Here is a 134,177-nt window from a genome sequence, read left to right on the forward strand (position 1 = left end):
TTCCATTATTTTCAAAGCATATGCCTAAGATGCGATTGCTAAACATATATTCTTCCTCAACCTATATTAATTCAAATCAATGAACCTATTGCTACTTCAACAAGTGTCATTTTGAGGGGGAGGGTTAAGTAAAAGGAATAATATACATACATATATATATATATATATATATATATATGTAACGGTATAAATTAAGAATGTTAGACTTTTTCTATTAAGTTGGATTTCCATTAGTTGGATTTTTAGTTTGTAAAAAACAGGTTGTGCTAAAGGTTTTTTTTTTTTTTTTTTATTAATAAAAATTGTTATATAGATAGCTTATGAAACATGAAAAAAAATTCAAGAATTTTGTAACTCTTAGAGGTTTAGAACAAAAAATATTTAAAATTTATAAATACATTTATAACTATAATTAAGAGGCATTAGTAAATTTGGTTAACTCTCAGCAAAAAAAGAGGCATTAGTAACTTTCTATTTAATATTCATAGTCATTAAATGAAAATAAATTGTAAGTTATATTTATCATCAAAACCCCAGTATATAACACTCACCACTGTGACCCAACCTAAAACACAACCTCCTCCTACTTTTTTGTTACAATACATACATTTCTTTGTTATAGTCTTGTAACACAAAGAACTACTCCAATAGCGATGGCATTTAAGTGCTTCATCTTAGCTTTATTCATTACAATATCTATCTTTAGTATTGATGTTGCCCTTGCAACTCGCCATCTTTTACAATCTTCCCAACTTAGTATACCAAACTTGTCAGTCATACCCACATTGACTAAACCAACATTGCCACCATTACCTTCATTGCCACCTTTGCCATCACTACCAAAGTTGCCAAAGCCAACATTGCCACCTTTACCTTCTTTGACAACGTTGCCAAAGCCAATGCTACCACCTTTGTTGCCTCCATTGCTAACATTGTCAAAGCCAACGCTACCATCTTTGCTGCCTTCATTGCCAAAGTTGTCAAAGTCCACATTACCTCCTCTGCCGCTTCCATTGCCAACATTGTCAAAGCCAACACTACCACCTTTGTTACCTCCATTGCCAAAGTTGCCAACACTACCACCTTTGCTTCCTCCATTGCCAACGTTGCCAAAGTCAACACGGCCACCATTGTTGCCTTTATTGCCAACATTGCCAACGCCAACGCTACCACCATTGCCCGCATTTCCATCTATCCCCACTATTCCAACTCTACCAAAACCAACATTGTGAACCATGTCCTTAATTCGGCAAATCCTAATTACTACAAAGGTCTAGTCTCAATGCCCTCAATAATTTAGTTCAATTACAAGGTTTACAATACTTAAAAACAAATGGAAAAAACTAGTGTTTGATGGTGGTACAATTGCGTTATGAAATTGAGGACCTCATGCTTTTTTAGCATCTCAAATGTTATGTGAGGGTTTAATTTATGATGTGATATTTGTTTTATTGTGATTTATTATGTATCATCTTGGAGTTTGGATTGTATGTTATCATACTTAATAATCTATGTTCATAATAATTTTTTAAATTTTCGATTGGGATTTCTCCTAATTTGTTGTTGTTGTTAGAGAAATGAGAATGATGTCTATCCATCAAAATTGATCTATTGACCTTGGCTTATCTTCTACCAAGATTACGCAAATATGGTGGTACATATATAAGCATCATAAATTTATATATATGTATGTATGTATATATATATATATATATATATATATTTGTTTATTTATTTTCATTATCAAAATCAAAATTAAGGAAGAGCTTAGAGGTTTTGGAATCAATAGGCTTCATTCAAGTAGTTGCGATCTTATGCGGATATAAGCCTATAGTTTCCTTTATTTTCTATAAAATAAGGTAGTCTCATCAAAACAAAACAATGTTGAACTAGCCCTTAATAATATATACACCATTATGTGGCCAAGGCCTTATATATATATAAAATTGTTGGATACACAAAATGGTGACACGTGCCCCTTTATCAAAGCCTATAACAATGATAAATGTGAAAACATTTAATAATTATCAGACTTAATAATAAATACATTTAAAAAAAATGAAAAGGGGAAGAACCGCCATACCTTTAATGTTAAAAAAACGTCCGAAGTGAAGAATTGGACCAGGAAAAAAAGCCAAAATTAAATGATTTCTTTGGTTACAAAGTTAATTATATTATCATTACCATAGTTATAACTATTATGTTATAAATAAATAATACAATAGAAGTACTCAAGTCTAAAAGCACATACTTGGTGTGATAGTGGAGGCCCATTGTGTCCCCGGTGCTTGGTATCAAGACACTCCTTATCTTGGAAAGTAGGAGGCCCATCCTAAACTAGTTGTTAACTTGTCATTCCATTTGCATCAAAAGTTCAAAGCATGATGCTGTAACAAAGCATAGTACGAATCCAAAATGATAGGAATTCATTCCTCATCGTAGTGAGGGATATCACATGTCATCTAATTCAAAAAACCATTGCTCACTTGCATGGACATTGCATCAGGTTTAAGCATAAAAATCAAAGTTACACATCTTTCATGGTAAGCAAGGCAACATAATATGGGCATTAACCTTAATTTGATGAGCAGTGGAAAATCTCATTGTCACATAATCAAATCATGCATTCCCCAAAAAAATGAGCAAATTAAGAGTTTCACGATGATTTATGGAACAAAGGGTGTCCTACAAAGGTTGTATATTCTCTTTGTCATCCAAAATCCTAAAGCTTAACATAACCAAGAATGGTTCTTGATATGCAAATGGTTTTTTGGCTTTTTTGACCCAAGTTCAAAAGAGGGGAGTCAGAAACTCGAGATCTCACCCCACTCTAATGTTTTAGACAACGAAGGCTAGTGGTGCACTATGAAGAACCGTTCAAAAGTTATTGCTCACCAAAAGAAGTATCAACAACTTTAATTGGTTGGAGTTGGCTCATATTTGTTACTGAGCGATTGAGTAACCCTATTTTCTCATATAGTTGTTATTTGTCAAATTCTCCAATAGATATAAGCACATTGTCAAATCACATAAATTCTTTGTATTGATTTATCTCTTCTTTAATCTTGAGTAAACCAATTTTTCACAATATAATCCTTGCATAATATTAATAATGTCATAATCACTATACAAATAATAGGGGAAATAATAAAGAGGTGATGAGAGAGAGAGAGAGAGAGAGAGAGAGAGAGAGATGATTCATGTAGTGGGAATTAAAATCATCTATATTTCAACAACAGAGAAATATCTTGTGAAAATTGGAATTTCTCAATAACATTAAAAAAAAATACAAAACAAATGCATCTAACAAAATTGTGGTGGAACATACTTTAAATTATGAGGATTTATGAGAAATCTAATCAAACCCAGCTATTTGCCAACTTACTTTCTACAATGAATCTTACTTGCAATAAAAGACATGTATATGCACATGAACATACTTAACACTATTGTAAAACCCACATATAGTATAGTGCCCAAGACCTAACATTTATAAAATTTCACCATTTTGACCCTTTAAATTGAAGGAAGATCACTTCTAAAAATATATAATATACAATCATCATAACATAAAAAGAATGATAAATTTTAGGCGTCTACACAATAGCACACGGGAACGTAGTGGATAGTAGAGATGACTATGTGAACTTTGACTCAAATTTTGAAGTAAATTTAGAGAGTTTTTTTTATCAAATTTAATTGAAATATAATATGCCTTGTGCCCATCATAACTTAGATTGAAATATTAGATTAAGCGACTTTATTAGTGTTCTAAAGAAAGTATAAACAATATGAAAATGCAATATTGGCAACCGGATTTTGATAGTTGTTTTAGATGGTATATTAATGAGCGAATAATTACGTTGGTTTGGGATTTGTACATATGAAAAGTATAACGGTTTGCTTAAGTGTGCAGTATTTTGTTTTTAAATTTTTTTTTAATGTAAATGTGGCTTAATAGGAAGTAATTTAGAAATAAGCTTCCGCAATTATATGTAGTAATAGACTTATGTCCAAAAAAAAAAAATGTTTAATGTATATTATGTGTAAAGTTGTGATTTACAAATATGTATTATGTTGGCTATTATTCCGTGCCAAATTTGATTGTAATTATATTCAATCTTTTGTACCATGTATTTATTGTGGGATTTGATTGTAAGGGTTGTGTGATAGAGAGAGAGTGTGTGAAGACTCAAGCAATTGAAGCCCGCGAAGTGAAGCATGTGCCCTGTACATGATTGGAATGCGAAGAGTCAGTACAGATGGAGACAGTTGTGTTTCGCGAGTAGCTCGCGGGTAAGGCCTTCCCACAAGACACCCGCGAGACATTCTGTTCTGCCAGACTGTACTATTTGATACACATTTTCTGTACCCATACTATATATATCCACATTATTCACAAATGTTAAGGAGTGCTTCTGAGAGAAAACCCTAGCCAAACACCTTGAGAGTTAGAGATTATTATACCCATATATCTCTACACATGAGCTTGTGGATTTCCTCAACTCCTACCTCTCCATTTCCATACCATTGAGAGGTTGATAGCCCAAACACTTACCACACCCTTTGAGAGTGTCAAGTGAGGTTTTGGTGCTACTAGGAAGCATAGGAAGAAGCCAAGGATGGCAGATGCAACATGGAGCTTGTTGCGGGATCCGGAGAGCTGGACAAGACACGGTTCCGAGAAGCCTTGTTGGAGTAGGAACTTGGAGGGCTTAGGTACAGCGGGTAGATTAGGCTTGAAGGGTCTCTTGCTAACCCATGTATCCCAACTGATTGTCTAGTGGATCGATTACTGCTTAGAGGGCGGCGGAGAGGTTTTTCACCGAGTTCTTCAGTTTCCTCTTCGATAACACATCAGCGCGTTATCTGTGTTTGCTTTCTTCTTCCCTACTCTTTTGCATTTCATTTTACTGCTGTGATTATATGAATATGTGTTAAAGTAGCTTGTTTGTTTATCCGCTCGCATTTACACTATTTCGCACTTAGAATTAAGTTAGTGTAAAATCTATCGAGCCGTAACTTTTATTTGGGGGTCTAAACAGATCTTGTGTTTTTAACACATTTTTGAGCTTTCATTATGAATTATGATTATAAATATTTTTTCATACATTTTCCTAATCGGAAATGATCCTTATGTTGATCCTACGATCCAATACATGTACTCTCTAACCAATTTTGTTTAAAATCTAGATCCTGATAACCTTGGTCTCTCATGAAGTAACAATAATTGCAAACTATTATAAGGTTATGTAGCATCTAGTAGACCTAACATAACTCAAGAAAGTAACTGTAAATACTCGATTTTACACTTAATGAGTTTGGGGTAAAAAATAAAGAAAAAAGAGCAATGATGAAATCTGTGAATTTCTTGTTTCTTATCCATTGGAAATATCACAACCTCACCCTCAAAGAGCAATAAGGAAATTTTGGGCATTAATTTGGTTTCTTATCCATTGGAAATTCCATGTTACAGTACCTCTAGGTTTGCAATAATCATCATTGGATATATGTTTTATTCTTCTCATAATGTGAGTTTCAAAGGTCATGGAATCTTCTCACAATGTGTGGGTTCCATAGCTCATGGAATTGACATGTTTGTATTTAGTTTAAGGATGTTGTATGCAACTATTACATAAAAGGTTGTATTTATTTCACACACTGTGTATAAATACACATTGCCCAAAATAACTGAAATTTTCGACAATTTCGAAGTTGATAACATAATGCATGTGCATATGCTTGGTAGACAAAACAATTGAAATGCAAGCCAATTGCCGCTATATATATATTTTAATGAAAATCAAGAAAATCTAGAAATCATGCAACAGTTTCAAAATATGGAAAAATATTTAACTAAATTAACTAGGTATTAAAAAAATGAAGAACATTTCATTTATGATAGATTTTGTATAACGATTATATTAGTTTAAAATTCTTTTAGATATTAATACTGATTATTTTGTTTTTATCTTTTCTCCCTCGACTAAAATCTTGGCTCTACTAGGGATGACAATTTTGCCCCGCCCCGCCCCACTTGACTCGACCCTCCCTGCTTCACCCCACACGAGTTTTCCCAGTCCCACAAAAGGTGGTGGGGCGAGGATGAGGTGAGATTTTAGTCCCACACCACAAGGCGGGGTGGGGATAGGGTTAGACTTTTTAGACCCAACCCGCCCCACCCCACATTGACGAGGGTTAAATTGTAAAATTTTCATATCGTAAAACCTCCTATTTAAACAAACATACTATGAGCTTATTTTATTCTACCCAACAAGGATTTCTACCCCTCTTTTTTTTCTCTCGCAAGGTTGGAAATAAGGTATCAATTTCAACATTTTCTTTTGTCTTTATTATAAACAAATTTATATACTTTTGAATCATTGATTTTGTATTGTGAGATTTTTGTTTTTGTAGTGAAATTGTCTTGTTAAACACTTTAATAATACTATTCAATTTCTGCTAAAAATTAGTTTGATTTGATGGGATAAATTTATTATTAATTTCAAGTATATTTTTATTAATGAAACAGGTTTTATTAAAAATAAGTTGAGTTTTATGGGGTGGGGCAGGGCGGGGATGAGGTAAAACGAAACCATGCGGGGCGGGGGCGAAGACCCCGTCCTTCGGACCCGCCCCATCCCATTGCCATCCCTAGGCTCTACTATTGAACTAGAATATCACATAGCACGATAGCTTATAATAGATCATTACATAAATTCCAGACAATCCCATCTATCTCTGCCACTCTCATTGAACTTACATGAATCACATAAAAACTCCCTCTACAAAAGCATGTTAGCAAAGCAAATAAACAATAATAAGTAACAAAACTACAAAATTTTCTTTGGTAAGTAAAATTTTTTATTTCAGAAACTTGACCATTTAAAAAACAAGCTTCCTTCGAAAGACTGCTATTATTGGTCTTTCTTACTGTATCATTACACACATTGATGTTGCCACATCAAGTAAACTCTTTTCTTCATACAAGATATGATTCCTCTCATTAAAAAAATTTAGTTTTATAAACAAAGCGAATCTATCAACTAGAAGAGATCCAAATTGTCATAATTGAAACTCTCACAACCATCGGTTTAAATAATAAGACTTGATAGGCCAAAAACGAATTGACCCCTTGTGATAAATTAACCAATTAATTTAGCCAAGTGAATTAATTAAGTTAATTAACATGCAAACGCGTGGTAGCACAAATAAATCACCAATAAACTAAGTATGCAGCGGAAAATAAATTGATACGGTGATTTGTTTACAAATGGGGAAAATCAATACGGCAAAAAACCCACCAGGTGATTTTAAGATCACCACTCCCGAAATTCTACTATTACCACAACAAGTGGCTACAAGTAAAGGAATCCCAGTACCTTATACCAACCTACAGTTGAACCCTTACCCCAATACCCAATTGGACTTGTTCTATAGTGACAATTTCTCTTTTCGATGCACGGCTCCTAGTACGTGACTAACAATTACGCGGATCCCAGTACGCGACTTCAATCACCAACTAGAGAAGGTTGTTGGTTGCAAAGTTCTTCAGTTCATCCCAACGATGAAGATCAAGAAGATGCTTGGTCATAAAACCCTATGGTGCATAAACACAGCAACTTCTTCACAAGAATGATGAACTATGGCAAATTCTGTCTCTGGTCATAATTTGCTTGAACAAACTTTGCTCAACACTTGTGCAACTTGTGTACTCTTTGACGGCCCTTAAAATAATCATTTTATATGTCTAGGGTTGTGAGAAAAGAAGGCACAAACACATAAACACAGATTGGAGTCAAAACAGAACTGAAAATCTGTTTTTCATAAACCTCGACAGATACCCTATCTGTCGAGCTACTGTCGAGCCACGGGGCTAAACAGGTCTTTAAGCTCGATAGATGGCTAGCTGTCGAGTTTTAATGACAGGCACTTTTCAGCTTGAATCTTGGACAGACTTGCATGTCTTTAACACTTGATCTTAAAACACAGTTTCTTGAAGTATTAAACACATCCTAGATCTACCCAAATACAAGTAAAATGCGTTTTGTCAAAGGATTAGCCAATTACATAAAATAGTGACATGTTCCTAACAAGTGAATCACATATGTCCTAACAATCTCCCCCTTTGGCAATCCATGACAAAACCACAACAAACAAATGAGATATGAGAGAAGTCATAAATCACTCAACTCATATTCACTTGTTGAATACAATAAAATCTATCCTAACAAAAACTCTTGAAAAACTTTGCAAGAAAAGAGTTTATGACAAATAGACTTTGACAACCTGTATTTCTGAAACATTTTAAACAAAACTCATCAAGGCATCTTTGTGTGAAATAGAAATAATAGATTGCATATAAGTAATAAGAACCATGTGTATAAAGAAAGAAAAGAAACAATACATGCAAGGGTAGGTGAAAGGAACATACATCAACATATATAAAAAAGATAAGTACAATGTATGTCAATAACGGTCACAAGACTCATGTACAAGAATAAATGTATCTAAAATAGAGAAAAGAAAAAGATACAAGTAATTCCCACTACATCCCTCAATATGCACTCTCCCCTTAACAAAAATCTCCTATGCTAACCCTCCCCCCAAGTATGACTACTCTCATAACCAAAACTACTCTCCCTTTTTGTCACGAGTGACAAAGGGTAAGAGTGTCAAGTAGACATCTCATCGGTAGAGCTAGCATCTCCGTCATCATCATCATTGGAAACATTATCGTCATCACCATCATCATCATCCTCATCCTCAGAATTAGAAGCCACTGGAGGAGGTGGAAGAGAAGCCTTAAGAGCGAAGCCACCCATGATCGTATGCCACCATGCAATACGACCGACACGAACGTTCACCTGATACAGCTCTGTAAAGAGTGTATCAAGGTGAGCATCCATGAGCTGTAGCTACACCATGATGTCCCTGAGTGACACATCCCTCGTAGAAGAGGAGGGAGAAGATGTGGATGGAGCAAATCGAGATGGAGCTGAACAGGAGGAAGGAGCTGCTAAATCCGACTGCTGTGACCTAAACTGCGCCTCGCTATGTTTAACGATAGCGGCATCTATGGCATACATGACAGAAAAGTGGTCAGAAGAGGGAAAAGGAACAGAAAAATGGCATAAAATCTGTGTGATAGCCGAAGAGAAAATGAGCTTATCATGGGTAGCCGTATCCCTATACACATATAATAGAAAGAATAAAATGTGAAGGAAAATCTATAGTGAGGTGCTCTAACAAAGAAAGCAAAAATCGAGCACGAGGCTCTGTGATAGAGTTATAGTGAGAAAGTGGGTGCAAAACAAAAGTCATCACCATATTCATGAATCTAGGACCTTTAGCAAAGGCCTTACATGGTGTAAACTAATGATCACCCCAATCAGAAGGGTGCTCGTAGAAAGCAGAAATTATCTTGTCTTTGGACATAGTCCTCAGACGCTCACATCCAGGGTAGTCAGGATGCTCTACCCTCGGAACATGAAGCACATCGGATACCAACTCCGATGTGACAACAATACGCGTACCTCAAACGCGAGTATGAAGGAGAGGTACTAAATAATCAAGTCCATGCATGTTGGAGTAAAACTCCTTAATCAGCACAGATGGACATGTGATCGGGACATCATACAGTGACTCCCAACCCCGACTGTGAATGACATCAGGTAGGTCAGTGTTGGCGAAGTCCGCCAAAATGACTCGGCATTCCAAATAAACAACTCGTCGAGAAAAGTTCTCCGAGAACTCCTTTCGGGCATCCTTATCATAGAACCGAATAGAAGAAGAAGTAGGATCAGACGAAGATGATGCCTTAAAACAAATAGGGTTCCGAGACGGAGCTGACTTACGCTTAGGTGCCATAGACACGACTAACGTAAACAGAAAAGAGAGGGAAAGAAAGAGACAATCAGAAAAGTCCCAACACATTTCAAATATAGCAAGTATATTGGAGAAAAAAAAGTACGTATGCATGGGAAATGCATGAACATATGACATGCAAAAGAAATTTCATCATGGACTCAGCCCAATCCAATCCTAACAGCACACAATCAATTTGCACACATCTAAATGCATGATAATACTGTTATAATACTTATGTGAAGCAATGCATGAGATTTTAAACTCATTTAATCAAAAACTCATCCCAAAATTTCAACAATAACTCATTAATTTTCAAAAACCCCAAAATTTTCAAAAACCCCAAAACCTAGGTTTCAAAACATGAAATGCATGTAAAAGAGAGATAAGAAACATACCAAGTGAAGAGAAAAAACTTGAGAAAGCTTGAACAACACTTGGAATTGATTTTTGGAGTGAGAAAAAGTGTTTAGGGAGGAGAAAACGCAAAGGTATCGAGAAAGAGATCGAGAGAAATGAAGGTTGGATCGCACAGAACCTATATAGAGGTTCAGTAAAGCTCGACAGATAGAGGTGTCAAGACATCTGTCGAGACAGGTGTCGAGAAAACAGAACATCGACAGATGCAGCTGTCGAGAGGTGTCAAGGATGAATTCATCAAACACGATTAAAGAAGCTCGATCGATCCACCAGCTGTCGAGAAGATATTGAGGATCCAAGAACTTTCTCGATCGATCCACCAACTGTCGAGAAGGTGTCGAGATTGTGATAAGAAATAGCTAAAGATCTCGACAGATAGCCAGGTGTCGAGATTGCTTAAAAACAGTTTTTCAAGAAGGTAAAAACAGTTTTTCAAGAAGGGAAAAACACAAATATGAATGCAATTAAGCATGCAACTCAACCAAGGATCCAAACAGCATTTAAAGTTCTCAAAATCATCTCTCAACAACAATTCTAAGCACATAGATCCCAAAAACACACACACACACACTAAACAAGCCTAACCAATTTTATATTTCAAAAAACAAGTCAAAACAGTTTAGTGAGCATACATTAACACATGTAAACCTTATGATGGCCAAATCACATTGTATCTGCACATGTATCAGGAGTAGCAAAGAATATTGCGTGTTGTGTGTGAAAAACATCGCAAGATTGCATAAGTGTATACATGTTATGACAATTTGAGATATGAGAAAATCACTTTAACTCACACACAATCATAATTGTTTGATGGGGACTATCACCTTCGAGGTACATCCTATAACTCCCACATCTCCTAGAATACACGCTTGCAATCATATTTAAAAGCATTTTGATCTTTTTGCCTATTATTTTTCTTTGCATATTTTTCTTTTTAAGCAAATCATGCATAGGCATATAAAAAGAGAAAAGAAATACCCAATGATATTAAGCATTTGACATTCTAATTTTGCTATGTCAAAGCACACAAATGTCATTGACATTGCACTTTTGCTATGCCGAAGTATACAGATGTCATTTCATGATTGGCGGGCAATAGTGGTGAGATGGTTATTTATGCCTTTCTCATAGGATTTTTTAGTTCTTCCCATCAAAAAGAGTGATACGAGTGTTAAGTACAAGAGATTACTTAATCTTACTCATCACAAACAAGAGCTACAAAGCTCACTTGTTTAGTTGTGCATAGAGATGCTCATCTAAGCTACAAAAGATACAAAGTTTAGAAAACTTTGTTTCAATGGTCATCCAAGGTACACAAGTGCCAATGTACACAAAACACACACTGTTTTTGTATTTTTTTTATTTTTCAATTTTTTTTATATCAAAAACAAAATAAACAAAACTGAAAACAAACAAAAACATATTAAACAAAGCAAAGCATAAAAACTAGACTGACTCAAAATAAAAGCAAAACACATAAGTTATGCAAAAACAAAACAAAAAACACAAAGAGAGAAGAAAGTGATAGAATCACCTGGAGCCCTTTTCCTTCCACACTTTGGAAGAACCTTTCCTTTGATTAAACCCTTGAATCGGCGGTGAGGGGGAAGAATTGAACCCATTAAAGTTCGAAAGGAACATGAGGGCTTTGAGAAGATTTCCAAGGGGAGTAAGAAAGGATTGAAGTTGATGCTGGTTTCCAGATGCTATCATGCCGTTACTTTGTTGAGTGGCTAACAACTTATAGCAATTTGGTCAAGTATGACCGGCAACTCCACAATGATGACAGAGATGCTGCTTCTTTTGTTTAAGCTTTTGAGAGTTAGCCTTCTTAGCCTTAGGGTTTTTAGCTTCCTTTTTATCTTGCTTAGAGGGTGCTCCTAAGATAGATTTACCTTTGTCTATGTTCTTACTAGCTAAATAAATTTTAAAATCATTGTTCTCAATTTCAACATTATTACTAGAAGGACCAAAAACAATAGTACTAGTGGAAGCAGTATTAGAAGAAGAGAAACCATACCCTAAACCTGTTCGATCAGAAGCAGATTTCTGAAGACTAAGCATCTCATCAAGCTTTGCACTTGAAGTCCTCTCTAGTTGAGCTCTAACTTGAAATAGCTCTGCTTCAAGCTTCTTGGTCTTCTCAGCCAAGAAATTATTCTCGAACCTCAATGCTCCAATAGTCTAATTAGCTTCATCAAACTTTGTGGAAAACTCTTCACGATCAAGTTCCACATCACTGAGCTTCTTGATGGTCAGCCTATAAAGTTTCACATGTTTCTCAAAAAGCTTGTATAATTTCTCATAGGCTGTATGGATATCATCTTGATCATCCATCTTCTCAAACTAGGACTCCACCAATTCCTCTTCTTCATCCACATCTTCAACAATGTCCTCAGTAGGATTTATAGTGGCAGTGAAGGCATTAAGAATTTCGTCATCGTCATTGTCGGAATCATCTTCAAGCTTGGTGTCGCTCAAAGTAGCAGCAAGTGCCTTGCTCTTCCCAATGCACTTGAGATATGTAGGACACTCCTGTTTCATGTGACCGAAGCCTTTACACCCAAAGCACTTAGGTCCTGCGAGAACAATGTATTGACTGCCATCCCTAGCATCCTTCTTCCCTTTGTCTTGGCTCTTGAACTGAGAAGAACTGGACTGCCTACAGTTCTTGTTGAAGCCCTTCCCATTGGCATTTTTCATGAACTTCTTGAATTGCCTGGTGATGTAAGACTTCATCTTTGAATCTTCATCGTCTAAAGACTCATCTGTGTCACTACTCTTAGCCTTTAGTGTCATGCTCTTGCCTTTACCCAATTTGCCAATTCTAGTTAACACTAGCTCGTAAATCTGTAAATTGCCAACCAGCTCTATCAAAGGAATCTTGTCAATATCCTTTGATTCCTTGATCATCATGATCTTTGCATGGAATCTCTCGGGAAAATATCTGAGCACTTTCCTCACAATCTTAGGTTCAGGAATGGTTTCCCCAAGATTGAAGGCTGAGTTCACTATGTCCTTAAGCTTGGCATAGAACTCATTGAACGACTCATCCTCCTCCATCTTAATCTCTTCGAAACTTGTAGTAAGCCTCTGAAGCTTTGAATCCTTGACAGCCTTGGTTCTTTCATAGGTTGTCTGGAGGATGGTTCATGCCTCCTTAGTAGTTTCAGTAAAGGATATCTTCTTGAACTCCTCATTAGTGACTACACTGAATAAAGCATTCAATGCCCTACTATTGAAGTTTGCTGTCTTGATTTTGGCATCATCCCAATCGGCTAGTGCTTCCTTTGGCTTGGTCTAGCCAATCTTTACAACTTGCCACAACTTCTCATCTAGAGACTACAAGAGAGCTCTCATGTGTACTTTCCAATATGCATAGTTAGTGTCATCAAATAAAAGAGGTATAATTAATGACTGTCCTCTATCCATGACAAACAGGGGTCAATGGATCAACACTACAAAGATTAGCCCTAATCAAAGTGTGTCTGCTCTGATACCACTTGATAGGCCAAAAACAAATTGACCCCTTGTGAAAATTAACCAATTAATTTAGTCAAGTGAATTAATTAAGTTAATTAATATGAAAACGCGTAGTAGCACAAACAAATCACCAATTAAACTAAGTATGCAGCGGAAAATAAATTGACACGGTGATTTGTTTACAAATGGGGAAAACCAACACGACAAAAACCCCACCGGGTGATTTTAAGGTCACCACTCCCGAAATTCAACAATTATCACAACAAGCGGTTACAAGTAAGGGAATCACAGTACCTTATACCAACCTACAGTTGAACCCTTACTCCAATACCTAATTGGACTTGTTCTGTAGTGACATTTTCTCCTTTTGATGCACAGCTCCTAGTACGTGACTACCCAATTGCGCGGATCCCAGTACGCGACTTCAATCACCAACTAGAGAAGTTTGTTGGCAACAAAGTTCTTCATTTCATCCCAATGATGAAGATTAAGAAGATGCTTGGTCACAAAACCCTACGGTGCACAAACACAACAACTTCTTCACAAGAATGATGAACTAGGGTAAAACTATGTCTCCAGTCACAAATTGCTTGAACAAACTTTGCTCAACACTTGTGCAACTTATGAACGCTTTGACGGCCCTTAAAATAATCCTTTTATATGTCTAGGGTTGTGAGAAAAGAAAACCCAAACACATAAACACGAATTGGAGTCAAAACAAAACTGAAAATCTGTTTTTCATAAATCTCGACAGATACCCTATATGTTGAGCTGTTGTCGAGCCACAGGGCTGAATAGCTCTTTTAAGCTCGATGGATGGCTAGTTGTTGAGCTTTAATGACAGACACTTTTTAGCTTGAATCTTGGACAGACATGCATGGTTTTAACACTTGATCTTGAAACAAAGTTTCTTGAAGTATTAAACACATCCTAAATCTACTCAAATACAAGTAAAGTGCATTTTGTCAAAGAATTAGCCAATTACATAAAATAATGACATATATTCCTAACAAGTGAATCACATATGTCCTAACAATTTCTAGGCAATAAATCTACCAATCGGCTGTCTCACTTCTACTATAGATTTCTCATTCAAATTTGATTGAAATGAGACAACCATATCATAATACCTCCTATTTGTCTCGCTATCTAGTTTATCATATTTAGTTTTCCTATAGAATCACAAGCTCAAAGTTCATTTCCTTTGCTGAATTTCATCAACTTTTTAAGGGAGATTGGCCGTCTTACAGCTTGATATTTCACTCTGGCTTGAATACATGATGAATTTTCAGAGCGATTATCCTTAAGAAGCGTCTGTATATTCCCATTTCTATTTTCAGATGCATCTCATAAATCTGAAACCAACCCACCTTAATTTAATTGATTAGTGTCAGTAAGGTCTAGAAGGTGGACTACTCGCATGTAGTTGCTATGAACTATGAGAGTGCATTGGAAAAGGTTCTCCAAAGATATACCTTCTTCCTTAGTAGAAACATGTGGAAGTTTTAGTGCCTCTCTCTATCACAAAATGACAGTCTCTCTTCCTTCCTATATCTTGTTTAGCCATGGTTAGACTGAATGGGTGCATTTATTATATATTGGAACCCCGCCAAATCAGGGGGTGGGTACTACAACAACGAAATATTCAAATGTTTGAAAATGTTAGGTGTGAAGCCAATTGTCTGGGGCCTGTCCTTTTCTGGGCAAAACCTTGGGGGAAGTGAAGGAAAAATCATGGAAAACTCTTAAAATTTTTCAGCAATACTATGGGGATTTTAGGCAACTTATTGATATATTTGGAAATGATTGATAAATTTGTAAGTAAATATTTCTTAGAAAATCCATTTTTAAAAAAAGAAAAAGAAAAAAGACATTGCTCCTGCACCTTCGTCTTTTCATATTTTATTAAAATAGTTTAGTTCCTTTAATTGTTGCATGAGGTTTATCCTATGTTTTCCAGTACCAATTCATTTTATTTTATCAAGACCTCTATTTAATTAAAGGCAACTTATACGCTTGACATTCTCTACCTGCAAGGAGAGTTTCATGGGACTTTGATTATAATTTGGCTAATCATATCTGCTAGCTAGGTGTCATTGTATATATATTTGAATTTGAATATGAGCAGTCTATAATTGCAAAATCAAATTCATATATTTGAATTCACAATGATATTGACTGACTTTTAATTTATTTCCATAAAATTGTATGATATAATAACAGTGACATTTTAAAGTTCTAAAACATAGATTCTGGTAGTTAATCTCAATAGTACCTGCTTTGCTTCATACAGCTTAGAAATCTCGGCAAGTTCTATGTGGTTTTGATACTCATTCTTCTTCCTAGCTACTTCCCTGCCAATGATTCTCTCATTTGCTACGAACATTGAACTGGAGTCCACTCTGCATCCAAACCCCACTAAAAAAGAAAGGAGAAGAAGTGTAAGAAAGTAATTAATTAAACTACTGACAGAACTCTATACATTCTATTACTATTCTTTTAGTTGATTTGCTTTTCTTCCTTCTCCTTCCTTTCAGGAGATAAAAACATGAATGCTTACACAGCTTTCTGCTTCCCATGATAGATAGCGTACTTGGGGTTTTAACCTGATGAATGACTGCAAGGAGGGTGAGCTTATCTCCAGGCTTAAGTGCTAAGCCATGCAGTGCCCACCCGATTGCACCTGAACTAACTTCTCTTGATGCATCCTGAATCACCACCACCCTCTGTGCTTCCATGGAAGTAGTTAATAGTTTTGAAACTCTTTACTTGAGCTACAATAATTTGTGTCAAATTTGGAGAGGAAAAGAAAACAAATGCAGTATAAGAAGATTGATATTCACACTATAGTAGTACATACAGGTTATAGCAAGAGGACACGAGTCATCATCATCTGTTAAAGTATTTGAGAATCTTTCTATTTTCACTTTTTGGTCTTAGATTTTTGAAGTGTAAAGCAATGTGTGGAAAATGGGCAACCATAGAAAATTAAAACATTTAGTAAGTTAACCAAAGGTTAAAGAAAAATTGAAAATAGAACTGAATCTTGCATAGCCAAATGCCTATAAAGATTTAAGTTGAAAAGGTCAAGTTAAAATGAATATACGAGAATACAAAGAGTGCTGAATTTAGGAGAACATCAATGAAGTTTCAAGCGCATATGGTATATCCGAAAGGAATGAGATGATCGGATTTAAGGTTGTAGGTTTGTAGAGAATAGAGACAGAGAGTTTGGGAAATTCTGATGGAAGAAATAAAGTTTTCTTGAGGGAGTTCCTATTTTTAAATAGAATAAGTCAAGAAGAATCCTCAACAATTGCTCATGCTATCTTACAAAAATAGTGACACTGGATTTTGGTTCAAGATTCTATCTCCGCTTGAAGATGCAAATTCGTTGTACTCAAAAATGGAAGAGGAGTCATCACCTCGATATAAATGTTGCTTTTTGTTAGCTTTTGTCCATAGTGACTCGAAAACATCATCAATATGTATGTCAAATGCTAGTATCGATAATTGGAATCGAGTTTTTTTTTTTTTTTTTTAAACAGTATTTATGTATATGTATTTCTAAACCAAGCTAAAAAAACAACCAATCATTCTCATAGATCAATTTGGGTGCTTAGATTTAGACTTGTTTATTATTGGCTCATGATGATTACCGAAATATTAACACATTCAAATGCAATGTGTATTTGCATCTAAATGTGTTAATCCTAAAACGGTACATCGACATTAACCAGTACTGGCATATTTCGTTTCTTTAGCTAAATTGAAATGGTCTTTGGTATGATATTAACTCTCTTATTCCTAAGTTTGTACCTTAACTTTAGACTTACCGTCTAGTTAAGTTAGACCTATGTGTAAGGGTCAAAATAGTGATCCACAATTAGGGACTCATGTGTCATGTAATTAGGGGGTAACACCCATCTTCATTATAACCCTAGAGCTAGTGGCATACTCTAGGACTCATGTGTCATAATAGGTCTATACTAGGTTACAAGTGTAGTAGCATTCACGGGTCACCCATTGGAGCGCCCACAACCACAACAATAGATATTCCATGATTGGTGGACACTCCATCTCTCACCCTTGAAACATGCAAACCTCGCTAGGGGATTGGTTCATATTTCAATAACGACAATTTACACCCTTAAAACGTTTATATTTAACTTAGAAAGAAAAATGCATTAGAAATGCAATTGGTCTTGTCATGCTAGAATTACACTACTTTTATTTCAACTTTTTAAAGGAAGTTATTTTATACGATTTTTTTCAAATATATTTTGTTGATTTGATTTCAACTGAAGGAATGACAGAGAGACAATACATACACTTTCTTAGCCAAGTTGCATTACCATCATGGCTAATCTAGTGTTTCATGAATGTACGAAACACATAAAAACTGATTATCACTTAGTACCTGACAAAATTCAAAAGTCTATAATCTGCTATTGGTTGCTTCTGGTTATCATGTTGCTATTTGTTGTTAGTCTCTTCTTGGGACTTGTGGTTGAATCTTAAGTCTTTTGGCTTGTGTGAATAGGATTTGGCTTACCTCCAATACTTTTTTAACTAGAATCTTCTTTTGTTTTAATGAAAGACTGCCACATCACCCGCTATCTAAATAAAAGGTGAAGATTAAAACCTACTACCACATGTCATTGTATATTTAAAACAAAAATACATGTCTAGTTAAAAAAGCACAGGAGGTAAGTTAAACCCATGTGAATTTTGTAATTGTGTATTTCAATAAAATTTTGCTTCATTATCAAAAAAAAAAAATTCGGAAGGGTATAATCAAGGCTATACATGTTTCTAGTTGTCATCAAGTTGTAGATATACTTACTAATAAATGACTTGGTCTTCCATTATTTTCAAAGCTTATGCTTAAGGTGTGATTGCTAAACATATACTCTTCCTCAGCCTATACTAATTCAAATCAGTGAACCTATTGCTACTTCAGCAAGTGTCATTTTGAGGGGGACTGTTAAGTAAAAGAAAGAAAAACAGTAAGCTACAAGTCATGTTCTGCATTAAACACAACAATGGCAACTTCACATAAGTAGACATTCATGTGAATGGCACAAGATCACTTTTAGGAGGTGTTTAGTTTGTTGTGATATGCCCTTGATGTGATGCACATTATGATGATGTGACATTAAGATTTTTGGTTTATTTTATTTTTTCTAACATTACCATAATTTAAAATTATAAAATATATCACATCATCTTAATTTCATCACCTTCCTAAACAATGTAATGTTGTATTTTTGTATTTAGCCAATGTTGTATTTACTTCCCTGTGATAGTTAAAAGGGTTTTGCAGTAATGGTCAAAATTAAGCAGGTTGTAGATTTTGATGTTGATAAAGAGATCAGGTAATTAGGGCATCAGCTTTTTAGAATATATATATTAAGAATGTTAGATATTTTCTGTTAAGATGGACTTCCATTAGTTGGATTATCAGTTTGTGAAAAATAGGATGTACAAAAGGTTTTTCTTTTTTTTATTAATAACAATTGTTATATAGATAGCTTACGAAACATGAAAAAAAAAAGTTAATAAATTTTGTTACTCTTAAAGGTTTAGAACAAAAAATATTTAAAAACTATAAATACATTTATAACTATAATTAAGAGGCATTAGTAAATTTGGTTAACTCAAAGAGGCATTAGTAACTTTCCATGTAATGTTCATAGTCAGTAAATGAAAATAAATTGTAAGTTATATTTATCATCAAAACCCCAGTATATAACACTCACCATTGTGACTCCATCTTAAACACAACCTCCTCCTGCTTTGTTGTTACAATACATACTTTTCTTCTGTTATAGTCTTGTAACACGAAGAAGTACTCTACTAGTGATGGCGTTTAAGTGCTTTATCTTAGATTTATTCATTACAATATTTATCTTTAGTATTGATGCTACCCTTGCAACTCGCCATCTTTTCCAATCTTCTCAACCTAGTATACCAAACTTGCCAGTCATACCCACATTGCCTGAACCAACACTACCACCTTTACCTTCACTGCCAATTTTGCCAAAGCCAACACTACCGCCTTTACCTTCATTGACAACGTTGCCAAAGCCAACGCTACCATCTTTGCTGCCTCCATTGCCAAAGTTGTCAAAGCCAACATTACCACCTTTGCTGCCACCATTGCCAACATTGTCAAAGCCAACACTTCCAACTTTGCTACCTTCATTGCCAAAGTTGCCAACACTACCACCTTTGTTGCCTCCATTGCCAACATTGCCAAAGCCAACGCTACCACCTTTGCTTCCTCCATTGTCAACATTGCCAAAGCCAACGCTACCACCATTGCCCACATTTCTGTCTATCCCCACTATTCCAACTCTACCAAAACCAGCATTGTGAACCATTCCCTCAATCCCACAAACCCTAATTACTAAAAAGGTGTAGTCCAAATGTCCACAATAATTTAGTTCAATTACAAGGTTTACGATACTATAAAATAAAAGAAAAAACTATTGTGTTGGATGGTGGTAGAATTGTGTTAATAAATTGAGGGCCTCTTTCTTTTTTAGCATCTCAAATATTATGTGAGGATTTAATTTATGATGTGATATTTATTTTATCGCGAATTATTATGTTCATCTTGGAGTTTGATTTTATGTTATCATACTTAATAATCTATGTTCATAATAATCTTTTAAATTTTCGATTGGGATTTCTTCTAATTTGTTGCCGTTGTTATTAGAGAAATGAGAATGATATCTATCCATCAAAATTTGTCTATTGACCTTGGCTTATCTTCTACCAAGATTAAGGATTTGAAGGCCAAAATAAGGGGGCAATTAAGAAAATATATATAAAGTAAGTAAGTAACAAATTTAGACAATAACATCAAAAGGCTATACCATCACTAAAGAACTAGGTCAAAGGGTACAATTTTGATAAAAATTACTCATCACAAACTCCCATGACACACAACAAAATATTTTGCAAATTTAGTGGTACATATATACGCATCATAAATTTTATATATATATATATATATATATATATATATTTATATGTACATATTATTATTTATTTTCATTATCAAAATCAAAACTAAAAAATGATCTTAGATGTTTCAGGATCAATAGGCTTCATTCAAGTAGTTGCGTTATCTTATACGGATATAAGCTTATAGTTTCCTTTATTTTCTAAAAAATAAGATAGTCTCATCAATACAAAACAATGTTGAGCTAGCTCTTAATAATATATACATCATTATGTGGCCAATGCCCTATATATATATATATATATATATATAAAATTGTTGGATACACAAAATGGTGACACGTGCCCCTTAATCAAAGCCTACAACAATGACATGTGTGAAAACATTTAATAATTATCAAACTTAATAATAAATACATTTAAAAAAAAAATTTGAAAAGGAAGAGAACCGCCACACCTTTAATATTAAAAAACGTATGAGATGAAGAATTTGACTAGGAAAAAATCCAAAATTAAACGACTTATTTGGTTACGAACTTAATTATATTATCATTACCATATTTATAATTATTATGTTATAAATAAATAATACAATAGAAGTACTCAAGTGTAAAAGCACACTTATAACTCTTCGCAATGACAGCCTGGGCCATCTACAGCCAAAGAAATCAAGTCCTTTTGAATTTCCCTAGCTACAATGTTGATCATCTTGCCTAGGTTTCAAGAGAGAGGCTAGAGGAATTTAAGGCTGTCCTCCCACCGAAACCTCCCCAATTTCCAAAGCCTAATTTTGCATGGAGGCCTCCACCAAATGAGATGTTTAAGATAAACTTCGACAGTGCTGTTTTCTGAAATGAGAATAAGAGTGGTATCAGGGTTGGCATCCGGAATCAAGCTGGCCTTGTTATTGCATCTCTTTCTCAGAACTTCCATGTGCCTATCAAGCTCTGAAATTGAAGCTTTGGCAGCGACTCGTGCTCTCAAGTTTGGGTCAGAAATTGGAGTTGCCATGCTATTCTAGAGGGAGACTCAAAGCTGGTCATGACAACTTTGGTGGAAGAAGGAGTGTCCTTAGCCTCAATTGATATGTTAATTAAGGATGTAGTTCACCTTTCTACTTCGTTTTCTAAATTGTTGTACTCTTATACAAGGAGAGACGGGAATAGACTTTCCTATAGTTTGGCCAAGCATTTTATCAATGTTGATGGAGGACGTTTCACCAATTTCTTTCTCTGTGTTTTAGGCTGATTTGGCCAAACTTTATTCAGTTTAATAGAAGCATTTAAGGTCTTCTTTCTCAACCACCAAAAAAAAAAAAAACATAAGGATATAATATTAGTTTCTTATAATAAATAATAGAAGTTGTCGTAAATTATTTTAAATTTAAAAAACAAAAGGGAAACAACATTTGAGAGTCTTTCAGTGTTAACTAAGAAGCTTAAAAGGTCGATAAATAACTTTTGGAATATCAAAACGGTTGATAGCCCATTCAAAAATGTTAGGACATATGTGATTCACTTGTTAGGAATATATGTCATGTAACTGGCTAATCCTTTGACAAAACGCACTTTACTTGTATTTGGGTAGATCTAGGATGTGCTTAATACTTCAAGAAACTTTGTTTCGAGATCAAGTGTTGAAGCCATGCAAGTCTATCCAAGATTCAAGCTAAAAAGTGTGTCATTAAAGCTCGACAGCTAACCATCCATCAAGCTTAAAAGAGCTATTCAAGCTCGTGGCTCGACAGCAGCTTGACAGATAGGGTATCTGTCGAGGTTTATGAAAAACAAATTTTCAGTTCTATTTTGACTCCAATCCATGTTTTTGTGTTTGGGCTTTCTTTTCTCACAACCCTAGACATATAAAAGGATTATTTTAACGGCCATCAAAGAGTACACAAGTTGCACAAGTGTTGAGCAAAGTTTGATCAAGCAATTTGTGACCGAAGACACAGTTTTGCCCTAGTTCATCATTCTTGTGAAGAAGTTGCTGTGTTTGTGCACCGTAGGGTTTTTTGACCAAGCATCTTCTTGATCTTCATCGTTGGGATGAACTGAAGAACTTTGCAGCCAACAAACTTCTCTGGTTGGTGATTGAAGTCACATACTGGGATCCGCGTAATTGGTTAGTCACGTACTGGGAGCTGTGCATCGAAAGTAGAAATTGTCACTACAGAACAAGTCCAACTAGGTATTGGGGTAAGAGTTCAACTATAGGTTGGTATAAGGTACTGGGATTCCTTTACTTGTGACTACTTGTTGTAATAATAGTGGAATTTCGGGAGTGGTGACCTTAAAATCACCCTGTAGGGTTTTTGCCGTGTTGGTTTTCCCCATTCGTAAACAAATCACCGTGTCAATTTATTTTCCACTGCATACTTAGTTTAATTGGTGATTTGTTTGTGCTACCACGCGTTTGCATGTTAATTAATTTAGGCTGCGTTTGGTTGAATGCAAAATATTTTCCTAGTGTAAAATATTTTCAGGTGAAAATATTTTCGGGAAAGGAAAATATTTTCAAGCATTTGGCTGCATTATAAAAATTGTTTTAGAAAATATTTTCATGTGTTTGTTTGCATTTAGAAAATGTTATTTTCTCACATTTTCTCAGCCATTTTCTCAGCTTCCAAACAAATTTTATAATAGAAAATTACAATATGTAAAATTTTAAAGAAACAAAAATCAAAACAAAACCATTCTCAATACACAAAACCATTCGGTCAAACTGAGAGAGGGAGGAGGAAGAGAGAGTGATCGCAAATCGAGGGAAAGGGAGAGGTAGATCGAGAAAGAGAGAGATCGGTCATAGGTGGGTCATGGGCGATGAGACAGGTCCAGCGGCAGCAGGCTTCAGGCGACACCAAGATTGAGACGAAAAGAGTTCGATCTAAAGGGCGGCGGGACGATCTTATGGTACGATCTAGAGGGGTGCGATCTCACGGTGCGATCTCAGCGAGACGATCTCCCCAGCACGATCTCGACGACATGATCTCTCGACGCGAGCTCTATGGCGCAATCTCGCGGCTAGATCTCGCCAGCGCGAGCTCAACGGCACGAGCCTGATCTCACTCTATCTAGTCTCTCTTCATGCTCTTTCTCTCTCTCTCTCTCTCTTCGGTGTCTGAGTCCAAAAATCATTTGAAGGTAAAATAGAAGTGTAAAATATTTTCCGGGTTAAAGGGCTTATTTTCCGGTCAAAGTTGTTGATTTTCCATTTGACTTTATTTTATAGGCCCTACCAAACACGCTGCTGGGTGTAAAATAATTTCCTGAAATCCTTTTCAGCTAAAACAAACGCAGCTTTAATTAATTCACTTGACTAAATTAATCAGCTAATTTATCACAAGGGGTCAATTCGTTTTTGGCCTATCAAAAAATAACATTAAAATCACGGGTTTGGCTTACCTCTAATACTTTTTTAACTAAAATCTCCTTTTGTTTTAATGAGAAACTGCCACATCATCCACTAACTAAATAAAAGGTGGAGATTAAAACTCACTACCACTTGTCATTGTATATTTAAAATAAAAGGACATGTCCAGTTAAAAAAGTACTAAAGATAAGCCAAACCCTAAAATCACTTAAGCCAGAGACAAAGCGATTTATGGCTATAAAAACTTCCTTTTGTTATTCTATTTGGTATAAGGGAGGACAGTTATGGCTAAAATTACTAAAATTTCTTTGTATTTTTGCTATTTTCTTTATCATTGACTTTCCTGTGCATGCAAATAAGTAACTTCAAATTTTTTGTTATTATACCTATATTTTTAACCTTTTTTTAATAGATATAACAAAATTTAAACCTATAGTTTGTTATAGGTAAGATTCAAATCTTACCTATAATAAAAGCTCTTTATTATCACACTAAGACACTAATCGGTTTTTGGTGTAGGCGGGGATTGAACCCTAAATCTCTTATTCAACTATCAGAGACTTTACCGGTTGAGCTAACTAGAATCCACAATTTTCTTCAGTTAAATTGAAATTGTCTTCAGTACGATTTCTTAAGTTCATACCTTAACTTTAGACTTACCGTCTAGTTAAGTTAAACCTATGCTTAGGGGTCAAAATAGAGATTCATAGATCTATAATTAGGGGGAAACACCCATCTTCATTATAACCCTAGAGTTAGTGTCATTCTCTGGGACCCATGTGTCATAATAGGTCTATATTAGGTAACAAGTGTAGTAGCATTCACAGGTCACCCTTTGGAGCGCTCACAACCACAACAATAGATATTACATGATTGGTGGACACACCATCTCTCACCCTCAAAACATGCAAACCTCGCGAAGGGATTGGTTCATTTTCCAATAATGACAATTTACACCTTTAAAACCTTTAAATTTAATTTTGAAACAAAAATACAATAGAAATGCAATTGGTCTTGTCATGCTTGAATTACACTACTTTTATTTTAGCTTTTTAAAGGAAGTTATTTTATTAATACGATTTTTTTTCCAATATATTCTATTTGGTTTGGTTTCAACTTAAGGAATGACACTTTCTTAATTAACCAGGTTGCATTACCATCATGGCTAATCTAGTGTTTCATGAACGTACGAAACACATAAAAATTGATTGTCACTTAGTTCTTGACAAAATTCAAAAGTCTATAATCTTTTATTGGTTGCTTCTTGTTATGATGTTGCTATTTGTTATTAATCTCTTCTTGGGACTTGTGGTTGAATCTAAAGTCTTTTGTCTTGTGTGAATTTTGTAATTGTGTATTTCAATAAAATTTTGCTTCATTATCAAAAAATAAATAAAATCAAGAGGGTATAATCAAGGATATGCACGTTTCTAGTTGTCATCAAGTTGCTGATATACTTGCTAATAAATGACTTGGTCTTCCATTATTTTCAAAGCTTATGCTTAAGATGTGATTCCTAAACATATACTCTTCCTCAGCCTATGCTAATTCAAATCAATGAACCTATTGCTACTTCAGCAAGTGTCATTTTGAGGGGGAGGGTTAAGCAAAAGAATATATATATATATATATATATATATATATAGTGTTTAGTGTTAAATATACATATGGGTTCAATTCAAAATAGCCAATGTTGTATTTACTCCCCTTCCCATGTGATAGTTGAAAGGGTTTTGCAGTAATGGTCGAAATTAAGCAGGTCGCAGATTTTCATGTTGATATAGAGATCAGGTAATTAGGGCAATAGTTTTTTAGAATATATATATATATATATATATATATATATAACGGTATAAAATAGGAATGTTACATTTTTTCTTTTAAGTTGGACTTCCATTAGTTGGATTTCCAGTTTGTAAAAAACAGGTTGTACTAAAGGTTTTTTTTTTTAAATTTTTTTTATTAATAACAATTGTTATATAGATGGCTTACGAAACATGAAAAAAAGTTCAAGAATTTTGTTAACTCTTAGAGGTTTAGAACAAAAAATATTTAAAATTTACAAATACATTTATAACTATAATTAAGAGGCATTAGTAAATTTGGTTAACTCTCAGCAAAAAAAGAGGCATTAGTAACTTTCCATTTATTGTTCATTGTCAGTAAATGAAAATAAATTGTAAGTTATATTTATCATCAAAACCCCAGTATATAACACTCACCATTGTGACCCAACCTAAAACACAACCTCCTCCTACTTTGTTGTTACAATACATACATTTTTTTTGTTATAGTCTTGTAACACGAAGAAGTACTCCAATAGCGATGGCATTTAAGTGCTTCATCTTAGCTTTATTCATTACAATATCTATCTTTAGTATTGATGTTACCCTTGCAACTCGCCATCTTTTACAATCTTCCCAACCTAGTATACCAAACTTGCCAGTCATACCCACATTGCCTAAACCAACATTGCCACCTTTGCCTTCACTGCCAAAGTTGCCAAAGCCAACACTACCACCTTTACCTTCATTGACAACATCGCCAAAGCCAACGCTTCCACCTTTACCTTCTTTGACAACGTTGCCAAAGCCAATGCTACCACCTTTGCTACCTCCATTGGTAACATTGTCAAAGCCAACACTACCATCTTTGCTGCCTCCATTGCCAAAGTTGTCAAAGCCCACATTAACACCTTTGCCGCTTCCATTGCCAACATTGTCAAAGCCAACACTACCACCTTTGCTACCTCCATTGCCAAAGTTGCCAACACTACCACCTTTGCTTCCTCAATTGCAACCGTTGCCAAAGTCAACACTGCCACCATTGTTGCCTCCATTGCCAACATTGCCAAAGCCAACGCTACCACCATTGCCCGCATTTCCTTCTATCCCCACTATTCCAACTCTACCAAAACAAACATTGTGAACAATTTCCTCAATTTGGCCAACCCTAATTACTACAAAGGTCTAGTCTAAATGTCCTCAATAATTTAGTTCAATTACAAGGTTTACAATACTTAAAAATAAACGGAAAAAACTATTGTGTTTGATGGTTGTACAATTGCGTTACAAAATTGTGGACCTCTTGCTTTTTTAGCATCTCAAATGTTATGTGAGGATTTAATTTATGATGTGATATTTGTTTTATCACGATTTATTATGTATCATCTTGGAGTTTGGATTGTGTGTTATCATACTTAATAATCTATGTTCATAATAATCTTTTAAATTTTCGATTGGGATTTCTCCTAATTTGTTGTTGTTGTTGTTAAAGAAATGAGAATGATGCCTATCCATCAAAATTGGTCTATTGACCTTGGCTTATCTTCTACCAAGCACGCAAATATGGTGGTACATATTTAAGCATCATAAATTTATATATACATATATATATTTGTTAATTTATTTTCATTATCAAAATCAAAATTAAAAAAGAGCTTAGAGGTTTCAAGATCAATTGGCTTCATTCAAGTAGTTGCGCAATCTTATGCGGATATAAGCCCATAGTTTCCTTTATTTTTTGAAAAATAAGGTAGTCTCATCAAAACGAAACAATGTTGAGCTTGCTCTTAATAATATATACACCATTATGTGGCCAAGGCCCTATATATATAAAATTGTTGGATACACAAAATGGTGACACGCGCCCCTTTATCAAAGCCTATAACAATGACATGTGTGAAAACATTTAATAATTATCAGACTTATTATTAAATACATTTAAAAAAATGAAAAGGAAAAAAACCGCCACACCTTTAATATTAAAAAAACATCTGAGGAGAAGAATTTGACCAGAAAAAGAGCCAAAATTAAACGACTTATTTGGTTATGAACTTAATTATATTGTCATTACCATATTTATAACTATTATGTTATAAATAAATAATACAATAGAAGTACTCAAGTCTAAAAGCACACCCTTGGTGCAATGGTGCGATAGTGGAGGCCCATTGTGTCCCTGGTGCTTGGGATCAAGACACTCCTTATCTTGAAAAGTAGGAGGCCCATCCTAAACGAGTTGTTAACTTGTCATTCCATTTGCATCAAAAATTCAAAGAGTGATGTTATAACTAAGCATAGCACAGATCCAAAATGATAGGAATTCATTCCTCATGGTAGTGAGAGATAGTGGGGATAGACGGAAATGTAGGCAACGGTGGTAGCGTTGGCTTTGGCAACGTTGGCAATGGATGCAACAAAGGTGGTAGTGTTGACTTTGGCAACATTGGCAATGGAGGAAGAAAATGTGGCAGTGTTGGCAACTTTGGCAATGGAAGTAGCAAAGGTGGTAGTGTTGGCTTTGAATCTTACTTGCAATTTGCCAACTTACTTTCTACAATGAATCTTACTTGCAATAAAAGACATGTATATCTACATGAACATACTTAACACTATCGTAAAACCCACATACAATATAGTGCCCAAGACCTAACATTTATAAAATTTCACCATCTTGACCCTTTAAGTTGCAGGAAGACCACTTTTAAAAAATAAATGGCTTACAATCATCATAACATAAAGAGAATGATAAATGCAAGCATCTACACAATAGCACATTGGAATGTAGTGGATAGTAGAGATGACTGTGTAAGCTGTGACTCAAATTTTGAAGTAAATTTACAGAGTATTTTTATCAAATTTTAATTGAAATATAATACGCCTGGTGGCCATCATAACTTAGATTAAAATACCAGATTAAGCGACTTTATTAGTGTTTGAAAGAAACTGTATGAAAATGCAATATTGGTAGCGGGATCTTTTGAATTTTGATAGTTGTTTCAGATGTTACATTAATGAGCGACTAATTACGTTGGTTCAGGATTTGTACATATAAAAAGTATAACGGTTCGCTTAAGTGTTGTAGTATTTTGCTTTTTTTTTTTTTTAATGTACACGTGGCTTAATGGGAGATAATTTAGAAATATGTTTTGCAATTATATGTAGTAATAGACTTGGGTCAAAATTATTTTTTTTAATGTTTCTTTAACGTATATTGTGAATTATTATTATAAATATATTTATATATATATATATATATATTTTTTTTTTCCTAATCGGAAGTAGGATCATATGATCCTTATGAATTAAGGACAATACCGTGACCCAATTGGAAATAAGATGTAGTATATAATATGGGCAAGTTGAAACTTTTCTCTCAAGATGGTCTTAAGTCGTCATCTCATTATTCATTCTACTTTCTGGTAAGCTAATTACTAGAAGTATAAATGATTGGTATTTTTGTTCTTTCCCATCCTACAAGACATTTTTTACCTAGCGTCTTATCCGTGGTCCTTTGGCCTATGATCAACTCCAGTAGAACCACTCCAAAGGAGTAAACATCTGTCTTAGTGGACAATTTCCCACTCTCTGCATGTTCTGGTGCTGAATATGCTGAAGTCACATCTATTTTGTCTTTGTGGAAGTGATCTGTTTTGTAGTGACTCGTAAACATCATCATGTCAAATGCTAGTGTCGATAATTGGAATTGAGTATTTTATTTTTTTTAAGTAGTATTTATGTATATATATTTCAAAACCAAGCTAAAAAATAATCATTCGTGCTCATAGATCAATTTGAATGCTTAGATTTAGACTTGCTTGTTTATTATTAGCTCATGATGCTTATTGAAATATTAACACATTCAAATGCAATTTGTATTTGCATCTAAATGTGTTAACCCTAAAACGGTACATCAGCATTAACTAGTACTGAAATATTTTGTTACTTTAGTTTTTTTTTTGAGAGAGAGCTTCAACCTATGACATTTGCTCTTGATAAAAGCTCTTTATTATCAAACCAAAACACCAATCGGTTTTTGGTGTATGCGAGGATTGAACCTCAGATCTCTTATTCAACCATTAGAGACCAGTTGAGTTAACTGGAACCCACAATTTTCATTAGTTAAATTCAAATTGTCTTCGGTACAATATTAACTCTCTTATTCCTAAGTTCGTACCTTAACTTTAGACTTACCGTCTAGTTAATATAGACCTATGTCTAGGGGTCAAAATAGTGATTCGTAGACATATAAATAGGGGTAACACCCATCTTCATTACAACCCTAGAGTTAGTGTCATACTCTAGGACCCATGTGTCACAATTGGTCTATATTATGTAACAAGGGTAGTAGCATTCACGAGTCACCCCTTGGAGCGCTCACAACCACAACAATATATATATATATATATATATATATATTACATGATTGGTGGACACTCCACCTCTCACCCTCGAAACATGCAAACCTCACTAGGGGATTGGTTCATTTTCCAATAATGACAATTTTAACCCTTAAAATTTTAAATTTAAGTTAGAAACAAAAATGCATTAGAAATGCAATTGGTCTTGTCATGCTTAAATTACATTACTTTTATTTTAGCTTATTAAAGGAAGTTATTTTATTAATACGATTTTTTTCCCAATATATTCTATTTGGTTTGGTTTCAACTTAAGGAATGACACTTTCTTAGCCAAATTGCGTTACCATCATGGCTAATATAGTGTTTCTTGAACGTACGAAACACATAAAAATTGCTTGTCACTTAGTTCCTGACAAAATTCAAAAGTCTATAAATATATATATATATATATATATATAACGGTATAAATTAAAAATGTTAGACTTTTTCTGTTAAGTTGGATTTCCATTAGTTGGATTTTTAGTTTGTAAAAAACAAGTTGTACTAAAGGGTTTTTTTTTTTTAATTTTTTTATTAATAAAAATTGTTATACACAGCTTTCGAAACATGAAAAAAATTTCAAGAATTTTGTAACTCTTAGAGGTTTAGAACAAAAAATATTTAAAATTTATAAATACATTTATAACTATAATTAAGAGGCATTAGTAAATTTGGTTAACTCTCAGCAAAAAAAGAGGCATTAGTAACTTTCCATCTGATGTTCATAGTCAGTAAATGAAAATAAATTGTAAGTTATATTTATCATCAAAACCCCAGTATATAACACTCACCATTGTGACCCAACCTAAAACACAACCTCCCCCTACTTTGTTGTTACAATACATACATTTTTTTTGTTATAGTCTTGTAACACGAAGAAGTACTCCAATAGCGATGGCATTTAAGTGCTTCATCTTAGCTTTATTCATTACAATAGCTATCTTTAGTATTGATGTTACCCTTGCAACTCGCCATCTTTTACAATCTTCCCAACCTAGTATACCAAACTTGCCAGTCATACCCACATTGCCTAAAACAACACTGCCACCTTTGCCTTCATTGCCACCTTTGCCATCACTGCCAAAGTTGCCAAAGCCAACACTACCACTTTTGCTGCCTCCATTGCTAACATTGTCAAAGCCAACGCTACCATCTTTGCTGCCTTCATTGCCAAAGTTGTCAAAGCCCACATTACCTCCTTTGCCGCTTCCATTGCCAACATTGTCAAAGCCAACACTACCACATTTGCTACCTCCATTGCCAAAGTTGCCAACACTGCCACCTTTGCTTCCTCCATTGCCAACGTTGCCAAAGTCAACACTGCCACCATTGTTGCCTCTATTGCCAACATTGCCAAAGCCAACGCTACCACCATTGCCTGCATTTCCGTCTATCCCCACTATTCCAACTCTACCAAAACCAACATTGTGAACCATTTCCTCAATTCGGCAAACCCTAATTACTACAAAGGTCTAGTCTCAATGTCCTCAATTATTTAGTTCAATTACAAGGTTTACAATACTTAAAAATAAACGGAAAAAACTATTGTGTTCGATGGTGGTACAATTGCGTTATGAAATTGAGGATCTTGCTTTTTTAGCATCTCAAATGTTATGTGAGGATTTAATATATGATGTGATATTTGTTTTATCGTGATCTATTATGTATCATCTTGGAGTTTGGATTGTATGTTATCATACTTAATAATCTATGTTCATAATAATCTTTTAAATTTTCGATTGGGATTTCTCCTAATTTGTTGTTGTTGTTGTTGTTGTTGTTGTTAGAGAAATGAGAATAATGCCTATCCCTCAAAATTGATCTATTGACCTTGGCTTATCTTCTACCAAGATTACACAAATATGGTGGTACATATATAAGCATCATAAATTTATATATACATATACATATATATATATATATATATATTTGTTTATTTATTTTCATTATCAAAATCAAAATTAAGAAAGAGCTTAGAGGTTTTGGAATCAATATGCTTCATTCAAGTAGTTGCAATCTTATGCGGATATAAGCCCATAGTTTCTTTTATTTTCTGTAAAATAAGGTAGTCTCATCAAAACAAAACAATGTTGACTAGCTCTTAATAATATATACACCAGTATGTGGCCAAGTCCTTATATATAAAATTGTTGGATACACAAATGGTGACACGTGCCCCTTTATCAAAGCCTATAACAATGACATGTTTGAAAACATTTAATAATTATCAGACTTAATAATAAATACATTTTAAAAAATGATAAGGAATAGAACCGCCACACCTTTAATATTAAAGAACGTCTAAGGTGAAGAATTTGACCAAGAAAAAAAGCCAAAATTAAAAGACTTATTTGGTTACGAACTTAATTATATTATCATTACCATATTTATAACTATTATATTATAAATAATAATACAATAGACCTACTCAAGTCTAAAAGCACACCTTTGATGCGATGGTGTGATAGTGGAAGCCCATTGTGTCCCTAGTGCTTGGTATCGAGACACTCCTTATCTTGAAAAGCAAGAGGCCCATCCTAAACTAGTTGTTAACTTGTCATTCCATCTGCATCAAAAATTGAAAGTGTGATGTTATAACAAAGCATAGCACGGAACCAAAATGATAGGAATTCATTCCTAGTGGTGTGAGAGATATCTCATGGCTTCTAATTCAAAAAACCATTGCTTATTAGGTAACAGAACATAAAGGCTGCATAGCAAGGTACAAACCATAAAAGCCTACAAGCACATGGAAAGAAACCCTAAAAGCTTACAAAAGCAACATGGGCACAAACCATAAACATACTGAATAACAACTTTAAATATTAACAAACCAATGTAACATGAGTGTTTTAAAACAGATCTGTGAGTTTAAAACCCAAAACAATAACCTAAGTGTTTTGACATATCAAACCCATAAACTATAATAGACATAAAGTAAAACCAAAGCATAAACTGAAAGAAAAGAAAAAAACAGTTTCTGACAAGCTCCCCCTTAAAATGACACTCCCCCTCAAGAGTTGTCCCTCAAAAGTTCTCCCCCTTTTTAACCAGAATGGCCAAAGAGTCACTACTAGGTGCTAAAGCTGTCAAACTTTGCTGAAAGTATGTTGAGTTGATCCTGAAGTGCTGCCATCCTGTCAGTATGCTCATTCTGGATCTCTCTGAGTCCAACAATCCTCTCCAGAATGATCTGGAATGCATCAGGAGGTACCTCTAATGAGGTTGAAGCTCTACTCCTCTTGCCTCGGCTTCTAGGTGTTGAAGCTTCTCCTATAGTCACTGTCTCAGTCTCCATTTGGTCACCTTCATCTTGATCACCTACCTCTTCATCACCTGGAAGACGAACTTGAATCATGATGATGGTTGGCTTGTTGATGGCTGAAGGTGTAGACATGGGGCTGATATCTTGAGGGATTTCAACACCTTTTGCTCTGAAAAGCCTCATAAGAAGGCTAGGAAAGATCAGATTGGGCCTAGAGGTGGTTTTAGTCTCATCCACAATAGTGTCAAAGATGTGAGAGCTGATGTCAATGAAGGTTTTCTCCTTAAGTTCCATGAGGAAGATAGCTCTGGCATTGTTGATTGTAGTTAGCTTCCTCACAGGATACAGATTGAACATCATGATGGTGGTTAGGCACCTCATGTCAGCTGGAAATGCGGTAGTGTTGAGGCATCTCCCTTCTCTTTGTCCACCAATGCGAGTTTGGACAGTTTCTATAGAGAGTATCCTGTCCTTGTAGTTGGTGAAGTCAGAGTCCTCTAATCCTTCAAGCCCTAGCACCTCATCAATATCATGGGCATCTATGGCGAATTCCTTTCTTCTAACCCAACAACTCAACTCATCCTCCCTTATCACAGCATTAGCATAGAATTCTCTAATTAAAGGCTCACAGATAGCAGGTAGGTCACTCAATAATTTATCCCATCCTCTGCCCTTAAAGCAACTTGGAATGAAGGTGTCCTTCAAATCCCCTAAGTCAACAAATCTTTCTTGAATGATGGTTCCCCCCAAGAAAGAATCCCTATATCTATCAAAGTGTTGAACCGACCTAAATAGGTTATGGTCCATTTTCAACCTTTTGTCAACTTTCCTAGCAGGAGTCTTCTTCTTTGTAGGAGAAGGTGTCATTTGTGAACAAGCAGAAAAGGCCACAATACAGAGCACAATAGAGGGACAATCAGAACATTAGTAACACGTTATTGTTAAAAATATAGCACCAAAACACTCAATCAAGACACAGTTCAGAGGCAGGTGTAGAATGAGAAAGCTCAAAGCAGAGAGGAATAGAACAGTCTATTTACACAACAACTCAAACACAAACACTCTAGGTCACAATTCCAAACACAAAAAGCAACACCACTACTCAGTTGTATTGAAACAATGAATACCACATTTAGCCAAAAAATATGTCTATGAGACATATCTAAATGATTATGATATGATCAAACCAACACAGAGCAAATAGTATCCTCAAGGCAATAGCAGCGTTCATGAGAACAAGAAACTATAGCAACAAGCAGACAAGACATTATAACTTAACAAATAGAACTCAACCAAATTGAAACAAAAATACTCACAAACAGAGTATATCACAAAAACAATATCATATGACAATGTGACCAATAAACATGGGTATGAGATTTACCATACATCATAGATCAAATAATAAACTCTAATAGTGAAAAGAAACATGAAAGTAACCATATTTAGCAACCTAGCCTAAACAAGATCAACCAAGCCCAAACTCAACAAACATGAACTCATCCCATAGTTGAAACCACAGAAATTACAAAACTCAGTAACGAATCACAAATCCAAGAAAACAAAGCACAAAACATGAAATATGTAGAGAGAGAGAGAGAGAGAGAGAAAACCCATACCTTTTTCTTGAAGATTTGAATGAGAAATGAAGCAAAATGGAAGTTCATTTGAGAGTGACACGGTGAGTTTGAGAGTTTTTCAGAAAAGGAAGAAGATGAACTGTCAGAAATGTTCGAGGGAAAACTGAAAAGGTTTAAAAACTGACCCATTTTGTGCAAAACATGCGATTTTCGCGACTGAAACAAGTCGCGTGCAAGTCACCAGGACCAACCGCCAGAACACTTGAAAGAGAAATCTTGAAAAAAATTTCTAAGCGTTTTTCGCAACTGGAAGTTCCACTCGCAAGAGAGTCGCGAACTGAGCCGCGAAAATCTCTGTGTACCCCTCGCGACTGGACCTTCCACCCGTGAAAAAGTCGCCAACCTAAGCCACGAAAAGCATGAAATTCTAAACTTTTGGAAAATATTCTAAGTCTTTTTCACGACTGAAGCATTTACCCGCCAATGAGTCGCCAGTGAGTCGCGAAAAATCTCTGTGCTGGACTAGCGACTGGGGCATGCGACTAGTTCGACCCACGACTGAGTCGCCAAAAAAGGGCAATACAAATTTTTGACAATTTTTGCAAAAACAAAGTACTTTCCAAAAACAACTAAAACACTCAAAAAAAAATTTGTGATTGATCAACAAAGATTGAGCATGTGAAAACACATTTAGTCAAGTACAATCACACAAATGAATATGGCATTCATTGAATATAGACATGTGTGTTGTGTGTGAATATCAAAAATGAGATAGTCCTCAGTCTAATGTGAAGCTTCAATAATCAATTCAATCAAAGCATACACAACTAGCACTAGATAATGTAATGCATCTCAATTATAGAAATATGCATATATGACCTCCCACAAAGGCTTGAGTACAATATCTTTGAAACTTTTCATTTGGCTCCATGTTTGACATATCATTTGATCTATTTGAATCAACACATCTCATTTTGAGATCAATGCCTGAAATTTTTGATATTTCATATTGATGAGTTAGTCTTTGGCTTTTTGGGCATCATACAATTTTAATTTTTTTTGGTCGCTTTTCCTTTTTCCTAGTCAAATACTAGTATGTGCGACAGGTTTTTGCAACTTAATATCTCTTTTCATTTGGAGATTTACATTTAGTGAACTCTTTTAGCAAAAACAATAAAATAAAGAGTGGGAAGATATATAGACACAAGTCTATGCATGTCTCAAGATCAACAAAACCAGTCACTAATAATTTATGTCAAGGTTGAAGACCTATTTACAACAGTCACAAAGATTTCAAAATTTCTCCCACAATGATATAAGTGCATAGAGAACAAGCTATGCTCGAAGATACACAAAGCCATTTGCACAAAGGTACAAGGTACAAGGTAAAACATATTTTGAGACAAAACTCAACAATGTCGATCAATCTTTTTGGATTTTCTACTTTTTATGTGGTTTTTGGATTTTTGACACACAAGAAGGAAAAGATTTATTAGAAGCAACAATGTAAAAACAAAAAAAATGAAACAAACAAAAAAATTTCAAATCTCATAATCAATAAACAAACCAATAGCCACACAACATAGGAAGTATTAATGCATGGACATGTGGTAATGCTTATGTATGAGTACCCTTCATCACCCACATGTCACGTGTGTTTGGGGTGATATCCTTATAGGATTGGGTACGAGAGTTAGGACTTTCAAACCTTCTAGTAAAGCTTTCCAAGCAGTTGGTGAATGCACCAATCATCTTCATCACGTCCATCATTCCAGGATCAACATTTCGATCTCTTGATGACTCAACAACCCAAGTCCTCTTGTCATTTCTTGGCCTTTGATCACTAGCATTCCTCAATGCTCTCAGCTTATGACAATTGGTTTGGGTGTGCCCTTGAAGTCCGCAATAATGGCACACATGATTCGTTCTAGGACCTCTTTGTGATCGTGGAAGAGATTTTGATCTGCCTTCAAACCTGACCACAAATTGATTACGAGGCTTGTTCAACACCCACTAGTCAGTTACATTCTTCTTCTTCTCAATATTTGCCTTTTCAACAGTAGGGGCAACTACAACCAGCTTTTTGGCCTTCACAAACTTCACTTCTTTGAAGATGTTCACAGCTGAACTACTTTCTCCGGTGTATCCTAATCCGGTTTTGTCAGAGAAGGTCTTTTAAGAAGAAATGACATCATCAAGCTTCTTTGTAGAGACTCACTCCACCTTGGCATTTGCTTGAATCACCTTAAGTTCAAGGAATTTTACCTTGGTGTAAGCCTCGGTTAGCTTGTCATTTAGAGTCTCTATCTCACACTTGGCCTCCTTATATCTCACTAGAAGACTTTTATAGTCCTCTTCAGCTTTCTTCATCTTTTTCACAGCTGCTTTGGCCACCTTTGCATATTCTCCTGACTTCTCAAGTAGAGAATTGTAGTTCTCTTTAAGACCAGTTGTATCTTCATCTTCTTTAGCATCTGATTCTTCTACAATTCCCATGAATTCCTCATCACTATGCTTCCAAAGTTCTTCGACAAGCAAATTTAAGTCCTCCGAAGACTCAACATGAGCAACAGTCATGAATGCTGAGAAATTCCCTTCTTCATCACAGCTATCCTCCGAATCAGAGGTGGAGGAATCTGAGTCACTGAGAGTGGTGGCATACACCTTGCCCTTCGATCTCAGATAATTAGGACATTCCTTTTTGAAATGGCCATGTCCATTACACTCAAAACAAGTGACTCCTTGTGTAGATTGGGACTCCTTCCCTTCTCTCTTTTTGAAGTATTTCTTCTCCTTTCCGGAACTCATAAATTTCCCTTTATCACCAAATTTCTCACTGTTTTTGAACTTTAGAAATTTGTGGAAATTCTTTGCAAGGTAGGCAACATCCTTTTCTACTGCATCCTCATCCGATGAACCATGACCTTCTACCCTTTCATTTATTGTCTTAAGAGCCAGTGACTTGCTCTTTCTTTGATTTGGTAATGAAAGTTCATACGTTTGGAGAGAACCGATCAGCTCTTGGACTTTGATTTCATCAAGGTCTTTGCTCTCCTCAATTGTAGTCACCTTTGCACAGAAGCTCTCCGACAATGAACGAAGAATTTTTCTTACAACTTTTGAGTCCTCCGTTTTCTCTCCCAAGTTAAACTTACCGATGACTACTTCATTTAGCTTACTATAGAAAGAGTCAAAGGACTCATCCTCGCTCATCCTGAGCTCCTCAAACCGGGTAGTCAGCATTTGTAGCTTTGTGTCCTTAACTTTCTTTGTACCCTCATAAGTGGTTTCCAAAATCTGCCATGCTTCTTGGGCAACGATGATATGAGAAATCCGATGGAATTCATCTGGGGACACACCACAAAAAGTTGCGTTAAGTGCTTTACTATTAGCATTTAACGCCACGAGGGCTGCCTTATCCCAAGTGGATTTGGCTGCTTCTGGCTTTGTCCAACCTATTTCAACAACATCCCAAACAGCCTCATCTATAGAACAAAAAAATGCTCTCATCCTTACCCTCCAAAAGGCATAGTTGCTACCATCAAAATATGGTGGAGCATTTAAAGATTGAGACCAGTCCATCTCAAAATGAGGTCAAGGATCACTATGGTAATGAAACCAATAAAAGTGTACCCGCTCTGATACCAATTGAAAGTTCAATAAGTGTATAAAACACCTTGAACGTTTAGACCCCCAATTTCCAAATTACCAATTCAAGCTTAATATCAAACAATTAATGTGTGGAAAATGAACATAAACTTAATACAGAATTGATAAACAATCTAAACCAAATAAAATCACATCCACAGCATAAATTCAATGAAAAAGATTAAGGGAAGAGAGATGCATACACAAGGACAACACTCGATGTGTTATCGAAGAGGAAACCGAAGACCTCCAAGCGGTAAACAATCCACTAAAGAATGTAGTTGGGATATATGAACAGCAGAAGACCCTCCAAGCCTAATCTACCCAATGTACTTAAGCCCTCCAAGCTCCTACTCCAACGAGGTTACGCCGAACCTATTTCTTCTTTAACTTGCTGGATTTCACTACTTGACCATAGCATCAACCAATATGAAATTAGTTCCTTCTTAACTGCTTCCCAAACACCAAATGGCCTTCTCACAGATATGGGTATGGTGAGAAAAGGTTTTGGTGATGCACCTCTCAAAGATTTGACAATGGAGAGGAAGAGAGTAGAGGAATTTGAAGAGTCTCTATGTGAAGATTGTGGATGAATCAATCTTGTTTTTCTCTCAAAATTCTCTCTAGAAGCTCTCTAAATATCGTGAGTATAAGGGTATATATATAGTAGGGTGAAAAGGAATGTGAAAAGTTAGTTTTTCCCAAACAGGGTGTTCTAGCGACTTGACCTCGCGACTGGGTTGAGTCGCGAGTTCAAGCTGCGAAGTAATGGCCTGGTCAACCTAAGACTTTTGTCCTGTAGTGCAACAGCTGGCGTGACTCTTCAGCTTCTGGCATGCTTGGCACGTGTACAACTTCTGGCGACTTACAAGCCGTGAGCCACCCGCAAGATCCAATCGCGAGTCTCTGTTTCTTTGCACAATCTTGAGCATTTTCTTCACACTCTCTCACACACTACCCTTATATGATTCCCACCTAAATACAAGGTTACTAATTGCTAAAATACAAGCAAATTTGGCACGGAATAAAGCCAACAAGATGGTTGATAAATTTCAACCTTACATCATCTTTTATGTATTATTTTAAATTACAAAAACTTGAATTTAAACAATTGATTGATGATATAGCTATTGATCTTTGATCATCTGTAAATTTTGTTAGCATTGAGAATATACGAAGATAATGTAATCCAGCTTCAAATTACATTATCTTCGTATATTCTCAATGCTAACAAAATTTACAGATGATCAAAGATCAATAGTTATATCATCAATCAATTGTTTAAATTCAAGTTTTTGTAGTTCAAAATAATGCATAAAAGATTAGTTATGGATTAAATAGTAAATAACATCCAATTAACATGAAAATTTAGAACATGTAATTCAATGATAGGATTTTCAAAATATGAATTTTATAACAAGTTATTGGATGGTGTAACTTGAACTCAACTATCTGTACATTGGATGGTTTTTATTTCCACGCTTATAATATACCATGCTACTTTCAACGCCTGTGGAAGGCATGAATTTGGGGACCTCCATCTATGTGAAGATTAATCATTGTCCTGTAATTGACAATTTTGTTTTCGTTAGCCATTTTGAACTCGAAACAGCCTACCAAGGCAGCTGAGGAGATCTTCATCTGCCTGTAGGCAAACTCCTTTCCTAGACAAATTTGTGGCCCTGCCTGTAAGCCAATAGAAATTTAATTTTGGTTTCTCCAACAAGCAGACAACAGTCTTTAACTTTCTACCCTAGAGGTGACTTTGCATCAAAGGAAAATTGTCTATATGTAATTTTTGCAGTAAATTTGGACGGTGACATTTTTATGTTACTTTAAAGACAATTAAATGTTAGCCACAAAACTAAAACATGTCTATGATGAAGATGAGCCTAAAGCATGAAAACAGAAAAAGTAGAAATGCAATATGTCCCAACACAATTTCCACTAACCTGGAAGGCTGTGAACTTGAAAGGGCTCTCTGGCTGGAATATTCCTTCTTCATTGAGCCAACTCTCTAGTTTGAATTCCTCAGTGTTATATATCACCCCGTATGAATTTCATCCTACCCATTGCATAAGGTTGGTAAGCCACCATATTTACTTTGTTCACATTGTATCCATCTAGTAGAGTATCATCAGAAAAGCATATCTTTGCATTCTGTAAGATTTAGAATTACATTTGGGGGAATCATGTCAAACTAGTGGGAAGCTACTAGGAAGTAGCTGTCAGACATTTAGGAAACTAATGGTGGCAATGTACATGTCCTTATTAGTTAATAATCATGAATATGTAGTGTTACTTTGTAGTAAAAATTTTGGTGAACCATTACTCTGGAATCATGCACATGGCACATATTCATCTCTAAGAGGAAATATTGAAGAAAAGACATGCAGTATTTCATATGCAACTATGAAATGTTGACAGTAGACATAGTCAAATTTCCTTACCACAGGAACTACAGGACAGAGTCTGAGAGTTTCAGTGATTTATGCATGGTGATATTGCATCTTTTCTGGAGCTTATTCACTAATACTGGCTGCAAACTCTGCATAGTTTGTGATCTCTTTCATGTTAGTAGCTTCCTTCACTACTTTTGCAATTTTCAACTGCACAGCAAGATGCTTGCAGACCACGTAAATAAACCAAGAAATTGTGGTTGCTGTTGTGTCTTTTCCAACTATGATGAAGTTAAGAATTATATCTCAAGTATGTTGGATCAGTGTTTTTCACTTGCAGAAACCTTGATAAAATGTCTTCTCTCTTCATCTGCATTGTGCATGATAACAAATTTATCTCATGGCTAAGTAAATAGTAAGGGCTAAAACAAATTTATCTCATGGATGTATCAACTAATATGAAACAAGAACTTTTAGCTAAAGTCTACCCACGGAAGATTCGTCCACTGAATTCTTCATTTGCTAGATCTTGCTGTGGATTAGCTTAAACACGAAATTGTTAACAAGTTTGGTGCTTCATTTTAAGGTTGCTTCTGATCCGATATTTAGAAACTTCTTGATCCTCCAAAAGCTATCAACATAGCGCCAAAAGGTCATAGCACTTGAATCATTAAAGGCATCGCAAAAATTCTGGCCTTCTTCATTTGATCCACACATGCTATCTAATTCAATTCCAAATGCAACTTGGAACAACAAATCCATAGTTGATTTCATCAATAGATCCTACATGAATAATTAGAGTTAGACAATACACAATACCATAAGGAATTAATCTCTTTGTGAATGCTGAATTGTCCAAAACTTACTTGAATATCCAATACCCGGTTGGCAGTTGCTACTTTAGACACTAAATTAGCAAATTTTGCAGCATATTTTTAGAAAAATCTTACTACCAAAGTCCCTCAACACCTTTATGGAGAACTCATGGCTTGTTCAGACCCCAATTTTAAAATTACGTCTAGATTACTTTTATACTAACTTAACAAAGTGCGGAACAAGAATAAATATGCACAATAAACCAGTAACACTAATTTTATTGCATGATTGTGACTAATTGTATTGCATGATTTTAGAAATGATAGATAAATAAGTTGTGTAGCATACTTAAGGTAAAGATGTAATTTTTTTTTTTTTGAGAAAGAGGTAAAGATGTAATTGAAACAAAAGTTTATAAGAAATAACAGATCCGTGATGCTTCTTATTAGAAACCTTGAAAATTTAAGATAATTAGGAGTAGTTACTTTTTTTTTTTTCTTGTAACAAACCACTAAATGAATGTCACGCAAATGCTAGCGTTTACTTAGGTCATTGCTATGAATTGACCAAGATTAATGGCAAATTATGGCCCAAATTGAAGATCTTATATCCTTACATCATATTTGTAATATATATATATATAGCTAAAACTCAGAAAAAATCCAATTAGATTTTAATTGGATTCTCAATTTTGTGTCATATGTCCCATTTAATTTTTAATTTTGTGCCAAGTGAATTATTGAGTATAAAAATCGAAGAGTCCAAATTCAATTAGATTCTAAATTGGATTTCAATTAGAGTTCAATTTTCTGTTGTTAATGCCCATTTTTGACAAAGGGCACAATAGCAGAAGAAGCCCAACAATAAAAAAGATGAGAAGGAAATGAGGGGCAAAACGGTAAAGAAATAAGGAAACAAGCCCACCAGGCTGAAGCAGCAGAATTGATGGCCAGCAAACCCATGAAAATAAAAGAGGTAAAGAATGAGTAAATGGGCTGAGGAGGCCTAAGAAATGAAGCAATAAGCCCATGGGAATAATAAGAGGTAAAGAAGAAGCAAATGGGTCAGAGAAGCCTAGGGAATGAATTAGTAAACTTAATGGGCTGGCTTAAAGGCCAATAAGCCCAAAAGGTTAAAAAGAGGTAAAGATGTAGTAAAAAGGTCGAGAAAGCCCAAAGAATTTAGCAACAAGCCCATAGGAGTAAAAAGAGGTAAAGAACAAGTAAATAGGCCAAGAAAGCCCAAGGAATGAAGTGGTAAAATGGGCTAACATGGTAAGAATGTTGGCCAACAAGCCCAAAAGAGGTAAAGACGTGGAAAGTGGGCTGAGAAAGCCCTAAGCAAAGGATTGATGAAGAAATAGGTTGATATGGTAGGAACGTTAGCCCACTAGCCCACGGCGTAATAAGAAGTAAAAAGAAAGACAAAGTTGTAGCAGACACAATAAAGTGATGTGGCAGGATTAATGACCAAAGAAGCCCACGACCATAAAGAAGAAAGCATGGGCTTAGCAGGAAGATGAAGGCTTTCGCCCGAGTGATACCCAGTCCAGGAAGGGATGAAAGGAAGAAAATATGAGCTCAAAAGCCCACGCATCCTTCACGCCACAAAAGATAAACATCAACTAGTACGTACAACAGAATCAAACAACACAAGGGCAACAAAAATGGTGTGAAGGCCAAAAAGGAACAAATTCAAACAGAATGGAGCATGTACAAAGGGCCAGGATACCACCTACTTGTACCTAGCCAATACATGGGAGGTGGGCCATGAGTCAAGGTATTTAGAGGGTGTGGTTTGTCGGTGGGGAAAAAGGGGGGTCTATTCTAGGTTTCCCACTCAAGCTTCTTTGGGGGAATTGTCCTGCTAGGATGGCATTTCATCCAAAAGATGTAAATATGGGTTAGGACCACTTGATGCATGCCATAGAGGCAGGTGATGAGGCAGCTTAATCCTTTTCCACATGGGTAAAATAAGAACATAGAGAGGTAAGAAATAAGACAAGTAATTTTGTCTAGGAAAGGAGAGTGGTACAACCAACACACTTTGAGTAGAGGTACTAGCTGGGCAATCGGCAGGCTAGTGAGTAGTCCTAGAGGGATACCCATAAGGAGCCAAAAACGGTTGAGGGACAAAAAAGGTAAATCCCACAATAGCAGATGATATAAAAAAGGGTAGCCATGAACAGTAAAGGGGGGACGGAGGAAGTAGAAAAAGAAAGAATAAAAAATAAAGGAATACACGAAAAAACCAAAGAGAAAAGAAAGAAAGATTGGAAAGAAAACCAGAGAGAGAAAGTAAACAGTAGGAATAGAGGCATGCATCAATAGACCAACTTTTCTTTCCCTCTTGACAGACCCGCTCTCTGAAGATCAAGAATCAAAGTTCAAACCATTTAGACCCTTTCTCCAAAGTGTGTAACTTCTATCGGATGAGCCTTTCTTGAGGTTACTCGCGTTGAAGATTGGTTCCCTTTTTGGGTCTGCTTTTGCTGAAAAGTTCAGCCTATCATTTGGCAGACAAGCTTTTCTTTTTACTGGTCATATTTATTGGGTGATTCACCCACTGTTCAGTTATTGAGTTATTTACTTTTTTCTACTATAGTGTTATTTCTATTTGCTGTATTATTCTGTTGTAACTCTGTTAACTATCTTCTCGGTGTTAGTTTTATTTATAACGCTTAGTATCATAGTTATCCTGTTGTACTGTATTCCTGCTATAACACTTGTAACAGTTATTCTTGCTATGACCACACCATACGTTCAGCCCACAGCACTCATGCCAGGATGCATCTACGTTGGGTTAGCTCGACTTGTGCACAAGCTGGCTTGAAGTGTATCCCGAGTAAGGCCAATCCCAACTCTCTTACCTCAAACTAATGGGCCACATCGCAGTAGAAGGGATTGAGGCCCAACAGTGCAAAAAAGCCCACCACATTTAAATTGGCAACTCCACTCGAGATCGAACCCAGAATTTTTTGTGGCAAGTGAATTACTGGGTACACAAATTGAAAAGTCTAAAACCAATTAAATTCTAAATTATATATATATATATAATAATAATAATAATAAGCCATTACATATTTTAAAAATGTATGGTTTAAAAAAAGAATAAGCTAATAACATGTATAATTCGAACCTCTTTTCAAAAAAATGTATAATTTAAACGGTATAATTGTGATTATTTTTTATTGTACGCATGCATATGTACAGAGCTATACGCTAATAGTTATAAAGGTTAAATAAAAGAATAATTTTCCGTTGGTTAGGATGATCATCAAATGTTACACAACAGCTCCATCTATCTTGGACTAAACTTTCATCGTTACCTATTCCATGAATTTCACATGTGTGACAGACAATGTGACCGATTCCCATGCAAATCCTAAGCACCACCAACGACACCCTATTCGTTGCCAACCCTCTATGGAACGAAGCTCCCAAAATCCAACCACACTTCACAATGGCCTAAAATCCATCATCTATCACCACTTTTAAAGCCATTGAAATCTACATAAACCCTTGTCAATCTTTAGATCACCACCACATAGACACCCACCACCTAAGGCAAACACTACCGCACAAATGGCCAAAAAAATCAATACTCAACACCACTTAAACCACCAAACACTACCTAACGTGCACCACACCTCGAACCTTCACAACATGATGCTCATGGCTAAGGAGAGACGAAGGGGGTTAGAGAGAGAAAAGTCGAAAGGAAGGCTTGGCCAAGTGGAGAGAGAGAGAGAGAGAGGTGTTGGCCAAATGGGGATGTTGAGGAGGAATTAAAATAGGAAGAAGAAATAGACCATAAACCCAATCATTATCTTGGGTTGGCCTACCACAAGTGCGAAATTCTATCCAATTAAGACCACCAAAAAAAAAAAAAAAAGTAACATTTTTAGTTCAGTCCGATGTAAAGTGTGACAATTAAAAATTCAGGGAGCAATGTGATAATAACATTAATCATTGGGAGTATTAAGTCATCTGCCCATTTAAGGTGTAGCAAATTGAAATGTTCAAGTATTTTTTTTTATACAAAATAGAAATTTTACTCTAGTCTAATCTAAGTGTATATATGCGTGCGAAGCCCTCTCATTGAGACTTGAATCCTGATCCTTACCCTCCACACTCCACAAGCACACAATCGCACTGAGAATATGTTGTGGTAAAATATACAAGTATATATGGACAATGATAAGTTTACATTTAGTATTCATGTAAATTGTGCCCACTCAATACACTCATTCTTTCCATCCCAAAAAAAAAAAAAAACACTCATCCTTTCAATGTGGCTAATATTTATCACTTTGGAAGAAAAGTGTTCAATCATTTTAAACTTCAATGTACACTTAGTGATTATTAACTATATTATGTAAAGTGTACATTGGTTTTTTTTTTTTTTCTTCTCTTAATTTTAGGATTTATACATAATCTATAATTATGCAAGTGCTGTTGACCTTGTCAACTTGAAATGATGAATTCAACTCATATTCTAAAAAAGTATCACAATTTTCAAATAAATTTCAACATACAATACTTGCAATATGTTATTTATTTAATTTTTTTTATCAAAATATAATTTCCACCCAACACTCATGTTTTAACATAACACCAAGTTATTCCAAAATTACAACCTATTTCACACTCCCTTTCACAATTATCATACATGTCAAATTGATAATTGTAGTCTGAAAAGTAAATTATATTAAATTGTGATTAACAGTTTGACAGTTTCACATAAACTCATCACTTTTTTTTCCCTATTAATGTAGTCTTATATAATTGTGAAAATATGTGAAATAAATTATGGGCCCTATAATTTATTTATTATTTTATCTTTTTGAGTATGAAAGGTAACGAAGGAGGTCAAAAATAATTCCTCACCCGAGTCACATTGGAAAGAGAATAGTCTAGGTTGGGTAAAGGGGAATATCCGTTCTAGGGTTAGCGAATGAATATGGACACTATAAATACTCACTCATATCGCCCCGTACACTCCTCTCTTTAGCTTCTCTGCCTTTTTCTCATTTGTTAGACTCCGCCTCCCTCGTAATTCGCATCGTCCAACTGAACTCAACTCAACTTCACACTCAACTCAGATCAGATCGAATCCAAATCCAATGGCTATCACTTTCTCAGATCTCCACACCGAATCAGGCCTCAAATCTCTCGATGAGTTTCTTTCCGGAAAATCCTATGTTTCCGGAGACAATCTCACCAAGGACGACATCAAGGTATACGCTGCCGTTTTGGTCAACCCCGGTAACTCTTTCCCCAATGTTTGCAAGTGGTACGACGCCGTTTCTTCCCAACTCGCTGCAAGGTTTGCTCTCTTCTCTCTCTCCCTTTATTTTTATTAATTAATATAGTTTTGATATTTGTTAATTGTCAATTGTTGTTTTTTTTTTTTTTTTTGATAACCTTGTCAATTGTTGTTATTGTTAGCTTCCCTGGGAAAGCTGTTGGAGTGAGAGTAGGTGGCAAAGGTGCCCCAGTTGTTGCTGCTCCTGCCAAGGAGGTATGTTGTAACTTGTAACACATTTCCAAGACTTGGGTCTCTATGTATTTTACAGATGGTAATTCTGTGTGGTGTGGTGTGGTGTTTATGTGCTATGCCTCTAGAATAAGATGTTAAAGGACTTATGGTTATAAATCCCGGAATGGAATATGTTGCATTTACTCTAGTGTGTTAGTGCAATTAGTGTGATCAGATCAGTCAACAGATTAGTCAGGGATCAACAAAAGAAAGATTTTTGTTTGTTCGTTCGTGGGCGTTAGCTCCTTTAGAGTGATCAGTGTATAATGATTTTCAATGTAACAGGAGGTTAAAATCATTTTTATTTTTGGTAAGAGCATTTAATTTTTAATTGGGTCTTTTGTTATAGTTTTTTTTTCTTTTTCTGTAAGGATTTTGTAACCTCACCCTACCTTAGAAACTTGATCCAATTCCACAAGAATAGAAAATGAGAATTAATGTGAATTCTGCAACTGGGTCATAAAAGTATCACTAAAATTGTTGTTGGTTTCTCATTCTGAAAATTTGTATTAAAGTTGAAAGGGGTTTTAGAAGTTTATGTCTTGGTTAAATACTGTTACCCAATAGCCTTTACTTATTTGTGTTAATGGAGCTGGAATTTTCTTTCTTTTTATGCATTTGTTCATGTATTGCTCATTCTGTGGTTTTGCTGTTCCAGTTTATGTTGAAAGCAGTACTGTGTCCATATTATCTAACATAAAAAATAAAAAAAATCTGGCAACTTCAATCGGAATGTTTCTTATTCCCATGTGAAATTTTCAGGAAGCTGCTGCAGGAGATGATGATGACCTTGACCTCTTTGGTGATGAGACAGAGGAGGACAAGAAAGCTGCAGAGGCAAGGGAGGCAGCTAAGAAGCCAGCCAAAAAGAAAGAGAGTAAGTTTTATTTGTTAAATTATCTGACTTACATGAAGTACTCATCAATAATGAATTACAATAAAATTGCATTATGTTCGTGTTGAAGTTATCAATCATGTAGGTCTCGCCTAACATAACCTTAACTCAACTTTTGCTTACCTTATTTCCTGCCAAAACTAATGACATCACCTGCAGTGTTGTTTTATGCCTCTTCATTTAGTATTTTAACATTTAATCATTATAGGTGGAAAGTCTTCTGTGCTTTTGGATGTGAAGCCTTGGGATGATGAGACTGACATGAAGAAGCTGGAAGAGGCTGTTCGGAGTGTTGAGATTCCTGGTCTCTTTTGGGGAGCATGTACGGTTTAATTCTTTATCAATATATATGGCTTCTCCATAAAGGCACTTCTAATTTCCAATTTTCTGATGTGAATACTAATACATTTTCTTTGTTACAGCAAAATTGGTTGCAGTCGGTTATGGGATAAAGAAGCTCCAGATCATGCTTACCATTGTGGATGACCTTGTATCTGTGGATGACCTAATTGAGGAGCGTCTTACTGTCGAACCTTGCAATGAGTATATCCAAAGCTGTGACATTGTTGCCTTCAACAAAATCTAAGAAACTTCTTACTGGTTCTGGGTAGTAGCCATTTTCATTCGGCTATATATTTTTTTTGTCGTTAGTTGTCATCTCCAGTTACTGGTTTCTTTTTTTTGATGTGCTTTTGTTGTGGTTTTGTTTTCGATAATGGTGAGGGATGAAAATTGAACGTTTTGAATCTCCTTGTCATCGTGGCTACCTAATGATATACTCTAATTGAAAGTCTTTGTAGGCATGTATGGTATGTCTTCCTCTATCCATCGTGGAAGAGCGCCCCCATAAAAAATATAGGTCTACATAACATGGGTTTTGCTGGGTTCTCCTGTAAGCATTATGTGATTGTAGAAGTCTGCTCTTCTTCTCTCCAACCAAATGTGCTTACTGTTTAGTAATGTCATCTTTTCAGTGGAAAAGAAAATTAAACCATTTGGGCTAGAATAGGGTTTCTTAATTCTTTACTATTTTTATTTTTTTAAAATAAAAAATACCATCCTTTGCCTATTTGGTTCTTTGGATGGGATTTTAATGTTAGTTCTTCTACTTGTATGAAAGTTGAATATCGGTGTTTAAATAATGTCACTCAATAGATTTTATTGTTTGATGAATATTGATTTTTTATTTTAATAATTAAACAGTTTCATTTCTTAATGGATTTGGATAGAATAGGACCAGATTGATTCATTTTGGTAAAGGGATTATATTGACAAAAATTAAAAACTTTTGAGCACTAATTTGACAATTGAAGTAGGGGATTTGAATGAATTTCAACATTAAAAAAGATCAAGAAAAAACGTTCTCTCTCTCTCTCTCTCTCTCTCTCTCTCAATTTGTTTTGCCACTTCATGACAATGTGGTGTGGAAGGGGTTGTTATTGGGTAGGCCGGGAGTATATTCCCTCCTTCTTACGTACGAATAGGTCCCATAGTAAAATTAGGGATGACAACGGGTCGGGTTTTTACAAACTCGGGTCTGACCTGCGGGTTAAGACCCGCAACCCGGCCCGATTATTAATCGGGTTTTTTTCCTGGGGCCCAGACCCACCCCGTCGGGCCCCGTTTAACCGGTTGGGCCCAAATCTGGCCCAATCGATTTCTTTTTTTAAGCCCATTGAGATTTTTTTTGCCAGATTCAAGCTCATTCATTGGGCAACCAATTTAAGCCTATTCAAGGCATTATTAGGCGGCTCATTCAAGCCCATTAAGATTTTTGGCATATGCAGCCAAATCAATCCAAATTATAAGTTAATCATAAATCAATAAATCACCTGTTACTTTAATTATACATCTATAAATCAATAAATCATAACTAAAATCACCAACTAAACATAAAAATAAAATAAATCCAATAAGTCCAAGAACTAAGTATCACAAGTCCAACAAGTTCAAGAAATTAAAAAATAAAAAGTTACAAAACAAATCCCACAAGTGTAAGAAATTACAAAATGTCTTATCCTCTACAAACAAACAAATTAAAAAGGCTAAAAAATTACAAAATGCTAAAAAGGCTTAGAATAATTACAAACCAACAAATTAATCCAACAAGTTTAAAAAATTAAAAATGCTACTAAATTAATACAAAATGTCTAATCATCCATAATTGTGACACAACTTCCATCCTCTTCATTAAGCTCCCCATCATCAAGAATTGATTGAAGTGTACAATCTCCGGACATAGTTGAAGAACCTACAACAACAATGAATTAAAGAATGAAATATCAAATTGTAACTAGCAAATATAAAAATACAATTTTAATTTTATAAATAGAAATTAGACAATTACTAACCGTTGATTTCACTCCATATCCAATTCTGAGCACACATCATTGCCTCTATAGTCTTGAGATGTAGCCTACTACGGTGTGGACTTAAAACTCTCCCACTAGTGCTAAAGGCCGATTCTAAAGCAACAGTTATGACAAGAATGGCTAAAATATCTCTTGCAATCTTTTGTAAAGTAGGATACTTTAAACGATTACTTTTCCACCATCCCAAAATATCAAAATCTTCACTCCTCTTCAACACTCCCTCATCAATGAAATGATCAAATTCCATTCTAGCACTCCCATGTTTCTTTGAACTACTTGAACTATTATTCACAAACTCATCAAAAGATGACATTGTCCCACTCAACCTAAATTTCATTTGTGCCATAGGGCTTGAAGTACTAGCAGGAATATGAGAACTTCCTTCATTATCTACAGATGACTCATTTATATCTCCATACTCATCAAGCAAATCATAACAAAGATTCTTAATTTTTTCAATCTCCAAATTAGAATTATCACCATAAATGTTAGGATAATAAAATTCTAATAACTTCATCTTATATCTTGGATCTAAGATAGCAGCAATAGCCATAACAACACTAACATTAGCCCAATAAGAATTAAACTTAGCAAGCATGCTTTATGCCATCGTACTTATCATCTCATTTGAAAACACACTCCATTCATTCAATGTAATTTTCATCTCACACACCAAATTAAAATACATATTAGTTGTGGGGTACTTACGACCAGAGAAAAACTCAGTCGCACTATGAAATAACTCCAACCTCCCACAAATATCTTTGGCTAACTCCAATCATAATCATATAGTAAACAAGTATAAGATAATTCACGTTTAGCCAAACGTGAGAAAACATCTTTATAAATCAATGCAATAGAAAGCATTAAGTAAGTTGAATTCCAACGAGTTTTACAATCTAAGACTAACTCTTTGGTGCATTGAACACGCAATTGACATGCATTTTCTTCAAATTTTTTCCTTCTTTTTGGTGATCCAGTCCAATATATCACACTATCACGAATCCTTTCAATACCATCACTAATAAGAGACAACACATCTTGAACAATCAAATTCAAAATATGTGCAGCACACCTCGTATGCAACATAGACCCATCCAACATAAGAGAACTAGTATCAAGCTTATTCAAAAGAAGTCTAATCATGGCATCATTAGTACTACAATTATCAACAGTTATTGTAGACAACTTTCTATCAATGTTCTACTCTAAAAAACAATCAACAAGGACTTCAGCAAGGACTTCTTTCGTGTGTGGAGAAGGAACATAAATAAACCTAGAAAAATAATATGAATATTTATAACATAACTCAATAAACATTCTAAATGTAAAGTCTTTAACATTCAATTTATAGATAAAAAAAATTACCTTAGAACCCGACTTTGCAACGTCTAAGTATGATCAATGAAATGAGCGGTAATGACCATAAACCCTCTCTTTTTGTTACTTGAAGTCCACATATCGGTTGTAATTGCCATCCTACTTCCATTCTTGTCCGTCATCTCAAAGCTTTCTCCCTCTCATTATCATAGATCTTAAGAATGTCACTCTTCAAAGTATTTCTTGTGACAAGTTTAAACATAAGTTGAAGATCGGCCACAAATTCTTTAAACCCAATATGGTCAACCATTGAAAGAGGATATTCATGTAGGATGACCATACGAGCAAGCTTATTCCTCACTCTAACTTGATCAAATTGATAAGTATTCAAACTCATAGTTCCATCCACCTTATTTTGTTGTTTGATCAAGACTTGTTGTCTCATATCCCTTATATCTTTAAATTTCATCTGTGAACATCTTGCTAAATGATTACGCAAATAAGTTGTACCTTGGCTAAACTCACCCAAGTAAAGTTTGTTACAATGATGGCATTGGGCTTTAACTTTTCCTTCAACTTTCTTCCTTGTAAAATGAGACCAAATATCTGAGATAGTCTTTCTTTTTCTACTTGTATCCAAGTCCTCATTTGTAGGCTCTTGCTCTCCCTCTGTCCCTTCTTGTTCCTCTACCTCTAAGTCTTCTCCCACTAAGTCCACCGTTGGGGATTTCGGATTCCTAATTGGTTCAAAAGTTTTGGAGTTAGAATCAAAACAAATTATCACAAATTTATTATTACACATACTTATTGATTAATAGGCACAAATTCATAATTACACAAATTCTATCAACGCAATCATAATTAAATATGATTAACTACAAATTCAAACACTTACTCGTTGTTTAATGGTGATCTTGAGGGTGAACTGCCAGGTGACAATGGTGAGAGTGATCGTGAAAATGGTGAAGGAGACCGCATAGTCGGCAAGGGACAACGTCCGGTTCTCAAGGGAGAACCACTTGGCAAGGAAGAACCAGATTTGTTTGTGTCTGTGTTTGTGTCTTCCATCTCCGTTTTAGGATCTGCATTCCCAACAAAAAAAAAAAAAAAAAAAAAAAAAAAAAAAAAAATTTATTCCATTAAACAAACTATGCATAAACAAAGAAGACACCAAAGTTATCACATGAAACAAAGTCACAAAACCCTATGGCATTGACCCTTTGAAACACTTTCTTGCTCCTCAAAGCAACAACAATTCATGTAAATTACTAAATTTTAGCTCCAAAAGTAAATAACACCAAAAAGCAACCAAATCAAGTTCCAAAATTTACAAAAATTATCCCATCAATTCATCTTGTAAAATCAGATATACAAAATATCTCAAATGCCACTAATTTAGGGAGCATGTATTCCCATCCTGTTAAATATTACCTTATGCAAATTCTTTAGCAACATAGCTTACTATTGGCATTGCTAGACACTCTCATTTGACAACATTGGGTACATTTCCTTTCCCTATTTCACTTCTTATCTCTTTTCCATTGAAAAATTTTCCTTCACCCAACAAAAGGGTCCCACTAAAACAGCATAAAACAACCCCCAAAAATATATATAGTCATAGGTCAAAATAGCAGGGCAGTAATTTAACCAAGAAAATAAATGAATGAAAGAAAACCATTGTTTCCTCAGAGTCTCAGACCCACATGGTCCACTACATACAACATGCTCAGTGGTATGTATCAAACCAAAGAGTAAGCACAGAAGCACAATAATAAACTATAAGCTCTTGCCTTTTCGTTTACATTTGGCTATTCATTCAGAACTTCAATCAAACAATGTGGTTGCAACTCCTAAAACTCAAAAAACAAACAAAACATGCAAATCTTACACATTTCAGGACATGGGTTCTTCATAACCTGACCCATAATACAGCGAAAACCTTTCTTTTCTAAACTTAACCCTCTATTTGGTCCCCGAGAAAACAAAGGAAAAAATGAAAATGAAACTGGATGCATATTCAGAGCATTGACATTTCAAGTTCTTTAATTCCTAAAACCCCATAAACCCTTTAACAATGGAAACTACTCTAAAGTATTCAAATTACTGTGATTCTCAGGAACCAAATCAATAAAGAACATAACAGTAAAGGTAACATTTTTATTGAGAAACTTTGAAAATAACAGAGAGGAATAGAAAATGCAGAGAGGGAGTACCTGTTGGGTTCTTTTTTTCTGCACTTGTTCAGGCTCTAGAGAGCGCACAGACAGAACTACAACCACAACAACAACAACAACATTATAACAACAACAACCAAAAAAAAAAAAAAAAGGAAAATGAAAGCATAAACCTAATGGAGATCAGAACAGAGCAACTGAGCAAAATGAGCTGTCGGTCAACAAAAACAACAACATTACAACAACAACAACAACAAAAAAAAAGAACCGGTGACTGGTGAGAGCACAAACCTAGAGATGAGCTGCGGAGTGAGGGAGAGTCGGACCTATCGGTCAACAACAACAACAACATTACAACAACAAAAAAACAAAAAACAAAAAAAAAAAAAAAACCAGTGACTAGTGAGAGCACAAACCTGGAGATGAGCTGCAGAGTGAGGAGAGCCGGTCACTGGAAATGAGCTACGAAGTGAGAGAAAGCCGGACCTGTCGGTTTGACAGTCAACAACATTACAAAAAAAAAAAAAAAAAAAAAAAAAAAAACCAGTGACTGGTGAGAGCACAAACCTGGAGATGAGCTGCGGAGTGAGGGAGAGCCAGTGACCGGAGATGAGCTGCGGAGTAAGAGAGAGCCGGTCGGAGTGAGGGAGAGCTGAGTGAGGGAGGCTGAGTAATTTGGGGATTACCGGGTTAGGGATTTAGGGTTAGAATTATAGGTTTATATATATAGAGGGTATTTCCTACATGCCAACGTCGTCTATTAATGGTGAGGGCTAGATAAAATAAAGTACCTTACTTGGGATGAGCATGTGTTCCATTGAGGTGGCTTTGGTAAGGCGAATAGCTTTCTCGTTCTCTTCCCTAGGAATCTGGATGAACTTAGCCTGCAGCTCGTCTACTCGTCTCCTCACTTACTCTAGATACTTCTTCATCTTTTCACCTTTGCATTCAAAATCACCGTTCACCTGAATGGTGACCACTTGGGAGTCGTAATACACAATCACACTTGTTACCCCCGTGGCTTTAGCAAGATCCAGCCCTGCTACTAAAGTTTCGTACTCTACTTCATTGTTTGTTGTAGGGAAGTCGAGACGGACCATGCATTTGATCTCGTCCCCTTCTGGAGAATGGAGTACTAGACCGACTCCTCCAGTTTGTCTGTTAGACAGCCTATTCATGTGGACGCTCCACTGAGGGTATTCTTCTACCTCTTGGCCTTCCATATTGGTCAACTCTACAATGAAGTTGACGACTACTTGTCCCTTTATGGCAATACGTGGGCGGTATTATATGTCAAATTCACTCAATTCTATCGCCCATAACACCATCCGCCCTGCGGCTTCGAGGTTACTTATTGCTCACTGTAGAGGCTTGTCAGTTAGGATGACCACAGTGTGGGCCTAGAAATATGGTTTAATCTTATGGGTTGCAGTAACTAAAGCGAAGGCAAGCTTCTCCATTGGTGGGTACCTTTCCTCCGCTCCACGGAGTGCTCAGCTAGTGTAGTATACAGGCTACTGCACCCTGTCTTCTTCCCTAACTAGGGCAGCACTAACGACAGCAGGGGATACAACCAAGTAAAGGAATAATTCTTCCCCCAGTTTGGAGGGACTCAGCAATGGTGGGGAAGAGAGGTAGACCTTCAGATCCTCAAATGTTTGTTGACACTTGGTCGTCCACTCAAAAGACTTTTTCAGCATGCGGAAGAAAGGTAGACACTTATCCGTTGCCCTTGATACAAACCTATTCAGTATGGCTACCTTGCCGTTAAGACTTTATACTTCTTTCACGTTCCTTGGTGGTGCCATCTCTATTATGGCCCAGATCTTTTCTAGGTTGACTTCAATACATCTCTGAGACACCATAAACCCCTTTCTAGCCGTTACCCCGAATGCACACTTGCTCAAATTAAGTTTCATTTTGTAAGAGCGGAGGGTGTCGAAGGTCTCCTTGAGATCATCCAAATGGTCATCCTTCCTTCGGCTTTTCACTAGCATGTTGTCAACGTAGACTTGGACATTTTTCCAATCTGATGTCAATCTAATGTGCAAACATCTTGTTCATGAGCCTCTAATATGTTGTGCCCGTGTTCTTGAGGCCGAACGACATTACTTTGTAGCGAAAGAGGCCTTGGTTGGTGACGAATGAAGTCTTCTCCTAATCAGCTTCGTCCAGTTTTATCTGGTTATAGCTAGAAAAAGCATCCATGAAACTCAGCAACTGGTGTCGGGCTGTAGAGTCTACTAGGACGTCAACCCGCGGGAGAGGGTAGCTATCCTTGGGACACACCTTATTCAGGTTCGTAAAGTCTACATACATCCTCCACTTTCTATTAGCTTTCATGACCATCACCACGTTGGCCAGCCAGTCGGGATAGGAAACTTCTCTAATGAAGTCTGCATCTTGCAACTTGCAAACTTCTTCTGCTATGGCTCGATCTTGTTCTTGGGCAAACACTTTCCTTTTTTGGCGAATAGGGGGAAAAATGGGTGACACATTTAACCTGTGCACCATGACTAAAGGGTTGATTCCGAACATGTCTTCATGGCTTTAGGCAAAGATGTCCTGGTTTTCTTTTAGAAACGTGGTAAGTGCCTGACGGATTGGCGGACTAGCGAGAATGCCGATTCTAGTCATTCGCTCAGGCCTTGAGTTATTGAGGAGTATCTCTACCAATCCCTCGACGGGTTCTACAACCATCCATTGTTCCTCTATGCTCATGGTCTGTAAATGGTCATTCACTTCTAGCATCGCTATGTAGCACTCGCGTGTTGCCACTTGGTCTCCACGTATCTCTCCTACTTCGTACTCAGTGGGGAATTTGATTATCAAATGGTAGGTCGAAATCATGGCTTTCTACGAGTTAAGAGTAGGTCGACCCAAGATGGCATTATAGGCAGATAAGCAGTTGACAACAAGGAATGTAACATCCTTAGTGATCTGCTGAGGGTAATCACCAACTGTTACGGGCAATGTGACCACGCCGAAGGGATATACTCTTGTTCTTCCGAACCCCATGAGCAAAGCGTTGGTCGGAACTAGCCGTTCTCTCTCAATTCTCATTTGCTAGAATACTGGGTAGTAGAGGATGCCGATAGAGCTCCCGTTGTCAACTAAGGCTCGATGAATGTTTTAGTCCCCTACCCGTATGCTAACAATGAGCGCATCGTCGTATGGTTGGTGGAGACATCGAGCATCTTCCTCCGTGAACCCAATTATAAGGTTATCAATCCATGCCATCTTTGGGATGAAGCCCGTCAATTGGACATTCTGTACCATGCGTAGGTAGGTTTTGCGTGCCTTCCTGGATGAACTAGAAGCCGTGGTTCCCCCTACGATCATCCTTATTTCTCCTAGAGGGGCCTAGGACACTCGTTTTCCCTCTGGGCAATCTGCTCTTGTGGTGGGTCCTTCCTCTCCTTACTGACAAACTTTTATAGCTTTCCTTGTCTGACAAGAGCTTCTATTTGCTGCTTTAAGTCGTAGTAGTCAGATGTATCATGACCATGATCATGGTGAAAACGGCAGTACTTGTCTCTGGACCTCTTACTAGGATCTCCTTTCAGCTTGCTAGGAAATGTCAAGGCTCCTTCATCCTTGATCTGCATCAGGACTTGGTCGATCGGGGCAGCTAGTGGTGAAGCTTGTGAACCTCCCAGTGGGGGGTTTGGAGCGCCTGTCTTCCCGTCGGTCTTCAGTCCTAGCCAACTTCCGCCCCCTATCTTGTCGTGCGTCCTCTTGTCTTCCCTCTTCTTAGGCTTCTCTTCTCTAGCCAACAGTGCATGTTCCGCGTTCATGTACTTAGTAGCTCTGTAGAGTATATCCGACATGAATTTTGGGTCGTTCTTGTATAAGGAAAATAAAAACTTCCCCTTCTATAACCCATTGGTAAACGTTGCCACTAGTATCTTGTCGTCAGCTTCATCAATCAAAAGGGCCTCCTTGTTAAAGCGAGTTATGTAAGACCTTAACGTCTCATCCTCCCGTTATTTGATGTTCATCAAGCATGCAGTGGACTTCTTATACTTGTGCCGCCCGATAAAGTGCGAGGCAAATTGTGCGCTTAACTCCTTAAAAGCACTAATGGAGTTTAGCATCAGCCTGCTGAACCATACCCTTGCGAGACCCTTCGGCGTAATTGGAAAGGCTCGGCACATGATCTCATCTACCACACCTTGCAAGTGCATCAAGGTTTTGAAAGACTCCATGTGATCTAAGGGATCCTTAGATCTATCGTAAGCCTCTACTTGTGGCATATGGAACTTCGACGGAAGGGGAAATAAAGTGACGGATGCAATAAAGGGTGAATCCGTCCGATGTACCAATTCGTCGAGGTCACTAGACACCCGTCCCCTAAAAGCGTTCATCATGAAATCCATCCATTCTTTCATCATCTGCATCTCTGCGACCATGTATGGTGGAGCCGTATCTACGGCAGATGGATGGCTTGTATCCTGTCGCTCTTGTTTGCTTAGGGCATTGCTGCCTTCTAGCCCTTCTTAGTCCATTCTCTTAGCGCTAGTTCGTTCTTGGTCCTCCTCTTGAGTGTTAAGCCCTGCGTTCTTTTGGTGCAGTTGCTCCTCTAGGTCATGGTTTTGCTTGGTGAGGCATTCTATGGTCACGACAAAAGTCTAAACTTGTCTCTTGAGGGCGGTGGTACATGGTTCGTCTCCTTGATTATTTTTTGTGGTTGTTATCGAGCGAGTAAGTACCATGCAACTCTTTGTCTAGGAAGCGGTAGTATGGCTTACAAGTTGATTCTCCATAGACGGCGCCAACTGATGATGCCAAAAATCGTCAGTAAGCTACACAGTCCTCACATACCCAGGACAACACCTCTGCAAAAAAAAAAAAAAAAAAAAAAAAAAAAAAAAAAAAAAAAAAAGACCTTGCAGAGAGTATCGGTGTGATACCGGTCAAATACCCTCCGAAAGTTAAGTTAGAAAACTTTCACAACTCTAGAGTGCCAGAGCTGGGGTAAATTATGTGTACATTGGTTTATGAGAGCTTTGGAGTTTTTATAGCAGCATAGGGTTGACATCCGTTTCTTGGCATTAAGGACATTTCCTTGTAAGGAAGATTATCATTAATATGCGTATCTTGCGGGATCCTTTCCTTATAGGAATCCTTTTGATTAGGGTTAACCGTGGGGCATAAGATGTTTCCTTATATACTCGTGCGTGAAGGCCAAGCAAGGCCTTGCTAGACCCGTCAAAGGTTTCTTTATCTCCGTCAGCTTCCATCCGTCGGCTTCTTATCTCATCTAGGCGTTCTGGTTGATTTATACAGGTGTCTTTGATCTTAAGGTGGAGTCGTCAGCCTTGAGGTGGAGACGTCTATGTCTCTGAATGCATAAGGCTGACGAGTTTATTGGGACTGTTGACTTCATCTTACATGAACGAGTTTAACATCTTTTTACAATTACCCTTATCAAAATATATTGAAAAGTATCACTTGAATTATAATATAAGTTATAAGACTTAGAATAAGTCATTGTTTAAGAAATAAATTTTTTAATTATGGGAATTTAAGAAAAATATTTGTAAAATATGAACTAGCCCGCATTCAAACCTTCTCGTATAGGAATTTGATTCTTCTTCTATTCCGCTAAGCATAACTTGACCTCATGATGCTGACATCATTTTTTAAAAATTATTTATTATTTATACTGTATGTTTGACAAATCTTGGTACACCAGTTTCCATTGTTTTGTATTAAATTCTCGTGATATTACGGTGAAATGAGCTGAGAAATTCGCACCTCGCTAGTATTAGGTAGATTCCAAGTTGCGTGGTCGGCTAATAAAATCATTGTTTACCCCATTTGACTGTTATAAAATATACTATATAGTTTCGCATTTTAAAAAATTAAGAAAATAATTCTTCATAGTTCAGAAAATAAAAAATGTTAAAGTCGAATATGGTATTTTTTTTATTATAAAAAAAAAAAGTCAAAAGCCTTCAAATTTTCCCACCCAATTATTTATTAGTATTTTTTTTTTAACTTCACATTATTTGTCTAATAGATTCTTTCATTTCAAATGCAACGCAATATAATCTATTTAGTTTGCTAAAAGTCTTGTAATTCAATTAGTTGACAGCTCATTGTAAATCCATCAGAAGTATTCAAGGTTTATTTTTTCTTTTTCCTATCCTATGGGGTTGGTTTAATGGTTTCTATGGCTTCTTAATATCTATGAGATCCTGGATTTAAAACCTCTTACTAATATTTTGGGGTCACCTAACCTGGTGAAAGTAGGACGGGGGATTGCATACACTCGAGAGAATAATCAGATAATCAAAGAGGTCTGGATAATCTCATTTGTAAAAATTAAAAAATTTAAAAAAAAAAATCTCTTTCCCATTGTAATTATCAAATTACCAAAAAAGAAAATCTGTTTAATTTAATTTTAGAGAACATCATGTTTTGTCACCTTAAATATAGTTTCATTTTAATTTTGGTCTCAATTTTAAAAAAAAATTCTTCAATCATTTAAATTTTAAAAGCCAAAATGTATTATCACTCCATGGAGTTTGGGTTGATTTTTAGGATACTCCTTTTTTTCATATGCGTAAATATATATATATATATATATATATATATAATTATTATTGTAAAGAGACAGCTTCATGTACAAGGAACAAGAGGAAGTATAAAGTATTATAAAAGGATATAAATATAATTATGTACAAAAAGGAAAGAAAAAAAAAATCTATGAACTCTAAAATAGAGGTGTTATTAGTGAGACTCTTATACACGAGACTAATCAAGTAAAGAACCTATAAACATATCTAACAATCAAGTCCCTGTATTTTTCGCATGCTCAAACATACGTTAGTATGTTCCTTGTAGATTGCCCAGGAAAAAATTGCCAAATGCCCTTTTCGGGCAAAAATAGCAACTCTTTGCCCCCTTTCTCAAACTAATTAGGAAAATGCCCCTCTTTTGAAACTCGATTTGCAATAAATCGAATTAGGCCCTATAACGGCGTTTTTAAGGAGCCTATAGTGACGTTTTCAAGACCTATAGTGGCATTTTGTAACTCGACCTCTATGAAATCGAGTTATAGGTTAAAAAAAAAAAAAAATTGCCTGTAACTTGATTTCATGGAGGTCGAGTTACAAAATGCCACTATAGGTTCTTAAAACGTCACTATAGGTCCTTAAAAACGCTGTTATAGGGCTCCAGAAATTTTTTTTTTTTTTTAACTTGATTTATCTCAAATCGAGTTACAAAAGAAGGACATTTCCCTAATTAGTTTGAAAAATGGGACAAAACGCTGCTTAGTTTGGGAGAAAAGGGCATTTGCCCATTTTCTCCAGATTGCCCACATCAAACATAAATACAAATAGTTCCAAATTTTCGACAAATGCTTACTAACCCAATTCCTCCAACCAAACAAGAGGTCAATGACCGTCCTCAAATACACTCATTCAATCTCCAAAACTCAAATGCAATAGTGTAGTTTAGTCACTACCTCGGTACCTCCCCACTACACCGACACATACAACACTACCCTATTAATATATAATTTTGCTTAATGAGATTGTCACACATATAACCTTCCCCCATGCCAAACAAAAAAAAGAGACCTAGCATGGTGCCTTATCGCTCTAAATACTATGATAAGTGTAATGGACAAATCAATCCCTCGTTTATAGTTTTGCCTATTGTGTATATGAAGTTGCTCACGTGGTTTGCTTGTTAGGAAAGTATCTTAATAAAAGAATTTATAATAAGAAGGAAAATCATCACGTACAGATAACAGTTTCTCCCTTTGTAGGGAATTTCTATGAACAGTCTTACATATCTTGAGGGACAACCTCATTGTCATCGGAATATGAATGGATAAAAGTATGCACATAACCCCCTTAAAATTTAATTACCAAAATGTGGGGGGAGTGGATCAAGCACATGACTAGCTCAATCTTGAAAACTAGTTGTTACCCTTAAATCCCTTGGAAAGACATATTCCCCATCACAACTTGGCGAATTTGGATGGCTAGTAACAAGAAGGTAATGGAAGGACAAAATTTGGATCCTCCAAACGTTTTATGGAAAATCAAAACACTATCAATCGAGACTATCGAGTTGTACCATGCATTATGATAGAAAAAGGCAATGCCTAAGGATGGCTGCAAGTTCTTTGGATGGAATAAACCACCTTTGGATTTCTACAAACTCATCACCAATGGCTCAATATAAAGGAATTCAAGCCAAGCAAGTGTAGGAGGTCGAACAAGAGATATTAGGGGTCTTTGGGTAAGGAATTTCGCTAGATACATTGGATGCACAAACAAAGTCATAGGGGAATTTTGGCCTCTTAGAGACGGGCTCCAATTAGCCCATAGAATGCAAATTCGAAATATCATTTTAAAGTGGAAGCAAAATTAGTAGTAGATATTCTATTGCAGTATTCTAATGTAGATGACACATACCACCCTTGTAGTGCCTTAATTTCTTATTGTAAATCACTCATTTAAAATTTTGAGGCTCAGCAGCTCTAACACACTTTTCATTAAGAGAATTTTTGTGTATATCTTTTGGCGAAGGTAGAGGGAGTAGTTATAGGGAGTCTTTTAAATTGTTTTTAAATCCTCTTTCTTTTATTGTAAGCCAATTATTGGTTGATGCAAGGGGTGTTTATTATCCTAAAATCCATTGTTATAATTAAAGTACTTAATAATTTTTTTAATTAAAAAAAAAAGGAGAGATGTTTTTGTTATATGGATTGGAAGGAAGTAGGTTTGTGTTTTTAAAAAATTTGTACTACATGAAAAGTTTACAAAGCTTTATGGGAGCATATAAAGTAACACAAATACTTCCAAATAAATAATAAAGGCAATCTATGGACACGTAACACTAGATCTCACACACACAGTGTGTAGCACACTTAGCACTTAGACATGTAGCTCATACGAGTATGATGATGCGTGTGGTCAAGATTGGACGATAATTTTTATTTTATTGAAATAAGATGAGATAAACTAGATCATAACGCATGGAAATAATTTCTTAAAATAGAACAACTAACTTTTAAAAAGATAACTATTTTTGAAGGGTTAGGAATTAATATGAATGAACCCACCCACTTTCAAAACAACACCCAGACCACCATCGAAACCAAACCACCCACACCGTTGAAACCCATCCACCAGGACCACCACCATCATTGAAAACCATCACCATAGTCCACCACGTTACTCTCCACCAATCCATGCATGGGAGAGAGGGAGAACAATTTTTTTTTTTTTTTTTTAAATTTGGATTCACGATGAATAGTACTCAATGAGTCAATAACTTCAGCGAGGTATTGTTCATTTGCTACATTTTCCTTTTTTTAGTATTCTATCGAGCCAGTTGTAGATTATTTTTGGATTGGTTAACCAAAATTTTTTTTTGCTACTTTTAGTATTCCAAGCTTTTAGCAAGAAATATATGGATAAAAGATGGATAAAAGATAGTTCCCTTTTCCAAAAAAAAATTTTCGAAGAAAAAAAAAAAGGGAATATTGTTGGAATAAAAAGGAGAACCTTTTTCAACTTTAAAAGATAAAACATAAAAAACGGATTAAAGTATAGAAATGCATAGACCCCATATTTGAGGGATAATTCCCATCATTGAATTGAATTATATAAATATAGGGATTAAGATTTTTCCAAATGAGTAGGTGACAAAACACAAATGAAGCATTTAATAAGTTTAGTAAAATAATACGTATATTAAAAAAGAGTGGGCAAAGGCTAAAGGCAAAAAGGTTTCCAATCAACACACATACAATACAAGAATACAAAGAAAGACCATAAAAAATCTTAGAGGTCTTCTTCCTCTCGCACAGTCACCGCTCACACCTCACAGCCTGTAGACTTGGTCTCCTCTCTCTCTCTCTCTCTCTCTCTCTTACATTCTCTTGAAAAAGGGTTTCTGAAATTCCCAACCTTCGAATTCAATTCTTCTCCCTCTCCATGTTCTTCGTTCGTTTCTCCGTTGAGTCGTAGACCCTGTTCTCTCTCGGTACGTGCTTTTCAATCGTTTGTTTTGTTTCCGATTTGATTTTCGTTTTTTATTTCATTGTTGTGAAGATTAATCAGTTAATGGGTCTTGTTTATTTTGTTTGAATTTGAACTGTTGCTGTTGTTTTGTGGGTTTTACATAAATTGGGTGTTTATTTATTTATAATTTTTATCTTGCTTATGCTGGCTATTGAATTTCACTCAAGTGTTATTATTATTTTTTTTTTAACTTTTTTTTTTCCTTTATATAAGTGGGTTTTATGGATTTATCATATTTTATGTTTCAGTTCTGCTTCATATTTTTCCATGATTGCATTTTTTTTTTTGGGGGGTTCTGGTTGTCAATATATTTTATGCTTATGACTTTTGAGCACGTTGAATTTGGCTTTAATAACAATCAAAGCAATTGGATTTTTGCTATGTTATTGTTCTTGCCTTATTAGCAATAGTATGAGCAGAATTGAAATATTCAGCGGTGGTGTGTAGTGTTAGGGAGTTATGCAATTGTTCTTGCTTTGATTAATCAGTTTTAAGAGTTCTGTTTAGCTGTAAATATTTTATTTGGGTTGGAGATTTGTTGGCTTGTGTGGAGATGGAGTGACACACAGCCAGGTGCACACACGCACATATATATAAAAGTTGTGCAGGGTTTGGGAGAGGTGGCTGATAGGCAGTCTTACCCTCAAATTTTCGTTTGTTTGTTTGTTTTCGGAAGGTCTGATTCCCAGACTTTTTGAGAATAAATGGCAGAGTCTGATTTCCAGACTTGAACCTATAACATGCTGCGTTGGGTGTAAGGCACTTGCCATTGCACCAAGACCTGACCTCCACACACACACACACATATAATTGAGCTTTTAATTGGCTTATGTTTCTCATCAAAATTTTAGCAATTTTTAATTGTTACTAGGTTGTTGTTGATCTTCTATTGACTATTGCCAGGGTGCACAATAAGCAGGCAAATTAATACATTGTAATCCAAGGATTTTGGTATTACAATTCATTAGAAAGAAGATATGTCAAATGTTGGATACACACACTGGTGCTACCAATGCAGACAGCGCTTAAGGCTTGAGGGAGAAAGTGCTTGCCCTCACTGTGGTGAAGGCTTTTTTGAAGAACTCAGTGAGATATCAGAAGATGTCCTATCCAATTCAGAAGATGATTCTACTCATCCAATACCCGATCTATTTGAACTCATGTACACATTGATGAGGCAGAGGAGTCCTGACCCAAGATGGGAACTTATGGATGTTGTTAATGGCTTTTTGACCCAGAGTAGAATGGCCGGAGGAAACACTAGTATCGATGTTAGGGGGAGAAATGGTTTGCTTCCTGAACAGGGTTGGAACGCTTTTGGTTCTGGTCAATATGTTGTATTGAATCGCATTCCCAGTCCATCCTCTAATGGCAGTCCAGGAAGTGGACCTGGGCGAGCTGATTTTGATGACTACTTTATGGGCCCTGGATTTGAAGCATTCATCGAACATCTTTCTATGAATGATCGACGGGGTCCACCTCCAGCATCTCGTTCTTCAATTGATGCGATGCCCACTATTAGGATTACACAAGCACATATGCACACTGACTCACACTGTCCTGTCTGTAAGGAAAAATTTGAGTTGGGCTCTGAAGCAAGGCAGATGCCATGTAACCATATTTATCACACTGATTGTATTGTTCCTTGGTTGGTTCAGCACAACTCATGCCCTGTTTGCCGCCTTGAGCTGCCTCCTCAAGGGAATGATAGTACTCGTGGTAGTCGGAGTAGGGGCACAGGGAACAATGTCAGCAGCAGCAGCAGCAGCAGCAGCAGCAGTAGTAGCAGTGACTATGGTGGCTCTGGTAGTCGGCAGAATCAGGGAAGGAGGAATGCATGGGCAAATTTTTGGCCGTTCCACTAATCAAAGTCAAATGCTCATATGATGCTGAAGTAGAGGAAGCACGCCTCAGCCACTCATCAACAGAATAATGAGAAGAGTTATCCTGATTGGCCTTCTGATTGGTTGGCTTTCCTTGTCAAGTGTGCTTGGTTACCAATTAAAGGTAGTGAAATGAAGTGGGTGAAGCAGAACTGGTTTTGGAGAGTGGTTTATTTCAAACTTTAATGTATGGTTGAAAGGTAGCTGGAGGTCAATAGGAGTTTGATTAATTCACACTTCTGTATATGATACTGTGCTAGGTGGAGTGGAACTGGTTTTAATAGTTTAATATATTATTGTAAAGAAATTACAAATTCAGTAGTACTTTTTTGCATCTTATTTATGCCAAGTGAGTTAGTGCTTCTCAGCTTCTCCTTTAAAGAACATGGTGTGTTCATGGTTTCCTTGCATTAGTAAGTCAGCTTTATTTCTCTTTCCTTGCCTTTATTATCTATAGCTTGCTGCAAATAGTCAGATCATAAAAAAAATTTACATGAATTGTATGTTGATTTCTTGAGTTGTGCCACTACAGTACTGTACTTAGTTTTTTAAAATAAAATTTCTTACGTTACTTGTAAAAAAAAAATGAATTGTATGTTGATGATATGATGTTGGTCTTGAAATCTACTTGCCTCCTTGCACTATTGCATCCCCAACCAAGACCACTGCTGTCACTACATCACCACCGTTGCTACTGATCATGCATAAGTATCGCCTGATTTGTGTGTATCCATAATTTGCCAACAATGTAAGATGAAAGTCTACCTCCTTGGAAGCCTTTATGCTTGTCATACTTATTCATGGTTTTCCTCTTTAAAAAAGAAAAATTATGCTCCTGCTTTTTTCCATCCTATACTCCGTGTGTTTTTGATGAGCTACCCTCTTTTATGATTTTTTCTATATTTTTTATGTGACATCCAGATAGCATAGTGCCTAGTCTCATGGGTATGTTGTCTTCAACCTTGCCCATTCCACCATTGGTGTGGATGCAGCTTGATGTATTTTCAACTTTTACTGTTGGTACTGGTCATAACCTTATAGATAAGCCCTAGGGTAAACTGGTTGGGGCTTTTGTGCTTGGATGCATTGAAACAAATTTGAATGCATGATTAGGGATAAAGGAGTTGGAATGTAATGCAGAATAGTTTTAGATTTTTCTGATGAACTCTAGCTTGATTGGCACCTCCTTGTCCTTTGACAAAGAGGTTAAGATAGAGGTACATGGTCGCATTTTGGTTTGGGCCCTTTGGGGTACCCTTGAATTTCAAGCCTCCAAAGAAAAGGTATACAGTCAGGGGGTGCAGGATGGGTGGAGTGTCGATTAAAACTCAGAATTGACATAGGGTCAAGCCGACTTGTCTTTAACCCATCCTCGGATCCACCACAATGGCTGAACAGAGTTCTATATATGTGATGTGACTAGAGGCTTTATTAATGGGTTGCCAAGATTGTAGGATCCCAAGTCGAATGCTATCCTAAGAAAGGAAAATCAGGTTTTGAGTATAGAAGTAGAAACTTGATCCTTCCGGCTTATCGTGATTTAAACGCTCTGAAGCTACTGGGATTCTTCATGGTCCCCAAAATCCAAATGTTGCTTCCCTTCTTGGGGCTACTTCTTTTATTAAAACAGAACAATCAATAACGAACAATTTACATACCTTACTATAATTGTCTACTATCCCAAGTGTTGTTTACTAGGCAAGCAACATATATACATCTTTTCTGTGAAGGAAACATTAATTGATTCGTGGGGTTGGAAATGTATTCTTTATTGCAGAAATTCAATGTTAACTGAAACCAAGTGGTGTTTATGGGATGTTAAGCATATTAGTTTAAACCATCTTGCTTGTTAAGTTTATTGATGGAGACAGATGGACTTAGAAGGCAGATCTTGTTAATAAGCTGTACCATTTTAAGTACATGTTGGTTTGGCCTAATTCCAAATCAGGTCAATCTGTTGTAAGTAGAGGTTATCATCTGCAAAGAAGACAACTTGCTGAGGAGCATGGTAGGTCTAAAGGTCTTGTGTTTTCTCAAATTTTTTTTTTTTTTTTTTTTTTTTTGGGATCATATTGTGGAAATTGAAAGTACCATTTAAATGTTTATTATTTTTGTAGATAAATTTTTTTTAATGCCTTACCTGTTAAAGCAGAGTTACATGAAAGGAGAATAGCAATTGCTACTGTAGTTTGTGTGGTGAGGATAAGGAGACTATTGACCATCCTTTTTAGTTATGTCCTATTGCAAGAGCTGTGTGGTTTACCTCTGAAATTGGTATGAGAACAGATCGTCATAGCCTTATTCCATAGGTTTTTGGATTGTATATGGATTAATGAATTTTATGAGAGAGGGGTTGCCAGTACTGACTTTATTTATGTAGTTGCTGACATTTTATGGACATTTTTTTAAGTAACTTTTGAAGGGTGGGAAACTTCAACTGTTTATGTTGGAGTGTTGTGAACTAAGATGTAAATTAATAGTGTAGTCAATTTGAGATGACCAATCTCCTGAATTTGAGAGAGGTAATAGACTTTTGTGTTAATTTTCTACGTAATTCTCATTAATGCATTTAGCATACTTTTTTTTTTTTTTTTTTTGAGAAGATGAGATAACCTCATCAACAAATCCTAAAACATAGGAACTAATCCTATCTAAAACATAGAAATCAATTTGAATACAAGCAAATAACACTACTAATCTACCCAAATCCTAAAACATAGGAACTAATCCTATCCTAAAACATAGGAATCAATTTGAATACAAGCAAATAACACTACCAATCTAGGACTACCTTATTTAGATAAGATCTATCACTAAGCCTAAATTAAATACTTCTAATTCAAATACAATTTATCTAGCACATCATGTTGGGTCATAACTCATAACAAAGTCCCTATATGGCTATAACTATAGAGAAGCATTATAGGATGACAGGAACGTAACTCTCACTGAGCAAAGGGAAGGTAGACTAATTTTGGCACTTGTATGACAGGTAATTTGCTTGTTCTACTTCGGTCCTTCTTGTTGCTTTGTCACATGTCAAATTTTGATTGGCTTATCTTTTAGTTGTAGACCTAGGTTCTAATTGGGAAAATAGAGTCACAATGGAAACTAGTTTTGTCATTTTTCTGAATGTGATGTACAAAAGCTATTTGTGTCGAAATTAATGAAAATTGAGGTTAAGTAAGATGATTTAATGCTAGAGCTTGTTGGGCTTTATAGTAATGCAAAAGTATCATTAAAAAAACCTTCCAGTAGAAGTGAGGTGGTATTACATGTACGATGTATCCACCCTCTCACATGGGGTGAGTCTCACAAATAAGAATGTGAATACATGTATCGAATACATTATAAATTTTCTCTTAGTAGAAGGTGAAGAGATTCTAGGAAGTGGGTTATGACAAAATTGGAGCTTTTGAGTAGTTGGATTTGTGGGAAAACGAGCTAATCTAGTTTTATACCGATCAAGGGAATTTGGTTGATTTTTAGTCTTACGCGTTCTTGGCTTATTCAAAAGAAGAAATCCTCCAAACCACAACTCTTAAATTTTACCATGGCCTTGTTATGTGGATTTGGACCATATTTGGAGAGGATAAAAATTATATCATGGGCTTGAGGCCCGCCCATTCAACAAGAACCTCCAGACGATCTTTGTCAATTCTATGGCTGGGCCAGTCACTCTAAAAAGCCCATCTCGTTTGGTGTGATGAAAATTGGGCTTTTAACTGCACTTTGGACTCAAGGCTTGTGGATTGTGGTGGTGTTTTCTTTCTTGACCCAAATATTTTGTGCTTGTTGAAAAATTGGCCATGAACCCTTGGTTGCATGCACAGTGGTAAAGTCGGGTAATTTTATGGTCACACCATTTTAGCAATTGTGACTAATTACTTGTTAATTTCATATAAACCTACCATTTTTTCTTTATTACTTACATCTTGTCATATTAGAGTTGTGGCAAAGTTGTAACACAAGAGGTTGTGGTCCTAGATTTTTTTTTTTTTTTAAACTATAAATTATATGACTAACTGGCTAAGCTTCAACAATGCTACAAATTAAAACAATAACAAATTTCACAACTTTTTTCACATGTTATAGACGATAAATTATGATCAGTGCAACATCACTTTCACATAAAATCATCATTAACATTACTTTAACTAGACATCAATTAAAACCTCCCGACTCGGTTACTCCTATTATGAAAAAAAGAAAATTTGTGAAATTTGTTGTGTGGTGGACTTATTGAAAGCACAATAGTTATAACTTTAGATCTAGCTCGCTTTTGTTGAAGGGCTATAAATGAAATTCTATGAAGCCTTTAGACATACGATCCTAACTCCCAATTAATTATAAGCTTAGTAAAATATGAGTTTATTTTTCAAGCTCATAAATCAGTCAAAATTTAGCTTCTTTTTTATCGAACTCCACTGTTCACAAGCCTATTTATGAACACATTTTTTTACTTAGGCTCAACTCGTTTATTAAACAAGCCAAAAATTAAAGTTCAAGTTTAACTCATTTATAAGCAAACAAACATGAACGAACCTTTTACCGAACCAGCCTAAACTATTTATGAACAACTTAGTATATTTACAACCCTAGCTATTGGCACAAAAATACCGAAATAGCCCCGTGACTGAAAAGGACCATTATACCCCTAAAAGAATTCAAACCCCCGCCAATTTTTCCCTCTCATCATCTCATATTGTCAAATGTCAAGACTCAAATCGCAGTTCCATTTCTTTTCTCTCTCTCTCCCCCCCCACATTCAATTTCAAGTTTTCAACCCGATTGATGCTGCTGCCTAGCCTAGCCTATCGACGAAACAGTCAATCGCCCCACTAACTATCCGGTAGTTTTCTCTCTCATTTCCCTTTACAAATTTCTCTCTCTGTAAATACTCTAATCTTTCTGAAATGGCTTATTTCATTCTTTTTTGTTTTGTAAAACGTTGGACTTTTGGTCATCCACACTGTACAGTTTTAGAAATATTCCAGGTTCTTTTAAAACTTTTCCAAATAAGTAAATTTTAAATGCCAAATGCCTCATCAATTCTTACTTCTTAGCTTAGTGTTTATTTCAAATTTTCAATGCTTCTCACAATGTATTTTGTTAACATATTATTTTTATATTCTGAAGATGTAATTTTCTGATTTTGAAAATAATATGTTATATTCTTTGGTGCCCATTTGTGTGATTTTCTTTTTTTAGTTGATTATATGTTTTCTACAAACTAATGTATGAAATTGCTAAACTTTTTCCATGCAGGGCTTGGTTCATACTTTTGGTTATATCTCTTTTCTTTTGAAGTTTTGAGAGAATTTTGTAAATATCTGGTTACTGATTGAGTTATCTGAAGAAAAAAAGAAGATATTTTGATAATGGGTGCAAAACCCATTTGAGTGTGCGTGTGTTCATAGTTGAGGACTGGCAGTTTATGATTGTTTATGCAAATTGCAATACTCTTTTTTCATTATTTGGTGTTAGAGTATTGTAATGGATTTGTCAAGATATGTACTTGATGTGGTTGGGGACAAAGATGAACTAGAAAATAATGAGAATGGAATTTCGAGAAATGTACTTGATGTGGCTAAGGACAATGAGGAATTTGCTTGTGCATTGCGCATGAGTGAGTTATGTTGTTTGGGGCACGATCTTATTGTGAAAGCTTCATTGACTGATTATACGACCAAAATTGTTATGAATAGTTTTCGTGGGAGCTTGACAAGATGATGTCGGCTATGAATAGTGCAAAAGATGTTGGCAAAGAATGTCGTCAAGAAGATCTTGTGAATGATGATAGTTTGCAACCATGTTTAGTTGGTGATAAACCATTTATTGATCGGTCACTTGTGAGAAAGAAAGGGATAGCCAATGCTAGAATAAAAAATAAGCTGAAAAAGAGGAAAGGAAAGAAGTCAAAGGTGCAGCCACTTCTCAAGTTCTACAACCTAGTTCAATGGTGAATGGTAAGTTCAATTCTATTATTTGAAATATTTTTTTTTTCTTACTTTTACCTGTTGATTTTAACCCTTTGATTCTGTTCCTTTTTTTCCTAGGAGATGCTCAAACATCATTTTTTCCACCTGAGGTGTCTTGTGATTATCCCATGGCTCTACCCAATTGGATCAAGTACTTTCTAATTTCTATAGCTTAAAACTTTAACATGTGCTTTTATTTATTACTTTTTATAAGATTATGATATATAGCATATAATTATGTAGGACTATGCCACATCAAAGGATGATACAAACTTTTGAAGTATTTTGGACGGTTTTTGCTAAAGCATATTGGACCAACTTTTGGATAGTGTGATGCACAGTTGTTAGGACAACTTGGACAATTGTTTGCACAACTTGTAGTAGCTTTTTGGACAGTTTCTGTATTGGGAAGCTACTTAAACGTGTTGCTTTCTATGTGACATGTTACTAGGATTATGAAAATATGTTTTAAGTCTTATTTTCTATGTAATTGCTTGGAAGTCTTGTTTGTGTGTGTGTGTTTCTTTTTTTAAGTCTTGTTATGCACTCTCAGTAACACTAAATGCAGCATCTAAAAGCCTTACATATGAAAAGGGGAAGCTCTTTGGTTACCTGTGCTATATTAATCTCTCCATGTCAAAGTCAGAAATATAAACTCACTATAAAAGACTTCCTTTATGGTAGCAAAATATACAAGACAGGGTGTAGACCAGGCCGAACAATATGGTGCAAGGCTCTCATTTGCTTTTGGAAAAAATAGAAGTGAATGATAATCAAGCTGGACATAACTAACTCTAATTATAGGCTTTTCAAGGCTTCCAATGATCATATCCAACAAAATTATTCTCATTCTTGATACTAGGGGTGCCCAAAGTTCTCAAGTATTTCTGACAAAACAACACATCCTGCCCCTCCAATGATGAGTGAAAGAGTTACCCTTCCTCCTGGAACCAGTTGTGGCAGTTTCATAGATGGGGATGAATTTGAGTACCTTTCTGACCAGGACATTGCTGCAGGGAGAACTCCAAACAGTACCAATACTAACAAAAACATGAAACAGGGAACAGCCCAGCCATATTAGGTAAAATTAAAATTATGCATAAATTAAAAAATTAGAACCCAAATTGAAAATTCCCTTTTATTGGCTTTTTATTATTATTATTTTATTATTTTTGCCTTAATTATTGGGATGGGTGGCCCCTGGACCATTTGAGTCAACTAAACATACAGAAGCAATTACTCAAAAACATAATATCATGGCTTTTTAAAAGTATTGCTATAGTTTAAAAGGGATAATAATCCTGTAGCTATTTTTGCAAGGTGTAAGCCACAGCTCGTACAAGCATCTTCCTACTCAACATTATGTTAAATTAGTAGAAATTTATTATACTGGCCAACAAGAGAAACAATATAAAGCATAGAAGTACCTCCATATGTTCCAGCAAAATCCAAGGCTTTGAAAAATATTTCCGGGTCCAGCAAAGATAGTGCCAGTGGAGGAATCAAAGTCAAGAGATATGGTAGAGGCCGGCTCGCTCCCGTTGGGAGTTTCAGCACTGAACATTCACCAAATTAAAAACAGTAAGATCTTTAAGAAACCAAATATGGATCCTATATTCTATCTTTAACTCAAATAGATAGATAGATAGATAGAAACCAACACGGTCAGTGATAACTCTACCTCTAATGATTTTTTGATTAATGGCAAAGCCAAGAAGTGGCCTCTAATGCCAATGGTTTCATTGTCACTGAATACAGATTCAGTGATGCATAGAGTGAGAGTTCGGAAGCCATATGCCAATAATACATTGCTATCTAGAAATGGACATGATCTTAGTTTAATCAAAAGGGATGTAAAGGGCACTTACAGTCTGCAAGAAAGTCAGCCAGACCCAAAACAAATCCAATATATGATGTAGCAATTGCAAGAAGTGAGAACACTTGAATAATAGGCTGCAGATTATATAAATGAAACCCGAAAAAAGAAAAGGAAAGGATATCATCACTTTGAATTGCACATCATTTTAAATTATGACTTGAAAATTAAAAATGTTTCATGCTTTACTTACCCCAACAACTCCATCGGTAGATTGCAGTTGCTGTAATGGGTCCATGCTATTACCTGAGCCCATGGCATTATTTGTAATGCTTCCCAGAATAACAGCATTCCAGACAAGAAATAAAACAAGCGGTATTGCTGTGCCTAGAACTATGGCAGTCCTGCAAAATAACAAGTTGATGTTAAACATACAAATTTTTTAACAGGCATTTCAAAATAGATAAAACAAACACTATCTAGAGCATAACTCATCAGACAGGAAAGAATTGAGATAAAGTTAAATCTCATTTATAAATGACACCCTCTTCGAATTATGGCTAACTAATAAAAATCATGTGTTAAAAAGCAAATGAGGAAGTCGAGAAAAAAAGAAGAGACTCCAGTTAGTTCCTTACACACTTCACATGTACATATATTGATGGGCATTCTAAATTTCAGATGCAGCATGAGGGTACACATCTGGCTGTCGGATTTATCTGTTTTGCACAGATCTTCCACTTTTGGAGCTTACCCTTGTCAACTTGTGTCTACATGGGTATGGCAAGTTGAAGGGTCTGGGTTACACTTTCCCTGCAAATCAAGACCTATGACCTTTTACTACTGCACTATCACTATGGCAGTGCTCAAGACAATAAGAAAAGTACCTAAGATCTTGTCCCTTTGAAGCAAACAATGTATCAGACAAGTGGGTAAAATATTACAAGATCAGCAAAAAGCTAGTTTGAGGGCAGCATACATTTAAGCTTACTTAGAGCATTACTGTCAAATTTGAAGTTTTCAAGACAGGAATATTTGCGCTCTTCCTTTCCTTGTGTTGACCCTATAGCCAGTCAAGTGGGCTATATATGCATGAGATTCCTTTGCGGGTTTATGTGTTAGGGTGGGACAATTTTTGTGGATTTAATCCGAAATCCAAGTAATACTAGCCCCCAATTTGACCTGGTCCTCAAACATACTTACTCACCAAGCACACACAGAAAGGCTTGCATTGACATATCTGAAGCAGATAATGAAGACATTTGAGAACCGATGGACAGCATTTGATGTGTAATGCATATTCTCTTTGTGTGATGTTTAAAAACAGGGAGAGATGCCAAGGGATCTTAGTCTGATGCTGGTCTCTTTCTATATACCAATGTGTTTTAGCTTCCAGCCAACATTTTAGCCCAATAGTCCTAACCTTTTTCTTACTTGAGAAAAATTATTTTTGTTCCCTACACGGCTACACCAGCCTAAAAGATGGTATTTTCTATTTAAAGGATGTTGCAAGATATTTGGAATTAGATATTTATTTTACATCACCCATCATTTTGAATAATTGTTAAATAAAAAAAATAAATTAAAAAAAAAAAAGAAGAAAAAAGAAGCAAGCTATAGCCTTTGCGCATAAAATAAATGTTTCATTCTTCTTAGGAAATGCTGGTCCAGAAATCTACATTTTGAAGTTAAAACTTGACACAAAGACCCACTGACATATGGATATCTACATTTGCAGGTTTCTGTTTAGCATGCATGAACTGTTGATAAGACAAGCTTAGCCTCTTACTTGAGGATGCCAACAAGAACATTGTGTTTTGATACAAACAAAGTGACTTCCGAAAACCTAGACACAGGGACACAGGTATGCATGCATTTGTGAATTCATTATATTAGCCATATATTTATCCCTGCTTAGAGTGTTTCTTTGCATGCAGAAGATTCATGAACAGGAAAACAGTTATGCACACATTTCTTGACAAGAATGAATTAGACCCTCAAACTTCTGTCCACTAAAAAAATTGTCAGACAAAGGTTGAAATGAGGCCCGTCCTCAAGTGCTTCCATGTCCAATTATCTATAACTAAGTGCCGTACAAATCATAGTTTCAAGTTCATTTATGATAGGATTAGTAAAATTTGAAATTATTTCTTCTCTTCCCTGACATATCCTGATTTAAAACAAACCACTTAATATGCTGAAGTTAGTAAGCCTCTTCCCTGTTAGAGCATCTACCATGGTGGTGCTAAAAAGCTAAATTGCTCTATGATAAAGCTAAAATAAAATCACTGATATTGGATATTTTGTAAAATGAAAAATAAAATAGATAAAAAAGCTTTTGGTGGAGCCAAATAGCCAAAATTATGGCTCCACCAATGTGGATGCTCTTATACATGTATTATAACATTCATCATTTTAGAATGATGTCTGGCAGCTTATGCTCTATGATATTTCAATTTAGTACTGAATTTGAAAATAATCTAGACTTCCTAAGTTTAATAGAGAATTCTCCATCTCTTGAACTAAAAGAGAAATGTGGTGTAGATAATAAAAAAAAAAGAATCCATTCTTCAATCCAAGAATAGTACAAAAAAGACATGGACATTGGGACTACAGTGATTCATTATTGTAATCAGTGGCATAGAAGAATATTGAAGAAAATGTACTAGTCATGAGAAATTCTTTTAAATTAAAATTGACGAGTAACCTTACTAAGTTTATAAGAATATTGAAGAAAATATACTAGTCATGAGAAATTGACACAAGACAACCAGAACAAAACTGAAACAACAATAAAATAAAAGGATATGACCTAGGAGTCAGCACCTAGGTCTTGCTTGGAGTCAGCACCAAGCGAGGAAACCACTAGAAGTCAACACCTAGGGTGGACCTAGAGTCAGCACCAGACTAAAGAAAGACCAAACAGCCATTGTTTTCATTCATCAAAATATCAACTATCTCTCAAGAAGTACAATAGGTTGCTTATAAAGGATTGCTAAACCCTAGTTCTAATTGGCTAGGAAACCCTAATTGCCTTATTACAAAAGTAACTTTGCTTCCCAAATTAAAATACTAATAGCCCAATAAACTACTAGGACCTAAAACAGAAAAATACAATTGACTTGCAAACATAAATAATAATTTTCTTGCATCTCCCGCATCAGAAATTCTTTTAAATTAAAATTAATGAGTAACCTTACTAAGTTTATATGACAAAGTTGTCCTTTTTGCTAAGGTATACAATCTCACTTGTACGTTATTCGATGATTTACTAACGGTGATATCTCCATCATTGCTGTCTTACAATGATTTTTAATATAATTCCATGAAATATAATGATGAGGAGGATTTCTGAGCTAACATGTTAATATTTTAGATACATCATCAGAACAAACCAAATCTACAATTGTTCAAATTGGTACCAAGAAAATGTGTGCTGTATTGTCTTGTTACAATTATAATAAACTCTTTATTTAGAATGTATGACATCAGACTGTTAAATTTAATATCAAGCAAAACGGTGATGACAAGATTTATCACCTTACTTTTGACAGGTTTCCTTCAAGATCCGCACAAATAACAGGTACTACATTCTGAAAAAAATAGATATGAAACGCCAAAACTGCTTCAGTGTTGAATTACTGTAGGTTTGGTGATGTTACCTGGTAAACAAATGAAAGTGTAATTATGGGTATACTCATAGGAACCGCTTTAAAGTTGGCTTTCAGAAGTGCATCCCACTGCAGGTCTCCACTTGCAACAGCCTGACAAAAAAATTTATTTCCTGCTTAGTGAAATATGCACAAAAGTAAACCCACCACCAAAATACATCATTAATGTGTATCTATGCATAGAAACTATGATAGATACACAGAAGAACAAACAAGCAAATGGATGCAAGCAACTACGCAAAAGAGATTTTTTTATGTCCCTTATTCTAACTTTAATATTTTATTATTTTTTTTCTATTCCCCTTTTTCTGTAGAGAAAAAGGGGGGGGTGGCAGAGTGGGTTGGCTAATTTTGATAGCGATATGTACTACCTTAAGCTAATTCCTTACAACACAAGCCAAATTGATAGAAGTTTTAGTTTTCACTAATGCAATTACTAGAGTTTAAAATTGTAAAATTTAAAATAATCTTGCAAATTTTGCAATAACAATATAATTTCATCAGTCTTGCACCCATGCAGAAACCCCTATATTTTTGGTCCTGAAGTTCATGCATGCATATATGCTGATAGATAGATGAGAATGGACGTCTAAATCATCTTCAACATCCTCTAATTCACTGGATCAAGTCATTTTTATTTTTATTTTTTAAATTGATTTGCCCTTTTGGTTGTCCTATGGAATTTGAATGAGAATATCATATTTCGTCAAGGATCTAATAAATAAATTCAAATGAAACTACTTAGGAAAAATTCCAAGTCATCAGAAGAGGGAATTATTCTAAGAATTCATAATATTGCCCTGTTTCAAATTCTTAATGAATAACTGTTAATCTTGAACTGCCCAAATTAAGATATAATTAGTTAAAGCATGATTTTGGAATTGTCTTCTTTGTAAAAACTCCTACATCACAAAAAGGGTGCAGTATCATATAAAAGCATATTATAAAGAGAGAATTACCACAAGAGCTGCAAAAGAAATGATGATTCCAGATACAAGAACTCCATTAATGGCACCAACAAAGCGCTGGCTACAATTGAAGATTTGCTAACAGTCAATTTCAAGCCCCAAAGATAAGAATGTTAAAAGAGATTTAAATTTCCTTACAGGAGCTCTAGTTAATAGGTTCAATTTATTGGTAGTTTAATGATGAGGTTTTAAAATCTTAAAAGATACTATATCAGTCTACCATTGGAGTTACTGCTCTACATCACCAACTAAAGGAATGTTTCTGTTGGACTGAATGATTTATATACATAATAAAAATTTTAGCATGGATGAAAGGTAGTGTTGTGTATAGGAAAAGCGTTTAGGGAATTTTAATTTAGCCTAACACATATGCTTAGAAGTTATACTAATAAACTTAGTTCATTATTACACGTTTACCCTTTACCCTTAGTATGTAAACCTCCTCAGAAAAACCTGAAGCTGGGACATAAATATCATATAATCCTAGCTTGTACATAGTAAATCCATTCTAGTCTTGTACAAGGGTTTAGTAAACAAATCTGCAATTTGACTCCTGTAGAAACATATGGGTAGCAATAACTCTTCCACATTTTTTCAAACAAGATGACAATCCACTTCTATATGCTTAGGCCGCTCATGAAACGTTGGATTCGAAGCAATATGGATCACTTCCTAGCTATCAAAATACATAGTCAAAGAGCCATATCAGCTCAACATGATGTATGAGCCATAGTGTTAGGAATCCAGTGGTTCCTAATAGGGATGGATAGGAATTGTATGGGAATTGATGGAAATTATAGGAAAATTGACTTAATTCGAGGTAGTCATCCTCCATAGAGAAAGAGAGAGAGATTAAGAGAGATAGAGATGCACTAATACAGTAAGAAATTGATTTACTCTTTAATGATGGAAATGTGATTACAAGTAGGTATTTATAGAATCATAAAACTATTCTATTGGCCCACATAGCCTTATCCTAATGGTCCTACTATTCCCCATGTGCATTAATACTTCCAACGTGTTAAATGTGATTAACATGCTTGGAATTGTAACTAACTAACCAACTAATTAACTAAATGCAACATTACAACAATTATTATCTATATAGGGGTTCCTATCATTTCCTTCCCCTTCAAAACACCTTGTCCACAAGGTGTTGCTTGTAATGACACCTTCATGAGGGGAAATCGACCACTAACCCAATACGCCAAAGCATCTTGACTGCTGAATACATCAAATACTTCCAAGCATTTGATTATATTGACGGCAAAACTTCTTTCAACCTTTGCTCTTCGTTCATTAGCCCAAGCATCACAAGAAGCAATTGCATCAATCATATCGAATCTTGTTGCACTCCAGATTGGTCCCAAAACAACTTGATCAAGGGAATGTGCCTTCCTTGATTTGTGTTGGACAGCCTCATTTCCATTACACTCCAAATCATAGTTGAATGGAATTATATACAAATCTTGATAGACATGATAGGCTACAAAACTTGATAGGCTTGATAGGTTTGGCTTTGGAGCAATAAAGAAAGTTGATGATCTCATATTACTTCCAAGAATTGATGATGGAACCCACACTTCGTGTTTTGGCATCACATTATTTGATGATCTCATATCAATTTTAGTTGTTGAAAATCAAGCATCAGATTTGATGGATACTTTGGAAGAGATAAAGAATTGCCCATTGCATACATCTGACACGGCTTCAAGCTTTGTTTGCTCTGCATCAAGAGACTGCGAAGCCTTATGGTTCAAAAGCCCCACCTCATGCTCTTGGCTTAACGAGTGATCAATTTCAAATTCAATTGCACCTTCAATATCCGAGGCAGTTTTTGTTGATTCAATAGCTGGAAACTTGTTGCTTGTACCTTCAAGAAGCTGCAACTCCTCTACCATCATGTTCTCAAGATCCTCTTGCAATCTTGAGAGCTTTTCTTTAATGGCATTTTTTAGATTCAGCCAATGCCTTGACCTTCTCTGAAATATCCTTGACATCTTCTGAAACTTTGTTCACCATTTGCTATATCTCTTTCCAATGTTTTCTTTAGTCACAATTGCTCGTCTCAAGATCGACAGCTCTGATACCACTTGTTAGGAATCTAGTGGTTCCTAATGGGGATAAATAGGAATTGTAGGGGAATTAATGGAAATTGTAGGGAAATTGACTTAATTTGGGGTAGTCACCCACCATAGAGAAAGAGAGAGATTAAGAGAGATAGAGATGCACTAATACACTAAGAAATTAATTTATTCTTCAATGATGGAAATGTGATTACAAGTAGGTATTTATAGAATCATAAAACTTTTATATTGGCCCATATGGCCTTATCCTAATGGTCCTATTATTCCCCATGTGCATTGACAATTCCAACATGTGTTAAATGTGATTAACATGCTTGGAATTGTAACTAACTAACTAACTAAATGCATTCTATACCCAAATGTGGCTTCCTAACACTTAGCATACGTCAAAAGCTTTTCATAAAGTGGCTGATGAGCTGAATCAAAGAGCCAATCTATTACCATGAAAGCTTAGGTAACTGGTTTTGGGGAGGTCAAAGATCACTATCTTGAAGATCCTTTTTTGAAAAGATTGTCCAGTCTTTACAATGTGGATAGTGGGCTGTCTATCCAGTATTCATGTTAAATGGATTGATTTCAAAGGATTGAAGTTGTGTGTTCCTAAATGCTCTTTAAAAGAGAAGTTACTTGTGGAACAACATAATTTGGGTCATTTTGGTAGAGATAAGACCCTAGATCTACTCCAAAGTGACTACTTTTAGCCGTGAATGACCAGGGATGTGGAAAGGCATGTTCAAAGGTGCCATGTGTGTCAAAAGGGGAAGGGAACAGCTACTAATGCTGGATTATATCTGCCTCTACTCATACCAACCAGGCCTTGGACATGCATCAACGTGGATTTTGTGCTTGGTCTTCCACCTACTCAAAGGAAGAATGACATAATCATGGTGGCAGTTGATCGTTTCTCCAAGATGGCTCATTTTGTTTCTTGTCGGAAGACCATGGATGCCTCAAAAATTGCAAATCTCTTCTTCAAAGAGATCTAAAAGTTGCATGGAATTCCTACTTTTGTTGTGTCCAATAGAGATGCCAAGTTCCTTACATACTTTTTGAGAACTTTATAGAGGAAAGTGGGACAATTGAATTCATCCCCAAACCAATGGTCAAACTGAAGTGATCAATAGAAGCCTTGGCAAGCTGCTGAGATGTTTAATTGGTGAGAATCCTAGAAGCTCGGAAAGTATTCTTCACTTGGCTGAGTTTGCCTATAACTCTTCTCTCAACCGAACTATCAATACCTCTCCTTTTGAGGAGGTATATGGTTCCAAGCCTACAAGTGTCACAGATTTGGCTCATTTGTTACTTCCTAAGAAGACAAACAACAAGGCTATAGACATGGCATATTTTATGAAGAGTGTTTTCGCCCAAGTGAAATCCAAGATTGAAGTGTCCAATGCAAAGTACAAATCAGCAGCTGATGTTCATTGAAAGAAGCGTCTCTTCAAGGAAGGAGACCTCGTGTAGGTGGTTTTTACTTTTTAGTCAATAAAGACAATCTGCTAGATCTTAGAAAAGTAGGTCATTGCAAGGTCTTAAGCAGAGTCAATGACAATGCTTACCAACTACCAAGTGCAGCTTTCACTCCACTTCAACATTTCAAATATCTTCAATGTGAAGCACTTACTACCTTACTGTGCAGCTGAGGAAGATTTCTCTGACACTGTCCAAATTTGTGGACAACTTTCTTCTATAGTGGGTAATTTCTAATATAGAAGTATGGACAATTCACAAATCTAAAACCTTCTGTCTTGCCAAGTTGTCTAATTGTTGTTGTTAATTATTAGTTGTTGTTAGCTGCATGCTGTCCATTAGTTGTTTGATAGATGGTCGTTAACTGTTAAGAGGCTATAACTTGGTTAAGCAACCAGGGTATGAGGGTTGCATAACCAAATTACTGGTTATATGAGTGTATAAATATACAAGTCCTAGCCATTTTGTAATCAGTTTTTATTTGTAATAAGAATTTTACTTCTAATACAGAACAGAGATCTGATTTTCTCTTTCTCTGGGCCTGCTACTTTTCTCTAAACTCAAATCTCACTCTTTCTTTGAAATCTAAAATTTAATTTGCGTCAGTTCAATAATAAACCAAGTCTGATTTGAATTAGTTCTTAGGTAAATATCTCAACTTACAGAAGAAATTGATAGACTAAGAGAATGGGAAGAAAGCAAAACTAACCTTCCGAAGTAGCATATGCATCCAAAAATCAATGAAAACAAAGTTGCACTTTCCCATCTGCAACCATAATGCTGCCATCAATACCTAAATAACATACAAAATTTACTTGAACAATAATACATAAAACTGTCACTCAGAGAACCACAGATTTGGAAAGCACAAAAACAAACACAACCTTTAGGAAAGCAGAAATATAGTTTATTCGTACAATGGAATGCCGAGAAAGTTTGTCAAAATATCTGAGGAACGAGCCACATAGGCCACAAGAAGGGCATAATGTATAAAGATGTAAGACCAACTGCAAGACAACAAGAATGACCATAAATTTTGATGAAATAATGCACATGAATTGATTCATCTTTAGACAAATAAAAGGCCACAAGGAAAAAAAGAGCCACTTAAATTAAATAAACGCCTTAAGGAGAAAAGGGAGCTGCTTAAATAATATATATTTCTTGCTAATGTTGATTGACTTTGTCCATTCTTTGCTATTAACAATTAACTGAAGAAAATGAAATTTTAAAGACCATTAATTAAGATCGTTTCAGCATTTTAAGGACATAGTAACATGGCTCAAATAGGTTTGACATTAATTATAATGGCTTAAGTACATTTTGCCACCTATAGTTTGGGGTAAGTTTCAATCCAATTTAGATCTTACATTTCTATTTTAAACAATGAAGTCCCTAAATATTAATATTTTCAACTGTGGCAATCACATTTAATCAAAGATCTAATGTTAATGAAATTGACAAAATCTGATGAATTGGCTCCCTGCAAAACCTTTTTATTGGAAATAGGTGACATGATATCAGTGAAACATCCATAAGTCTGCAATTACCGCAATATAATTCTTGGACTATTTTAGACTTGTGTCACTATTAAGAAGTGAATTTGTCTAAGACCATCTAAAAGACTACAGGTCTCATCTAGTGTACCACTGCATACTTGAGGTAGATCCTCTTCATCCAGAAACTTATAAAAAAAAAAAAGGGAATCCATAACCATCAGGAGCTTGATGCTGTTGGTGGTGTCATAATACCATTATTTGTTAAGTTCCTCCAGATTTCCATGGATGTCCCATGCAGGTATACATTCCAACAGAAATTGTAAAATTTATAAATTATCTAAAAGTTGTTAAATGTTGACTAGTTTGCAGTTGCTAATTTATTATCCCGGAAATGCACCATTTTTTTTGGAAACTTGATCAGTATCTCAAAATTTTCTTGTCAACCTGAAGCCTATTTTGCATGATCAAGCTTTTGTGGAAAAGCAAAATCAATAGTATAATCGTAGCAAGATTTCATGAAGATAATAATATAAAGAACATGTAAAACTTTAAAAAATCACTGATACAAAGCTAGAATAAGAGTAGCTGATCAACAAAATTACATGGCTTTTAAATTCCTGTCTTTTGTCTCAGTTTTTTGCACATTGGCTTACAAAAATTAGCCACACGCACATGCACACACTCACACATGAATTAAAATTTTAAAGGACGTATATAAGCCTACCAAGCAATTTGAACTCCTGCTGTCCCCAGAGTTCTCATGGCCATTGATACCTGAAATCGCTCACAGGGTGAATAAACTACATTGGCTTTTTAAATTGATACAGTGATAATTTGTTCATGGCAATGGACAAACCAAAACTGCAATGTATGTATGTATTTGTGTGTGTGTGTGTATATATATATACATATATAATTAGAATTTCAAACCTACACCATCATATATTGAACACATAATATTTCATAAAGAGAAAATACAGTCAAAACTTTGTTATTTATAAAAAAAATACGGTTAAAACTTCTGCCAGCTATCTGGAACTGGAATACAAGACAATAAAAAGAAGGGCAGGTGCACACTGCACACATTGCCAGAAGCCTATACTCCCCATTTAAAGAAATAAAAATTATATATCAGGAGAAACCATTAGACAGCATTTGTTAAAAGCAACCCAACTCGCACTGCAAAGATAGTACAGAAAGAAGTTGGAAAAATTACCAGTAATTTTTTCGGCAAGTCTAACCCCAACTATTAAGACTTTTTACAGAAGACATATAACGCTTTATTCTCCTTCTAGTATTGCAACTTATTAGCACTATGACTTGCATAAATGAAACTCAATTGCAATGGCATTTTCAATCACACTATATGATATGGGTTTTCACTCCTGAATTAGTAGACTCATCACAAGGTGACAAATCAATCCTAAACATATAACCTTGCTTTCCATCTGACCACATAGTGTGACTGTTGCATGATGCAGAAGAAAGCAAACAAACCCCAGACCATCTAACATTGACCAACAGCTCCAAAAACCAAAACTTGCATACGGAGTAGATGGTGACCTGAGTCAGCTATGCCGACTAGGCACAATCACATGTTCACCTATTCTTATACATGAAATACACATAACCTTCCTTTTTTTATTTTTTGAAAAGGACTTTTTTTTGTTACATGCCCAAATAAGTATACACCACAATTTTGTCAAAAATAATATTTTAGTCTTGTAATCATGTTGCACACATCATATTTGCAAATTAATCATTCACAACCATTCTGCGAGAAATGCTAGAAGGAAACAAAGAATATAAATGATAGGTTGATATTCCACACTGAATTAAGTTATACAAACTAACCTATCAAAAAAAAAAAAAAAAAGTTATACAAACTAAGAAATCCATGCAGTAAAACTACCAGAATTTCATGGGAGCTGTAAAATGAAAATTTTCCAATATCAAATTTAGTGAACTTAATGTGCTTAAATAGTAAGGAGATGAATTCCTTTCACATTCAAAGGCATGAACTCCAATCCGTCTTTTGAACAAATAAACCATCAGATGCAGTCTCAATACAGTATCCAGCTTTGAAAGTTACGACTCACGTAATATGTACCACATAACACTATTTTTACACATAATCCATTCATAAGAACTTATCCTCATCAGATAGGAATAGAGGTGCACAGGTTAGCTACAAGTCACTAAATTTATGTGTATGCATGCATCCTTTTATTTTTTATTTTTTTCCCCATTTAGGAAGGGGAACATATAAATATAAAAGTATGGGAACTGATTGCAAGTTATGTTAAATAGAAATATAACTTACTAATGATACACCACCAGAACCCAGCTCACGCATAGTGTTGACATTTACTTCAGCAACAAGCAGCCCCGTCATAACCTGGAGTGACTTAAATTTCTCACAAACTTCCATATTTCATGAGTTCTAACACACACACACACAAATCCTAAGAGAATTACCATAAAAGCCCAACAAAGGATGCATGTAACTGCAGAGGCTAGAAATCCAGATTCTTGTGTCACAGCAGGGATTGCAAGGATTCCCGCACCCACCTAATATGTGTTAATTAATAGCATTGAAGATAATTATGGTCAAATTAAACCAATATGTTGTTTGAATTAGTAGAAATCAAGCTAAAACAATGATTAAAAGTATAAGTGTTAAGAAAAAAATCATGAAAAGAATAATTAAATTTAAGAGAGAGTTTCATTTAAATTCTGTAGGCTTTATTTGAAAGCTTATTTCAAAGAACCAATCTACAGGCTATAATCTTTGAGAGCAATAAGTACATTTAGTCCTTAAAAGTTTATCTAGTTTTCTGATTTCATCCCTTCAGTTCAAAAGTAGCAAATGTTGATCCAATTTTATTCTTACAAGTTACACCATACCAAATGTTGATGTGTCATATATCCTTAGGCACGTTATACGCTGCCTATGAAAATCTAACATAGTTTAAGTGCAATATATATATATATATATATATATAACTTTTGTGGTTAAAAAGGTGCTTACCGTGGTACCCGCAACCAGGAAAATTGCACTAGTTAGACTTCCTGGAAATACAAGGAAAAATGAATAAATAAAATAAAAATGAGTGAACTTAAACTCAACAAGCAAGAGAAAATGTGAGTGTAACAAAACAAAAGCAGAGAGGAATAATAATAATAACAATATAATAGTGGTGTGCATTGAAATTTTGTAACATTAATAGAAAAGAAACCAGGTTCTCTCTTCAATGTAGCTTGGTTGAGGTTGGAGAAGAGGCGCTCAAACTTAAATTCTTCATTCTCTTCTTGTTGGGTGGTGGACTCGGACTCGGTTTGCTTCTGCTTCTGGGAGAAGCATTTGTGATTGTGATGTGTTGTTCTTGACCTGCCAGTGCCAGTGCCAGACAATTGGAATTGAAGTTGAGAGGAATAATGATTATAGCGGTGTTGGTGAGTGTGCAGCTGCAACCATTGTTTTCTTGGCAGCAGAAAGTTTGGAAACTTGATACTACTAGCAGTAGCACAATACACTGCCATTTTACGTGTTTCTCACTCTGTCAGGACCTTTCTCTGGCTTTTGAGAAACTGAATAAACAGAACAACTATTCTATGTTTGAGATTTGAGATAGAAGTATGGTTTCCTTGTTTCCACAAAGATAATGTGGACCACAATAATTAACAGTGATATATTAGTTGAAACAAAACAGTTGTGTTATGTAAGCGCACGAGCCAAATGTCATTTATTAAATAGAAACGCTAAGTATTGTTAGAAAAATGTTGTCCACGATATTTTCACAATAAATCATAAATAATATGTTGTTACGAGTTGTTATTAGTGGGAAAAAAAAAGTAATTTCATTAGTAAGTTTAAATTAGAAATAATAACAACTTATTACTTATGATTTGTTATGAAAGTATTGTGAAAATATTGTGGATATAATACTTCTCTGTTTATTATACATAACTAGCTGCGAACCCGCGCATTGCGCGTGATAATTATTTTTATGGCGGTTTTATTAATTTTTTTTTTTTACAATTTAAACTAACCTAATAATTAGTAATGTATTTCGTAATTATATTTTTATTTATTATAGGAACAATCATAAATGTAATATAGGAACAATCCAAAAGACCAAAAAAATGTAAACTAAAAAAAATTAATAAAACTTAGCAATGATTAATTGAACCAATATTAGGATAAAATTTTGTTTTTGATAATCTATTAAGGTTATTTTCTTTGTAGAAATTATAATTTCGGCTACCCAAAACATATTATCAAATAAATAATTATTAGCAAAATCTAAGAATTAAATTTCTATATATGCATTGTTATAAAATAATAATAATAAAAATAAAATTGCAAAAGTTAAAATTTGTTACCTATCCAATTATTTTCATTTGCCCACCTCTTATTTATTTAGTTCTACTATCAAACCCAACCCAAAACTTTTTCAGTTCAGCTTTAGGGTTTTGTGTGAGCCTTTTCAACTTAAAACAAAAAACAAAAAAAAAACAAAAAATGTTGAAGCCTTTCAAGCTTTAGGGTTTTTTTTTTCCAATTTTCTTATAATTTTTTTTAAATTTATTTTTTTTAATATTTACACTTCTTCAACTTTTCTCTCTCCCCTTACCATTTCAGAATTTTGTGTTTCATATACACACAATGTATAATATCACCGCACATTAGAGCAATCACATCAATGATTATATAACAGAAAAATAATCACATTTTAGCCCAAAATTCACCTGTATTAGGTCATATAAAGTTAGGTAAAAATACATCGTTGCTGCTTACTGCAACCAACACCCACAACATGCTAGATATCTACTCCTTTCACAAAACCCATCACTACTAAACCCCAGTGCACAGCAACTCACAATAAAAGCCCAAAGAAGAAGCCCAATTAGAAGACCCGTTTTGTCCCCAAAAAAACAGCCCTACACGACATGAACCAACCACCATGTGATGTGAGAGTGAAGAGGACAAGGATGAAGAACAGAAAGATTAGTGTAAACTAAAGAGATTGATACCTTATTTATTCCTTCCCTGTTCAAATTTCGGTCTTTAAAAAAGTCAAAAAAAATACGTACTGATTACTTGAGCTCTTAAATGCACAACTCCAACTAGAGAGGCCTTACCTTACTTACCCTCACAGCCCAGTCCCATCCATGGCTTCCTCTCATTTCCTCTGTAGTCACCATGTCTTCCTCCCTTCTTACAATTCCTTCAAGAAGAGCCAGAGCCATCTCTCTTTATTTAAGCCAAATGGGTCATCTTCTTTTCACTCTAACTCACAGTTCAAAAGGATCAGAGCCATGGCTTCTGATTCAAACACTCCCACAAGAAGACAAGTAGAGGTGTTTTCTTTCATCACTATTGTTATCATGCTTTCATTAAAGTTTTTTTTTTTTTTTTTTTATTAAATTGTGGGTTAGTTGCTGGGGTAATTAGGTAGTATATAATCCTGAAGAAAGGATAAACAAGTTAGCAGATGAAGTGGACAAGGAGGCACCCCTTTCAAGGTTGACTCTCTTCTCACCTTGCAAGGTAATCACCTTCCATTGCTTTGAGTTGAAGTTTTGAGGCATTTCGGTTTCAGTAAACTTAGCTACAGTTCTTTAGATGTTAAAACTTAGGTGCCCAATTAAATTCAATCATGAGGTTGTGTTATCCAATACAACAAAGCCAGTGTTATCTTTTTCGAAGACAATTAAGTTCAACCCAGGGTTCATTGGTCTATGCAACCACATGGTTGAATATGGTAGCCTATGTATGTGCTAAGGTACAACACCTAAGAAACTGTTCTAAGTTTTGTGCTTCTCAATTTATATGTTGAATTTAGTGGTCTATGTATGTGCTTCAGGTTAATGTTTTCCTAAGAATAACCAACAAGAGGGAAGATGGTTTTCATGATTTGGCATCTCTTTTTCATGTAAGTTAAAGCTATTAGTTGCTTAAATGCTCTTCCGAGAATAATAATAATAATAAGTTTAATTTACACTCATTTTTATTGCAAATTTATGTTGATGGCTTCAATTGTATTTTTCACAATTTTATGGCCTGTTATTCCATAAAACTCACATTTTTTCCCTTTTCTTCCCCCAGGTTATAAGTCTAGGAGATATACTGAAGTTCTCTTTGTCACCATCTAAAACTAAGGATAGTTTGTCAACTAATGTGTCTGGAGTTCCCCTTGATGATAGAAATTTGGTAAAGCATAAACTTACACTGTGTCTTTTAATATTCTCCTGTTCTTAATCTTGCAAATATTATGCAATGGAACTTTCATTTTGCAGATTATTAAGGCCCTTAACCTTTACAGGAAGAAGACTGGCAGTGAAAAATTCTTTTGGGTAAGGAACAATTTACTTGATTCTTAAATATTTTGGCTATAGGTCTGAACATTTGTTTGTATATTGCATGTATGTATAATTCCCATCCAAAAACTGTTGTCAGATTCATCTTGACAAAAAGGTGCCAACTGGGGCAGGGCTTGGTGGTGGAAGCAGCAATGCTGCAACTGCACTGTGGGCAGCTAATCAGTTTAATGGTTGTCTTGCTACTGAGAAGGAACTCCAAGAATGGTCCAGTGAGATTGGTTCTGATGTTCCCTTCTTTTTTTCTCAAGGAGCAGCATATTGTACTGGTCAAGGCGAGGTATGTCTTTATTTCATAAAAGTGCAGTTCAAAGATGTTAGTCTTTTTTCTTATCATATTCCTATCAAGCCCTGTGATTTCAGTCTTCATTAATGTGTAAGGACACACTAGGCTATCCTCAAAAGCCTTATGATTTCAGTTCTCTTCCTCTGGTGACTGTTAGCTTTGAGTTGAATATGATTGTATAAAGGACTTCGTTAGGAGTCAAATATTGGAAATTATGTATTCTAAGAAAGTCTTAGGGTTTTACTTAATACCTCTGTTCTAGATGGATGCATCATCAAATTATTGAATCAATCAGGACATCTGTTCCTCTTTAGAGAAAGCAATTCTTATATTTGTACACTGCGAGTTCTGTACACTGCTTTTAGAGAGCTAAAACTCCATTCTCTTATTTGTATTCTCTGGCATGTCTCTACTTTTATAATTTATACTATCGTTGCACTACTTATTCCTACATAAGGGCTTGGCTAAGTACACTTTACATCACTGAATAAAAATCATTCTTTATTTATTCTCTTCTGTTACAGTTTGGTTAGGGATCCTGTCCTTTAAATTTCGGAAGATTAATACCTGGAAGTCTAGCTCTTCCTTGCGTTCATGCTGTTTCAAATAATCCTCTTTTAGAGGTTCTAGGATGGGTTGCTGTATAGAAATTAAACCCATGGAATGCCAATTTTAGAGGGAGCACTGTTGGTTTTATCATAACTTTAGTCAATTTGGTACCACACCTTTGCAAGATTTTTTTTTTTTTTTTAAAGTTATGTAATAAACACATGTTAATATTATTTTAGCTATTAAAGGCAAATTTTGTGCCTCATGAAAAACCTTTATCTAAATTGAATGTTCTTGTGATCACACCACCAGACATTGTCAGATCATCTTGTCATGGACAAAAAGGGAAACTCTTGACCTTTTTCGGGGAAAAAAATCTGGATTGCTTCTTGCCCCGAGCCACATGAACACAAACAAATTACAAAAGGAACTTGAAATGTATATTTTATTACTGGACTTGCTTGAATGTGAATTTCATAGTCTGCTGCATTTCCCTCTAAATATTTACTTCGTTTTATCCAGGTTGTTCAGAATATTCCCCCACCAGTACCTCTTGACATTCCAATGGTTCTTATAAAGCCCCAGCAGGCATGTTCCACGGCTGAAGTTTACAAGGTAGTGCAGATTTGAAAGTAATCAAGAAATTACAATTTGCACTTATTTTATACAGTCATAAATTTTCTAAGACAAGCGTTGATGTTTCAGTGCCTTCGGTTGGATCAAACTAGCAAGGTTGATCCTTTAACATTGCTGGAGAAGATCTCAACAAACGGAATATCTCAAGATGTTTGTATAAATGATTTGGGTATGCATGACTTCTGTTTGCTTCCCCCCCCCCCACACCTCCCCTCTTTTTTTGTTCCTTTCTTTTCCCTTTACATTTCCTCCTGCCTTGTATAAATTTACCTTCCTTGCTCCATTGAATAAATTCAGTTTAGGCTTCTAATTTGGCTCATTTAGGGACCAGTTATACTTTGAAATATTTAAGTATATAGGCTTGTACGTCAAAACAATCCTTCTGCCTTTTTGATCACATCAAAGTGGTTGTGATTGTTATAAACGTACCTATCCCAGATTCAGCTGAAGTAGGTTCTGATAGTATCACAATAAGGTCTGAATTTAGGATGTTGTTACTATTGTTTTTCTTATTTATTTATTTATTTATAGTTTTTACAACCTTTTCTTCTTGTTTAATATTGATGCAATATATATGAGATTTAGAGAATAAACAATTTTAAGAACAAATGCCTGAGAACTAATTCTACTTATCAAATTAGCAAGAACACTGCATTTTACCCCTAAAAGAAAGGGAGAGAAAAAGCCAAAAATGTTGGCTGAAATTCTATTCAATAGTTCTCCAAAGCTGCTGTTACAAGTTCCACAAATCTTTAAATAAGAAAAAAAAATGTTTCCCTTGCAAATAAACCATCACTACCTCATATTCGGATTCAATCCAAAGGCTCTACATCTGTCTTGAAATTGTCACATGACTTATTACATAAAAGACTAAAGTAGCAAACATATTAAGTTTAAGAGACAAAGCAGCAACAAAAATAAAAATAAAAGATTGATCACACAAGCTAACTTATGGATGTCTAGGCTTCCTTGTAGTGTTCCTCTTTAGATGTTCAAGTTGCAATTTCCTCTTCAACAAGCTTTGATCAAATATGTGTTTCTTTGCAGAACCTCCCGCATTTGAAGTTCTCCCATCTCTTAGAAGATTAAAACAGCGTGTGAATGCAGCTAGTCGTGGACAATATGATGCTGTTTTTATGTCTGGGAGGTAAAAATTTGGCATACCTATATAGATCTTCATTTCCAGTCCCACAATTAGCATTATTTTGAGAAATGTTGTGTGTGTGAGTGAGAGAGAGAGTTTTGTTTTGTTCATACTAAAATAAGATTGATAATCTTGCACTCAAAAAAATGAGATATATTATGGCTTTGTCATTGATAAGTAACATTGTTCTTACTATTCTATCACTATAATTTCCTTGAGATATGTAAGAGTAGAAAACTTGTGGTCGCAATGATAATTTTAAGTCTCAAACTACTTCCATAGAAGCCCACAAGAAAACAATACAGAATAAAGTCTTAAATCCTGTCAATCACTCACATTATTTTCAACAGCATCTATAATTTAAGTTATAGACTAAGAAGCATGGACACTAACACAACACAATGTGAGACACAACGATACAGCAATTCATGAAAAAATAGGACATGACGCATCAAGGGCGTGGCAAATAATTAACAACTATGAAGTCTTGGTCCCAAAAATTTTGGGGACGTGACAGTTAATAAATAAACAAATATCTTGCTATATATTTTTAGATATTTTATGTTCAGTTCATTTTAGGTTTTAGAAGTAAGCAAAATGGCCATCAAAATATTTGAAAACATATCTGAAAGAGTTTTAAAACTAAAAATAGATAGTGATGCAGCGAAAGGGTTGTAAAGAAATGTGTGTAGAGATTTGAAAAGAAAGAGCATAACCGACCCTAACCACCTAAGGCTACTTGGAATCACCAATAAGCTAGAGAGGAAAATATCAATTCAATTTTATTCATCAAATTAAACATGCCAATAATGTTTCCTCTAGGATCTATAAATAGGGTTCCAAATTACGTAAAATAAGTAAGGAAAATCAAATCATACTTAAAATAGCAATCAAATCCCCTTAAGATCCTCAAAATAAATTCCAATCCCATAATCTCGACCAAGGGAGTCTGTTATCTTTAATCTAGTTTCTGCACCAAGTCTCCCAGGGTGGGAGAGACTCGACCCCATTGAGTATATGTATAAGAACTCTTGCAAGTCAGGGTCTAGCTACTGCAATTATGTCGTGAATGGTGACTAAGTTCGTCATCAGTACATACAGAGGGTTAAGGCTCAGGTTTATGGGTTGAGGTTAGGTGGTTGGAGTCACAGGGTGAATTCATGCCAGATTGCCAGCATTGGTGACTGTTATAGATTTCTTTTATGCCTTTGATACCATGTTCTTGAGAAGTGTGTTTAGGGTTCATTAATTTACCCTGACATACATATATGTTATTTATATGTGGGAAATTGCGCTAATATCACAATATTACCCCTATTACATACATTCTTATAACAAACCTTTTTTGGGTAAATAACAAACTTTATCCTTAAATGTAATGGAAACTATTTCAAAAGTTTTCTAGCTCCATGGTCCCTGAACCCCCTATGTTATTACGCCCCTGTGGACGTCAATAGGTTGTTCCATGGCACCAACTTCCCCACATACCACAAAAATATTGTACTTGGATTTAAGCTCAAGCATTGGTTCCTGCTCAGTTACCAATGCCTTTTGAATCCTCATCCACACCACAGTATTGTTATTAGTAAAGAATTCCCAACTGGTTATCACTGGGTTTCAACTCCCATCTTGAAAGTGTCTAACAATCCTTGGATTTCAATGCAACATACCTCCAATCCATTCCAAATAATCTGCAACTATTGATCTCTTATTTACAGCTATAGAAGTGATTTAGGAAGAAGTTTTTCACAGGGGCCTCCCTGCAAGCCTGTAAAAAAAGAACTTCCTCTCATTCCCACCTGAACCAAATGTTTTCAACAAATTCAGCCTACCTACTTCTAATGACTTTCAGTATACTAACCATGTACTCCTTACCCTACTTGTAGTCCACCCTGCCCTCCCTTCCCCATACTTCCAGTGCACCACCCTCCTCGAAAGGCTAATCATGGGCCTTCATAATAGAGCCTTCCTGGGGACAACCAATGTAGGAGAGCAAAGTTCTCCTGCTTAACTAAGTGATATTCCTTTGTTGAATGCACAGTTAAGTACCTCTCATATCCCATATTTTGTCCCACTACATATTTCCAACTTGCATAATTTGTTTTTTTCCCCTACTTCTTTTGGCTGTTCATTTGAAGATTTCTTGTGGCAAAGTGAGCTATTGACTGCACATGCTTCTATATCTGTCATTCAGCCCCAGTCAAAATGTTATGCTGAAAAAAAAATACAAAAAAAAAAAAGGAGAAGATTGTTTTGTTTAAAATTTTCAAGTAATCATCTGTGTCATTGAATAATTTATTAGATCTTTATTGTATTTATTTTTGTCATTGCTTTTGTATATGTAGCTCACAGAAAGAATATTGCACGTCAATGAGTTGAAGTCTTGCATTTAGAAAAGCAGATGTTGACATTTTCATCTTCTTTATTATCACAAACTCATTTTACCTTTTTGCATTATATTGATGCAGTGGAAGCACCATTGTTGGAATTGGTTCCCCAGATCCTCCACAATTTGTATATGATGATGAAGAATATCATGATGTGTTTTTGTCAGGTGAGCCTTGGAAAAGAATGCCTCATAGTTGAACACTTGTCTTAAAAATATTTTTATAGCCTTAAGTCAATGCCTAACTTCTATGAAGTACAAAAATTCATCTAAAATTTGTTTTATTAAATCATTTTGGGGAATATACTCAAGCTACCACATCAGTTATAGGATTCATCTTAGGTTGTTGAGTTTCATATAAATGAGGGTAGATTTATTTGAAATCCAATTAGATGAGTTTTTTATCCCAGGATCTGGACTTGTATATGCATTTATATTTGGGTCAAAAATGTAACATGGGTTGAACTTTGACATAGTGATGTGATGATCCAGATTATTAACTATGAACACAATCAATCCTACTGTGATTGGTGAAAGCAATTTATTCTTTTAACTTTTTTCCCTTTTTCTTTTGTGTGTTTGTGCAATCGTACATGGTTTCTCATGTATACTCTCAGATCCGTTCTGTTTCGAACCTCAGTTAAATTTTTAGCGGGGTTACTGAAATCTGCTTGCTTGTTTGATAGAATAATGGCAATGCCTCTTCATGGCATGATACAGCAGGCTTTAATTAGTTGTATGCTGGTGTCAACAATGTAATGACTCATACACTAACATCCCAATTGTTACAATATTTTAAGAGGTCCATTTATTTCTCAAGGAAAGATGTGAGAGGGAAGTGTATTGTTACAATGTACATTTACACTCAAATTAGAAAAGACAACTGCTGAAACGGAAAGTTGTCACTTCCTGGGCAGGTTGTTAAATCAGAGTTCCCGATAGACTTAAATAGTATGTGCAATTCCCAATGTTTATGGTTAACAAAATTGAACCAATATCCTACAATTTCCCTTCCCTCTCCAGTTGTTTATATTCTTGCTTAAGAAGATGGTACTTAATTCAGTGTTCTTTTTAAATGCAGAGGCAAACTTTCTCACTCGTGAAGTAAATCAATGGTACAGAGAACCTGCATCAACAAGTGCTAGTACCTCACCCTCCAATTTTTCCCAGTCGATTGAGTAAACAACCTTTTTGTAAGATGAGAAGAAAATCATGATATTTGTACCAATTAATAATGCAAAACTCTAATTTATGCTTGCCTATGTTCTGTAAATATTATTTGGCTAAAAATGATCTTGATCATGCATGAGTGGTAACAGTAAATGTTTGAACCGTGCTTTGGTCAGCTTGTATAAAGGCATATCAAAATTCAGTAGCGGTTGCATTCCTGTATTTTTTTCTCTTTTCTTTTTCTCTTTCACAATGTAGTTTCTAATGCCGTACTTTTTTTTCTTATTATTTTGTTTGGTTAGTAATTTGCTCTCCACTCAAAAGGCACCTAAGGCTGACAATTTCTCTGAACTCCACAAAAATTCCACAAATGCTTCCAGGTCGAGTGGCATGGATGATGGAACAGATGATGAGAGACCGTTGTTGAAATAGGGACACAAGAAGGTGAAAGAGCAGACTCCAGAGGTGCTTTTATTTCTGAGCTGATTCTAGTTCGTCAAAGGTCAAGTGGGCATGTACCAAGACTGGCAATGTAATTGCTGCATACAGGGGTATGTGGCGTCAAAAAGAAAAAGGCTTGTGCTCAAGGATCATGCGTAATGCACATGATCAGGTGAACAATGCACATGATCAGGTGAACCTTAGAGCTTAGATGCTTGTTCCTTTCTTTTTGCTGCCACATACCCCTGTATGTCTGTATGTGGCAATTGCTGCTTACTCCCTAATCAATATTAGTATTAGTGAGGATGTGTACTTGGGATGTTCAACATCATTTCAGTTTTTTTTTGTTTGATAGGACCATCTGTTCAGTTTTTTATCCATTAATCGGGAATCGTGCGTAAGCCTCCATTTAAGGTTTTATTATGGCTATAAGAGAGATTTAACGTCAGTTCTAGATACTGAAACTGCTTACGTTTTTTTTTATTTTTTTTTTAACGGGTTTAAGCTCTCTCTCTTTCTCTCTCGTTTGTTTTAAACAATGGCAAGGGAAAATAAAATCAAGCAAATGATGCTTTGATGTTTTCTTTCACTAAAAGCTTATCCACCAACAATATAACAAACACCATAGCATCATAAGAACCAACAATGATCAAATCCACGCACATATTTTTTTGGGGTCTTCCTTTTTCTTTTTCTTTTTCCATTTTATTCATTAAAACCCTTTCCCCTCACCCATTACAGAGACGGAGAAGAAACAAACCGTCTGGATAAACTAAAAATATCTTTCCCTTCAAAGGGGGAACTCCACTCCCTAGAACCAGAAGCAGATGTATCAGATGTGACCACTCCACTGTCCTGCAACCCTGCTATTGACACACCATTTGTGATAGGCACTGATCTCATGGCTGGCTGAGCACTAATTCCTGAAGTATTTGAATCATATATGTGGGAAGTATTTGAATCATATATGTGGGTATTGTTCCTCGTAAAAGAAGGCATCCCTAGCCACAACCCATTCGGACCTGGAGAAGACAAACCTCTATCCAAAGTCCAATCTATGCTTGAGTAATCCAGGTGCGACATTGAGCCACCAGTGCTCCAGTCTACCGGAGAAGATGCCCCTGAAGAGCCAGTTGAACCCAACCCAGAGAAGAGTCCAAGGGATGAAGCAGCGGCAAGTGTAGGAGATGCACCTGTTCTACTCCATAAACCATTCCCTCGGCTGGATACTGGGGAATCTCCTGGGTTACTGCTGGGAATATACTGTTGCTGTTGCTTATATTGAAGTTGGTGGTACATCTGATTTGAGCTCAGATTGTTTGGACTAAGACTTCTAGTGCTAGGAATTTGCTGCAAAAAGCCATTGGGTTTCATAACTTCGACACCATTAGTAGGATACCAACTGGCAGCTGTTCCAGGAGGTGATGAGCTCATGCTAGTGGTTGGAATCTGCTTTGTATTGAGAGGTTGTGGCCGCTGCATCATTTTAACTGGTTCCCTCACTGTTCCAGGCTGAAGATTCTTGAATTCATTTCCAATGGCCAAATAGCGGGGTTCTGTCTTGGCTGGCGGAGTCGACACCTGCAATGGCGATGCCAAAGAATAGGAAGCTGAAGGATTTAATCCACCATTTGGCCACCTTTTCTCTGCTGGCATCGCAATTTGTTGGGGTTTTCCCCAATCCAACTTCGGTTGACTTCTCTTCAAAAGCTGCTGCACATTTTTGTTCCCAGGTTCTGAAGACCCTACAACCATAACTGCAGCTTTTGTGTAGTTGAAATCCTTATCATCTCTTTTCTGTTGTATTGTAGGAAGATTTGGTTTCATTTGTAGTCTCATGTTACCAGCAGCAACTGAAAACTTGCCATTAGTAAGAGTAGGAGGATCACCAGTTTCTTCTGGTTTAGGTGGAGCGGATGGTGGATCTTCCTTCATTGCTTCTAAAGTTTCTGCCGCCTTGTCAAGATCACCCTCACAGGTAACAACAGCTCTTTCAACTTCCTGCTTTGAGCACTTGTACCTTGTTTCCAAATCTGTAATCCGAGCAAGCTCTTCTGATATGTCAATTTTCAGATTACTCCCAGCAAGGTTTTGATCCCTATGATTTTCTGTTTCTTCACCACCTTCAAACAGCCAATTTACTGATTGCTCTACTTTACCTTCATTCAATATGAGGGCCATTGTTGCCCTCTCGTGTGGAAATCCCATTATCACAAGCTGTTGAGCAAGTGCTTCAAGCTTTCTGGACATGAGATAGCCACTGCAACGTTCATGCAATTCCTGAGCTCGCCTCTCCTTTTGACGCTGATGCTTCCTTTCGTTCTTCTGGCGGATTTTCTCTCGTTTGTCACCATCAGCACCTGGTATTGTTTCTTGCCGGATGGGAAGATTTGATGATTTTTCTTTATGGTCTTCTGACTCGCCAGACCAGCTACCATTATTGGAGACAGAGTCATACTCAACCCCAGCTACAAGCAAGCCTCCAGGATGCTCATCTGTCTCATCTATGTTCCCAAAGCGACCATTAGTGTGAAGAGGTGAAGCTGAGGATGTTGGTGACATTTCAAGGTTGTGGAATGTTCCCAAAAGTGGATTGTATGCACTAGCTGGGATACCACTACCTGCATTAGCAGGTACCGAAGACTTTGCAGAAGGCTTCTGGGGTTCCTTGCTGGCCTTTTTGTCCTTGGACTTAGATCTGGAAGCTGGAGACATCTAAGTAAAACAAAAATATTCCTGCAATGGTCAAGAAAATAATTTATTATGAAGCAAATTTTACAAATTTATAAATTACTTGCTTCAAAGTTCTTACAGTACCAACAAGATTCATGACATTAGTGCAGTGTGTGTGAGGGAGACGATGCCGAGGACGAAGTCGGGGGAATCAAGAAGGTGCCATATATCAAATTATATAATTTCTTTCTCTTCTATTGATACTGAACCATATATCCACATCGGCATGAATACATTATAAAAGCATCCATACAAAATCAATACTTGCATATGAAAGAAAATAATTCTGAAAAGTACCTTCATTCATGAGTAAGTAGTCTCACTCCAAAAACAAAACAAAACAATTTAAAACCAGTAATGATTTTTTCCCCTTTTGGTCAGAGTTGTAACGAACCTGAACTCTCCAAAAAAAGACAAATTTCTTCCATGACATAACATTGAATCTTATCTAGACTTATTTGAAGGGGAAAAAATAATTAAGTTTCATAAGAGAGAAGTCCCCTAAAAAGGGGACATTCCCCTGCTGCATTGACACAACACAGGTATTATCAGTTTTTTTTATAGGTAATTGAAGAATTTAATTGAATTATTAAAAACAGTATACACCCCATGTAGACAGGGAGTGTGCTAGGGACGCTAAAAGTATCGTCGAAAATTACATAAATCCAGAAATTCCTTCAATAGAAAAGGAGTTTCCAATCAATGCAGCCATCCAATCATACATGAAGCATTGAAAAATCAGTTTTAACTCTAACCGCAAACTCTTAATCCCTTCAAAGGTATGTTGGTTTCATTCTCTCCAAATAGTCCACATGAGGCATCATGGAATTTCCCCCAAGTCTGCAAAACGATGTCTGCCAAAACTGCCTTTCCAACAACCCAACAAATCCACTGCCCTCTTAGGCATAACCCACTGGAGTCCATACAATTAAAACACCAATAACCATAGGCTTTGCACATAATCACCATGAAAAAGCAAATGGTCTATAAACTCCCCATTGTTCTTACACTGTTAAACATGCAACACCACTCTACAATACAAATACTTCTCTTTAGCAAGTTATCCATGGTATGAATGTTTCCACTAGCAGCTGTCCACATGAAGAAAGCTACTTTGGTAGGAACATTAACACTCCAAATGCTTTTCCATGGGAGAAAAATGAGGGTTTTCAAGAGCCTTGTAATAAAACCCCAAACATATTGCTCCTAGTGGGAACACATCCAGTCTTCCCCACCCCTAGTAATTTTAGTGGAATAGGGAAGGCTAAGAAAGGATTGTAAAAATGACAACTCCCAATCATGGACAACTCTAGTGAACATATTGTCCCAATGAATAGCTCCACTAGTCCATCTGGCCTACCACAGAAGCCTCCTCATCTTGGGCTATTCAAATCGCTCAAGAAGAGCCTCATTAAGAATCCCCTCCCCACACCATGGATCATGCCAAAATACAAAAACAATTGCTCATTTCAAACTTGATTAGTTTAGGAAATCTGTCCCAACCATTGCAAATATGTTTCCAAAGGGACACACCATAGGGTTCATTGGTTACCCCCGAAACACAGCTGCCTCACTCAAACCCAAATTTTTTTTTATCTATCAAAGTTCTCAATAATGTGTCTTTTTCCATGGCATAATGCCAAAGCCACTTCCCAAACAAAGCACTATTAGGACATCCAAAACTTCTAATGCAACTTCCATATTGAATTGGCTCACAAACTATCTTCCAATTTACCAAGTGAAACTTAACATCATCTCCTATCCACCCAACAAAAAATCTCTTTGTAATTTCTCTAAGCAGCTAGCAATGCTAACAGGTATAGAAAATATGTGGGCAAAATTGAGAGCGTACTCTTCATTAAGGTGATTCTATCTCCTTCTGACAAGTAAAGCTCCTTCAATCCTTCTAACTTCTGTTCCCAAATCACTTTGGACTTGTTTTTTTTTTTTTTTTTTTGATAGGTAAACAGTAATCTATTATAAATGAGTAAAAAAGGAAAAGTACAAGTTGTTCATGATGATGAACAAAAAGAAATAAAAGAACAAACAGCACAACAAAAAGAGAAATCAGGAAACTAAGCTAAGGGAAGCCATAAACAACAACCCCAAGCATTTCGTAGGCAGAGCAGATATCTTGCACCCATTAATGTGAGCCCAAACTGCTATCTCTAGAACCTCTCCAATTGGGATCATCTGAATTTGCTTAAATTAATCTTTAAACCAGATATGGCTTCAAAACACAACAAAGCAAAATTCAAATGGCGAAGTTATTCTATATCATTCCCACAAAATACCAAAGTATCATCCACAAATAAAAGATTTGAAATCATCAGCAACTCAATTGTCCTTCCAGCCACTCTAAAATCCTGAATACACTGCCCATCTACTGCCTTTGTTACCATTATCAATTATTTTCCGATTAGCATTATAGTTGTTCAGAGATAAGTACCTTTTACAATATAATAGTTTATCACAACTAGACCTAATACTGCAAACAGCCTTTATGTTTCACAGAATTTCAGCTGTCCATAAATTATACTGCTTCCCACTTCATGCTTTAATATGAATCAAACATATCTTGCAAATTTTGTGAAGTACATAATTTGATCAATGCCCAACAGATTAGCTTCCTCATGCTTAGCTGGATTAATCAAATTAACAAGATGGAAAGTATACTAACATGCCATGCACTATTAAGATAACACAAGCTATGATGAACTTTCAAACAAAGAATGAGAACTTGCGTTACCCAAATTTAAAAACCATAATACTGAAGCATTTTGCCTAAACTATGTTTTAAGAATTACAGAAAAATAAGTAGATGAATTCCAAATTGTAGAAATAGCCTTTCAATGTCTTTTTTTATCAGTAAGTTACACACGATCTCAGTGGGTCTTGAACACACGATCTCAGTGGGTCTTGAACCCACGACCTCAACCTCCATCCCATTATAATGGGAGAAGGAAGTGCCAGTGGAGCTATTCATTGGCCAAAAAAATATCCTTTCAGTATCTATAACTCATTTATCAACTTCTGTGGAAAAGGATCACCTTTTTAATGATAAAATAGCATATAACAAATGGGTAAAATATTTTCTAAAGGCACTAAAGAAGCAAGAACATAGTGATACACTGAGGTCGCAAAGGCTAAAAGAGAATAGTTTGTTGTGGTCCCAACTCCCAAGGGAAGGAGAGAGGGAAGATTTAAACCAATGACCTCCACTAATAAAGAAAAGTATAAAAGAGCATCCTATGATACTACTAAAAATAGGGGCAATTATCTTGCTAAAATTTTCATGGTGCAAGGACATTCAAAGTATAACCCATTGAAAATTAATTACCGAAGTCTCTATTTGCAGACCCTAACATAGTAAGGAACATAAAAAGGGAAACAATAAATCAACGCTGCCTGTCTTCATATTAACCACTGATCAAAACGCATTTGCTCTCAAAATATTTTTATTCCATCTAATCTATTGATAAACTAGTCCATGTAAAATGTGTGCGCACATGTGTGTGTGAAGAGAGAGAGAGAGCTATAAAAAAACTAGCAATCAGAAAGAGAGATATAAAGTTGAAAATTATTAACATAAATGTCAAATCAATCTACTACGGTACAACCACTCAGACTAATTTCCATAAGTCAACAATCAGACATAGCTCTATTTATATTCTTTATTGGTATGATTAACCAAATAGACCAACAACCCCTGCATAAACAGTTGTTCTAAAATTATCTATAATTGGAAAGATTAGGCTAAGACCTAAACCCCACACCTTTATAAATAAGAACCTTCAAAAATATTTGTCACATAATAATTAACTTCTTAAATTCTTATTCCATGCTTAGGGATACATACGAAGATTTACACAAGTCTTCTCTAGTAAAATCCTCTAGTCAACAAAGCAGCATAATTTTCATTCCTGGGAGTCAGGCCAGAACATGTTTTAAGAAGTAGTTTTACTTGCTAACCATTTAAGGTAATTGAGACCCAACAAGCTCTAACTCAAATGGCAACCCCTCCCCTTGCAAGTACAGGGTGAAGGGTGATGTAGAAAATTCCAAACCCACAAGTGCATAAGGTAATTGAGCATCCATTTGAAAAAAAAAAAAAAAAAAAAATAGTAATCTCAAAATACTCACCATCATGTCTGCTTTAAGATGGACATACAACACATGCAATACAGGTATGGTCTACAGCAACTGCTAACTAAATTCAAAGAAACAAGTCACAGTTCTAAGTGAGCATTTCTTAACCTGAAGTGTTACTCTTCTTGAGGTCTAATATGTTGTTCATGTTTCATTAAATCAACTCCCCAAAAGCATCAGGGCAACTTGTGTGTTTGGATCAGTGTAATTTTGTTAGCTTATTTTTGTTTAAAAAATTGGCTGTGTAAAATACCTAGCCCAAATAAGCTCATCCAAACATAATGATGCCCAAGTTGGTGAAATTTTGATTAATCATGTTATGATAAAATTGTGATACACAACTTTGATCAATAGCATGGCAATGCTCAAATATGTAAAAAGCAGGGTCCAAATACCATAAGAGGGTACCATCAGTACTAAGAACTCAACATACACAAACTTGTGAACACCCAGCCACATACATACACAGACTTCTCACACTAATCTATAAAAATCAGAAATCTCAGACCAACACTCACATGGCCTGACTAGTTGCTGATGTTTCCTCTTCCACCATAAATTTGTAACTGACAATCAAATACTCCATCCAAGTGGTCAAAATCTTCTTGTGGCTGCTCATTACCAGTAAAAGCAGCAACCTCTATGGACCGTTGACCAGGTCATGAAAAGGAACATTTCCAAATTAGGTATGACAAAAATAAACTAGGGTCATCATCAAAGTAACAGAATCCCATACCTTCAACAACTAATATACAGACCTCATAGCATCTGCTTTCAGTGTCTGCCAAGCATTACATTGGTTGAAATAAAAGTTTCAGCATACTCCACTTGTGTGAACAACCAGACATACTTAACACACCTTAAACAAGATATTATACGATTATTCACTCATAAAACCACAGCTTGTTGCAGCAAGATGTTTGGAATTTCTGAGGATAGATTTTATAGCTTAGCCAACCATGGGTAAAAAAAATTGAAACAAAAAAGAAACGACATCAACTGAAAATTTTGACATGCAACATTACAAAAGCTGTTGATCAATCAAGGTGAGGGATAAGGTTAGCTACTTCAGGCTTAGGTAGCAATATTCATTACCCACACAAAAAATTATGTGCCATATAACCACATTTTGGGAAAAACTAAGATACCAACTCAGCAACTTTTGGATAAATTTTTCTAACAAAGAATTGAAAATGATAAATGCTACATCCACAACATTTTCACAACAATTTTACAATAAACCCTAGGTGGCAGGTTGTTACTGGTTCTAATTTGGGCCAACCACTTAAATTATTTTCTTGCCTACCAGTAATTGAACAAAAAATTGAAAATGATAAATGATACATCCACAACATTTTCGCAACAATTTTACAAGAAACCCTAAGTGGCAGGTTTTTTTTTTTTATATAAATCCTAGGTGGCAGGTTTTTACTGGTTCTAATTTCGGCTGACCACTTAAATTATTTTCTTGCCTACCAGTAATTGCCGGCTTACAACCTAGAATTTGTTGTGAAATTTTTGCGGTCGTAACATTACTCGTTGAAAATTTATTCTTACGCAAATAACATTCATGCCCTATAAAATATGTTTCCATAAATTCCTAAAAATCACTAACACTATAAAATACGACTTGAATCCTTTACTACCGAATCTGTGGCTTGCTACCAATATCAAGAACTTATAAAAAACCAATAATTGGAATTATATATCTAGGCTCGGAGTGATTGCCCGTTATTTTTATAAATAAGCAGAGTATGCACAATTGCAATATCCAGAATCATATTTATCACCAAAAAAAAAAAAATTTAACCAGAATGATAATAATTGAATAAAACAACACATGTTTGGTTATTTGGAGACATTGCCAAGAACATACAAGTGAGAATATGCAATGACTACTGAGTCTGTCCGAGTCGGCCAATTGAAGAAAAAGCTAAGAGTATTTCACGCAGGTAGATCCACAGGAACAATTGAAGTCAATTGTCAAAATCTCAAAGAAACAAAATCAAAGAATCGAACACAAGCAAAGCGGAAATTGAAAAAAAAAAAAAATTTAATAATAAATTCGAAATTTTCATTAATTCAATTAAATTAAACGACATGGAAAACGAATCGAAGAATTTACAATTTACAGAACGAGATCCAAAAAAAAAAAAAAAAAAAGCGATTTGGTGAGAGAGAGAGAGGGAAACGAAGCAACGAACCTGTGAGTTTGGTAGCAGATCGATGGAGGGATCGCGGTTCACTGGTTGAGAGCTTCTTCACACACAGAAAGAGCGAGAGCGAGAGCGAACGAGCGAGAGAGAGAGAAAGAGAGAGGGAGATAGGTATTTCGAGGCTCAAACTGCCCGTAATAGAATTAGGGTTTTTGAAAATAATAATAAAAAAAAGGAAAATGAAAAAAGAGAGATTTTGTGCTTGTCTGAAAATACGTACTGGTATGTCTTTTCACTTTTTATTCATATTGCCACGTCGCCTTTCCCCTTTTTTTTCCCCCACTTTTTTCTACTTTTTCTTTCTTTTTATATAATTTTTTTTTTTTGATAAATTTATTTTATTATTGTTCCAACAGATGACGCGTCCGTTAATAAATCATTTTAAGAAATTTTTTGTTCTACTCGAAAAAATATAAAAAAGTGAAGCTTGTATCTGTTGTCATTTTTGTATCCCATTCGTACTGCATTCAGTGCAAAATGGCACTGGACACAAGCGGTATTCTAGCTGTAAAAAAAATAATAAAATAAAAAACCAATTAATTTTTTTTCTTAATAAATTTCTAAAAATATTTGTTAAATCAATTCCTTTGAGACATCTGTTAATTTTTCCTTTTTTATTGTTTTATTGTTATCTATACTACTATTTAAGGTTTTTCATGTTTGGAGTTCAACTTTCAAATGCCAAAAATATCCCCATCTTAGTCATTTACAAGTTTTCAATTAACAGAATAAATATGTAAAATAAAATCCAAACTTTATCGACCCACTATTAGGGGCAACTCCACTTTTAAGTTAGGGTGGTTACGAGACCACCTGACTTGCAAAAAAATGTTTGTATATATATGTATGTATATATACACATCAAAAAAATTATATACTAAATTAACCTATTTTAACCACTACAACTTGAGAATTACAAAAATTTGAGTTCAACAAAAATAAGAGTAATGTTATATTCATAATATTTTCACAATAATTTCTCAACAAATCATATATAGTAAGTTGTTACTAATTATAATTTGAGCCTAATAGTGATATCACTTTTTCCCCCACCAATAACAGCTTACTACATAAGATTTGTTGTGAAAAATATTGTGGATGAAAACATTATTCCAAAAATAATTTTGGCCCCCTAAAACATAATCCTTAAACCTTTAAAAAAACCTTAAATAATAACAATAAAAATTAGCCCAAATAATAACAAAAATAACCCAAACAAAAACAAGACTAAACCGAACAAAAGTAAACAAATTATTCAACAAAAAACCTATTCAAAAACAAAATAAAAATCCATAATCATTCAAATTTGTAACTCATTTAACCCATTACCAAAAAAAAAAAATCTAATCCATAATCATTTTTTTTCTTTTAAAAAATATATATCAAGAGAAATACTGTGGTTATGAGTTCTTCATGGCGTTGCCGGAAATTATGCCCTCTTTAATGACAATTTGCTCTCTTTAACGACTCAATTCACATTTGTAGCAAATATCATCTCTCTCTCTCTCTCTCTCTCTCTATCTCTCTCTCTCTCTCTCTCTCCATTTTTTCTCTTTTCTACTATAATTTCAGACTCTCTCTCACTCTATTACTTTCATCTCAGTAGTCTCAGTTCCACTTTATCTTTTATCAATCATTTTTTTTAAAAATTTTATATTTGTTAGTAGAAAAATTGTATTACTTATTTTATTTGCATTTTTTTTTTTTTTGTGACATTAACCCACGTTTGCTTCGGTAATTTATAAGGCATTTTTGCCAATTAAGCTAATTTTACAACATATTAGTTATGTGACCACTTTTTGGAACTTGAGTCTCAAAGACTTGAGTTCCAATGTAAAGAACTTGAGTTTCTGAAACTCAAGTTCCACTAAAAACTTAAAAAAAAAATTCATCTCATGATTTTTTTTCCATGGAACTAGTCTTAGAGTTTTAAAAATGGTCACATAACTAATATGTTTCAATTTTTGTTAAATAACTAAAATGTTTGCATAATTAGTTTAACGGGCTAAAAAAACCAACAGTTTACAACTTTACATCCCAATATCCTCCTCATCTCTTAATCCTTCTTTGTGTTTGTTTACTGGGTCGAGTTTGCAAAGTCATCCAATATAGCATTTCCTTTGCACGACTTATTGTGCCAGATTCTCTTCATTTTTTTTTTTTTCTATTTAGATTTTAGAATTTTGTCATATAATTTTTTGAGAAGATTGTGGCAATTGGGAATAGCCTCTGAGTTTGTCCGTTGGTTTTGTCCATTTGTTCCTATAATTCCCTGAATTTTTATTTTGTCACATAATTCTCTGAATTTTTTTTTTAAGTTTGTGTATTTTCAAAATTCCAAAGTTATTATCATGAAGCAGTTACTATGTTGTTCTGTTTCTCCACATCCTTATTCCTGACATCTCTTTGTTTCCTCCAAATGGGAATGTGGATTTTTTTTTTTTTTTTTTTTTGGGTGTATGGCTTCTACATGTTCAATTGTAGAGCGCTAGCTATAATATAGAAAATCAAAGGAGCAAGACCTGCAAGCGTGTTGATAGTGTGCTTTCATTGTTACACCCACCTGTGCTTTACATCTACGTTTTCCTTTTTCTTTACTTGGTTTCAATTTGATTAGTTCTTTGGGTTGCAATTGTTCTAGTATTTGTTTTGATTTTCTCTCATTCTTTGAACTGTCATCTCCTAGAGTTTGCCAAACATTTGGCAATGTTCTTAAGAAGTCTGTGACTGAATTCACCCATTTCAGGATGCAAGGGAGATGGAACGCATGGTTGCATGCACTCCAAACAACAAGATCATCAATTGCTATCATAAAATTTCATAGATTGCCACCCAAAAAAAAAACACACACACACACACAAATATTTCTCCTTCCTTTTTCTTTTTCATTAACTCACCCCCCCCCCCCCATTTTACATGTTAAAGTGGCCGAGTGAGAAAAAAATTGTTGGATTCATGTGAATGTAACTGTACACCACTTCAACTAGTTCGAAGTTATGTAATTAAGTGTATCAATTATATTGTTTTTTTTATTTATTAAATTGACAATTGTTGGGCCAACAAATAAGATAATGGCCCAATTGGAAGCCAAAAATAATGCATAAATATATAGTAGGCTCTTCCACATTCTTCGTTTAAGCGTATCAGATGCTCTTCTTTTTCTTTTTTCTTTTTCTTTCTAAAGATCAATACTTTTCATTTATCATAATTAAGGGTTGATACATTTTCCAATCACAAAATACCTAAAGACGTGATAAGAGAAAAAAATTAATTCAACCACAAACACATAAATCTCATCACTCCCCTAAATATTTTTGTGACTAGAAAATGCATTAACCCTAAATTATAATAAATGAAAAGTATACGCACATGAATACTTTTTCTACGTAGAGAGAGAGAGAGAGAGAGAGAGAGAGAGAGAGAGAGAGAGAGAGAGAGATCTAAGGTCCTCACCACCATCAAACCACCATACTGCCACCAGTTTATTTGATTTGGAAATTCAATCTTAAATGATACATTTTAAGATGATTTTTTTTACTCTATAAACCTAAGTGGTTCTGTTTGGGAGAAAAAATTGTAGGATTTGTTCAATTTATTTAAATTCTGAACTTTGAAAGTATAATGTTAATTGCTTTAAAGATTTTGGTAGAAATTTATCTTTTAAGCGATGATTTTGATGTTTCTCAGTGTTAGGTTTTTTTCCCTTGGGGTTTGCATGTTTTAAATTGTGAAATTTGAAAGTATAATGTTCTTTGTAAAGCTCATTTTCTAGGTTTTGGTAGAGATTTATTTCTTAAGATATTTTTTAACTGTTGATTTTGTCGTTTACACTTTACAATGTCTAAATAAACATGGAGCTGCATAGGGACTCAAATGGTTCCTAAATCTTCCTATAGAGCTGTTGGGAAATAACTTAAATTAGGAAGATCTCATAATCCTAACATTTGTAATACTATCATAAAAATAAAAAAATTAAAAAGGATACAAATGTTGCCTTGGAAAATTCAGGTCCCCTACAAGAAATTTCATTAAGAGAAGAAGAAACATGTTTCCAGTCCACTTTTAATGCATACATTTCCCCCCTTTTGTTTAAGAAATTAAAGAGGAGAGAGTAAATTATCCTTGAAGACCTAAGCAATGAACACAATCTGGGGAATTGATTGAAGCATTCCACAATAGCCAATTGTGGGGGGTTTGGAAGTGGCACCCTTGTCAAAACAAGCCCGAGGAGTCACCGGACCCGACCCACCTCCAAACTAGGCTTGGCCTAGCTGAGATACCCAATATGTTCAACGAACAAGTAAACCCAAGAAGTACCCCACACTCGAGGAGGCACCATAAAGGGTGTCCCATCGGAGTCGAGGGGGAAGCCACCTAAATTGAGAACCAAAGAATTGAAGAAGGTTGCAATGACAAATGCAAGTGAGAGGAAAAGAAAGCTTCCAATAAAGCAACCATCACCTCCACATTAAATACATTGTAACAACCCAACCTACCACATTAATGGTAGAATGACACATGAACAGTGCCCACACAACCTATGCCTTACTCAGCCACCACCAACAATGCAAAGATGGGACAAGTATCTAAAGGAAGATTAGCAGCCCTCCAAGCGGGAGGCTGAGATGGAAACCGGATGGTTATAAAAGGGGAAATATCCCTAGTGAATAGGGAAAAAAAAAAAAAACTCATAAAACATTGATTGTTAATTTCTTTGAGTATAAAGGTGATCCTTGACCAACTGGCGGAGAAAGATAAATAAGAATTTTTTATCTTTTCATACATCTTTGTTGTTGACAAGTCATAGATTCAAGCCTTTTCTTTTATTCTCCAAACTGTTAGTCAGGAAGCCCAAGTGTTGGTCCACATACTCATCTTTATAAACAAATTGTATTGGGCCTAAATCTAAGCCTAAACGAGCATAACAGGCCTCTCAACTTTTAGCCCCTACACCAATAATGCATTTGTATAAATTAATCTCTTGTCTAGGTAGGGGGTGTGATAACTACCTACCGTAAATGCTTGACTAGTTAAGATTATTTATAAAATTCTTATAGTATATAAACAATCAAATCAAGTGCCTTGCATAGTTGCATCTGTCTTAAATAAGTTTTGTGAGTTTGTGGGTCTGGCACTCCTATCCTATTTTGAGAGTTGGATAATACTAAACACTAGGTTGCAAGACAAGTTACCAAAACAACCACCAACACGTGGTGTGGCATGATATTATGAGTCCTTGTATCGATTTACATGATACTTGACAAGAATTGAGCTGTACAAGTATGGGCACTTTAATGAATAATTGTGTCCATGATAATAACCCCATCAAGGCCCAGTGGTACACCAGAATCCTTTTTTATTCAATAATAACAATAATAATGAAAAAAAAAAAAATCCCAATACAACCAAAACGAGAATATTTTGTCATCAGGAATGGCAGGCTAATCTACATAGACCTGCCTAGGAAATAATTTCCACGGATGCATGCATATAATACCACGCATTACAAATAAATTCTCTCATTTCATGGTAAGCATAATAGCTCAACCAATACCATATAAAAGTGAGAAAAAAAATAATGGGAGGAAAACAGTGTGTGTAGCAAGTCTAGCCTTTCATGAGTCATGACACTATCAATGACTCAAGTCTAAACAGAACTTTAATAAAACAAATCTAGTGCATCAGTTGCTGTGATGCAATAAATATCCTTCACGGCTAATTTTGTATTTGGGTCAATCATGATTAATGGCATCATAACAAGGTCAAACAAAGCAACCTAATGATTTCTCTCCTATATGCAAGTCAAGCACTTGTACTTCCCCTTCTATGAACTGGTTTGTAAAGCACAACTGTAACAAATTTTTGACGGAAACGGTGAGTGAAACCGAGAGCCACTACCGATCGTGGGGCTTCCCTGTTCTCAATGTAAAGATGGTTGAGAATCACATTCTGTGGTAATGGAATAGTTCCAGCAGCATCTCTGCTTGCTGGGTAGCTAAGCAAGGTGTTTTGCAGATGTGTAGGGACAACAGGTGGGTCCCGCGCCTCATCTTCATTACCAGGGTACGCATTGTTGTAACTTGAATCTGGTGAGTCTGGAACTTCGAATCCCGCAACAGTTGCTTCATCCTGCACAAAGGATTTAATTTGTTTAAGAGTCTTTTGATATTAGTAATCAAACACCAAGGTTCCATGGCTTACATGCTCTTCACCATACTGGTTGTTCATCTTGAAACAAGAACCCAACTAACAGCAGAAAATCATCAACTGAGGAAGATTATGGTGACTGTTGTACTGATGAGCCTGGAAAGAGGGCAATTTATCTTGTAAGCATATCAAGATATACTGGTAGTGAATTGAATAATATTTACATAAACTATTTTCTACAACTAGCATATCCATTCCATTCAGCAAAACTTTCTATCAACTATTCAAAATCAGCCAGACAGAGATATTTGTGTTCTTGTTAGAATTCTTTCTCATAAAGATCAACAGAAGGTTATATGCTAGTGCTTTGCGTAAAATAACTTTCTTTCTTTGTGTTAAAAACTTTGTTACAAAAATATATATAAAAATTTTCACACAACAAAGGTGGAGTTCAATTTGCATCCTATTATATAAAGGACATGCTATTTCTGCACTTATAATGTCTATTTCCATACCCACCTCTCACATGGAGGGTCCCAGCCATTATGGTTCTGGAAATTGTAGTTCCCTAATATAGTTTACAATAAATTTGGTCAAAAAGCAATTAAATTTTTTTATTTTTTTTAATAATTCAATAGTTACAATGGGGGACGGGAGATTTAAACTCTGAACATATCCGTTGGAAACACTAGGAGGCCCCAGTTGAGCTACAACCTACAAGGCACTTGGCTAAAAAGCAACTAAACAATTTTACATCATGGGATCAACAACATTAAATCCCAAGCCCACATAAAAAATAATATGTTTCTTCCCCTAGTTTGGTGATTATCAGAAACAAATCAATATTACAATTTTCAAAGCCTGTTTAGTTCTGTAACTATATTGCTGATTATTATAAACAATATCAGCTTAATTCTGTAAAAATTCTATATAAAAAAAAAATGATTAGAAAATCACTATATTTTCCATGATAATTGGGTTCATTTAAATGATTTATTCACATCCTTATCTTGAGATATATGACATTGATTGGCTCTATTCCCTTCTGATAATTTTTAATTTCTGTGGTACTGATCAGGATGATTTAATTTCAGATAACGACATTGATACTGAATAGTACCCACTACCCATGACATTCTTTCTATAAATTCCAAAATTATGCTGTCATAATCTTCAATTGAAAATGATATATTCCTTGAGTTTCAATATGATTTTTCTTTAGTGCTGAGAGATAAAATTGCGGAGCTCACTTAAAAACCCAGCTTATGTACTGCAGTTCTCATGGCATGCAGACACTCTCTTTGGTTGGTGGAATTGGCCTAGAACGCATTTGTCTAGCATTTGGAATTTAGCTCCGTTGTGCCTAATGTGGTGTCTTTGGAGGGAACGTAATTGGAGGACATTTGAGGACATGAAAAGTTTTGATGACCAGCTATTGGCTTCTTTCAGTGGCTCCCTTTATGACTGGTCGAGGGCTTTAGGACTCGCCACTAGTGATTCTCTTCCTATGTTTCTTAGCTCTCTCCTTTGTAATTAGTATCTTTTCTTTCTTTCTGTCTTTTTTTTCTTTTTTCTTTTTTCTTTTTTCTTTTTTCTGTTTTTTTCTCTTCTCTTTTTGTAATTTTTCTCTGCCTTATGTTTTTCTGCATAAGGCAGTTTTCTTGAATATACATCTTTATTACTAATAAAAAAAAAAACAGAGCAGCGTTTAACAAACAGGAGCAAGACAATCTAGAGGCCCTACATCACTCATGTATATTAGGCTGTGTTTGTTTTGGGTGAAAATCATTTCCGGAAATGCATTTCCGTAAATGTGGGTTGCGCATGGAAAATAGCATTTCTGGAAATGCTTTTCAGTTGATCAGGTGTTGGGGTGTAAAATGATTTCCGTTTTTATTTTACCTTCAAATACCATTTTTTGGAAAACAGAGAGAGAGCTGAGTGAGAGTGAGATAGAGGAAGAAGAGAGAGGGAGAGAGCACACCCTCCGGCCAGCCAAGCTCCGGCCAGAGAGATCGCACCCAGAGAGAGATTGAACCCAGAGCCCAGAGCTCTTCGACTTCGACTTCGAATCGCACCCTTCGACTTCGCTGTTCGACTTCGACTTCGAATCGTTCTCGTCGCACCCCAAAACCGATCGTCCTCGACCCAGATTCGTCGTCCCCGATCGCGATCTCGCCTTTGCGCCGATCGCAATCGCAGCACCGTGCCGATCGCGATCGCAGCACCGCGCCGCGCGATCTCGCCTTCGCCTCCGCCGCGCAATCTCGCCTCTCGTCGAACCCAGTCGCCTCTCTCTCTTCCTTCTTCTCTCAATTTGACCGGATTATGATTTTTTTTTTTTTTTTCTGGATTTTATTTGTGTTTCTGGATTAAGGGATGAAATTATGTATTTGTTTGACAGATAAGAAAATGTGAGAAAATGTGAGTAACAAGTAGAAAATGTGTTTTCTATGGTATTTTCAACAACACAACCAAACACCAGAAAATATTTTTCACAACATTTTCTGAAATGCAACCAAACACTTAAAAATATTTTCCTTTCCTGAAAATAGCATTTCCAGAAATTATTATTTTCCGGAAAATATTTTACATGAAAATAACACAGCCTTAACTTCAAATATTTGGGATTCCAATCCAAACAAGAGAACACACACACACACACACACACAAAAGGAATAGTCTTGACCTGCACGCTAGTATTATAACTTATAAGACAAGAATTAACCTAGTGAAATGCAATTAATCCAGGAAGAGATGGCCAACTCTTCTGTTGATAATTTGCTCCAGCTCTTATCACTATCTATCAATGTAATTTATTGAATGAATAACTAATGTATTACATGACCTTGAAGCAACCATTTAAAGTTACAAGGGACTATATGGATGGAGTGTAATCGTCGGTCCTTTGAAGATTCTGAGGAGTCTTTGGTTGAGTTAATAGGCTTGTGCCAGAGAAGTCTTTTTGATTGGTCTCAGTGCTGGGGTTTTACAGAATGTTCTTCTATTGCTCAGTTATTTTCTTCTCTTAGAGTGCGTTTGGGAAGCGCGTTTTGCGCTTCGCTTCCCAGACGCACGTTTGCGTTTCAGATTTTTTTTTTTTTTTTTTTTTTTTCCAGCCGTAACTTTTTGACTTTTCTTCTGTGAACAGTGCTCTCGTGCACTGTTCATGGGTCCCACAAACTACACTTTTTAGCAACTTTTTCATTAAAAATGGGTTCCACGGTACTATTCACACATTTAAAAATTATTTTGCTACAGTGTTTTTCAATTTTCAATTTCAGTTTTTAGTTTTCAGCTGTATCTAAACGGATACTTAGTTTAGTCTCCTGATTATTTTCTTTTGTGTTCTGTTTTGTGCTTTGCTGTGTTCATTCTCATGAACACATTGTATGTTTCTTTTTCATTTTTTCATCAATAATATTCTTATATTACCTATCAAAAAAAAAAAAAAAAAGTTATAAGGGATCCCAGTTCTCCTTTCTAGTGTATTGTTTAAAAAGAACTCCGTAATCTAACCTAGCTCCAAATTTACTTTGTAACTCTATGCTACATTTGGTTTATTCCAGCCCAACACATCATGGTGCGGACACCAATTGCTAGAATTTAATTTCCAATTCCATTGATGTAATTTTATTACGATTGAGGATCATGCGGGATTATGTTTATGGTTTAATTATTTTCCATACGGAGGATTCCTAGAAAACTATTCTAAAAGGTCCCCAATAAACAAAAGGGACACAAATGATTGATGAATAAATTTTTATGTTTGAATATTCCAATGACTAGGTGCGGATTCTTGGCAATGATGATTCCTAGGATTGCCTGATTGGTGCTGATTCCAGGCAACTTAGATGTTGATTCCTAAGCCTACCTTCTCTTCTCTATTCTTCTTGTCTCTCCCAATTTCCTCTTGAACTTATAAATGCATCAATTTGGAATCAGAGCATACCCTCAATCCAGTTCTCCAACAAAACCCCAAAGCAACAACCCATAGCCTGCTCACAATCTATCAAACCCCTTACCTCCTCTCATCACCTCTAAAATTGTGACACCTCAATGGCTTCTATGAATCAACTTCAACCTTTGGGCTCTGAGTGACCATTTTGGATTAAACTGGGAAATCCTCATAGTAATTGTGCCAAGTTAAAGAAGAATTCATTAGGCCCCTCAGTACTATTACACATTAATGTTGTCCATAAACATTAACATTGTTGGGGCCCATTAGCCTTAGTCTGTGACACAGCAACCACAATAGCATGGCCAAGCTTGTTCCCAGAACAACACAAGCCCACACACTGAGCCATCTCCAATTGTGATCTAGGTAAAAAATATCCCAACCAAGGTTTGATTTCTTCCCCCCCCCCCCCCCCCTTGTGGACACAATTGTCATTATAAAATGGTTTTAATATTTTTGTAGTGCTTAGTGTATTTGATCTAGAAAATCCATTACTATAATCACTATTGGTTTGTACACTTATTAGTTGTTAATGTTGATTAGTTTATCGTGGAACAAGCCCTACAAACCATATTAAAAGCTACCTAAGACATCCAAGACCTGACCCAAGACACTGTTAGGAATAACACTTGATTAGATAAAGTAGCAGCTTCCCTCAACATGATGATTTGTGACAAACCAAACCAAGCTTCCCACATGAGAAGTTATAATGTTGATATCGAGGGCATGTTACCTCCTAAGAAATACTATTAGACCCCTTTCAATAGGAATCTGGGTTAGGACTCAATTTAAACTATTCAAATCATGTTAACCCTAGGGAACCTAGAAACACCAATGAATGGGTAATAGTGAACAGTTGAGACACCTAAAGAAGTTGAGGCATCTAAGATGAATGAAGTTAAGTGAGCATTATCACAACCTAAAGAAGTGACAAAAGAAGAGTATTTGTACACCATAAGCCCAAAAAATTGTGAAAAGCATCCAATAAGGAGTCCATAGAGCCATAGGCATGTGACTCTTTGAAGTGCTTGGTTACAAACCTATAAAGCCTGTATAGATCTTATTTCAAAGTCAACATAGGTTAGGCACAAGCAGGTTTCTCTTAGACCATTCAGAGTTTTAAATCATGTTAAAGTGATTTAAAACTTATTTCATTGATATTGCATTTTATAAAGGTCCAATTGTCATTCTAGACACTCCTTTCAATGAGCCTTCCCCTCATGATCCAATTGAAAACTCTATAATCCAATAGCACTAAACCCTCCACCAGCACATAAAGAACATATCAATGCTATTTTGTATTAACAAATTGTTTTCACTAAGAACAGAAGAGTTCAGCACTACCTAGCTCATTGGAAGGGACAACCAAGTTCCAACTGCAGCAGCTAGCCCTAACATGCTAGAGTACTACTCAGAGCTATACTCAATAGAGTCAAGTCTCTCTCAGACCATGAGTTTTGGTGTGAACACCAAAATTGTTGCTCATTTGAATTTGATTTCCACTGATGTCACTTAATTAGGACTTAGGATTATGTAGAATTACGTTTAATCTTTTTTATTGACGTTTCCTGGAAGCCTATTCAAAAAGAGGCTCCAGTAAACCGTAAAGATAAGGGACACAGATGATTGATGAATAAATTTTTATGTTGGAATTTTCTAATGGCTGGGTGCTGATTGTTGACAAATTAGGTGTTTACTAGGTTTCCTGCTTAGTGCTTCTAAGCACCTAGGGGCTGATTCCTAGGCCTCTCTTTTCATTTTCTTTGTTCTATTGCCTCTCCCAATTTCCTTCTGAACTTGTGCTGCATTGCATCAAGTACCAAGGAGGAGAAACTTTATTCCTAAACATTATTCCAAGACATGGATAAAATAAAAGGAAAAATGAATCAAATATAATGACAAAGAACGGAGAAGGGGGGAAGAGTTTTGGGGGGGGGGGGGGGGGAGATATGCATAAGTTCAATAGCATCAAGAGTAACAGTCTCCTAAGAGCCACATTTAAAAAAAGAAAAATAATTTTAGCCATTTCAACTTTTAACTTATCCATGCAAAATTCAGAATAAATCTTATTTAAAGCATAGTTTTTGTGGAACTGTATTTGAATTCTACCCAAATCATAGTGTAACCTTTGACGCTATCTTTGGAGCAAAAGGATATTCAATGAAGAAAGCAAAAAAGGAGTCTCCAAAGCCCCAGGTCAATTTGAAGGATAATTTTTGAATCAATACTATTTAAAGTCTATTCAAATCAGTCTTTGAAGCCTCCTCTATCTCTTTTCTGAGATCATACAGCCCCCCTTCCCCAACCCCCACAGCTCTCTGTTCCTCTCTATCTCTCTATTTGCTATAAAGAATTCCTAAGAAGAATGTGAGGTGGTCAGAAGGGTCGGAATCAGCACCCATACATATTTGAAAAAAAAAAAACAAATGAGAAAATAAAAGAAACATGCAACAAAAAAAGCAGTCATTCATTACTTATCAAAAAAAAAAAAAAGCAGTCATTCATGCTTTAAGTGTTGACATTGTCCACATGAAATACTTTAAGATCGTCCTTTAGTTTTAGTTGTAACAAAATCCCATGCTTGCCTTTTGATTTGGAGAGTGATAGAAAACTGGGATTACATCTTGGGGAACAACTAATGTAAGACGATGGGATCAATCTTGGTTTCAGACTTTGAAGAAACCTTTTCCCCCCTTTTCTTAGTCATCAGAACTACATGTCAGTTTGCTAGAGCATCCAATCCCACCATCACAAACACACGAATCACACACCCTCCTTTCCTTCATAAACCCAATAAGTTCTCTATCAACTACTCATCTAAATCCATTTATGTTTGAAACTCAATCACCAAACTTCGATCACATTCATGGGGATTGTGTTAGCATGGAGGGCCCTTTTCCTTAAGCATTTCATTTTCCATATAAGGTCAGGGAAGGACCTGAGGAAAAAACGGATTTCTTACAAAGAAATTAGAAAGGAAAAAGGAGCTGCTAGTCCTAGGAAAACAAAACACTTTGGTAGGCAAGAAGCAACCAGGTATAGCAGATGGGGCGATTGGCTTAGTAAATATATCTCATAAAGAAAACATCAAAACTCCAAAGCCATAAACATGTAAAAATAAATAAATAAAAACCTAAAACCATGAAATAGGGAAGAAATCATATATGAACACAAAAATGGAATTACATATTATTTTATAACTAAAAATAATTCTATTCAAAAGAGGAGATAGTTCAAATACACATGATATGCATCTATCCACTCCCAAAGAATTAAAACTCAAATTCAATAAATCTAAAAAGCTAGTACTAGGTGCACAGGGCTCCTGCTTCTACTCGGTTTGGGAACGATAGTTGGTATGCTACCTTACCCCTAATTTTGAAGAAGCCGATTCCCAAATTCAAACCCATGACAAATCCCTTGCATGGATGGCACTTGCCATTGCACCAAGGTCCAACCTCCCTCAAATTTAATGCATCTAGAAATAAAATGGAACTACATCCATTGTTCAACAATACTTGGATAAACTTCGCCTCCCCCTTCCCTTATTTTAAATGAAGCAGAAAGTCTTCACTTAGTAGTTGGCATTCTATAAGCATTCACCATTTCATTTTCTTTTTTGCAATTACAAAAAAGAACAAGTCAAATAGAGCATCAACAACAGTAATGTATCCTTTAAATTTTGTTATACTTTTCTTTTTTTTTCTTTTTCTTTTTTTCTTTTTTTGAGAATAAAAAGTGAAGCTGAAATGACTGGCTTCTTGTTTATTTCAAGATCCTGTTTTTTGATAGAAAATAATATGGGTGCAGTATGATCCCCTCTTTCTCAAGAGGGCCAGACAAGAAAGATATTGAAAGCATTAACTAAAAGATGAAACCAGGGGTTTCATCCTTGAAAAGAAGAGAATTTTAAGAACTGGAATAGGATTGCAACTAGCACCACCCTTACAATCTAATGGAAGAAGCTCCATTATAAAATAGTAGCTCCATAACAAAATAAGTACAAGAAATGGAGCAATACAAACTAAAGGCTAGCCACGGTTTAAATTGCAAACTTGTAGGTGCTTGGTAGGACACACATTTATTTAAGCTAATGAATCAACCTAACCTCCAGTAAGAGTTGATTTATACAAAATAATCGCCACATTCTATTTAAAGTACTTGAAGGAAATCACTTATAAAGTAGGCAAAAACACAAGAAATATAGTGTGGTTGGTATGTCGTTAAATTTCTCAATTCTTACAGGAAAATCCAAATTTTGGAGTATAAGTTAAACACAACTTGAATATCAACATGGCTTTGGTGTAAGCGACACAACTCAACTGAGCCATAATCCCAATTAAGATGGGATTGCCTTCACGAATCGATGTAAGCAATCTTCTTAATTGCACATCACAATTTTCTTTCCAGCATCAAAACAACATCCTCTTTCTGGTTTTATAAATAAAGAAAACCCACTTATAAATGTGCATCAACAATGAGAAATTGAAAAGAACAGGTAGAGTAATTGATCCAGAGAATTCCTACTTCCCTCAAACAAGATTCAGCTTCCATGTATCAGAATTCCTAAGCAAACCTAAATATCCTCAAAAAAGCATGCACAATCTCTCAAAGTAATCAACTTCGGAAGCACAAAGATTAATCTACTCCAACCACACAAAATACAAAAAAGCTACAATATGCTAAACATTAAATTTTGCAGTGACGAAAAGAATAAAACACTGACCAGATAGGACTGCAATTACCAACCAATAGCTTCTGAGTGCCACACTCCTCTACAGATAGAAGAGCTAAATTCCCCAGAGCAAAGGCTTATCTGCAAAAATCAGTGAAACCCAGATGAAATCAAACGCAACCCATCAAATAACTCAACAAAACAAAGTCTCCAACGGTCTTACCCTACCAATTTCAAGCCAAAACCTCAATTTTGTCAAAATAGTAAACGAAAGACCATAACTTTAGGAGGGAAAAACAAAAACAAGAACAAAATAAAGACACCCCCCCCCCCAAAAAAAAAAGGGATTTCAATATATTATGCTTAAAAAAAAAAAAAATGTAAAAGTAAAAGTAGAAGAAGGAGACCCAGATATTATAATGAAAAGTAGAAGAAAACAAAAAATCTTGCCTGACAATTCTGAGATGGTAGTTGAAGAAGAAGAAGAAGGAGAGGAACCAACAGAAGGGACTGTTTTTCCGCAAAGTGAATCCGACATGAATATTGTTTTTTTAGTTTTCTTAAATCAGTATTCACTATTTTACTTCAGTACAAAAACGAGTAGTAGAAAACAATGTACATAGCGACGATTTTTTGATTTATTTTTTATTATGTGCAATGTAAACACAAACATATAAATAAATAAATAAAAAATGTGTTAGATGCTGTACACAATTATAAAAATGAAAAATATTGCACATTCATTTATAAATGTGTATAACATTTATCACTTTTGATGTATTTAACTTTATAATATATTTAACCAAAAAAAACTTTTTAATATAAATTTACATGGTACTTTCTCTGTTTTAAAATCTTAAATATGGTTGTTTTGCCTTTAAACTCTTTTTTTCTTGTAATTAATTTTTAAATTGAAAATATGTTGCACTCAATAGCTGTAACTAGCCTTGTTTTTAGTTTGGAGGCAGGGGTGGCTTGAAGCAATTGGGGATGTAAAATTACTATTAATTAACATAAAAAATAATTTTTTTTTAAGTCTATAGATACAAAAAATTTGACAAAACTTTTTATACCTGTTGATGTTATAGATTAATAGCGATAAGTAAAAGAGTGATGTTAATAGTAGACCTAGATAAGAATTAGTAAAAATTTGTCAACTCAACTATTGTGAAAAAAGTTGTGAATTTTTTTTTGTATTGCTCTTTCGTTTTTTTTTTTTTTTTTTTTTTTTTTGAAAAGTGCTACATTCACAATATTTTTCACAACAAATTCTAGGTGTTAAGTTGTTACTAGTTCTAATTTAAACCCAACACTAAAATTATTTTTTTGCCATCCATAACAGCTTGCTATTTAAGATTTGTTGTAAAAGTGTTGTGAAAAATGTTATGGAAAATATAAGTCAATCTCTCCATATAGATTAACCTCACAGACACAATAATTTTCACAATAATTAAGTTGACAATTTTTATTAGTTCTAATTTGGATTCATTACTAATACTAGTATGTAACCTGTGTTACCGCACGGGAATGGTTAATTATAGTAATACTATTAGTCAATTTCTTTTTTTGTCTTTTTGAGTTTATCACAAGGAGGATAGAATTAGATAAAACAATAAAAATATATATTGCATTTTATTATTTAAGTGATGTTATTGGACCTTTTTAAAGCAAAGTAAATGTAAAACTTAAAACAATGGGAAACAAACTATTTTCCCTAAGTTAATTTTTTCAATCCTCATAAATATTTAGATTCATGATTTTTTTTTTTAATTTGTACTTTCATCAAGCCACAAACCGCATGATGAAAAAGAAACAGGAATAATAATGAAGTCCATATTGTCATCAATCAAATACAATTAGTTCATATTAATCTTCTCCAAAAATTGCTAAATCCATCAACTCCTTCAGCTTTGGAACTAAACAATGTAGTCAGTGAACCATCCAAAACCCCATGAACCATGGCTACCCCTTCCCTTTTTCTTGCCAGCAAACTCGAAGCAAAGTCTCTAGCAAATGCAAAACTCAAATCTCTGGCTATATTTTATACCCTTCTTGCTGGAACCCCCATATACAGTCCGAAAATCAATGTTACCATCAATAGGAGTACAAAGGGAGTCATCATAAGCATATTCAAAGGGATTTTGAAGTGCAACTTCAATTAAAATATCCTAAACTGATTATCATAATATAATAACATGATATAGAGATTCTATATTAATTTGAAGAAGGCAATAAGACTTATAGCAAAACAATGACTTTTCTATCATTAAGACCCTTTCCCATCTTTATTGCAGCAGCTGCCGCCACATCAGATGAAATCCCTACCTGAAACAAACATGCTCTCACATTCACCATAGAATTTGAAAACCAAAAAGTCCAACCAGTAGCAACTAAGAACTTTAGAAATTATGTGTTTAACCAATAAAATGAGTAAGGAATTTTTTTAGTTCAGGATTGGAAAAAAGGGGCAACTATGGCTACCAAAACTTTTGGAATAAAACTTGAACATAATTAAATCAATGAGTTTAGCATAAAACTCCTAAAAGGCAAAGAAAATAATACTATTAATAATTCGATTCTAACTCTTTATTTAATATCATGGTGTTACCAGATGTGGTTGGTGTATTGGAATCTATTGGAGTCATTGAAATATTCATCTCCAACACACAGCAAGTTTTTACACAGTTGCATCATTAAATGTTGTACCTTGAAAAATTACAAAATCCATTACTAAATCTCCTTCATATCATGTTCTATTTTTATGCATTCTATTAGAGGTAGAAAGAGACTCGCCAAATTTTGTCATAAGCAGAAGAATTGTTAGTGTATTGTGCTGTAAGATAGATTGGTAAACAGCCTATTGGGAAGATTTCTGTGACAACTACTTGGGTATCACCATAACCAATGACCCTATGGAACAATAATGGAGAATTAGGAATCAATAATCATAACAATTCATTTTGCAAGGAAAATAAAAAGGAATTTTTTTTTTTGTTTGCTAATAATACTTACTGTAACAGCATATATTTCATTCCCTCCAATTTCTCCAATCATGAATATGGCTAAATTAAGTTTCTCAGCACAATCTATCAAACACTAAAGAAACAATAAAGAAAAAAAGAAAAAAATGTAAATAATAAATTTAACTTTGTATTAAAAGCTTAATTCAAATGATAGGCTAACCATCAACATTGTGATAGATCCCATTGAAATATGTGAACATCCAATCCAATTGAACATTGAGAGAGCTTCTAGTAGCTAGCTATGAAATATTATTTTTTGCAAGAAATATGTCAGTTATATTTGTTGTTTATGCAATACAATTTATATTTTAGGCATATTCTAGGCATATTTGTTGATAGATCAATTAGGTATTTGTCAGTTATATTATAGGCATGTAGTTTATACAATACAATTAAATTTTAGTAATGGCATATTACAAACTTTAATGAAACTAACAACACCTTAAATCTGCCAGGTTTAAAATGGTCTAAAGGAATGTATATGACACTGATAGAGTTACTGGTTAATAAGAGAAATCATCGCTGATAGCTCAAAAGAACTTTAATCTACTTATAAGTAGAGTATAAGATCTTTTATATACTTAGCAGTGATCAGCAGAATCACTTACACACCTACTAGGGAAGCCTTCAATTGGATGTGGATGCCAAAGATTGATGTACTAATCTAAAAAGATAAAAATTACATAGAATGTTGTTAACAATTGTATTTGCCAATTAGTTATATGTAATAGAACTTTTTAAGAACACTGGTAACAAACACGCATAACAGAATGAACACATATTCATTACAGAACAAACAGCATCAAAACTAAATTGCAAAGAACAAAAACTTAAACATCAGCACAATGTTCAATATTATACTGATTTGATCCCAACAACATCTTTAAGATTAGTTACATATGACTATTTTTAATTCCGTTCATTTACAATGAAGACCCAAAACTGTAACCAATCTTTTTGTAATTTTCATAATCTATAAAAATGTCTTAAGTCTAGCGAGGGAATGGACAGTGGTCTATATCTATGTCGTAAGTTTTTTTTTTTTTTTTCCTCCTTCTCTATCTTTGTATCGCATGTTTTTTTTTTCCTCCTGTATTGCAAGCCTTTGCTATGTATTTGAAGCCGTTAGTTTTCTTTTTATTGAAAGAACTATAAAACAAAATGGTGTTTTAACATTGTGAAACGGTATAATTTATCATTTTTTTAATATAAGCCTATGCACCATAGAAACATGTTAACCACAATATCAAATTACAATAGTTACAATACAACTTAAGAGATGAATGCAATAGAAAGTAAAGTACACCAAATATCAGCTACAAATCAAGAAGGTAATCAAGAATATATATGTACATCTCAAAGTGGCTAGGATCAAAACATATGCATATCTCTAATTTAAGCTTCTATTAAGGTCATCTCAATTGGTAACACTGTGGAAAAGAATATATAGTATCTTCCAAACTTAAGACTATCACCATTCATCTATTAAGAAAGAGGAAAAGAAAGGTATGATTGTGTTTCTTTTTCTCTATTTTAAAAACATCATTGGCAAATACCCAAAACCAATTAACCCAAATACTCTAAACAAAAGCATACCAAATGTGACAAAAATATCCTAAACAAAGCAGTGATAAATCTACAATAGCACACGAGAATAAAAATATCATTGAAAACACAAAACATGGCAGGTTTATTTGAAGTAAACAGCAAGAAATATGAATTTCTAATAAAACCAAATTGAAGTTTAATAACACTAAAATAATTCTATGTCCTATTTCATATATAAGTACTCAATAAGGGATAGTAAAAATAGGGGAATAGTGTAAAGAGAGACTACAGAAAAAAGTCAAAAATAGTCATTAAAAGGAAGTTGATAATAGTTTCTAATTTCGACAGCAAGAATCAAGATTAATTACACAAAGGTTCCTCAGAGCAAGCAGACACTTGGAAGTGATATGGGTTCTCTATATAGTATACCCATGTCGAGTTCCCATCAAACATGTCCTAATAGCTCAATCAGTAAAAGTGTGGGTCATCTTGAGAAGCAATGATTTTTATCCTCCAAGTAATAATTTGCAATTGGAAAATGACAATGATAATTATTGCAATCCATCTAACTTCTCTTTCAAGACCAACTACACAAGCATTTCTCATTGACATAACATTAAGGGTGTAACCACATAAAATATGAAGAAACTGATACAGAAAGAGTCAAGTTCAGACGATACCCTCAATCTATCGGACAAGATGGAAGGTGTGATAAGCTTGTACTTTGGAGCTTCCACAAGGAGCTTGTCATAGGTTCCCTGATCAAACAAAACCATGTTGTTCACCTTCTCCTTTTGCTTTCCCTTACTCCATTTCTGTATATATCACCAAATAGTATTAGTATTCAAAGCCAAACCCACATTACCTATTCCTACAATCTATAATTTGAATCACCATACAAAGTTTAAAATTGAAAAAATCAAATTCTGAATCCAAAAACATTATCAAACCTTCTTCTTCTGCTTTCCTCCTCCAGATTTGGCTGGCTTCGAGGACGGAGGAGGAGCCTTTTCCTTCTTAGGTGCCTACTATAATAACAATAAATAAATAAAAATCTTCATAGCACAAGAATTATATTAACTCTGCACTAAACATTACATGTATTATCCCCTGTTTGGAATCTAAACAAATAAATTGGTGCAAAAAAAAAAAAAAAATACCCAATACTTTCAATCTTGAAATTGAGACAGAGCCTAATAAGACTATTCAGCTTCATTAAATATCACATTAGATAAATCTGTGTTTGGCTCTTGAGAAAACGTACAAAAAGAAAATATAGCATAAACTCTGGATTTCAACTTAAGTTCACTAATATCAGATCTAGCAAGAATAAAGAAGAAAAGTAAAACCCAGAAATCCATATGCAACAAAATGTCGAGATATTCACATCATGGATCTTCCATTAACATAAAAAATCCAATAATTTTACTTAAAAAAATTATAAATAACTATACTCTCAGTAATCAACGGTTTTTTTTTTTCCCCCTTTTGAGAATGATTCAACAAAACATAGATCTGCACAAAAGCATAAATCAATTCAAATTCTAGGGGCTGACCAAAAAAAGCACAAACCTAAGAAAAATCTGCTAAACAAAAACAAAAATTTAATCAATACAACAATCGAACCATAAAAAAAAGGTCAAATTAGAACTCTAATTTTGTATAAACATAACTAATACTATCTTAGAATGCTATTAAAGTTCTAACAGTATTTTCTATAGAAAAACTAGAAAAGGCAAACCTGTTAGGGACGTTGATCAAAATTATGCTGGTAAACATTATTTACTTTGTCATTTATATCAATGCTTCCAATTCTTTCACATTTACACTTGCCTTCATTACTAAGTAACTTTAAATTTTACATGAAGTGAAAAAAAAAAAAAAACAACAACAACAACAAAGAAAATTACACACACAAATAAAGAGACAAATGAGAGAGAAGCGAAAATAATGATTATAGAAGAATACAGAGTATTACCACTGTAGAATTTGAGGACTCTCTAGGAATCGTCTTTTTTACTTCTAAGAACCCTCCACCATGGGATTATCTTCCCCCAACACCAATTGATATCTATAAATATTTTTGAAAAAGAAAAGCTTAATATAATCTTGAATTTAATTAAGACAGTCAAAGCTCTTTGTGTATGGACCTAAATTGTGAAAATTATCTTGAATGAACAAAAAAAAAAAAAAAAAAAAAAAAAAAGGAAGTTAAATTTCCTAAATGAACCAATCTTTAAAATCTCTAAATTCTAAAATTCCCAACACCAAAAGAAACCCCCAATTCCCATTTGCAAAAAAACCTTGAAAAAAAGGACTTTGGTGTGACTTACAATTGGAAACTTGGAGACAACAACACTTACTTTCCTTTAGGAGAAGTTTAACTCAGATGAATTGCAAACTGAGCCAACTTCTTAACAACAACATTACCAAATTGGTAACACAGCAAACATCCCAACTATGAAAGGAATAAAATAGGACCATTTTCTTAGCAAGAATATGTTACACAACAGAAAAATTATTAGGAGAAGAGCAAACTTCCTAAAGAGTGCCTTTTGATTATATCAAAAGGCCAATCTTAGGAGCAAAAGCACCAACATGAAGTACCACTATATATATTTTGTTGCAGGACAAAATAAAATAAAAACCCTTCAATTTCACAAACCCTCACAAACCCAGAAATCGTTTCACATGCAAACCTCAAAGAATGGAGAAAAAAAAAAGACCACGCAATTAGATATCAAATAAAGATATTAACTTGTTCTCAAGCCAATAAAGATTAAAAAAAAAAAAGATGCTATCTTGTTATCAAATAGAAAACAAACATGCAACATTAATCATAGAAAAAATAATATTAAAATTATTCAAAAAAAGAAAATTCACTAAAAGAAAGGAAAAAGAATTTACTTACATTTCCTTAGGAGTATGTGCTCTTTGCTTCCTCAATCTTCATTGTATCACCTTTAGAAAAAAAATCACAAGATTGCAATTATATTTAAGCTCCTTGGTGGGCTAAGAAATTACATAAAGAAATAATTAGGTGGAAACAAATTAATAGACTCTTGTAATCCAAATTGAATTTCAAAACCAACAACACTCAAACTAAAGCAATTATCAACATTAACGGATTAGTAAAACTAAATAAAGTTAAAACGATTCATAAATGTCTGATGCATTGAAGGTTAAGAAACCATAATACTCCATTTCTTCGTACTAAAATGGATACAGTCGAAGAGTTAGAGAAAGAGCAACCTTTTTGTACGGACTCGTCGCTCTGGGTCTGGGTTAATACTGTTGCCAGGGAAGAGAATGGCTCCAATGGGAGTTTGGGTCTTGTTCCAAGGACAAAGACCTCTTTCTTTCATTTAATAGTTGTGGCTCTTTGATTTTTTTAGGGATAAAGGCAACTGAATCGGGACATGAAGAATTGGAGAAAGGAAGAGTCGTGCAAATAAGAAGAGGAAGAGGCAAAGAGCCGAGAAAGAAGAAAGAGAGTCTTAAATTACGGATTCTGTCAAGGTAAATCCATATGGAATTTATGAGTTAATTAATGACACCTAGATTAATATTATTATGCGGTCCCCACATAGCTCACAGATTATGGAATAATTGAATACAGGTGGCAGAGACAAATGGCACAAAATTAGAATTCTAATTGGAATTGCAATTTGAGTTTCTCTATGCTTCACCTATTATTTTATATATAGATTATATCCCAAGACTTTAATGATATCTTTGACCCCTCCATGAAATATCCATAGTGAACAAAGTTATAATGAACTGTTATTTTGTAAACAACTATTTTATCATTGAGTACCCGGTTTAATCTTTTAGTTATTCATATTTATTGAAATCCAATTTCAATAAATATAAACTTTAGTAACTCCTTACTAAAGTGGGCGCCCTGAATAATCAATTCCCATTAAACTTATCTCAATGGGATATTTTATGTGTCTACAAAAAGAGATTATGGATTCCATCTTGAGAATATGTGTTCCCTTAACACTACGTGTGGTTACCTAACATACTGAGATTTTAACCGTGAATATTAGATCTCACTCCTGATATATCAAAGTAACTTACATTTCATGATCGGGTTCACTATCCTCTCAGGATTGAGAGTCTATGAAATTAGAAGTCGTGAGATTAATTATTTAGGTGACAGTTGTTGATTGAATAATTAATCTCACAACAGTCCAGTTCAATATATCTTAACTCTTAAGACATATTAACTAAAAGTCTCCACTTCCATGATCAAGACAAACCATCTTAGTTGATGTGTTATAGTCTTCGCAGATGAAACGTCCAATTTCATCACCGACTATGAACTACGTTTTGAGTTTACAAGGAACTTGTGATTTATATATTCTGTGACTAAATCAAATAGAATACATCTCAAAGACTATGATAATGTCTAATTAGTTCATTTATAAATAGTCTCATATAATTAAACAATTTAATTATTTATGACATGTCATTAAATTGAATTTTATGGCATAAACCCCTAGAGGACATTCTCACAAAAAATAATAAAAATAATAATAAATCATTAAATTGAATTTTATGGCATAAACCCCTAGAGGACATTCTCACAAAAAATAATAATAAATAATAATAAATAAATAAAAGATAGGAATTAGAAAGGGAAGGGAAGGGAAGGGAAGGGAAGGGAGGGCACGTGAGAGGCAGACTAACACCCCTAAAATCAAATCTATAAAATGCAAATTGCAATTGCACTTGCAACTTGCACCCCCCCTCCGTTAAGTTATGTGATGGCCCGAATCCTAACTCAAACCCTACTACAACAACTCTGCATTCGCAATTGCAAACAATCTCCAGCTCTGATTCTCAAATCCCCAACAAACACAAACACACATACACATAGTAGGTTGTTTTTCTCTAGCAGCAGCAGCATCGAGATCGACCACCTAGGCGGTGCTGCTTCATCATCCGACGGTGAATTCGAGGCCTTGGCTCTGAAGAGGCTTGACGACTTGATCCACGGTATCATTGTCCAGAAGTCTACTCCCGATTGGCTCCCCTTCGTCCCTGGTTCCTCTTTCTGGGTCCCACCCAGACCCAACTTTCTTGATTTGGTTACCAACCTCTCCCATCATCATCATCATCCTCCTCCTCACTCTCTCTCCTTCTCCACTTCCCGTGGTTGGCCTTGCTCCTCCACTTTCTTCCTCCCCAATCATCATGGTAATGCATTTCTCTTTATCTCATACTTGCTCTTATCCTTTCCTCATTATTTTAAAATAATCAAATCACTATTTGGTTTGGGTATTTAAGTTCACCTGATCTGGACTTAGAAAGAGATGGAGAAGAGCTTTTAATGATTAGGAGTTGGGGAATGTATGAATTGAAAATTTGCTTTTTTTTTTTTAAATGTTTAAATAAAATACTATGTCTAATTTTTATGTAAACCAACACATTGCTAACTAGTACTCACTATTATATAGAAAGATAACCAACCCATCATCTACTAAATTATTAATATTGTCTCTCCAATAATTTACTTTACTTTGTACTTAAATGCTTAACTTTGAAGTCTTTTGGAGATGATCAAGTTGGGTTGTTGTATTCATACACTTGGCTCCTGCTGCATTTGTGAAAAGACCTTCTTGTAGATTATATTATAAGCATTTACTACCTAGATGATTTTTTAACGATTGATTCTTTAATACATGTTAGATGCTACTACTGAAATTAAATGCACTTAGAATCTTTTGGAAAAGTATCAAATTCAATGAACTTTAAAGGCTTACATTATGTAAAGCCTTGATAATTTTGCAGTTGGCAGTGGCATATATGTTATTAACAGCTCTCTTTTATGTAGAGACAGTTTTCTTAACCATGACAATGAGGCCTCAACAAGCTACACTTCTTCATTGAGATTGTATGTGATATATATATATATATATATATATATATATATATATATCAGTTTAAGAATAAGAATCAAACTTTGTTCGATGTGTAAAATTTCATTGTTACTCTTTAACTGGTTTGGAGATTTAAGATATGTGACAATTTTTCTACATTTATTACATCATCAGAGAACAGTTCCAAGTGTTATTGGTGAACTTCTATGGTACAGGCTTTGAGCTTTGATATATTTTGACATCTGTTCTTCTTTTTTCTTTTTCTTTTTTGGATGAAAAGAGGAAGGATCCGCTCAACCAAATGAGGATTTGGAGAGGAAGGAGTCAGCAGAGACAGAGATGGAGGTAGACATAGAGGTGAAGGTTTCAGATGACACATCGCGATCTGAGAATGAGGAAGACTGAGCAGTTCATCACTTGGCATATTGGTGACTGTGGTAGGTACATTCCCTGGCTGTTGCCAGTGCTGTTTTTCTTCATCTATGTGACTTATTGTATGTTATTAGTTTTAAAAGAAGGTTCAATTTTTTTTTCCTTTAGTCTTGTTCAATATATATGTCCTTTCGGATTTTAGTCGAAACTCAGTGTCTAGCTATGGTGGTTACATAATAACTTTTAGCAGTGGTAATATAAATATATAATCAAATTTTCTCCATGCTGTGATTTGAAATAGGAATCCTTCCAAAAAGAAGAAAAGAAAAAAGTTAAAATAGTAATGACACTTTAATGTTCATAAGCAAAATGTTTGTATGATCATGACTACATACATTTGGGGGGAAAATCTCTCAAATTTTTTTTCCCCTTGGCGAATTTACTTGTGCACCCAAGAGGTTTCGAAACACTAAGCTCAGTCATCACCCACACTCAAAGGCATAGAGATGCCATTTGGCCCAAAGGCCATTGTGAAAAAAGTTCAAATAGTAATAATGACAGTTATTTTCTTATGCGTACCTTTGTGTGTTCATAACTTGATCTATTTGAGCAAAATCTTTGTTTTCATATGGGGCATATACATGTGCTTCCATGTGTGTGTGCTTGTCTTTTGAGGTCAAATTTCTTCATCCAAGGTGTTAAATTTTGTTCCTAGTTGTCCGTCACAATCTACTATTTGCTTATGCAAATAGTCTCTTTTTCACTATTTATGTTTGGAACTTGCAGGCTTGCTAACCATTGTAGATTCAGAAAAAGGAGCAGCTTGGCTGATAAAAGTTTTTCAGCGAATGGAATATTGTACAGATGCAATTATGGTAGTTTTGGTGTCAGGACTTGCTTTTTGGCTCCAATTGTCAACCCACCCTTTTACTTATGTTTTTACTTTTCTGCTGTTTGTGGCTGTGTTGATGAAATTAGTGTATCTTGAACATTCAAATAGAATCTTCTCATCAGAATTCTTAACAATTTGTACCTCTCTCTGTCTCTCTCACTGGAAAAACTTAGATATGGGGTAGCAAGAATAATTTTCCAGCAATAAAAGAAGATTACAGCTAGGAGAAGAAATTCAATGAAGTTGGAACACCAAAACATCAATCTTTAGGTTCAAAGAGTTAAAAAAAAATATTCAAATTTGAAATTTCATGTATTAGACTATGATTGCTCATATACTCGTATATCCTGATCTACCCGATTGACTCTTCCTGACTTGCTCTTATACCCGTATATCCTGACCCACCCAGTTGACTCTTTCCGACTTGAAGGGTTGAGAACAGGTTCTGAGTTTGTGGGCAGGTGTTAGGTTTAAAAACATTTCACCCGACCCACTTGACTTGATTGAGCATTTACACTTGTAGGCTCCCCTCATTGGCAGTTAGACTAATGTTATCCCATTAGATTTATCTCTCGTATTTGTTATGCTTTCTTTTGCCAGTTATGGACTTTCTTTCTGTCTGTCAGTGTATTATGTCTCTTTTCTTTGCTTGAGAGTTGAGTCCCAAAGATACCGTCATCACAACTTGTGGAGGACAAGATCAAACAATTGCAATGCTCTGTGGCCTGTTCTAGCTCTCATGGTCAAAGTGCCAATCTGTCAAATACATCGGACGAGATTAGAGTGAGTAGGAAGAATTCCCCACTCGAAGGACTTCAGTCAAGTGATGAGCAAACATCAACAACTCAACCTATGAACACCCTCAGGGTCTGTTTAGGTTGCGTTTATTTTGCTGAAACTAAAATTTTTTTGCTGAAAAGACTGTAGATAAAGGTAAATGTTAGTTGGAATAATACAAAGAGATCCATGAATAGTAGCAAAAAATAAGCTGAATAGTAAAATAAGTTGGAAAAAAATAAGCTAGCCAAACAAACACTTAATTTAGACAAGAATAATGTTGTTTATAATCACCCTTAGTGACAATAGAATCATATGCTTTCATCGAATATATAATACAATTAATTTTTAAGCATTCAGTTTTATTGAAAGTCACATGTTAGTCACATCGCCATTTAAAATACTCAATACACAATAATAAGTATCCATTTGGATATTGATGATAACGTTGAGCGTCTGCGTTTTGACCTTTTTTTTTTTTTTTTTTTTGACAAGTATGTTTCTGTCTTTTCTAGTGGGTCCCGTGTATTGTTCACGGAACTAACAAATCTTTTTTTTTCACCAAAACTTTCATTAAAAATGGGTTCCACAACATTATTTACACTTTTAAAAATTATTTTACTACAGTGTTTTCAGCTTTCATTAAAATAAGCAGTATCCAAATACACCCTAAATCAAATGTAACATAGAAAAATTAACAAATAGACTTTGTAATTACTATAGGCTTGTCAAATAATCTATTGCCCCTTCTTACATTTGGGCTTATATGTTCCTACATCAATCCCTCTAGGTAGGGGAAAATTTCAGCTCTGACGAGAAGAATTCAGCTGTAAGGATTAACTTTTCTCAATCCCTCTTCAGCAATCCGTGAGCCTTTTGCAGTAGGCTTTTCCAACCACTCCACTAAGTATCACCTATATTGGATGCGTTTCCTTGATAACCTTTTTGATATCAAACACATCTTCAAACATTTTGCTATAATTTAGAAAGTTGTTCCATTTGTTTGTCAGCATCTTCCCATCTCTCCATCAAGCCCATCAAATGATTACAAATCTTGTGGTAATTCAA

At 35.2% G+C, this 134,177-nt stretch overlaps 8 protein-coding genes, 2 long non-coding RNA genes and 1 pseudogene across 16 annotated transcripts; 5 read left to right on the forward strand and 6 right to left on the reverse strand.

The window, feature by feature from the left end:
- Positions 1-19,733: 19,733 nt before the first annotated feature.
- Positions 19,734-20,159, reverse strand: LOC115950662 (uncharacterized PPE family protein PPE62-like). Its single transcript, XM_031067889.1, has one exon. The coding sequence runs from the start codon at positions 20,157-20,159 to the stop codon at positions 19,734-19,736; it is 426 nt and encodes a 141-aa protein (XP_030923749.1).
- A 20,135-nt stretch (positions 20,160-40,294) lies between these two features.
- On the reverse strand, positions 40,295-44,895 carry LOC115950673 (annotated as a pseudogene).
- Positions 44,896-46,993: 2,098 nt separating this feature from the next.
- On the forward strand, positions 46,994-49,436 carry LOC115982779 (elongation factor 1-beta 2-like). The gene is made up of 5 exons (XM_031105495.1): positions 46,994-47,334; positions 47,457-47,529; positions 48,310-48,424; positions 48,651-48,764; positions 48,865-49,436. Exons 1-5 carry the CDS (start codon positions 47,132-47,134, stop codon positions 49,026-49,028), a joined length of 669 nt encoding a protein of 222 aa, XP_030961355.1. The 5' UTR covers positions 46,994-47,131; the 3' UTR covers positions 49,029-49,436.
- Positions 49,437-52,777: 3,341 nt separating this feature from the next.
- LOC115958082 lies at positions 52,778-53,090 on the reverse strand. The gene is made up of 2 exons (XR_004084452.1): positions 53,030-53,090; positions 52,778-52,871 (listed from the first exon to the last, which is right to left on the reverse strand). It is a non-coding gene; the product is annotated as an uncharacterized LOC115958082 (long non-coding RNA).
- Positions 53,091-64,058: 10,968 nt separating this feature from the next.
- LOC115982789 (probable E3 ubiquitin-protein ligase RHC1A) lies at positions 64,059-66,627 on the forward strand. The gene is made up of 2 exons (XM_031105506.1): positions 64,059-64,322; positions 65,264-66,627. Exon 2 carries the CDS (start codon positions 65,338-65,340, stop codon positions 66,223-66,225), a length of 888 nt encoding a protein of 295 aa, XP_030961366.1. The 5' UTR covers positions 64,059-64,322; positions 65,264-65,337; the 3' UTR covers positions 66,226-66,627.
- A 4,382-nt stretch (positions 66,628-71,009) lies between these two features.
- Positions 71,010-72,734, forward strand: LOC115982808. The gene is made up of 4 exons (XR_004089738.1): positions 71,010-71,095; positions 71,512-72,212; positions 72,303-72,375; positions 72,468-72,734. It is a non-coding gene; the product is annotated as an uncharacterized LOC115982808 (long non-coding RNA).
- Positions 72,735-72,811: 77 nt separating this feature from the next.
- LOC115982798 (tyrosine-specific transport protein-like) lies at positions 72,812-87,377 on the reverse strand. 2 transcript variants are annotated; one of them, XM_031105521.1, is made up of 14 exons: positions 86,975-87,377; positions 86,767-86,807; positions 86,214-86,306; positions 86,059-86,133; positions 84,460-84,509; positions 83,154-83,243; positions 82,946-83,002; positions 78,671-78,740; positions 77,738-77,804; positions 77,581-77,662; positions 74,294-74,444; positions 74,093-74,177; positions 73,652-73,780; positions 72,812-73,264 (listed from the first exon to the last, which is right to left on the reverse strand). In XM_031105521.1, the coding sequence occupies exons 1-14, from the start codon at positions 87,276-87,278 to the stop codon at positions 73,083-73,085; spliced, it is 1,476 nt and encodes a 491-aa protein (XP_030961381.1). In that variant the 5' UTR covers positions 87,279-87,377; the 3' UTR covers positions 72,812-73,082. The 2 variants fall into 2 exon arrangements, with proteins under 2 accessions (XP_030961381.1, XP_030961379.1); XM_031105519.1 differs by having other exon boundaries at positions 77,581-77,633; positions 77,703-77,804; positions 86,975-87,376.
- Positions 87,378-88,696: 1,319 nt separating this feature from the next.
- LOC115982841 (4-diphosphocytidyl-2-C-methyl-D-erythritol kinase, chloroplastic) lies at positions 88,697-97,187 on the forward strand. 2 transcript variants are annotated; one of them, XM_031105564.1, is made up of 12 exons: positions 88,697-89,099; positions 89,194-89,289; positions 89,606-89,674; positions 89,848-89,952; positions 90,039-90,095; positions 90,199-90,399; positions 91,477-91,569; positions 91,660-91,759; positions 92,638-92,737; positions 95,203-95,288; positions 96,202-96,313; positions 96,593-97,187. In XM_031105564.1, exons 1-11 carry the CDS (start codon positions 88,911-88,913, stop codon positions 96,300-96,302), a joined length of 1,197 nt encoding a protein of 398 aa, XP_030961424.1. In that variant the 5' UTR covers positions 88,697-88,910; the 3' UTR covers positions 96,303-96,313; positions 96,593-97,187. The 2 variants fall into 2 exon arrangements, with proteins under 2 accessions (XP_030961424.1, XP_030961430.1); XM_031105570.1 differs by having other exon boundaries at positions 96,671-97,151.
- A 96-nt stretch (positions 97,188-97,283) lies between these two features.
- Positions 97,284-106,025, reverse strand: LOC115982814. 4 transcript variants are annotated; one of them, XM_031105548.1, is made up of 4 exons: positions 105,818-106,025; positions 104,372-104,472; positions 104,132-104,253; positions 97,284-99,467 (listed from the first exon to the last, which is right to left on the reverse strand). In XM_031105548.1, exon 4 carries the CDS (start codon positions 99,444-99,446, stop codon positions 97,467-97,469), a length of 1,980 nt encoding a protein of 659 aa, XP_030961408.1. In that variant the 5' UTR covers positions 99,447-99,467; positions 104,132-104,253; positions 104,372-104,472; positions 105,818-106,025; the 3' UTR covers positions 97,284-97,466. The 4 variants fall into 4 exon arrangements, with proteins under 4 accessions (XP_030961408.1, XP_030961401.1, XP_030961397.1 ...); XM_031105541.1 differs by having other exon boundaries at positions 104,350-104,472; XM_031105537.1 differs by lacking the exons at positions 104,132-104,253; positions 104,372-104,472.
- A 5,094-nt stretch (positions 106,026-111,119) lies between these two features.
- On the reverse strand, positions 111,120-121,191 carry LOC115982864 (SNF1-related protein kinase regulatory subunit beta-3). Its single transcript, XM_031105600.1, has 4 exons — positions 121,060-121,191; positions 120,661-120,750; positions 112,031-112,132; positions 111,120-111,958 (listed from the first exon to the last, which is right to left on the reverse strand). The coding sequence occupies exons 3-4, from the start codon at positions 112,055-112,057 to the stop codon at positions 111,632-111,634; spliced, it is 354 nt and encodes a 117-aa protein (XP_030961460.1). The 5' UTR covers positions 112,058-112,132; positions 120,661-120,750; positions 121,060-121,191; the 3' UTR covers positions 111,120-111,631.
- An 8,703-nt stretch (positions 121,192-129,894) lies between these two features.
- On the forward strand, positions 129,895-132,485 carry LOC115982854. Of its 2 annotated transcripts, XM_031105591.1 has the most exons (3): positions 129,896-130,385; positions 131,349-131,505; positions 132,227-132,485. In XM_031105591.1, exons 1-2 carry the CDS (start codon positions 129,899-129,901, stop codon positions 131,471-131,473), a joined length of 612 nt encoding a protein of 203 aa, XP_030961451.1. In that variant the 5' UTR covers positions 129,896-129,898; the 3' UTR covers positions 131,474-131,505; positions 132,227-132,485. The 2 variants fall into 2 exon arrangements, with proteins under 2 accessions (XP_030961442.1, XP_030961451.1); XM_031105582.1 differs by having other exon boundaries at positions 129,895-130,385; positions 131,349-132,485.
- The last annotated feature ends 1,692 nt before the right edge of the window (positions 132,486-134,177 follow it).

This window comes from Quercus lobata, chromosome 1 (genome assembly GCF_001633185.2).
Source record: "Quercus lobata isolate SW786 chromosome 1, ValleyOak3.0 Primary Assembly, whole genome shotgun sequence".
Lineage (NCBI taxonomy): Eukaryota > Viridiplantae > Streptophyta > Magnoliopsida > Fagales > Fagaceae > Quercus > Quercus lobata.

What these genes read in the sequence shown, in the direction of transcription:
- LOC115950662 (XM_031067889.1), bottom strand. Translation starts at nt 20,159, where the DNA reads ATGGTTCACAATGCTGGTTTTGGTAGAGTTGGAATAGTGGGGATAGAC.
- LOC115982779 (XM_031105495.1), top strand. Translation starts at nt 47,132, where the DNA reads ATGGCTATCACTTTCTCAGATCTCCACACCGAATCAGGCCTCAAATCT. An exon ending in TCTTCCCAACTCGCTGCAAG is followed by an intron (nt 47,335 to 47,456) that starts GTTTGCTCTCTT and finishes TGTTATTGTTAG; the next exon opens with CTTCCCTGGGAAAGCTGTTG. An exon ending in GCCAGCCAAAAAGAAAGAGA is followed by an intron (nt 48,425 to 48,650) that starts GTAAGTTTTATT and finishes TAATCATTATAG; the next exon opens with GTGGAAAGTCTTCTGTGCTT.
- LOC115982789 (XM_031105506.1), top strand. Translation starts at nt 65,338, where the DNA reads ATGTCAAATGTTGGATACACACACTGGTGCTACCAATGCAGACAGCGC.
- LOC115982798 (XM_031105519.1), bottom strand. Translation starts at nt 87,278, where the DNA reads ATGGCAGTGTATTGTGCTACTGCTAGTAGTATCAAGTTTCCAAACTTT. An exon ending in TACATTGAAGAGAGAACCTG is followed by an intron (nt 86,808 to 86,974) that starts GTTTCTTTTCTA and finishes TTGTATTTCCAG; the next exon opens with GAAGTCTAACTAGTGCAATT. An exon ending in TTTCTTTTGCAGCTCTTGTG is followed by an intron (nt 77,805 to 78,670) that starts GTAATTCTCTCT and finishes TTTTTTTGTCAG; the next exon opens with GCTGTTGCAAGTGGAGACCT.
- LOC115982841 (XM_031105564.1), top strand. Translation starts at nt 88,911, where the DNA reads ATGGCTTCCTCTCATTTCCTCTGTAGTCACCATGTCTTCCTCCCTTCT. An exon ending in ATTTGGCATCTCTTTTTCAT is followed by an intron (nt 89,675 to 89,847) that starts GTAAGTTAAAGC and finishes TTCTTCCCCCAG; the next exon opens with GTTATAAGTCTAGGAGATAT. An exon ending in CCACGGCTGAAGTTTACAAG is followed by an intron (nt 91,570 to 91,659) that starts GTAGTGCAGATT and finishes TTGATGTTTCAG; the next exon opens with TGCCTTCGGTTGGATCAAAC.
- LOC115982814 (XM_031105537.1), bottom strand. Translation starts at nt 99,446, where the DNA reads ATGTCTCCAGCTTCCAGATCTAAGTCCAAGGACAAAAAGGCCAGCAAG.
- LOC115982864 (XM_031105600.1), bottom strand. Translation starts at nt 112,057, where the DNA reads ATGAACAACCAGTATGGTGAAGAGCAT. An exon ending in ACCAGTATGGTGAAGAGCAT is followed by an intron (nt 111,959 to 112,030) that starts GTAAGCCATGGA and finishes TCCTTTGTGCAG; the next exon opens with GATGAAGCAACTGTTGCGGG.
- LOC115982854 (XM_031105582.1), top strand. Translation starts at nt 129,899, where the DNA reads ATGCAAATTGCAATTGCACTTGCAACTTGCACCCCCCCTCCGTTAAGT. An exon ending in CTTCCTCCCCAATCATCATG is followed by an intron (nt 130,386 to 131,348) that starts GTAATGCATTTC and finishes TTGGATGAAAAG; the next exon opens with AGGAAGGATCCGCTCAACCA.